We start from the raw sequence: 144,179 nt of genomic DNA on the forward strand, positions 1-144,179 counted from the left end.
ATAATGTACACTATGCGAAATATATTGTGATAGCATAGTATGGCATTGATATCAGATGGTTGCTCTACTTATCATGGTGATCACTTCGTTAGGTGTATAAATGTTGAATAACTATGCTGTACCCCTGAAACTAATATAATAATATAAATGGCTATATTTTTAATAAAAATATTTTCAAAAATCAAAAACACAAAAACAAAACACCAAATAACCAAAACAATCACGAGAAAGAAGAAGAAAACTGGAGGGAGGCGTCACACTTCCTGATTTGAAATTATACTAGATAGCTATAATAGTTAAAACAGTAGGTACTAGCATACAAATAGACTTAGACCAATGAACACAATAGAGAGCCCAGAATTAAACCTCTGTATATACAGTCAACTAATTTTGACAAGGAGGCAAGAATACCAAATGGGAAAATAATAGTCTCTTTAACAAATGGTGTTTGGAATACTGGATAAACACATGCAAAAAATAAAATTAGACCTCAATCTTACATCATTCATAAAATTTAATTTGAAGTCGATCAAAGACTTAAGCATAAGACCTGATACCATAAAATTCCTAGAAGAAAATGTAGAGCAGAAGCTCCTTGACATTGGCCTTGGCAATGATTTTTTTTTTGGATATGACACCAAAAATACACATACACGCAAAGCAAAAATTAACAGATGGGATTACATCAAAATAAAAAGCTTCTGCACAACAAAGGAAACAATCAACAAATTGAAAAGGCAATCTACAGAATGGGAGAAAATATTTGCAAACCATATTTCACATCATTTTAATATCTAACATGTATAAAGAACTCATATAACTCAATAATGAAAAAAAAAATCTGATTTTTAAATGGGCAGCAGAACTAAATAAGACATTTTTCCAAAGAAGACATCTAAATGGCCATCAGGTTTACAAAAGGATGCTCAATATTGCTAATCATAAGGGAAATGCAAATCAAAACCACAATGATCTATCACCTCTCACCTGTTAGAATGGCTACTATCAAAAAGACAAAAAATAAGTGTTGGCAATTATACGGAGGAAAGGAAGAAAACTCTTGTGCACTGTTGGTAGGAATGCAAATTGGTGTACCCACTATGGGAAAACATATGGAGGTTCCTCAAAAAATTAAAAAGAGAACTACCACATGATACAGCAATTTTTATGTGGGAAGGGAGGAATAAGAATTCTGTTCTTCCTTTGATATTTGCATGTTGTCCTTCCTGTTAGATTTGGTTATATTCATTGTGTCCATTCTTTATATTCTGCTCCATTTGGAGCAACAAATACTGAATGCACACAAACCTTTTAACCCACAATTACTTTTGCACCAACCTAATACTAATAAATGAAGCAAAAGCATTCCTCCCCAAAGTACATTCTAGAATTTTACACACTTTTTCTTGAATATTTTTAACAAGTGGACCTAACATTATCTATTGTGGTAACATTTTTATAAGGAAAAAAACTAACTAAGCCAGGTTTTATTTTTAAAAAGAGCTCTTTTTTTTCTGCCTCATGACAATTGAAGTATAATTTTCAGACAGGTAAAACTGTGACTCTCATGCTAATATAAAACGAACACTTGTCAAAGATTTTATTTAACTCTCTCATTAGTGAGTTACAGATGTAACTCTCTCATTAGAGAGAAACAGTAAACTGTTAAAATCAATTCAAATGAGAATTCTAGAGATTCATATTTTATACAAAAATTATTTTCATGCCATGAGCAAGAATCATTTACATCGCAATATGATGAAGTTCCAGGACACGGTTGCATTACTTCAGTTTTCTCTAAGTTAACGTCTATCTGTCATAGGTGGATATTCCTATAGGATCAAGTAATCTCAGAGGGTCACTTATATCATGCCCCACATTCTATTCAAAGTATACCCAATGATCTCTTTGTACATTTCAAAGCCTTGCACAGATTTCTAACGAGGCATATTTGCCATTATACTTGTGCTGTTAAAATTTCTCATTACAGCATCGCATTAATTTGAAAAAAAATTATATTTTATTATGATTTTTAAATGGATTTCTCGTGAAGTTGAATCTCAGTGAAAGATAAAATAAAAGTGAATTCTAAAGAGACGTGTTAACAATTACTTTAAAATTGTAATTAACTTGTAAAAATTATAACATACAGATTCTCAATAATTGAACTGTGACTCCATCTAAAATAAATACAGAGGGTGCCAAAAAATGTATATGCATTTTAAGAAAGGAAAATAAAAACTGTATTTATATTGTAATACTCAATATATACTGATAACAAAAGATGAATACAAGTCACATCTGACTTCTGCAATTACAAGAGGTGCTCAAAGTGGTTACCATCAGCATAATTTTAATACAGTTTTTCCTTTCTTAAAATGTATATACATTATTTTTGGCACCCTCTGTATTGATGTGTGAGAGGTAAAGATACTAACTGCTGCCTCAAATTAGAATTATATTAGCTAATTTGAAAAAAGGCAAGGAAAAATTTATTCACTAAATTATAATCACTTCCCACATTTCAAGGTAATATATCAAAAAGGAACTATAACCACTTATCTCTTATTTTGCCTCAATAGTTTTCCCATATTTTCTTTTACAGTTCAGTAACTACAGCATCAAACGCAATTCGTCAATTTCCTGAGGGTTTTTTGTTGTTGTTAATAGAAACCAAGTGATTTAAGCACTATAAAAATAATGCACTTTGAAATTGATATTTACTCTTTAAAATGATAAATGTAAATGCTTAAGATAAAAAAAAAAAAACTGAATTGTTTCTTTTTAACACTTGCCTTTGTTGTTCTTGGTAGCTCTTGCTACATATTGCCAGTCCTATGTCAACATCTAAATGAGAGAAAAATCTTAGGTTTAGTTTTTTAGTACTCTTATTTTATTTCTGACTATTTTAAGCATGACTGCAGCCTGCAGTTTTGATGAATTTCATGATTATTTATGTTTGTGTTTTTTCTGTACTTCCAATGATGATGTCAGAGTGCAAAATACAATTTCACCCTTTAATGTGTTGCTTTAACACATACTCAAAGAATGTCTTAATATCACTTTTTCTGTATCTCCCCCACATCAAGCTCCGCACAGAACGAGTCATTTCATTTCCCTACAACGAGATGGGGTTAAAATCCACCTTGTCCACTAGCACGAAGTACAAGGAATCTTTTTCACAGGCAATTAAAGTGACAGAAACATATATAACTCCCGTTTCAACCTCTTTGGGATGCACCTTGTAAATTGCTTTTTCTAGGACCTCCATGCCAACTTGCTTCTCTGCTGTGCGACTACAGAGTGGTTTCATTTCAAGTCACGGATTCTGGCTACCAACCAAGCTGGCAAATGAAAAATAACTCAGCCAGGGCCATTTCACCCACCAGTGATCTTTGTCTGTGAGATAATTCCTCCCTGAGGTTTCTTTTCTCCACAACTGTGTTCTTTGAGGACTAACACAGGGCAGCGGGCTGGTGCCACTGTCTCAGGTTTCAATTAAGACATGTGGAGATATCAAAGAAGTCAAAGCAGGCCTCCACAACAATGCCTCATGTTGGCTCTCTGTTCTAGCTCAGAGATGGCAAGATGCTTGAAAAAATGCAGCTCATTAATCCTCACAACAGACCCTGGAGGTTGGGAAGACAGAGAGGAAGCCAGCAACAGGATCAGGTTTGAATAGTCTCTCTGTTGGTTGTGTACGTTTGGAACTGACTGTGAAATCTATGTGGACGTACTGAACCCTCTGGTTAACCTCATGGTGCAAATACGTTGATCAAAGGCACTCTGTCAGTATCTGATTAAGAGCCATGTAAGAGCACTGAAGACATTTCCTTCTGGTTAACAACTCTGATTACAGGGGGCTCCTGCAGTGAGTTTTCCTGTAAGCAGTCAAGCAGGTCCCTGGGCTCCAGCTGGAGCTCTAGGGTTTCCCAATGGCAGAGCTTCCTGTTGCTGAAGGCTTCAATTCATTCACAGCTTGTAAATCCGTAGCCTGTAAATCAACAGATTGAGCTACTACTGTTTAAAACACAGTTTCCTCAACAACCTTCCTTCTGGTTTTGTTTTCATATATCAAGGGCATGAAAAAAAGTGTCCAATTTTTAACACCTGGAAGGATGGGGACTCAGCAGGAGAGGTATGTTACACTGAGATCTGCAGTTTTGTTTTTGTTTCAGTGAGGCAAGTATTTAGTGGCTAAAGTCAAGATAGCGTTTACTTAGAGAAATGATAGAAGTCTGTTTTGGGGAAATGGAAAACTATAAATGCTGCATGAATCTTGGTAATTTTTAATGCCTGATAAGAAGTATAAAGCTAAAACTGGAATGAGAATCAAGACATGTTTGTTGACTTTCCTGTGTTAAACATGTGTACATAATATTTTGAAATCAATGTGAGGTGTTTAATCCAACTACTTTGAACATTTTATATGACTTAATGCCTATCGGAAGAGGACCGATAGCAGAGATCTAGTCTATTACAGAAAATTTTCTGTTGTTAATGATCAGTTATATAGGGTAAGACATCAAAACACAGATACCTGAAAATATCAGACTTCTAAATTCATGGCTTCACTTATTACCACAGAGTGTTTTAGATGGCAATAACAGGTATTGTATGCATATACGCTATAAAATATTATAATAAGCTTTTACTCATTATTTCCATGTTTATTTGAGAGGGATAGAATTCTGTGAGAGACCATTTGTAAATTTTAATATTATGTTCAAAGTCAATATTAAGCATTGATAATTGGTATATAAGAAAATAAAATAATTCCATTTTGTCCTGGTCACTCTATTACAATGAAGCAAAATTAACATAGAAACTTAATCTATGGAACTATCTGTATATTAATTCTATTTATTTGAGGTTGGATAATTAAGTTCTCGAACTTGTTACAACAATGTTGCTAACCTTTTTTGATATCAGAGGGATCATTCATTATGAACTTGTACCAACTGGACAGTTAACCATTAAGTTTACTATTTGGAAGTGCTGAATAGGCTGCGTGAAAAAGTTAGACAACCTGAACTTTTCACCAACAATTCTTGGCTCTTGCATCACAACAATGCACCAGCTCACAGGGCACTGTCTGTGAGGGAATTTTTAGCCAGTAAACAAATAATTGTATTGAAACACCCTCCCTACTCACCTGATCTGACCCCCAATGACTTATTCTTTACCTGGAGTTAAAGGAAATATTGAAAGGAAGACATTTTGATGACATTCAGAAAATCCAGGGTAATACGACAGGAGCTCTGATGGTCATTCCAGAAAAAAGAGTTCCAAAATTGCTTTGAAGGGTGGAGTAGGCACTGGCATCAGTGCATAGCTTCCCAAGGAAAGTACTTCGAAGGTGACCGTAGTGATATTCAGCAATGAGGTATGTAGCACTTTTTCTAGGATGAGATTGAGATCTTAATTGTCAGACCTCATATAATTGTCTCTAGGCCGCTGATGAAGGGAATCATGGAACTAGTCCTTTGAATAACAGTAGTAGCAGCAGCAGTAGTAATAGTAGTAGTAGTGGTAATATCGTTTCCTTTAAACAGACTTGGACTTCAAGACTGCTCCAGGCTGTTGGAAAGAAGTCTTCATAAGCCAGAAATCTCCCTCTGGGATAGAGCAGGAATATGAACATCTTGCTCCATTTTGGTTAGGGAGGCTAAAACAGCTGCACAGAGGGTCACACGTTACTAGCACACATCTTTGCCCTTCAGGGATTTGGTCTAACTTTCTGGACAGTAATTGTCATTCCCAGGGAGGAGACTACATCGAGAAGGTCAAAATAGGCAAAGTCACTGAGGGGCCATATCTTACTCGCAGGTAAAAAGTTTTTCTTTTTAGCCTGAAGGGCTGAGCCTCTCAAAAAAGTCGCATGAGCTCAGTGGTAATGGTATAGGAGATTGGCAATAAACCATCCCAGAACTTGGGGGAAAGGGAAATACAGATTATGGGAAATGCCCCTCCATAGGGATAAAAGAGTGACAGTTCCAATTAGCACTCAGAGATACCACCCTAGGGAAGGGGGCTGGGAATCCAATTTCCAGGAATCAATTTAGAGAGGCCTGCTGCTCAGTGTCTCCGTGATGGAAGTTGAACCCTGGCTACGTCTTAAGGCAGACATTGCCTGGTAAACAGCTGTATATACACATACAATTAAGTCTGTAAATGACAACAGTCATACATTTTTCACCCATTTGTCTCTCTATGATAATCTTTATCCAATTGTTCCCTCCCCCACCCTCTCTACAACTCTACCGCTGCTTCAGCTATGTAACAATATTTTGCAGAACTCCCAGTCTTTCAAGAATAATTTGTGTTAAAGTCTCAAGTTTTTATTCATTATTCAGTCCACATGCAAGCCTGAAAAGAAAAGACAGATTTTTTTCTTAATTCATCTCAGCCATGAAAACAATAATTATTGCTACTTTATATGCTCAGTCCCCAGATACCTAAAATATAGGGTTGCTCCCTATTTATTCTTGCTAATATCGATGGTTCAAAACTGTTGTCACTCTGCTGTCACTTAATGGCCTTTCTTTTATGACATTCTTTGTATCTGTTCATAGCAATGACATCTCTGATAAATTAGTCAGCAGCAAAAACACTCTTATTAATTGGTTAGAGCTTTTCCAGTTTTCCTTGTTACCACTTGTGTTTTGACTTCCCATCATTCTCTGATTAGCGGACCCAAAAATGAGTCATTAAAAATAGTCCTGTCTCCTATATATCACATATCTCCTACAATACTCACATGTCTTCCATCTAATCGATCTGCTTAACCAAGCTGGCTGTGTACGTATGTAAGTAAGTAAGCTAGGTAAGTCCTAGTTCCCATCTTCCATTTCCATTCATCAGAGACCAACTAGTATAAAGAAAAAAAAAAAAAAAAAAAAAAAAAAAATATATATATATATATATATATATGGAGGAAAGAAGAAATCAGCAACTGGAATCATTACAAGTTCATTTCATCTATTCTACAAAATATGTCATCAGTAACCCAACCCATGTCCATTTTGGATGAAACACAGCATTTCAATGATTTAATTAAAATTGTGGCATAAGAGCTGGTTCCAACTTCTTTTTGTAACAAGAAAAACAACTAAGGGAAAACACTGACAACCCATCAGGATTTTCTTATAATTCATCCTGGTTCAAGAAATTATGCTTCATACCAGAGTAATGTTTGAGGCAATGCTTCCAAATGATGCAAGGTTAAATTAATACACATAAATCTTTTAAATATATATATGTGTGTGTGTATATATATATACACACACACACATATATATATAATTATATATATATATACACACACATATATATATACATATATATATACACATACATATATACATGTATGTGTGTATATATATATGTATATATATATATATATATATTTGAAACATATATATCTATATCTTTCCTGCCCACATCCACCATTGGAAAACTTTGAAACCTGAATAAAAGAAAAACATCTCTGAGTATCAGGTTAGAGCATGAGAGGGTGCCTGAGTTAGAAGAAGCACAAGGGGTCAAAGAGAATGCTGTGGGACAGGAAGATTGTTTTCCAAATGCAGAATTGAAGAGGGGGCTGTTACCCCAGAAAGGGTCGATCGAGTGAAGTTTACCGTGAGGAGACACAGCACCTCATGTACAGGTACACCATCCCTGTGCAGAAGTAAATCCTGAAGAATACTCTCCTTTCTAACTGATGGGAAGAGCTGATTTAGCTACAATTTCAACCTTTGTTTAAGGTACAATAAAATGTCTTTCTTAGAATTGCATATTTAAAAAAATAAGCAATATGTATATTTACGTGGTAAACTGGCATGACCATATTGGTAGAGGCTGATGATGTAAGGATGACTCAAGAAGGATGACAGTCTCCTTTACCTATTAGTTTCCTAGACAACTCAGCTTAAACAAATGGGAGCAGAATCAATCTTGTATAGACTCCTATATGGAGTCCTCAGTTTCCAGGTAATGGCAAAGAGATCCAAAACCCTAGGAAATTCCTAAAAGTATACAAGATGTTGGAGAAATACGATCAAACTTTTTGATTGCCACTTTATAGGTTAGAAGTTAGACCCATGGAGGTAAAAAATATGTACATGATCACTGCCACCTGGATTATATTATCTAGTTCTACATTCATCTTTATTTAGTCCTTATTGAATTTCCTGCAGTGATTAGTGATTTCCATCACTAATGGAATAGTTACTACTACAACTTCCTTAGGTCTCTTCAAGACTCTTGAAAACGTACTTCCATTTGACACTTTACTTATCCCTATAATCTCAGAGGTTTTCCCATTTGGCTGCACTGCAAATATTATGACAATTTAATGGAGGCCCTTCAAATTTCCTATCAACTTTTCTATTGCACTTTCTACCTTATAAATTTTGCTGACTCTTACCTACCTTTGTGAAAATACACTTATGTCTTTCTTTCCAGAAAGAGAAACCATAACCAAATGTTCATTGAAGCATTAAGATTTCTCTTTGTTACTTGTTACTATCATAAATTTGATTCTATTTTTTTTCTTCTTCTTACAACAAACATCACGAAAACATTTTTTTCAACCTAGTCAGAATTTCTGTAAGTTTTAGCTTGTAGCAATTTTACCTGAAAAATATGTTTGTAATAATTTTAGGTCACTATCTCACAGATATTGTTTCCTGGACCTAAGAGTCACAGGCTTACAACAGTAAGATCATAGGGAAAATCTTATTTATTTATTTATTTATTTTACAAAAAAAAAAAAAAAATCCCTATGAAGTAGATACTATTATCTTCTTATCTTATAATTTAAGATATCAAAGATAAGTAACTTGTCCAACATAGTTCTATGTGTAAGAGGAGCCAAGATTTAATCTCAATTTATCTTGTTCTAGATCCCACACACATCATTAGTTCATGAAGTCCACCAAAAAAAAAAAAAATCAACAATCTACCAATCATAATTCACTGCAAAATAAATATTATGTGACAATATATCATACTGACAAAATATTTCATCTTAAGTTACAGTAATAAAAGTGTAGTGTCACTATCAAAGGAGCAAAAATATATTAACCTCTGCACTTTTAGCTGGTCAGACAACTTTGGCAGATTTTTAAGAGGATGCTAATAAACAGGCGCTAAATTAGTGATCGTGAGAATGATGTAAGACCTAATATGTCAGACGAAGAATGTGTTGAGGGGCTAAGAACATACACCAAAGAAGTATAGACAGAGACAGGCATTTTGCAAGTGCCCAAGGATGAGAGGTTAAATTTGATATAAATACCTTCAGGAGGGAGACTGAGGGCCCAGAACTAGGAGATATAGAAAAGCAAATCTTTCTCAAAACAAAAATTAGATAGCTAATTAAAGCATGATGTAGAATAAAGTCCTTTCCTGAAACAAAAGTGTCATATAACATAAAATAATTCCCTTCTAATATAGTTCCCTTTATATAAAGCATGGCTACAGTAACAAACCATAAGTTGCAAAAGATATATACTACATAGAACTCTCTTTTCCACTCTGCCATTCCCCAGGCCCTAGGCCCATTCCCAAAAGAGTTACCTATGTTACCAATTTCTTGTATATTGCTCCAGAGATATTCTATCTCTATACCAGCATTTTACATAATTGGCAGTACACTCCATAGACTTTTCTGGACCTTCTCTTCTATCTTAAAGATAATTCCATACCAAGATGTAAGACATGTCTTATTTCTCTTTGTATGATAGTTACATAGAGTTCCCTTTAATATGTGAAGTATAATGTGTTGGACTAGTATGCTATTATAATCATATGGATGTTTTCAGTCTTGTTCTCTAATAAACATAAAAACATGTTTTGCTTATATTCTGAGTGTATGTTAGAATATCTGTAAGATAAATTCCTAAACATGAAATTTCCCAGTTAAAGGGAATGTGCATTTGAAATTTTGGTATTTTCCCACACAGGTATTTACATTTCTACACAAAAAAATGTACAATTTAAACTTTCAGAAAAATGTAGTTTTTGTTTCATTTCTCAACATGAAGTTGAGCTTCTTTTCATATTTTGAAATTTTATTTGTATTTTATTTTTACTATAACTTTTGTTTTAATACCTTATGCCATTTTGTTAATGACCTGTTGATCTTTTCCCTATCAATTTGCAGGAACCCTTTATACAGTAAGTAAATAATAAGAATTGAACTTTCATAATGGCTGCAAATATGTTCTCAAAAATGTCTTTGTCTTTTGATTTATTCATGCCATTTATATAGATTTTTTTTATTACGTTAAATTCATCAATCATTTCTCATGATTTCTAGGTTTGATACCAAGTTAAATAATTCTATCTCCACATCCTGGTTGTATAAAACACTCTCCCATATTTTCTTCAAGTGTATTTGGGTTCATTTTTCAAAGTGTTTAAACATAAGTTCATGAGAACTTTTTTGTTATAGGGAGTCAGCTACAGATCTAAATATTTCTCAGATCACAGCTCAGTTGCTTAAAATGTTATCAATCATTCTATCTTTTCCTCATTGATATGTAGTGACACTTTCACTGTATAATCTATTCCCTTATAATATGTTGGCTCAATTCATGTGTCAGAATCTACCATGGTGTTTCAAATATTGTTTGGGTTAGTTTTGCCCAAATACTTTTATTTTTTCAGATTTCTTGTAACTATAATTACATATTTTTTCCATATGACCTACAGCATCAATTTAGATTAACAGTAAAGCTACTTGTGAATTTGTTTGCATTAATCTAAAGTTTTAGATTAGCATCAGCAGATTCCAACCCACGGGCCAAATCTTACTGTTTACCTGTCTTTGAAAATGAAATTTTATGGTACACAGCCACATCTATTCATTTAGGTATTATTTATGGTTATTTTTGTGCTATGACAGACGAGGTAAGTAGTTGTGACTGAAACTATACAAAACATAAAATCAAAAGTAGTTAATGTCTAGATCTATACAGAAAACATTTGTTGATCACAGTTGTAGATTAATGTTCCATTGTGCAATATATTTCCAAATTTCCGAGGTAATCACCATAGCTCCCTGACTTAACATAATAAAATTGTATTTCTGGTGTCCAATATTCATTCATAGCAATTCAGTGAGGGTGGCGGTGGGGTAGTCAGTTCTCATAATAGCTACTCAGTGATCCAGAAGTTACATCTTGAAATTTGCTACCATAAATCCTGTAGAAAAATGTAGTAATAGAAACATGTTAAATCATGCACTGGCATTTAAAGCTTCTTCCTGGAAATGACACATGTAACTTCTCATATTTTACTGGCCAAAGCAAGTCATATGGCCATATTTAACTTCAAGGGAGCAGGAAAGTCAATTCTACTTGCACAGAAAAAAAAATGAGACAAAAGATTTTTGGTGTACAGTGTTAATGACGACCATAATTAAAGTAAAGAGGCCTGTCATTTCTTGAATATTGAGGCACCCTGTTCAAAAATATTATATGCCTAGAAAAATCATTAAAATTTTATATCAGAACTTTTCATTATGTATTTGTTTATTTCCCTCAAACAGCTCTTGAACAATATTTGGTATGTTTACTGCTCAGTACTGTTATTTCTGTTACTAATGTAAATGGGATTTATAATTGATTATTGTCTACATATTGAAAACTATTGATTTTATGTATCACTTTAATTCCTAGCCATATTATTAAAGGCTATTATTGTTCTTAGTAATTTTTATGTGTTCCCCTTGTATTTCTTAGGTACACAATAATTGCTTGAGAAAAATCATCAGTTTGTCTTTGACTTAGCTTATATTTAAGGTGCTTTGGAAGTCCAAATGTCCATGGTATGCATCATCTGAACTGATATCCTATAGTTCCTTGATTCATTCATTGATTCATGTACTCATTTAACATTCAATTAGTATTTAACATATAAAGAATATAGTGTTATGTATTACAAATTGAAAGGTGGATAAGCAGAGTAAGTACCTATATAAAATGAGTACCTGCTTTGAGGAACTCATTTTATATAGGCAGATATATTAATAAATAAGTATACAATATGAAAATCCTATACGTAAGATAAAAATAATGCCATGTGGAAAACCGTAGTAAAGTATGTAAGATTTAGTGTTAAAATTCAGCAATGACTAAATGTGTAAGTATGGTAATGTTCCAAGGTCAATTAATGTCATTGTAAGACCACTACTAAAAAATCATTAAAAATGAACATTTGTATCTTAAAATCTTTGTCACTGTTTCAATCTAGTTTATATTTGCAAACTATTAATTTAAAATATCAGGGACAGTATAACTTCTTTTTAATTTTTTGCAGCAATACCTAGTACTATTGTACCTTCAATGAACTCTCTCAATTACTTGTGACTAATTTTGTTATTAGCACTCTGGTTACTATTTGATTGAGTTCAGAATATTTCTAGGACAAAGGAGAGATTATTGAGCAAACATAAAAAGAAAAACATCTTTGCAGGTATGAATATGTTTTCACATGATCGATGCCATGGTTAGAGATACGGACCATGATAGCCATGATAGAGAAAATTTGATTGTGAATCCACTTGCCTAAGCCTCCTACATTATGGATTTTATTTTTCAGATTCATGACTGAAGTAGGTGACCTGACAAAATTCAAGGACATTTAGAAATATTTACTTGTGCCAGGACCAGTTTTGAAATATCTCCATGAGGGAGGAAGTGGCCTTTGTCAGCTGCAAGGGACTCACAATTCTCCTGCTTCTGTTTGAGAAGCCTGAGGGTAATCTGATGACTGATTCTTTTTCAGTTCCCTAGAGAATGTAGGTAAATTGAGAAGAAAACAATCATCATAAATCATACACGATGTCTTGAGACTTTACATTTTTCATATAACTCAGAGGTTACTCCAATCATGACACTTGAATGACATACAATAATAAGGTACATGGACTTCCAATTATCAAATCAGGGTGGTCTCAATGGAGTGTAGGGGTTTTTAAGATTGCACTGTATTGCTAACAAATTGTGATTACACACTGGATCAGTTTAGCAGAGAAACTGTCTCATTTTGCTCGCCATCCATTTCGTGAAGTTGAGATTCCAACCAAGTTTAAAAGAATTACAGAAATCATCATATAAAATAATGACTGCATAGAACACACATACCACATCAGATCTCTGCTCTAAGTTTTTCTTCTCAATTATTTGCAATTTTATGATGGAGACACACATTGTTATGTGTCTTGGTGGTACATTCAAAAGTAATAGTTCAAATGTACACTTGGTGGTACATTCAAAAGTAATAGTTCAAATGTACACACAAATTCTTTTTTTTCTTTTTTTTCAGTTATTTAAGTGTTAGAGGCCAAATATTTTAACTGTCAAAGATTTATACACGTTGAAGATATACATTCCAAAAAAATTCCAAAAAAAAATCATTCTTAGATTTTGGTTACATTCTTACAATTTAGATATTTAGCGAATGTCATTAAAAAAGTCAAAATATTTTTTCAACTCTGTTTATAAAAGCTAAGTAGGGTAGCATCAATTGATAAATATGATTTTATGGCCATTATTTGATAATTCATAAAAGAAATGGAATTCAAAAACCAGAGACTAAATCTCCAACGTCTCCTTTTTATCTGCTCTTTCCTGTCATTTATGGATTTCCCAAAGCTTTCCTCCCAAACCTACTTTCCAAATGTATCTCCCACTGTTCCCTTATATTAGCATTTTGCTGGCTTATTTATTATTTCCTGCACATGACTTACACTTTCTCACTTTTCTCCAACAGTTTGCACAACTACAATGCTTATGAAAACTATAGTCACATTTTATGATCTCTTAGACATATTTTCATTTATGTAGCTTCACAAATTCATTCCAATCCATGGTGATTTCTCTTCATCTAAACTCATAGAACTTAGTAAGCAATGTTTCTCAAATATTTCATGCCAGAATAACATAAAAAAAATCAATAGACTGTGTAACCCACTGTGGTAAACCAGCATGCCTTTTTACAATATTGGACGTAAACTAAATAGAGATTCCAAAGGCCCCCCATCCAACAAGACCAGCCAAGACTCAGAATGCAGCCCAGGCATAATCAGGCATGTCCGTAGGAAAGAGCTGAATTATATATATATGTCAATTCCTTGAACTATGTCAGGTGCTGTTCTATATCATGACTTGAATCATTCCACATCACTGGACTCTTTTGGCCTCTTTCTTGAACAGATTAGACATTTTTGAAAGTAAGGATAACGTCTTGAAATTATATTTATTTATGTATTTACTCATTTATGTAAGTGTATGTATGTATTATGTATGTATGTATTGTATTTAAAGTTGTGGATATATATATATATGTATGTATGTATGTATGTGTGTGTGTGTATATATATATATATATATATATATATATATATATATATATCACAAAATTTACTGTTTTGAACATTTTTAAGTGTACAGTGCAGGGCATTAAGTACATTGCATTTTGTGCACTCATCAAAACCCTCCATCTCCAGAACTTTTTCCTCTTCCAGAACTGAAACTTTGTATCCCTCTCTCTCCCAGGACCTGGCACCCACCATTCTACATCTGTCTCTATAAATTTGATTACACTATTTATCTCATATAAGTGGAATCACAGAATATTTTCCTTTGCTGGTTGGCTTATTTTGGTTAGTATAATGTCCTCAATATTCAAGAAACAAATATATGTTAATAGTTTACTACTCATGCTCCTCTCTAAGAAGCTTACATTTAGTAGAAATTAAGTATTAGAAGACTTAGTTTCTGATTATATTTAAATTGTGAATCATCTCTAAGTTTTATTGCATATAATCTTTGATTTGCTATTAAATTCTTTTTATGAGAATCAATATGGTCATTTATTTGAAGGCAGTTATGGGCTGACTTAGTTACTAATTGACTTTGATGTATGGATTACAGTTTATCACACAAAATCACCTAGTCTTCAATTGACCCTAATAATTCAATTATTTTGAATTAGATTATAGTGTCATGGTCACTAATAAGACCATGTCTCTTGATATTTCTTGTTCGTTGAAAGGTTTCTAATAAACTTGTTAAATTATTGTTTCTAAAATCCATCATTTTCTTTGAAATAATTGTTAGTGATTTATTGTTTTACATAAGCAACTACAGTACACTACTTTTCTTTGTTATTGGTTTTCATCTTTACACTAATGGCCCTATTCCCTGGACAAAATTCTGTCTATAATCTATGACATACTGACAAAAAAAACTATTAATATTTAAAAAATATTTTTTTGCCAACAAAATAGGTTTTAAAACTAATATTAAGAGATAATTCCAAATTTAAGCTATTTTTCTACTGACCACATTGTCCTGCATTTTGTAATTGTTGTTGCTCTATTTAATTTTATAACTCAATAATTTTACAAAAAATTGTAAATTAGTTTGCTCATGCAGTCATGCAAGCAATCTAGTTGATGTACATTCTTGTAGATTGCTTTTTTGTCCTGCTGTCTTGGCTCCCTTCTTTTATATTTATTTTGAATGCTCGTTGGCTATTGCACCTATGTATAACTTTCAAAGCTGTGATTTGATTTCAAAATATGTATTGACTCTGAAAAAATAAACTTAAAATTATTAGTTTATATTGTATATTAATAATTATATAACATAATAAGAAATTTAATTAAACACATTTCTATTTTTTTTGCCAATTTTAAATACAGTTTTATTTAAGACATCACATTTTTCACTTTACAACACAATGCTTATAGAGTGCATCATTTTTTTTTTTTCTATTCCATATAGGTATCAAGAACGCCAGTTATTTACTATATAGCATCTCAACTTTAAAATTGCCATGGAATTTGCTACAAATTTGGGTCCTTCCGTATTTTGTGTGGAACAATGCTAACTCCATGCTCAAGGTTGGCTTAATCAACCACTTCAATGGTGAGCCCAGAAGAAGCACCACTGGGGAACGCCCAGGCATCCCTCCTGGCATGCCCCCCATGCTCTGGTACAGCTTGGTAATGATGGGATTGCAGACTTTTCCCAGCTCTTTCTGCTGATGTTCAAATTCTTCCTTCTCTGCAGTCTGCTTTTCATCAAGCCAGTTGATTTCATTGCAGTTGTCAATCTTCTGTTTGTCCCCATCATTGATCTTGCCTTGGAGTTTTTTCATCTTCAACAGTTGCTTTCATGTTGAATGCACAGAATTCAAGTAAATTCTTGGAAGACACCTTGTCTGGCTGCTTTTCATCTTCAGCTCTGTACCTCTTAGCTTCTTGGTCCACGTGCTCAATGTCTTCCTTCCTCAGAGGACCCTGTCATTGGTGACGGTAATCTTGTTCTCTTTTCCTGTACTCTTACCCACAGCGGAGATAGTGAGGATGCCATTGGCATCAATATCAAAAGTGACTTCAATCTGAGGAACATCTCGAGGTGCAGGAGGTGTGCCTGTGAGGTCAAGCTTGCCAAGCTGGTTGTTATCCTTGGTCGTGGCCTGCTCACCTTCGTAAACCTGAATGAGCGCACCAAGCTGGTGGTCAGAGCAGGTAGTGAAGGCCTGTGTCTGCTGGGTCGGGATGACAGCATTGTGCTCGATGAGGACAGTCACGACTCCACAGCAGTCTCAATGTTATGGGAAAGAGGACTGACATCCAACAGCCACAAATCTTGAACATTTTCAGATTTGTCTCCAGATAGGATGGCTGCCTGGGCATCTGCACCATAAACAACAGCCTCATCAGGGTTGATGCTTTTATTCAACTCTTTTCCATTGAAGAAGTCTTGTCGGACTTTCTGAATCTTGCGGATACGGGTAGAACCACCCACCAGGACAATATCATGGATCTGGGACTTGTGGAGCATGGCATCCCAGAGGGCTTTCACTACAGGGGCCCAGGGTGCCACAGAAAAGGTCATCCCTCGATTCTTCAAATCAGGCACGGGGGAGAGAGGTATAGAGATCGATTCCTTCATAGAGTGAATTAATTTCAATACTGGCCTGGGTGCTGGAAGAGAGTAGCTTAGCACGTTCACAAGCAGTACGGAGGCGAAGGATAGCCCTCTTGTTCTCACTGATGTCCTTCTTATGCTTGCACTTGAACACTGCAATAATGGTTGTCAAAGTCTTCTCCACCTAAATGGATATCCCTAGCTATAGATTTGACCTCAAAGAATCCTTATTCAGTTGTGAGAATGGACACATCAAAAGTGCCACCTCCCGAGTCAAAGATCAGCACATTTCTTCCAGCTCCAACCTTTTGTCTAAGCCAGTGAGCAGCAGCAGCTGGCTCACTGATGATACTAAGTACATTGAGACCAGCAATAGTTCCAGCAGCTTTGGTAGCGTGACGCTGAGAGTCACCGAAGTAAGCAGGTACTGTGACGACAGCATTGGTAACAGTCTTCCCAAGGTAGGCTTCTGACATTTCCTTCATCTTTGTCAAAACCATAGATGACACTTCTTCTGATAGAAACTCTTTGTCTCTCCCTTGTATTCTACTTGGACCTTGGACCTGTCAGCATCACTCACCACCATGAAGGGCCAATGCTTTCTATCAGATTGGACAACATCATCAAATCTATGTCAAATCAGGCATTTAACATAAAAAAATGTGTTGGTGGGGTTCTTTGCAACTTGGTTCTTTGCAGCATCACCGCTCAACCATTAGGTATCAGCAAAGGTGACATAACTTGGGGAGATTTCGTTTCCCTGGTCGTTAGCAATTATTTCCATTTATCCATGCTGGAAGACACCAACAAAGAGCAGGTGGTGCCACGATCAATGCCAACTTCAGGTAGGTCCCTTAGACATGGTTGCTTCAGTCTAAGTGTGGCTTGTGAGGAAGAGAGATCCGGACACCTACCCTTATATCCAATGAGTGATTAAAACACATTTTTAATAGCGAACAATAGTGATGAAGGACAATAACACCAACATATTACATGAATATTAGGATTAAGAGAAAATATGCATAAAGTGCTTGGCATACTGCCTGCCACCTAAAAGTTTAACAAAAAATGTTGGTATTATGTGTTGTTAAAGTTTGTTTTGAGGAAAAATCATTTATTTATAAGAAAACTTGAATATCTAAGAAACTCCAGTTAGAATAAAATCCTGTTATTATAGCTTTATAATGGCTTATAAATGTAGTTTACGTGGGGTAAGAAAACTATTATTCAGTTTACAATCAGATGAAATTCTAGACAGAAAGCATTGTTTTAGAAATATACTGCCAATTGACTCTAACAACTGTAGGTGAAATAGGACACAAATATGCAAAGACAATCCTTACAATTTCTCCAATTTTGTTGTGCAAAAGGTAATAGTTACTACTCAAATAAATCTTGAGAATGTGAATGAGTTGGTACTTGACGGCTGATCTCACTTATTCAAAAGAATCTCTTGCCCTCATTTAGTTCCTTCTGTGCTTAAGAATTTTCTGAGAAGAAATGCCAACATTCTGAAAGGCTGAGAGAAGGGTGAATGCCAATTATAGTCCCAGTTGAACACAAATAATTCCACCCATCAGTAAGCAAGAAGGTGAACCATTCGAGGAGTTCCTTATATTAATGCCACAGTAAATGTGGCGAGTCCGTCACAGGATATTTCAATACATCGTGCATGTTATTCAGATTTACAGGCAACCTGCTGAGACGCTGGAGACCTACTTTCCTCTGCTGTGATTTTAGTGCATTTTAAGAAATATCCCTAAATTTTACCCCTTCCCCCAAATACTTGGTTCTGTAGTGCTTTCTGAGTTAATAGGAAACATGCTCATGCTCTCTTCCCCTAATTTAAAGGAAGGCATATATCTCCTAGAGAGATGAACAGTGGTAAGCTAAAATCAGCTGATCTTTCATTAAAAAAAAAATCAATCCTGTAATCTTCTACAATAAATAGATAAACAAACAAAAATATAGAAGAAAAGAGAGACAAATATATAATTTATCATCCAAACACAAAAGTCTAAGTAAGCATTATATAAAATACCTAGCACAATTGACAAATTTATTGTTCTCACTGAGGTAAATTCCAGTTTTGATCTATTGTCTGTTATAGATTTGTTATCACTATAGCTACATGTTATTTCACAAATAATATAACTCTTACAATAACAGTATTTTTGGAGGAAATATTGAATACTGCTTGTTGAGTTAATAGCCTATTTCAGTCAAATTGCCTTAAAGTATGTACTTATTACATGTATTAACGATTTTTAATAATTTAAATTATATAGCATAACTGTGAACTGCAAAGGAACTCTCATTGATTCTTTGTGGTAAATTAAAGTTGCAAAACAACCCAGTAGAATTTCCCTCAGGAAAGAAAATATGCAAACACATCTTTAAAATGATGGACAACTTTTGAAGAGAGGATCCATTCTGTGTCCCAGTTTTGGTTAAATTTGTGAAATGTGTTCAGTACTTGCCTGTGGCAGGTCTGTTAGAAGTGCATCCTGCTTTCCTGCAGAAGGCACCCCCGAGTAGTGCAAGAGCACAACTTATTGCAGAGTATAATAGCTATGTATCAAATAACAGGCAAGGATGACTGCAGCTTGGGTCCCCTCACTAACACAAGTGCATTGGTCTGTACTTTGCATATAGTACATTAGCATTTACTCGAGTATTATTTATGGTTTGAGAGTTAACATAGCATAATGGTAAAGATTATGGTCAGTGGAATCAAATTATATGGCTTTAAATACTGACAGACAAGGCCAGTTATGAAATTTGGAGCAATTTACTCAATCTCTGTGTTTCATGTTTCTTGTTTATAAAATAGAGATTCTCCGACTTAGAGGATTGTTTGGGGACTAAATATACAATCCATAAAAAGTTCTTATTACTGTCTTTGGCCTATAACAAATGATCAAAGATAATTAACTATTGTTATCTTCATTACTATTTTCTTTAAGAAACAAAAATTTAAAAATATATTTTGGTTATTTTTTACCTATCAGTACCTATTGTTCTATTTACTCTGTTATTGCACCTGTAAAAAAAGTATAGGCTGTCACCTTTCAAAATATTAAATAATTCACCAGACACTTACAAAACATCTATTATGTTTTAAGCACTGTTAGTCACTGATGAAATTACAGAACAAAATAGATTCATTCTCTGCTTATGTGAATCTCATAGTTCATTATGGAAAGATTTAGATTGCCATTAAAGGGGGATATTCAATTTTACTGTAATAAGAAAACTATCATCCTATTTTTAATTAAAAATTAGTCTACTTTCAGACTAATTATTTAACATAGTACTAAATATGGGTCAAATACAGAAGTTGGCAGTCTCTGTCTAGCAGCTAAGTGCTGCCTTACATTTAAGCGCTACATATATTCTTACAGTCATTCATCCATTTAATCAAATTGTTGTTGAGCCTTTCCTTGTACTGGCTCTGAGAGGCACTGGGAACCAAAACATCAATAAGAACTTCTCATCCTTGCCCTCTGAAAGTAGGGGGAGAGTAGAAATGTAAATAGGGGGTGAGTTTATTTATAATTAAAGGTGTGTGTAAAATGCTTTAGGAAAAAAAGAGAAGTAAGCTGAATGCAGGAACATTTTAAATTTTATATTTAAAAGTTGAGAAATAGAGATACATGTATGAAAAACAAAAGTTATAAACAAAAAGAGTCTATGTAACAATGTCATAGTTCTTAATATGTAAGTATTAGTAATAGTAATTAAGTAATACACAAGAAACATATTACTTAATATGTAAATAATATATTTGATTGAAAGTAGAATTGAAATTACAAAGGTAAAAGGAGAAACATAAAAAACAATAACTGACTTCCGGCTTAAAAAAAAATGTTATGAGAAAACAGTATATTATAATTTTATTTTTACTGAAAACAGTGCAAAAGGAATCTAGCCTAAGGCACCGGATTTAAAAGAATTCCCTCAGCAAGCTGGGATGTGTTTCAGGAAAGTTACAGAATAGTTATTGGTGAATATTTACCAGTTATAATATAGACATTGTTTCTTGAAGAGCGGAGGCAAATGCCTTATGTGTTCACACAAATAAGTTAAACCATGCAGCTGAAGGTAGGCATCTACAGGAAGCCTCTGAGACTGGGCAGTAACACTCAAAATTTACTCATCAGTGGCCACAGGTAACAGTCTGTAAGCTGAAAGAAAAATGTACACCAAGTTTGACAAGTGACGTTCTGATTCGCAGGATAGCAAGATGTCTAACATAAAGATGTCTTGTTAATCGGGAAAAAGGCCTTGATTAGTAGTCAAAAGAAATATACAATAGGAAGTTTTTTTAACAACCGATAAGAGACAGATACCCTGTTCTTCTGCAAACAGGTGTAATCCCATTCTCTGCTTCTGATGGTGCTTGCCCCCCAAAAAAGAAAGCCACAACCACAGCAACTCTGTGCTTTCCGCTAAGGGTTACTTACATCATTTACTCTTCATTAGATACTGATTGAAAAAACATCACATATTCTGGCTGAGTTATGGCTATTTTGAATGTCAGGTTTTCGGTTTTATATATGCCTCAAAAATGACCCACGGAGTCATTTATGCCCATATGTCATCTAACCAAGAGAAAGTGAGCTCTGAATTCTCGCTCTTGAATGAAATTTTTAGATTGGAATTTGGACTCTCAAGGACTTGCAGAATAACAGACGTAGAAGGAAGCATTTGTGGAGGCCCTTAGTGCATATTTAGAGCTATTAGTGGTTGTTCTTTGGATGAGCGTGTATATTCCTATTACGGTTTTAACAGTGCTTCCTCCTAGTTTAAGTAATAAATCTTCTACTGACGTGAGTTGGTTGACACCAAATAAACGTGAAATTACGTTGAGAAGGAAAGAGCAAGTGAAATACTTGGCTGAGACGTAGTCCCTTAGTAGGAAATGAGCCCTTAAGTCTCTTTTCAGTGAGCCAGAATTCAGTATAGCCCATTAACATTCTGCCACCCCGTGGCTTGTTTGAATGAATTCAATGAATTCCTCCTTTTCTCCAGCTCTGCTTAGTTCAAGCAAACACTGACCTATCCAGGATGCATTTTCCAGACTCCTGTGTCAAGTATGTTCTTGGCCGAATTTGGCCAGAGAAGTTCTAGCAGGGTCAGGTGGCATATCTGACAAGAACTGCTTCTAAAAGCCTGGCCTCCTACGGTTCCATGTCCTAGTGAGGATCCAGGCTCCTGGGCTCTGGAAAAAATATTGTTCCTCCTTTGTCCCTCCAACCTAGCAGTGGTAAAGATTCCTGCTGTTGCTTGCCTTGGGTTCTCCTTCACAGATCCCTACTGATTTCTTGGCTGTTCCATTGTCTACGTAACTGATTCCTTGAATTAATTATATTTGTTTAAATATTCACAGTAGCATTTTCATAAGCGGTTTGCATTAGCCAATATAGTCTTGGAACCAGAGGTAGTCTCAAGATAGAAATCCTCAAGTTGGGGTTCTGAGATGAATTATTCATCTGTTGGAGTGGGATATTGTTAATTAATGATTTGCAAAAGTATTGTGATTACATAAATTATTGCATGTGTTGCGTGGAATAAAGTGCAAGTCAAACGCAAGACTTTAGGAAATCAAGGTTGCTTCACTGACCATTCACCACGACAATAATGATGCTTGTTCAGACTGCAAGGTGGAATCTCTATTTCTGATGGCACCAGAGGGCTCACAGGAAAAAGAAGCTCAGAGCTTCAAAGTTTCCCCTTAAGACATGGGGAGCAACAAGAGAGGTTTAAATATGACATTTAAAATAATTTTATACTCTTTCAAGTTTCAAGGAAAATGTGGTTGTTAATCAGGGCTAATTGTAAAGGTGGCAGAATCACAAGTCAAGATGAACACACAACGGTACCAAGTCTGTTATGTAGAAGTGAGGGTACTAGTGGAGGAAGACGGGACAGCAAGGCTTGGGGTGAGTATATCGGGGTGTACCTAACTGAGCCTGAGAACCGTTAAGTCCTCCTTTGCAAGCAGACACAGCTTTTTCTTCCTTCTCTGAGGAAACTAGCTGAATTAGTCACAGTCTACTGAAAACAGCATGCATACTTGTTTAATATTTTGAAGTTAATTTGATAAATAAACTCCTAAAGAGTCTGGCCAGTGTTAAGAAAAAAAAAAGAATATTGAGGCACCCAGGTACTTGCAACTGCGGTGATCTTTACCACATGTTCCTGAAAGAGTAAGGGGAAAATGAGAGCCTAGTCTGACTTAGAGCCACTCAACAGGAACCCTATTTGTAGATAGACAAAAGCACTACCAAAAATGCAACTCAACCTTTCTCTCCACCAACCCTCCAACATGGTGTTGGTGTTTCCATTGGCCAAATCCAACTAGAAGCGAAAAATTCAAAAGGCAACTAAACCTGTAAGAGCTAGCCTCTAATGATATGTAGTAGGTAGCAAAATATGAAGAGTGAATCTGGAGGTGGAGGAGAGCAAATGGAGATTATAAATTTCACCACTTTTTCCAGTCCTCATCCATTCCAGGTATCTACCCAGAGGAAAAAATTCTCAGCCTTGGGAAGACACCCTATCACTGAAAAATAATTTGAGTTCAATTATACTTCCCCATGGGACCACAATGATAACATCAGCCATCATCTTTACTTTTTACATATGGTAGCCAGAAATGTTAATTTAAATTATAGCTGCCAAAGTGCTCAACGGTGTGCCTCGTCACTAGGCCTACAAATGATATTTACAGCTTTAAAAAAAAAAAAAAACAATCATTCTATATTCTTCTTACTCTCTGACGCCATCTCTGACCTTTTGGTAACATCTTTACTGGTATAATAATCTAAGTATTTGTTATAGGATCCGAGCCCTCACTGCAACTCGTCTTTAATGGGTGGATGCCGTATCCCATTGATGGTGAGGACTGGACATGGGAATAATAAGAGGTACTCCAGTGCATCCTCTGCTTTAGTGGTCCTTTGCTCCTGTGGTAGAATAGCAGACCAATTCTCTCTTCACAGTTGGGAATAAGAACTGACCAGTAGACTGACCTTATTCTCTACTCCTGTTTTCAGCAGCATGAGGAACCCCAAATGGCCAGAGGGTCATCTCAACAAGCTAATTAACAGAACCATGACTATGTTCCCTAGCACATGTACTCTTCCTTTGGCCACTAGTACCTCCACACCCACCAAGGCCAAGGCTGAAGAGATAAACAGCAAACATTAGAGAAATGAGTTATTAAATATATTAATGAACGGGGCTTACCTTTACCTTGGTTCTCAGACTAATACATTCTAACTAAAGAAAAATTAGAATAATACAGTAAACTGCATTGTAATTATAGGACGCAAGTGAATCTACAATAGGCCAAACTCTTTCTATCAAACTCTTTCTTTCTGGGTGAGGAGTTCCTAGTAACACCAATGTATACCTTGTACATGAGCTCATTGTTACATTTATTTCACAGTAAAATGAGTTCTTTGTTTGGAGGCAATGATGTGTGAGAAAACAAGGCCATAAATAAGGCATTCTATAAATCTACCTGCGGATGTTAGGGCAGGAATATTTCAGACATGGAATGAAAGCTCATATTTGGAATATGCTCATGTATTCCCATGAAGACAAATCATCACTTCACACCTAAGGGAAAGGGTCAAATGTAGTCTAACCATAACATCTATTGATGGTTGGACAAGTGGTAGCGAGATCAGCCTCAATGAAGGAAAGTCCATTTTTTGAGCCTATACCTAGCCCATATCTCTATCTGCATATCTTCTTCATACAGAACCCACTGAGGAGACAATGGGCTATTTGAAGAATGAGGTTGACTGGCATCAACAGGATGGTTCAGCTTGTCTACCTGATAATGAAAAGTCTCCTCTGAAGTGGATGCTTCTGGAAGGTATCTATTTGGTACATGAATCTTTGTCTTTCTTCTCATTCTGTGATGTCCATCCATATTTTTCCCAATCTTCCTTGTCATAAATAAATATTCCAATTTTATTCTTTAAGTTTCCAGCAAAATAAAATTTAGCCACTACCCATAAATCCATATAGATCTATACCATACATCGTCTTTCATATATATATAACATAACTAGATATACTGCTTGACATTTGGTCAAGAAAAGCTTTCTTTTCACCACTATCTTCTACAGGCTCCCAAGTCAGGCTGTAATGGAGCAACTATGCACTTCCTGATGGAATGCACTATGTGTATACCTATCTATAAACCAGGCCTATGCTTTCCCCCTTCAGTTAGTAAGTCCTAGGGAGCTCCGCATGAGACCTTACATGTGGATTGAGTAAGAAGTGGTGAAACTGTAGGAGTTGTATTTATGAGTTTGAGCCATCTGCTTTCACTAATTATTTGTGCAATCTATGCCTTTGAGATCTTGGTTTCACATTTAACCATTTCAACTTTACAATGAAATGCTTTGGCTAATAGCCAAGATTACACCTTTATGATAAGTTGTAATCTCAGTGTATGATTGGAAAAGGAGTATAGGCTTTGCACTGGCTTATTCAACTAGGAATTGCCAGAGTCTCCATATCATATCTCTCTCTACCACAAAGATTTTCTTCATGATTATTTATGCTGTACCATTAAGTACAAATGGAAGAACTGCTTGCATCTCAGACTGGGTATGCTGAAGTATCTTCTCTTGATCCAGCTTCCGTTCTAAACTGATAGCATTATAGATTTCCCAGTTAATGAGACAGAACAGAACAATCTAAATTTTAACAAAACCCCAAAGCGTCAAAATTTGGCTTCTTCCTGAATGGCAATCTGAGGTGTACTAAGTTGTCTTCTACTTTAAAGGAATAGCCCCAACATACCCTAAACACTAGATAAAAGCACTAATATGGGAGCCCCTGAGTCTTCTCAGGGTTTACTGCCTGCAATCTGGTGTACATGTATCTCATTAAAGCATATATGGAGCTTGGTAATTCCTCTTTATCAGGTCAGTTAGTAAAGCTTTCATATGGTTAAGGAGAGTTGATCAAGGTAAACATAATAACATTTATTCCAATGTCCCCACTTCCTAAACCGGTGGACCCCTTTCTCTCTATAGTATATTAGTTCTGACCTCTTAACCTCATTGACTCTAGGCTATTGCTGAGCCAAAGATTTTCTTAACCAACACACCAAACTGTTGAGATCCATCCTAGGGGCTGGAGCTAACGTTTCAGATTCTGAATTCCAAGTAATTAATTGCCTACTATCAGTACATTTAGCCTTAAAAAAAATCTTTATGTTCCATTTTTCTAACACAATTAAGATCCTTCCCCACAAAGGATGGGAGGAGACACGCCCAAAGTTAGGTAATTGAAAGTTGGTTTCTTTAAATTAAAATCTAGTTTCCTCAGATTTGGGGAAGGTCTGATTTTGCTGTAAAGGGTGGTTCAGGGGCAATTAAGGATTCAAGCTGCTAAGCTCTGTTGAAATCTTCATCTAACGTTCTTCAACTTATTATAATTTGTCTCTACTCCTCACAAGGTAATCTCTACATTGAAAAAATGTTTAGTGATATCTTACATCTACAAACACATCAGTGAATAAAACAAACAAAAATCCCTGTCTTCACAGTTACATTATAGTAGGAGAAGAAAATGACATGCCAAATAAAATATAAAAGTTTGTTAGCAATTAGTTCTAAGAGAAAAAGAAATAATGCAGGAAAGGGCGCTGGATAGAACGTATCAGTAAAAGAGGAGTTGCAATTGAGGTAAGTGTCTATGTTGGACTTTCACTAAGAAGATGACATGAAAGGTAAGGGTTGAAAGCATGAAGATGCAATCCATTTGGAGTTCAAGGTACTTAGCATTCCAGGCAGACGAAACCTCAAGGACAAAGGTCTTGAATCACAAGTGCCTCTGACTGGCTCAGTGAACAATGAGAGGACAGTGTAGTTGGAGTGAAGTGAACCAGGGGTAACAGCAGTACAAGATGAAATAAGAATGGGGCCAGACCTAAAAAGCCTTGTATATTTTAAGAATTTCAGGTTTTAATCTCAGCCTGTTGTAATAGATTGAAGCTTGGGGGCGAGGGTGAAGGTTGTGGAAGCAGAGAGTCAGGAGGCTATCACAATAGTGTAGAGTAGCCAGGGAGGTAGGGAGGCCATTGAGATCAAAGACATTTCACCCAGTTTGAGATTAAGAAACAGGTTTCAGTTAAGGAATTTTCCACCTAAGAGATAACTAATTCTCTCTAATTCTCTTTAATGAGAATTCCCTCATTCTCTCTAATTCTACTCCAATCAGATTTTTACCCCTAGACACCATTTAAACTACCCTTGTCACCAGTTACCTCCATGTTCTCCATGCTCTGCCCTCTGCCCTTTTATCTCTTTAGATTTCAAACATTAGAACAATCTTGTGTAGAGGAAATAGTCATGATGGAGTCATCAATCTCAGCTCAGAAGTCTGATGTGTAGTGGCTTATGGAGAATACCAGCTGCTAGCCACCAGAGGCCTTTTGAGGAATAAGATTTTGGCTTCACAGAAAGCAGCGTCCAGGTCCCTAAGACCATTGTATTCAGGTGAGTAGCGCCTTCAGATGAGGAAAGACAAGCAACCAACTCCCGGGCTCCTTGGCAGGCTGCTCAACCAAACATTCTAGCACCACCTATTAAATAACTCTGCTTTTGTCTTCCATGCCAACAAGTAGTAACAGTGGCTTGCACTAGGATAGTTGCAGTTGGATACCTTAATAGTAAAAAAAATCCTCAAATTCTGATTATGTCTTAAAGGTTTAAACAACAGGATTTTCTGAAAAATCTGATGTGGAAAGAGAGAATTCAAGGGTGATTCTTGCATTCTTAACCAAGGAACTGGAGAATGAAGTTGCCACTAGCTAAAATAGGGAGAATTGCAAAGGATCTGAGATTCAAAGATAATGCAGAGCTCAGTCTTGGACACGGAAGTGTGAAGTACCTGTTAGCATCCCAGAGAAGATGATTGGAGAGAAGTCTGGGCTGAAGATGTAAATTAACATATAGACATGGTCATTGTCAGCATAAAGTTGGGACTTAAAGTGCCACGAGAAGATGAGGTCATCAAAAAAGTGACCGTAGATATCGGTAAATGTCCATCCAAGGACTGATCTCTGTGTATTCTGAAGTTTAGAGACAAAGGAGATAAGGAAAATCAACAGATAACACTGAAAGAACAAAGGCCAAATCTAGTAGAAAAACCAGGGGGAGTGCTATCTCATAAGTTCATAGAAGAAAATGTTTGAGGAGAAGAAAGTGATGAGCTAGGAAAACACGCTGCTGAGAGGTCAAGATGAAGAAGAAGAGTTGACCACCAGCTTTAGAACATGGAGGTCATATGACTCAACAAAAGTAGTTTAGCTATGGTTGTGGGGGTAAAATAAAGACAAACTGGCAAGAAACCAGTTGGAGAGAACTCATTCTAATGGTTTTGCTGTAGAAAGAGGCTGGAATTATGGTAGAAATAGAAACTGATGGTGAAACCTTTTTGTTTTAAGAACACAAATCATTTTTGTATATTGATAGGAATTTAAAGAAAGAAAATTATTAATGCAGGAAAGAAAGGGGATAAATGGGGAGGGGGCAATGTTCTGAAATACTCGTAAGTGATAGGATATAAAATTTAGATCACAGATGAAAAGGTTGGACTTGCCTACAGTTCTCTTATTGTAATAGATGATAATATGGACTCTGATAAGTGTAGATGTGTTCATGGTTGGCTGTGAAGTTTTTTTTTCAGATTTTTTGCATTTTCTTAGTGAAATAGAAAGCCAGACCATTATCTGTGTTTTAGACTGAGGAAGGTTTGGGCAATTTGAGGGTAGAAAGAAGGTATAAAACAGTCAAACAGGAGGGTTTAGTTAAACTGTTCACCGAAAATTACCGACAAATTTTTTGTGTATAGAATAGAAAGGCAGGTGACCAAGGACAAAACCTGAGAGATTCCAAAAATCATTTTATATGTAGAGGGGGAAAAAACACACGCACACACAAAAGAACCTCTCAAAAAGTTCACCTGGAAGGAGCAGACAGAGAATTTGGGTGAAATACAATTCAGGAAACAGTGGTGTAAAGGGGCAAGAATGCTGCAGAAATCATGTTAAGATGCTAAGACCTCAAAAGTTTCTATTACATTAAGTAAAAAGAAAATAATTATTTGGCAAAAATTATTTTGGAAGGTGGGCATATATTAGCAATAATAATTTAGATCTATTAAAAACTTAATATATTCCAGGAATTGGATATGAGACTTTGTATGCATTATTTTATTTGATACTTAAACAACTCTATGAATTAGGTACAATCATATCCTCATTTAACAGATGAAGCAATTAAAGCACAAAAAGATAAAGTAAATAAGTCACAGATGCTGAGAACAGAGATTTTGGACCAGGCCTCTTTGCTAGAGAACATTCCACCTTAATTACTACATTAAACTGCCTTCCAGAAGTCAATTTCCATGGATTACTGGTGAGTGGACATCAAGAAACACAAGGAGTAAAGACAGCTTTTCAAGACATTTACTGTGATGGAAAGAAGAAAAATAATTTGATAATTGTCGAGGATGGTATTGAGAAGATTTTCATTGTTTTGTGTTCTTTTCACTTTGTCTGTAAATTAGTAGCATCTTGAATACATTTACATATTAATGGGAAAGAGCCACTACTGAAGGAGATATTGAAGATACAGGAAAGAGAGAGGGACAAAGAAATCAATTTATAGAGTGCAATCTCTAAGGAGACAGGCAAAGATAGAGTCTAAAGCCCAGGTTTAAAAATTTAAACAATAAACTTCAAAGAATATGCTGGACACTTTTTGTATTGTTAGAAAAGGAAGAGATTTTTTAAAAATGAATGGAAGTGCACGTCTATTTGTACATTTAGTGGCAGGAATTTGAGAGAGAGCCTTTCAAATCAATCGTAATAGTAGGAGGCAAGATCGTCTGCTAAGAACTGGGCAAAGGGAAATGATGAGGTCAAAGAATTGGTGGAGTGGTGAACATATGTATTAGCCTTTTTAGGAAAAGTCCAGAAGGCTGACTTCGGAATGATACTGGAATCGGGATTGACAGTTTGCATGGAAGGCAGAGTTGACAATGAAAATCATGCAATTTGTTTTATTGTATCTATTAATACTATTAATAGATAACACTCAGCATGAATATGGACCAGGCATTGTTTTAGGCACTTTGCGATATTCATTTTCACTGCCACTCCATCAGGTTAGTATTAATATTGTCCCCATTATAGATGAAAAACTTCAGAACAAATAAATTAGATAAAATGGCCACCATTATAAGCTAATACATGGCAGAGCTGCAGTTTGACCCAAATGTAGTTATTAGCCACTGTCTCATACACAAAACTATGACGTCCTATGCTTTGCCTTTAGCAATGATAAATAACTCAAATACGGGCACAAGGGAATGACACAGTAACACAATATGTCACGTGGGTGAAGGGTTTTGGCAAGAGACTACTTGGAATGAGGACTCTAGTATATAAACTAGATACGGAAGGCAAGTAAAGGCAAGTACGTAGAAGCTGCGACATCATAGGATATCAGCGTGGGCTGTGAGAGCGTGCTGTCTGCCTCTGAAAGCACAGAATTGGAAAAGCAATTCTTGGCTTCAATGTCCAGAAAAAAATGTTCAAGATTTGTTAGCGAGGCCCCATCTATGAATCCCCCCTTCATGTTAATTCTTCTATAGCTGACTTGTGTAATCATGTTTTGATTCTAGACTTTAAAAGTTAATTTGTGTCTTTATCTTACTTTTAAAGTAAAAATTGTATATACTTAAGGTATAAAACACAATGCTTGGTATGCATACATGTAATGAAATGAACACTGCAATCAAGGTAATTAACATATATTCTCACATAGTTACTGTTCGTGTGTGTGTGATGAGATCACCTGAAATCTATTCTCCTGGCAAATTTCCAGTATTCAATATAGTATTATTAACTATAGTCATCATGCTATACATTAGCCCTCTAGATTGCTCATCCTACATAAATGCAACTTTAACCAAAATCTCTGCATATACCCCATCTCCTTACTTCTAGTAAACACAATTCTATTCAACCCTTCTATGTATTCAACTTTCTAGATTCCACTTATATAAGTGAGATCAGGTACTTTTTTTCTTTTTGTCCTGGCTTATTTTACTTAGCGTAATGTCTTCCAGTTTCCTCTATGTTGTTGCAAAAGGCAGCATCTCCTTCTTAAAAACTAAATAATATTCCATTATGTGTATGTGTGTGTGTGTGTGTGTGTGTATTTATATATATCTCATATATCTTATATATGTATCATATATATGATGTAAGATATAGATATAGATATAATTTTTTTGTCCATTCATCTGTCAAAACACACTTAGGTTGTTTCCATATCTTGGCTATTATGAATAATGCTGCAATGAACATGAGAGCACAGATTCTCTCTTGGAGGTACTGATTTCCTTTCCTTTCTGTACATATCCAGAAGAGGTATTGCTGGATCATAGGGTAGTTCTATGTTTAATTTTTGAAGAAGTCTCCATACTGTGTTCCATAATGGCTGTACCAATTTATATTGCCACCAACAGTGTAAAAGAGTTGCCCTTTCTCCACATCCTTGCCAACACAGGCTTGATGTAATATTTCATGTGGCTTTGATGGGCATTTCCCTGATAATTCATGATGTTAAGTACCTTTTTATAGACCTGTTGGCCATTTGTTTTTCTTCTTTAGAAAAGTGTCTATTCTGGTTCTTTACTTATTGTTTATGCACGTTCTTTGGTTTTCAGCTATTGAGTTGCATGAGTTCCCTATATATTTTCTACCAATCTGTAAGTTGGCTTTTCGTGTTTACTTATTCAAGTGGTTTAGAATTTCAAGTGAAGACAATATCTCTAAAGTAAATGAAGTAAATGAAGTAAACTAATTAGTATGTAACTTGGACATAATTTCACAAACCTCGTGGTCTTTTTCTTTTTTTTTTTTAATTTGGTTTTTCTTTACATGGTTTAAAAGAGATACTATATTATTTTACAAAATGTTATTTCTTCATTCTGCCAGTACTGAATGACCATTACATTTTATTACTAAACATTGTGTTTCATATTTAGTGAGCAAGTTGGTATTAACAAATACATTGTGGCTAGAGGAAAGATTTTGAATCAAAGGCTGTAATTATTGGTTTTGTAAATTTTTAAATTAAATTTATTGAGGTGACAGTTGTTAATAGAATTATATGTTTCAAGTATACAATTCTATAATACATCGTCTTCATATTGCATTGTTTTCACCACCCAAATTCAAATCTCTTTCCATCAACTTATATATTAACATTAGAGAACTCACTGATGTTCCCAAAATTTCCTTGGTAAAATGGGATTTAGCATTGTAGGGTTATAGTCATAATTTAAATTACATTAAATACTTGAAAATTTTCTAAAACAACATTTCCTTTACTTATATTAGATTTCAGGCAACTCAATAGGCATGTGAATTAATTAGCAAACACACTTTAATACCTTCTAGAGAGCCTCAGGAGTGGCTAAGAGTGTATATTTGAGGATTACATAAATTCTAGTACTCTCTTGGAGCACATTTGTATTTATTTACCTCTAAAACTTAAAGAAACATCAATAAAATGTTTAAAAAAACTATCTGTAATAGTTTCCTAGGGCTGCCATAACAAAGTACCACAAATTGGGTGGCTTAAAACAATAAAAATGTATTCACTCATGATTCTGGAGTCTAGAAATTCAAAATCAATGTGTCAGCATGATTGGTTCCTCCAGGACTTTCTCTTAGCTTGTGCTGAGATCCAGCAGTTCTTGGCATTCCTTGGCTTGTAGATGCATTATTCCAATTTCTGCCTCCATCTTCACATGGCATTATCCCTGGCCTTCATCTTCACCTGGCTGTCTTCTTATAAAGACACTGGCCATATTTGTTTAGGGGTTCACCTTACTCCATTATGACCTTAATTAATTATATCTGCAATGACCTTGTTTACAAACAGTCATATTTGGAGGTACTGAGGTTAGGACTTCAGCATGTCTGTTTTGCAGAGGGTGTGATGAACCCATACTACTGTCCAACTGAAATGCATTTATGGTCGTGACTTAAAAGTGAGTATTTTTCTAGGAAACCAAATTAGAGCACATGGTGTTCTTTTACCATAGATCATCTGACACTGTCATTCTATGATTTTTAAATATTTTTCTCTTATTATCAGAGATCAACAAGAGGCCGAAAGCTTAAGCAAATATTTTGGTTACAGGCTTAGCGACATAATTTTTGAGGTTAACAACACTGCAATTAATGTAACCCAGGCTCCCTCCATAGGCATTCCTTTTTTATAGACAAACAAAGATAATTCAGGGATGATCATGAAGATAAATCAAATGTATCTTTGCTCATAACATTGAAAGCTTAATGGTGCACCAAATTTCTACTGGCCTCACGAATTTCTACTGGCCTCACTAGATGTCCCACCAGAGGTCCATCTTAAATCCATTTTAAAGAGCTTAAAACAGGTGGGATTCTTAAGTAACTTGTGGGATAGATTGAAGAGGCTGCAGGATTCTACATGCATTAAAATTATTATCTTATGAGATAACATGTTCTAGTGGCAAAGTGTGGGCTCTAAAGTCAACTTGTCTAAGGGTCTGAATCCCAGAGTTTCTTCAGTTCTTAATTTTGTCATCACGTATAAGATGGAGGTAAGCTCACTTACCTAAAGAATTTGAGAAAAGATAAGGTAAAATCTGCACAGCAGCCAACGTAGCTCTGTCATACAGTATACACTGGTAAATACTGATTTCCAATTCCTTGCTTTCTGACTACTATGTATGGTTATTATTTCATTAAATTGCACATCTTTATCAGGAAACCAACATTCTCCAATGATCTCCTTGACAATATGGAGGACGTACAACAGTACACATTGGCAAGAGAATCAAATGATAGTTATTAAGCATCTCATGAAAACATAGATATGAAGATCTAGGAAATAAGGTAAATGTATGTGTGGTGCTGACAGAATTGAAGGAGATTCTGGGACTTAAAAATGTGAACTAGTATAGCACAGGCCATGGGGTCGTTACTCAAGTGTAGAAGTTTAGAAATTGACTCCTGAGATCCCAAGTGACTCCAGATAGCCCCTATTTTACTGGGAGCCCTGAAAAACTTTTGAGACTACATACCTCTCACTCTCATTTTGAAAACAGGCACACGATCATAGTACTAGAGATACTCTCCTAGTGTTACGCCCTCATAAAATTGTGCTACAGGAAAAGTAGGGGATATTTAAGTAAAAGGACCATTTTATTATGTATTCAAGTGTTTCTAAACAAATGTTCCTTGGGAATCAGCAAAGGCTTCTTGGGAGTTGTAGAAACTCAGATAAATACTGAGAGATGCAGAATATTTAGCTAGTAAAATGAGGTTGAGATTAAAGAGGAGATAAGCTTTATAGGTGGAGGAAATAACAAAAGGTAATTAATTCAGAGAGAGAGAGGAAGAGATTGATTGATTCAAGGAACCGGATATATATAGTAAATTAGAATTAGACTGTGAAGTGCAAATAAATCACCCTTAAGAAATAAAGCTAGAGGGACAAAAAGGAGCCCTTACCTGTATGGTTCTGTGTTTTAAATAAAATGAGGAAACATTGAAGGGTTATTAGCCCAGGAAATGACTAATATGTCCAGTTTTGTGCTTTAGAATGATTTGAGAATGGTTTATAGAGGGGTCCAAACCAGATCTGGGAGATGTTAGGATGCTGTTTCTGTAATTACAGCACAGATCATAATGGATTTAACTGTAGCAGTGGTAGAGTGTTCAAAAGGCGGGGAGGGGAAGATCCTCAAACATTAAATAGGAAGTTAAAAAACATAAGACCTGGGGATAGACTTGAAATGACAGCAAAGAAAGAGTAGAATTTAGGAATGATCCAAGGATTTCTGGATAGGGCCAAAGAGCAGGTGGTGTTGCTTTCTTCATCTCAGAGAGCACAGAAGAGACGATATATTGGGAAGTGGGATGATTACTACTGATTCTTTGCCACCTTATACATGAGGTGATTATGATATTTCAGTATAAAAGCTTAGAACTAAATCTACTCTGCATCTCTGTGAGCACCTCATACGCTGTGACTTTTCAGACCAGTGTAGAACAGATGCTATCATAGAGCTAACATTTAAAGGGCATTCAATAAATATCTTGTTTATGCATTTATTCATTTATTCACAAATATTTCTTAAACATGTACTGTCTACCAAGCATTAGCCTACATCAGTCATTCTTCATCATGGTTGTACATTAAAGCAGCTGAGAATGTTTAAAAACCAGTGAGGCCTAAACCCCTACCTGGACCCATTATATCAAAATATCTGGGCTCAGAAAACAGGTGAATATAAATGGCAGCTAAGTGAAATCCAGCAAATTCCATCCAGTACCCAGGATTCAGAACTACTGTTTACAGAGCTGGGGATACTGCAATGAACAAAAGAGCCAGAGGCAATCATCTTTTGGGGATTTTATGCACAGATTTGTGGAAAGTAGAAAGAAATAAAGGCAAGAAGCCAGAAATTGTTGCTACACTAATTCAAATGTTTGAATATTTAAGTAAATAATAGTTATTAACAAATTATAAAACAAATGTGAACAACACAACCAAGTCATATAATTAAAAAATCACATCTTTTATGTGGCAGTCATAAACTGAAGCAGTATCATCTTAGAATGATCTTAAACATGCAAGTAAATAACTACATCATAAGGTCACTGCTATTGAGTTAGTATTTGTATCCTCCAAAATTGAGAGTTGAAACCCTAACCCCACAGTAGCTCAGATGACGGCTTCTAAGTAATTAGTTACGGTAAAATGAGGTCACAAAAGTGGGACCCTGATTTGACAGGATTCATGTCTTTATAAAAACATATATTACAGAGCTCTCTACTTTTCTCTCTGTCTCCCTGCCCTATGCATACACCGAGGAAAGACCAGGTGAGCACATGGTGAAAAGGGAGCCATGACAGAATATACTTGCAGACCAAAGGGAAAACCCTCTCCAGATGCCAACTCTGTTGGCAACTTGATCTTGAACTTCCCAGCCTCCATATTTGTGAGAAAAAAAAAATCTGTTTTTTTTTAAGCCACCCACTCTGTGATATTTTGTTATAGACGCTTGAGCAGACAAATATAGTCACCTCTTCCAATTTAAAACTACAGCCCTTGATTCTCTATGTCATCTGTGACAGAATATACTTGATTCATTTAAAAACAATCTCTTGGTTTCCAATTATTCCATAGTTGGAGAGAATACACTAGAACATAATAGAGGATAGTGATGGGTGAATGGAAACATATTAATTGCTGCAAAAAGTGATCTAAGGATTACAAGAAGGACTGCAAACATGAAGACAAAAAGAGACTAGGCCCATTTTGAGTGAAAACAGCATTACATATTCCAGATTTTCCTCTATTATTGTATAAAGAAGGCAGAATAACAAAATTATCTAAGGGAAAATGAATAACGGAATGTTATAGACAATTTGGCTCACAGGTCCCTGCATATATTATAATATTAACACATGGTACAATACTAGTTTTCCTACCATGACTTAATCATTTTTGAGGAAATGAACCAAAAAAATTAAAAGATAAGAAATTATAATCTCAGAGCATTATAAAAGCAATGAGAAAGAGTAAATATTTTATTTCTATGATTAAGCATTAATTATCTGGAAAGTTTTACTTATCCTGAATGTCTAATTTTCCAGAGGGTACAGTATAAATGAAACATTACTAGCTTATTACAAAAGGTGGTCCATTATTGCCTATTACATGGAGCAAACTACTAATTTCATTTACCATTAGCCTCCAAATAAACTATGAGAGTCATTTCTCAAGAGATAATTAAAACATTCTTTCAGCATGTTTATACAGAGTCAATACGCACAAAATATCACATAGCTATTATGTATACTTTTGCTGCCTCAGGTAATAATTACATACACAAATAACTTAATCCAAGATCAACAAAATAATATATACATTTATCATTACTTTAGAATTATACATAGTATAGCTTTTTATACATCGCCATTGGCTTTTTATTATTTAGAGTTCAATTAATTTAATTGATTAAACATATTAGAATAAAAACAAGTATTGTGTATTCATATTTATCAAGTACCAAACATGTACTAGGGATTATCTCATGTAATTTTACAATAATGTTTACAGCGTCATTCAAGATAAACACAATGTTCTCATTTAAAAATAGATGAATTAATTAATTGATGAATTATAATATATGAATAAAATGGCAGCATGAGGTGAGCCTCTGGAAATCTCCCCTGGAATTTACAACAAATTGAAAAACTATAAATCCACAAAGGATTCCCTGCACAGCAGACATGCAAGACGAAGAGGCCCACTACTGAATTCACCTAAAGGTGGGTGAATCGCGCGTGAGAGGGGGAGGAGGGAAGGGAGAAGTGTGGAGATGGGGCCACGCGGGCACAGGACGCAGACTTCTCTCAGTGCTCTGATCTCGCTGCATCCTGGAACTACTGCAGCTGCGGGAGAGGGAAGAACTCGGACTGCTAGGGCTCCGTTTATGGCCCACAGGGCTGAGGGGCAGCATATAACATGACTGAACCCAACGTGCATGGCAGAGACCTCGGAGCAAAGACTGAGGGAAGAAGGCTGAAAACCGTGGTTTAAGCCCTTACTGCGGAGCAGAAAATGGAAGCCTTAGGTACTGAGACTAGCTGCCCCCTCCTTACCCTCCCAGAGCTCTCCCCGCCCTCACCTGCCCGGTGCTAAAAGCGGAACAGTAGCAGTGTCAGATCAAAAGAATAGAATATTTGCAATTCTGAGACACAGATTTGTAGCCCAACTAGTTCCAGCTAAGGGGAGGGAGCTGTGGAAGCAGTACCGGCTGTGGTGGTGGTCACTGACATTGCTCTCGACCAATTCTCACAACTCACCTTGCCCCTGTCCCCACCTATCTGGGTGGGTCCCTGCAGGAGTAAACGGAACTGCTGGAAAACACGGGCTCTGAATTTGGCACAGGAAGATCTTTGGAACTTCAAAAGCTTTCCCCATCCCCACAGGGACGCAGCACCCTATGACCCAGGTGAACTCTTAACAGAGGAGAAGCCCACCTTCCAGGGAATCCACCCCATTGTGTGACAAGCTGGAATAGTGCAGAGAAAGCATAACACTACAGTGTGAGAGAGAAAAAAAGGCTGCAGTCGGAGAGAAAATAAAACAGTCTACAAAGACATACTGGAAAACAAAAGAAAGACCTTTTCCAATCAACCTGTTGCAGAACCCACTCCTGTAGATGTCTAGGCAATTAATGATGTCTAAATCATTAATTGCCATGAATAACCAAAGCAAGAAGACAGCTCAGAAAGAAAGTGAAAAGTTTCCAGAAAATGAAGTTAACGATATGGAAATATGTGACTTAAATGACAGAGAATTCAAGATCGCAGTTCTGAAAAAACTCAATGAGATGCAAGAAAATACAGAAAGGCAGTTTAATGAACTCAGAAACAAAATCAAAGAACAACATGATCATTTTGCCAAAGAGATTGAAATTTTAGAAAAGAACCAAATAGAATTTCTGAAGATTAAGAACTCAATAGAAGAAATTAAGAATGAAATAGCCAGCTTAGGAAGTAGAGTTGACCAGATGAAAGAAATAATCAGTGACATCGAAGATAGAAACCTGGAAATTACATGGATGGAAGAAGAAAGAGACTTCAGTCTCAAAAGAAATGAAAGAACTCTACAAGAACTTTCTGACTCCATCAGAAAGAGCAATATAAGAATCATGGGCATACCAGAAGGAGAAGAAAGAGAGAAGGGAACAGAGAATATATTCAAACAAATTGTTGATGACAACTTCCCAAACTTGTGGACAGAACTGGATCCTCGAATCCAAGAAGCAAATAGAACACCTAATTACCTCAATCCCAAAAGGCCTTCTCCAAGGCACATTGTATTGAAGCTGTCTAAAATCAACGACAAAGAAAGAATACTGAAGGCAGCCAGGGAAAAGAAGACGGTAACCTACAAAGGAAAGCCCATTAGATTATCATCAGATTTTTCAGCAGAAACTCTACAAGCCAGGAGGGAGTGGGACCAAATATTCAAACTATTGAAAGAGAGAAATTATGAGCCAAGAATAATATACCCAGCAAAGATATCCTTTAGATATGAAGGAGGAATAAAGACTTTTCCAGACATACAGAAGCTGAGGGAATTTTCTAATACATAACCTGCACTACAAGAAATACTAAAGGAGACTATTTGACACCATCAACAGAGACAATTTGTGGCAACCGAAACATAAAAACAGGGAGAGTAAAGGCCTGAACTGGAATCTTGGAATGGAGAAAGTAAACGTGCTGAAGAAAATGGAATACTCTAAATATCAAACTTCCTTTTACATAAACTTAAGGGTAACCACTCAAAAAAAAAAAAATCCAGAACTGAAATATATACTGTAATAAAAGAAGAAACAGAGGGAAACATCATAGAATACCACCACACAGAAATAATAGACAACAATAAAAAGGCAAAGAAACAATGGAGACACAGCCTTACCAGAAAACTAAAGATAGAATGACAGGAAATCCTCACATATCAATAATCACCCTAAATGTAAATGGACTGAACTCACCAATAAAAAGGCACAGAGTAGCAGACTGGAACAAAAAACTAAACCCAACCATATGCTGTCTCCAAGAGACACATCTCGCTACAAGGACAAGCATAGACTCAAAGTGAAAGGGTGGAAATTGACACTCCAAGCAAATGGTATCCAGAGAAAATAAGGTGTAGCTATACAGATATCAGATGAAACAGACTTCAGGGTGAAAAAGGTAATAAGAGACAAAGATGGGCATTTCATAATGGTAAAGGGGACTATACAACAAGAAGACATAACAGTCATCAATATTTATGCCCCCAATCAGGGAGCACCGAAATATACCAAGCAACTACTATCAGAACTAAAGGGAGAAATTGACCAAAGCACAATTATACTAAGGGACCTAAATACATCATTGACAGCTATGGATAGATCATCCAAACAGAAAATAAATAACGAAATAGCAGCCCAAATGATATATTAAATGAAATGGACATAATTGACATTTATAGAGCATTTCATCCTAAAACATCAGACTATGCATTTTTTTCTAGTGTACATGGAACATTCTCAAGGTTGACCATATATTGGGACATAAAACTAACCACAGCAAATTTAAGAAAATTGAAATCATACCAAGCATATTCTCTGAACACAAGGCTTTGAAATTGGATATCAACTTCAAAAGAAAGCAGGAAAAAAACACAAATACATGGAGATTAAACAACATACTTTTAAAGAACGATCGGGTCAAAGAAGAAATTAGGGGAGACAGCAAAAGATATATAGAAACAAATGACAATGAAAATATATCTTACCAAAATTTTGGGGATGCAGCGAAAGCAGTTTTAAGAGGGAAATTTATATCATTACAGGCCTATCTCAAGAAACAAGAAAAATCCCAAATCAATAACCTTAGTTACACCTTAAAGAACTAGAAAAAGAACAAGTGAAACCCAAGGTCAGCAGAAGAAAGGAAATAATAAAAATCAGAGCAGAACTAAATGAAATAGAGAACAAAAAGACATTAGAAAAAATTAATGTGACAAAGCTGGTTCTTTGAAAAGATTAACAAAATTGACAAACCCTTGGCTAGACTCACTAAGATTAAAAGAGAGAAGACACTAATAAACAAAATCAGAAATGAAAACGGGGAAGTTATCACGGATGCCACAGAAATACAAAGGATCATCCAAGAATACTATGAAGGACTATATGTCACCAAATTCAATAACCTAGAAGAAATGGACAAGTTCTTAGAAACATATAGCCTTCCTAGGCTGAACCATGAAGAACTGGAAAATCTAAACAGAACGGTCATCAGTAAGGAAATTGAATCAGTCATCCAAAACCTTCCCAAAAACAAAAGTCCGAGACCAGATGGCTTCACTAGTGAATTCTACCAAATCTTCAAAGAGGATCTAATACGAATCCTACTCAAACTCTTCCAAAAATTGAAGACTCATTTTATGAGGCCAACATTACCCTGATACCAAAACCTGGTAAGGACAACACAAAAAAAGAGAACTAGAAACCAATATCTCTGATGAATACAGATACAAAAGTCCCAAACAAAATTCTAGCACATCGAATGCAACAATGCATTAAAAAGATTATTCATCACGACCAAGTGGGGTTCATCCCAGGGGCACAAGGATGGTTCAACATATGCAAATCCATCAATGTGATACATCACATAAACAAAATAAAGGACAAAAATCATCTGATTATATCAATTATTGCAGAAAAAGCATTTGACAAGACACAACATCAATTTATGATTAAAACACTTAATAAAATAGGTATAGAAGGAAAATACCTTAACATCGTAAAGCCCATATATGACAAACTCTCAGCTAATCTCATAATTAATGGTTAAAAACTGAAGCCCTTTGCTATATGTTCAGGAACACCACAGGGTTGTCCCCTATCACTTCTGCTTTTCAACATATTGTTGGAAGTCCTCACCAGAGCACTCAGGCAAGAGAAAGAAATAAAAGGCATCCAAATAGGGAATGAAGAATTTAAACTGTCACTTTTTGCAGATGACATGATGCTATATATAGAAAACCCTAAACACTCCACCAAAAAGCTATTAGAAAGAATCAACGAATACAATAAAGTTGCCGGCTACAAAATCAACGTACAAAATTCCATTGCATTCCTTTATACTAACAATGAAATCTCAGAAAAAGAACTACAAAAAAAAAAAAAAAAAAGCAATTCCTTTTGCAATTGCAGCAAAGAGAATAAAATACCTAGGAATAAAGTTAACCAAGGATGTGAAAGACCTATATACTGAAAACTACAAGACATTTTTAAAAGAAATTGAAGAAGGCACAAAGAAATGGAAAGACATTCCATGCTCATGGATTGGAAGAATCAACATAGTTAAAATGGCCATATTACCCAAAGCAACATATAGATTTAATGCAATCCCCATCAAAATCCCAATGGCATTTTTTAAAGAAAAAGAACAAAAAATCATCAAATTTGTTTGGAACCACAAAAGACCCCGAATAGCCAAAGCAATCTTAAGAAAAAAGAACAATGCTGGAGGTATCACACTCCCTGACTTTAGCTTGTACTACAGGGCAACAATAATCAAAACAGCATGGTATTGGCAGAAAAACAGACACGTAGACAAATGGAATAGAATTGAGAACTCAGAAATAAAACCACATATATATGGACAGATAATTTTTGACAAAGAAGCAAAAAACATACAATGGAGAAAAGACAGCCTCTTCAATAAATGGTGCTGCGAGAATTGGAAAGCCACGTGCAAAAGAATGAAACTGGACTGCTATCTGTCACCATGTACCAAAATTAATTCGAAATGGATCAAAGACTTAGGCATAAGACCTGACACAATAAACTGCATAGAAGAAAACATAGGTACTAAACTTATGGACCTTGGGTTCAAAGAGCATTTTATGAATTTGACTACAAAGGCAAGGGAAATAAAAGCTAAAATAAATGAATGGGACTACATCAAACTTAAAAGCTTCTGCACAGCAAAAGAAACCATCGACAAAATAAAGAAGCAACGAACTGAATGGGAGAAGATTTTTGCAAACAGTGCCTCCAATAAGGGGCTAATATCCAAAATATACAAGGAACCCATGCAACTCAATAACAGAAAAACAAACAGCCCAATTGAAAAATGGGCAGACGACCTGAGGAGACATTTCTCCAGAGGACATACAAATGGCAAATAGACATATGAAAAAATGCTCAACATCACTAATCATCAGAGAAATGCAAATAAAAACCACAATAAGATATTACCTCACCCCAGTCAGAATGGCTATCATCAACAAGACAAATAGTAACAAGTCTTGAAGAGGCTGTGGAGAAAAAGGAACCCTCATACACTGTTGGTGGGAAGGCAGACTGGTGCCGCATAGGGAAGGCAGTGGGGAGGTTCCTCAAAAAATTAGGAATAGAATTACCATATGACCCAGCAATCCCTCTCCCGGGTATCTACCAAAAAAATCTGAAAACATTTATCCATAAAGACACGTGTGCTCCAATGTTCATTGCAGCTTTATTTATGGTGGCCAAGACATGGAAACAGCCAAAATGTCCTTCGATAGATGAATGGATAAAGAAGTTGTGGTATATATACACAATGGAATACTATTTGGTGGTAAGAAAAAATGAAATAGGACCATTTGTGACAAGATGGATGGGTCTTGAGATTATAATGCTAAGCGAAATAAGTCAGATAGAAAAAGCAGAGAACCATATGATTTCACTGGTATGTGGTATATAAACCAAAAACAACAAAAGAACAAGACAAACAAATGAGAAACAAAAACTCATAGACACAGACAATAGTTTAGTGGTGACCACAGGGTAAGGGGGGAGAGGGGTGGTAGATGAGGGTAAGGGGGATCAAATATATGGTGATGGAAGGAGAACTGACTCTGGGTGGTGAACACACAATGGGATTTATAGATGATGTAATACAGAATTGTACACCTGAAATCTATGTAACTTTACTAACAATTGTCACCCCAATAAACTTTAATTAAAAAAAAGAAATATATATATATATATGAATAGATAAATCTCTGAACATCAGAGAAGTTGGGAGAATTACTCATGGATTCAAGCTACTAAAAACAGAATCAGGATTCAGAATCTACTTATTCTGATTCTATAGTTCAGTGGTTCTCAAGTGTGGTTCCCAATAGTTTCAGTGACTTTTGAGAATTTGTTAGAAAAGTACATTCTTGGGCCTACTCCAAACTTACTGACCAGAAACTCTGGATGGTGGCCCAGTAATCTATGTTTTTAGTCCTTTAACATTCTGATTCAAGCTAAGGATCGAGAATCACTGTAAGAGTCAATGCTTTTTTTCTGTGACATACATCTCCTGCAATTTAGTGAAATGGCAGTCGCAAACACCTCATAGGCCGCAGCTTCTACATGTGTTTCCCCAATTCCGTGCTCATTCTTCTGCACCTAACTTTGCACCCAGAGAGGATGACCAGTATAGACCACCGTAAAAATTCCCCTTGACCTTGGACTTCCAGTTGGATTCTACCAATAGATAACAATGGTGGGAGATTTGAAAAAGGGAAGAAAGGGCTTTCAGTTGTGGGTATGATCCTAGTTCCTTGCCTGTCATGTTGCTGTGGCCTAGCTTCACCCGATTAATTTTAACACCTTCATTTGAGCAACACTTTCCAGACAACTCTATCTCTAGTATATAGTAACTGTCTCATCCCCTTATGCCTTCAGTAATAGGGGTAGAATGAAGTCCTATGTTCATTACCTCAGGCTACTACCCATTGTGGTTTTCCAACATTATAAAAAACATTATAACCATGATTTTTATTATACTCTTTTCAAATTTCCCAGTGTAAGGGTGCCACACATTACCCATAGGGTCACTGACTAATTTACTTCCATTTATCACTTAAATTAACAATGAAAGTTTCATATTATTTACTTTTAAAATGTTCTTTATTAAATTTGTAATATATCATAATCCAAACATTATTAAACTACATCCCCAAAAACTACATACACATTTTTAAAATTCAATTCCCTGTATTTATAATTAGTATAACTCTGGCTGTATTAGTCAAGTTAGTTTAAGATACGCCACAGTAACAATTTCTGAAATCTCAGTGATTTAACACAATAAAAAGGTTATTTTTCTTCAGATAAACTAAGGAGAGACAGAGAAGCCCTTTTGTAAGCAGTAACTTTAGTATCCATGTGGTTCCCACATCAAAGATGGAGAGAAATGGAAGACTTAGAATGTCCCATAAATACTTTGGCAAAGAAGTAATAAACATACATTTTGCTGACGGCCATTTGTCAGAAATTAAAACACAGATCCAGCCCACCACAAGGAAATCTGGGTAATACAGCAAAACACAGAATATTTGTAAACGTTGCCAGAGAGATGGTTTTTATTCACCATGGGAAGGGGAGAGTATGAGAAGAAAAAGTGACATAGAAAAAAATAAATAAATCCCAGGCATATCTAGTATAAGCCACTTCCTAATAGAGTCACTTGTTTTCCTTTGTTTTTAAGGTATAACAGCTTTATTGAAATATAATTCAAACACCATAAAATTCACCCATTTGAAGTATATAATTCAATGGTTTTCAATATGTTCACAGATCTATGCAACTATTGCCACAATTAATTTTAGAGCATTTTCATCATACCCATATTCATATCAAAACCCATTAACATTCAATCCCTGTTTGTCCCCATCTGACATAGCTCGAGGCAACTGCTAATCAGTTTTCTGTCTCTATACATTTGTCTATTGTGGAAATCTCATATAAATGGAATCAGCCAATGCGACTTCTGTGATTGGCTTATTTTACTAAGCATAATGTTTGCAAGAATGGCATGCATCAATACTTTTTCTTATTGCCAATAATGACACATTGTATGAATATACGACATTTCGTTCATTAGTTGATAGACATTTGGGTTGTTTCCACTTTTGGGCCAGTATGAGTAATGCTTCTATGAACATTCATGTACACTATTGTGAGGACATATGTTTTCATTTCTCTGGTATATACCTAGAAGTAGAACTCTATGCTTATCCTTTTGAGAAACTGCCATACTATTTTCCAAAGTGGCTACATCATTTTACTATCAGCATTATATGAGTGTTCTGATTTCTCCACACCCTGACAACACTTTTCATTATAAACATCCTAGTGAATGTGAAGTGGAATCTCATTGTGGTTTTGATTTACATTTCCCTCATAACTAATGTTGAACATTAGTGCTTATTGGCCATTGGTTCTACTTTGGGGAAATGTCTACTTTGGGAAAATGCCTTTGCCCAATTTTTAACTGGGTGGTTTGTCTTTTAATATTGAACTGTAGGATTCTGTCGGAATCATGAGTACAAGGCTCTACTCAGAGATATGATTGGTGAATATTTTCTCCCAATCTGTGGGTTGTCTTTTCACTTTTTGATGGTATCCTTTGAGGCACATTTTTTTTTTTCATTTTCAATCTTTATTTAATTTTACTTTGTCACTTACACTTTTGTATTATATCTAAGAAGGATATGCCTAATCCAAGGTCATGATAATTTACTCCGGTACTTCCTTTGAAGAGTTTTATAACTTTTGCTCTTACGTTTAGGTCTATGAACCATTTTGAATGAATTTATATTACGGTACAAGAAAGGAATTCATCTTCATTGTTTTGTATGTGGATGCCCAGTTGTCCTACCACCATTTGTTAAAAAGGCTATTTTTTCCCCAGTGATTTTTTCTAGACACTTTTGTTGAAAATCAATTGACCATAAGTGTGACAATTTTTTTCTCTGGAATGTAAGTTCTATTCAATTGAACCATATGTCTATCCTTATGACAGTACAACACTGTTTTAATCCCTGTATATGTGTAGTAAATTTTGATATAGGGAAGTGAGTCCTCCAAATTTTTATTGTTTCAAGATTATTTTGGATTGTCTGAGTCACTTGAATTCCCATATAAATTTTAGGATCAGCTTGTCAATTTCTGCAAAGAAGATAGTTGGGATTGGGATTTATATAGGGATTGTAATGAATCTGTTTAGGAAGTATTGGCATCATAAGAGTATTGTCTTCCAATCCATGAATATGGGATATCTTTCCATTTATTTAAGTATTCTTTAATTTCAACATTATTTCATAATTTTTACAGTATATTGAACTTCTTCTGTTAAATGTATTCCTAAGTATTTTATTATCTTTGCAGATATTGTAAATTGAATTGTTTACTTAAGCTAATTTTTAGATTTTTCATTGCTACTGTATGAAAATGTACTCTGTGAGGGAACAAGGGTAAAAGTTATAAGAGCCCAGTATTCTTGCCTGCCTAGGTTATATCCTCCATACTATAAGGTGGGCCTGGGTAGAGGAAGGGAGACCAAATCTCTTGGTTGCACTCTCCTGGAATTAGCTTCTGTAACACAGAGCTGGAGGGTGCTAAGAAATGCTGACAGCCTGCCTCTCCTATGGCGATACTTTAGCCCTTTAATGAGAGCTGGAGTGAAAGGGATCACCAAATTCTTGGCAATACCTACCAGGAATGGACTTTTCTCATGCTGAGCTGAGGAATGGGAGGAAAGAATAGGTCCTTTCTGAAATGCCACAAACTCTCATCTTTATTGAGTTTAGTAGATTTTCTTTTTCTTCTTTTTTTTTCAGAATTTTTTTATTTTGCAATTTTATTTAACATTAAATATTATTTTATATTAGTTTCAGGTGTACAGCATAGGGGTTAGACATGTATATAATTTATGAAGTGATTCTCCTCATCAGTCTAGTACCCACCTGTCACTATACATAGTTATTGAAATATTATTGAATATATTTCCTATGCTGTGCTATACATCACTGTGATTATTTTATAACTACTACCAACTTGTACTTTTTAATCTCTTCACCTTTTACACTCAGACTTCCCAACATCTTCCCATCTGGTAACCATCGGTTTGTTCTCTGTATCTACGAGTCCTTTTCTGTTTTGGTTTTTTGGTTGTTTTATTCTTTAGATTCCAAATGTAAGTGATATAATTTCTCCCTTTTTGACTTATTTCAGTTAGCATAATACCCTTTAGGTTCATTCATGTTGTCGGAAATGGTAAGATTTCATTCTTTTTATAGCTGAGTAATATTCAATTGTATATATGTACCACATCGTCTTTATCTAATCGTCTATTGAGGGGCATTTTGGTTGCTTGCATATGTTGGCTATTGTAAATAGCACTACAGTAAATATAGGGGTGCATATATCTTTTCAAATTATTATTTTGGATTTCTTCAAATAAATACCCAGAAGTGGAATTGCTGAGTCATAAGGTAGTTCTATTTTTAATTTTTTGAGGAACCTCTAAACTCTTTTCCAAGGGGCTGCACCAATTTGCAATCCCACCAACCATGCACAAGGGTTTCCTTTCCTCCACATACTCACCAACACTTGTTGTTTGTTGATTTATTGATGATAGCCATTCTGACAGGAGTGAGGTGGAACCTCATTGTGGTTTTAATTTGCATTTCTCTGGTGATTAGTGATGTTGAGCATCTTTTCATATGTCTATGGCATCTGTATGTCCTCTTTGGAGAAATGTCTATTCAGGTCTTCGGCCCATCTCTTAATTGGATTGTTTTTGTTTGTTTGATTGTTTGTTTTTTGTGGGTTGTATGACTTCTTTATAAATTTCGGATATTAAGCCCTTATCAGATGTTTCATTAGTGAAAATCTTCTTCCATTCAGTACATTCTCTTTTCGTTTTGTTGAAGGTTTCCTTTCTGTGCAAAAAGTTTTTATTGATGTTGTCCCATTTGCTTACTTTTGTTGTTATTGTTTCCCTTGCCTGAGGAGATATATCAGGAAAAATATTACTAAGGGAAATATCAGAGAGTTTATTGCTTATGTTCTCTTCTAGGAGTTTTATGGTTTTGGGTTTTAAATTTCAGTCTTTAACCCGTTTGGAGTTTATTTTTGTATGTGGTATAAGAAGGGGATCTAGTGTCATTTTTTGCATGTATCTGTCCAGTTTTCCCAACAACATTTATTTAATAGACTGTCTTTACCCCATTGTATAATCTTTCCTCTTTTGTCATAGATTAATTGATCATCTAGACATGGTTTTATTTATTTGTGTGCTCTCTATTCTGTTCCATTGATCTATGTGTCTGTTTTTATGCCACTATTATGATGTTTTGATTACTATGGCCTTGTGATTTAGTTTGATGTCAGATAGCACTTCCAGCTTTGTTCTTCTTTCTCAAGATTGTTGTGGCTATTCGAGGTCATTTGTGGTTCCCATTAAAATTTTATGATTATTTATTTGAGTACTGTGAAAAATACCAGTGGTCTTTTGATAGGGATTGCATTGAATCTATAGATTGTTTTGGGTAGTATGGACAATTTAACTATGTGAATTCTTCCTATCCATGAGAATGGTATTTGCTTCCATTTATTTATATTTCTTTTTTCAATGTCTTAGGTTTACCAAGGATAGGTCTATTACTTCCTTTGTTAAACTAACTCCTAGTTTGTTTGTTTGTTTTTGGTGCAGTTGCAAATGGGAATGTTTTCTTAATTTCTCTTTTTGATAATTCATTATTGGTGCATAGAAATGCAGTGATTTCTGAATACTAATTTTGTGTTCTACTACTTTACTAAATTTATTTATAAGTTCTAACATTTTTTGGTAGAATTTTGGGGGTTCTATACATATGGTACCATGTCATCTGCAAATGCTGACAGTTTTACTTGTTTCTTTCCCATTTGGATGCCTTTTATTTCTTTTTCTTGTCTGATGCTGTGGCTAGAACTTCCAGTACTATGTTGAATAAAAGTGGTGAAAGTGGACAAATTGTATTGTTCATGATCTTAAGAAGAATGCTTTTTGCTTTACCCTGTTGAATATAATATTAGCTGTGGCTTTATTATATATGGCCTTTATTATGTTGAAGTACATTTCCTCTATTCCCACTTTGCTGAGAGTTTTTATCATAAATGTATGCTGGATTTTGTCAAACATTTTTTCTGCATATTTTCACATGATCATATGATTTTTGATATCCTTCGTTTTGTTTATGTGGTGGATCACATTGATTGATTTGTGAATATTGAAACAACTTTACATACCGGGAATAAAATCCTACTTGATCATGATGTATGATCATATGTTGAAGCACAACCCCCCCAGTATGATGAGTTTTTGGAGATGGGGTTTGAGAAATCATCAGATTTAGATGAGATCATGAGGGTGGGACCTCATGATTGAATTAGTGCCCATATAAGAAGAGACATCAGAAAGTGTATGGTCTCTCTCTCTCTCTCTCTCTCTCTCTCTCTCTCTCTCTCTCTCTCTCTCTTTCTCTCTGCCATGTGAGGACACAGCAAAAAGGCAGCTATACAAAAGCCAGGAAGAGAGCTCTCACCAGAACCCAACCATGTTGGCACTCTGATCTCAGACTTCCAACCACCAGAACTATTAGAACATAAGTTTCTATTTTTTAAGTCACCCCATCTATGGTATCTTGTTATGGCATCCCAAACTCATCAGACACTGACACTTTTGCTTTTGGCCTTATTATATGATGTTGCTATCAGATATCACTCGCACATATTCACAACAAGTGTTCTATCATTGGTAATCCAGATACCTACATGAATCCTGGCATTGTATTTCAACGTTATAATTTATTCTGTTCATTCTCAAATAATAATAAATAATCTCAAATAATCTCAAAAAATTCTCATAGTCCCATACCATTGAGGTTGATTCTATAAAAGACTGACAGCTGTAGCCATATATTTTCTGAAACTAGACCTTTTTTTAAAAAAACATCCAGTTCTGGTGGTTACCCTGGGTTAGCAATGTATAATTCTTCCTTGTAGTTGAGTTTTTTGAGTGTCCTTAAAAAGTTTCCTTCCAGTTAACATCAGTTAGATCAATGACATTCCATCAGAGAAGTTTTAATAATATTAAACTTCAAAATAAAAGGGCTATGGTTTCAATCTCTTTCCTTTCAGAATGTTATTTGTCCCAGTTCAAATATGTCCACGTTGTACCTATTGATCAGTTCTACATTCCAAGCAGCTTTGGAAAAGATTCAAGGCCACAGATGCTTTACTTCACAATTCTCCAGACACAGAGGGGTCCTATTTGGTTCATATTTACAATACATATGTAAGTATGCAGAGAACATTCCAATGACTCTTCCCTGAACAAACAAGTTCTCTCCTAACATGATTTGTTATGTCCATCAATACAGAGAACTGATTGTATCATTTTATAGGATTTTAAAGATTTTTTAAAATTTTTGCTAAGGAATCTGATTACGTATTTAAGAACATTTTAACTGAAAGATTAGTAAACCTAATAACTGATAAATCATCAAATTCATTCTAAAATATATTGCATTCGATCTCCGGTACATTTTAGTTATTATCTCTATTCTGCAAAATGAACAATGCATTTTGCTTCTTGCCCTCATGGGTACACATGTATTTTACAAGGACGCTGATGGTGTATTTTGCTATACAAATCACAAGATATAGTTTACACAAGAGCTCAGGTTTTTATACATTTCTCCCCAAAGGGTATTCACATTTGATAAATCACTGATTGAAATCTGAGGCAATTAAGTTGTGATGACCTTGGCATACTTGTGGATGTATTTTCCATTAAGACAATGTGAGTCCTTTATTACAGCCAGTCTGAGTAGAAGAGAGCCAAGTTAAGCCCACATCACATTTAATTTCTTACCCCTCAAATACACACAATGTTTTAATTCACACAGATTAAATCTACCTGGCAGCCTCTTGCTTTATTAGGTCAAATTGAACCCCTTGCTTAGAATTTCCATTCTTTAATTGAAGTAATGGCCATTAATCACCCAAAAGCCAAAACAAGTATCTAACATTACATCGATTTTAACTTTTTATTTTGTCTTTTTGAAATCATGAATAGAATATTCTGCTATATTCTACACTGTTATAAAACAATACTTAAGGTATGATTATAAAATATTCCAAGAATATCCAAGTTTATGGAGAAAAATATGGCCATTCACTTTCACATTTTATTGCCATTCTCTCTTTTCTCCTCAGAGGTAAACTTTCTCACTAGCTATTATGTTTCCATGCAGGCCTTTCCATTCATTTTTATACACAATTTACAGGATGGCAAATGGGACCTTTCCTATTAACTTTGTCTGGGGTAATCCCAGGTCTATCACATAGTATTTAATCCTGACAATCTTGGATTTCTGGAAGTTCTATGCCCATCTCATTCCCCTTAATAAATTATTTTTTTGCTTATACATTTAGAACATATTCTGTTGTTGGCAAGAAGAACCCTGAATGGCACAGGCATGTGTTGACTCTTTCCTCAGAAGATAGTCATCGATCATAAACTCCTCAAATTCCTGATCATCATTAAATAAATTTGCCAAATGGTAACTTAACTGAGTATAGTACTTTTATGTCGCCGTCCTTTCAGCTCAGCACTGTGTAGATGCTATTCTGCTTTCTTTCTGATTCAAGGCTGCAATTAAGTCTGATGGTAACATAATTATTTTTCTTTTGTAGACATCTTGCTTTGTTTGCCTTAAATCTTATAAGATTTTCCCCCTTGATTCTTAGAGTTTGAAGGTTTTATCAGAAAATGACTAGTTTTGTGTGCCTTTTCTTATCATTATAGCTTTGAATTCAGTGAGCTTTGTCTGTAGGAAGTCTTTCTTTAGTTCTTCAGTTCAGGAAAAATTTATTCTAATTGGTAAATTCTTGTCTATCATCAGTTTATATTTCATTTTATAAAACTATTTTTCATATAATTGCTCTTGACTATATTCTCCAATTCTACTCTTTTCCTTCATGATTTTGTACTTTGCTCTTTGCTTTGAGATATTTCTTGCATTTGATCTTTCAACCACTAATTTGGGTTTGAATAGTCACTAGTCTTTTCATCAATAGAGTCACTGGTTTGTTGTTGTTAGGAAAGCATTTTTTTTAAGCTCTAGACTTTTTTTTCTTATGCAGACTGTTATCTGTCTCCTCCTCCATTCTATTTGGCTGAACATGTGTTGGGTTTATTCTGACTGAGGTGTTTTCATTGGCTGATGGGCCCTTGAAACAGGATGCCAAAATTCCTTGTGATCAGTACAGCTAGTTGATCCTCCAACAAGTGTGTGCCATGCCATAGGTGGTGGATATGCATAGTGGTGTACAAATAGGCAGGTTGCCATACCACCAATAAGGGATCTGGAGGAAGCTTCCTTGCTTGCCCTTGTCCAGTTTCAAGGGAAACAAGGATGTACTTCAGCCCTTCAGCTCCTACGTGGCCACCTGAGGGCCAAAGAGACCCAGCATACTTAAAAGCAGCTGGTGTAGACTTGCCTCCAATAGTCTCTAGGCCTCTGTAGAGATCTCTGGCTCTCCCTGGGGCTCCTGTTCAGGATGCCTACCTAGCTCTCAGGGGAGAAAAATCCTGTCCCACTTGCTTCCTGCTATCTGGAGAGGAAAACTCATTGTGTTTGGGATTTAAATGAAGGAAGCTTCCTGCAGGTCACCAAATTCCCCAGAATTCTCCATATATAACCTTAATAATCAATATTGTAGAATCTTTCCTATTCATTATTTTAATACTGTTTTTTCTTCTTTTGTTAGATAACCTTAAACAAAACATGAAATAGAGTATGGATTCAGCACCTGTCTTAATACCAATCTTTCAGCCACTCACCCATTTGCCTCCAGATGTTTACTCCTCTTCTCCTAGGACTCCATCTTTCATACCTGTGACACTTCCTCTCAACTGACAGACACATCAGTGGGCATCAGTGTTGACCTGGGGGAACAGTCCAGTGCTTCTCATTCGCCACATGGGAACCCACGCCCACACTAGCCTCGCTTTCAGCGTCTAGCCTTTGAACTTTTTCTCTCTAGATTTCCAAAACCTGATTTTCACCTGCACCATTCACCAGTTAAGATAATATCATTTTAACATCTTACATTATCATAATACCAACACTCTCGATATAACTTGATAGAACATCCTTTTGACTTGCTAGTTAACTGCTACTTGGAATCATTTCTATCAGTTCTGAACATGATAATAAGTAAAGGATGAGTTTGAGATGTGTCTCTTTTACCTTGTTTTCCTTCTGATGATGCATTCCTTTGATAATAACAGATCATTTGAAAGCAGACTGCATCTTGCTCAGCACTCAGTACCCCCCAAGACTTTAAGCTCTCTTTAAGTTGAATTTTTAAAACAACAATGTAGTTAAAGATTCCACCAAATTGAATCAGAAGTAGTCAAATCAAAACACACAGAGAAGCTCATGGACTATCTGGAGTCATGGTATTTTAGCAGCATTTAAAAATACCTATAAGTATATTAAATACTTTATTCTAATATTTTTAGTTTTTACATTGAAAGCCTTAATCAATCTAGAATTTATTTTTGTAGTTTTATGACTAGTATGAGGGAGAGATCCAATTTCACACTTTTTTATATAGGAAGATAATTAATCCCACAATTTATTTTTTAAAAAATCTATCCTTCTTCTGCTGATTTTTATAATATTTTGAAAGCATGGTTTCATATTTAGAATTATTTATTTTAACGTCAATTCCTGTTAATTATTCCTAACATATTGGCCTTATAAGGTAAATATTAGACTAGGAATTTTAAATCTAAATGTTGACATCTAGATATTAAAACAAATGAGAAACATCAAATTAAAAAAAAGATCATTTTTCTGGACTTAGTTATTTTTGTTAAAGTAATCATTGTATTCACTTTAAATCAAATGTAATACTTCTTCAAGATGTGTTCAAGAGCTTGACAGTGATTTTATACTTTGAATAATTGAGTCCAGTACCTGTCTCAACTTCTGCTGTATCACGGTTAAACCTTAGGTAGAAGTGAAAATTTCTGTACCTCTGTAATGCCATATGGAAAAAATGCAACTAGCTTCAGAAAGTTTTTGTCCGGAATGACTGTGCTTCACTAGGTAAAAACATTTCATACAGTACCAGGAAAATCTGAGAGATGGGAAGAAGGGATAGTGATGTAATATTCACACATATTTTTAAAGTTGAAGAAATTGAACTTAGAATTTGATACTTGCTTTTGCATTTGGAGCAAAAAGTTTACTTTCACTCAGATCAGAAAAGTTGACAATCACAAATCTGAACATACCATCTTACTCAGATACTGCGTTTTATTTTTAATTTTAAATACGGTTCTAGATCACCTTGTAGACTGGACATGTTACTTTTAGACAGTATTCTGTCTGTTGCTAATTATAGCAAGGTATTGATAAAAAGCTGTCACATCTAATTAGATAAACCAAAAGTGAAAGGCAAACTATTTCGAGCTCTATATCTTTGCAATAATTAATAAATAATTTAAGTTCTGTATAACCAGGCCATTAGAGAAACATTTTAATATGTATGACTGGTAAGTCACATATTTAAGGGAAGTAGGAAGCTGAATTGCTAATCAAGAATTTGCAAACGTCCATTAAGAAACTTCATTTACAAACTGGTGGGGAAATAATAACAAGATCTTACTTATTTCAAAATAAATGAAATTATGTAATTTTCTGAGAGTAGAAGTAAGAATGTCCTCGATATTTTGACTCAGGTAGAGATATTTTGACTCAGTAGAGTGTATTTGATTCTTATGTACCCCAACATAACTTAGATTTGAACTTCTTGTATTTTTTTTCCCTTTAGTTTGAGTCCCTAAAGATGAATGGAGATGGAACAGCTGCTTCTCCTTGTTGTAGAAGATAAAATTAAGTGCCTACCAGGAATTGGGCCCTCCCTGATTATATGGCAAATATATATTTCTCCAAGGAATCAGTCAATTGAGACCATTTTTCAGAAACATATGAATTTTAATAATCTCAGGTTTAAGCTGAATTAACCAACTAGGTGAAGACAGCTTTAGCCATTAACTACAATTGTCTAGAGTTCCCATCTGCCAGGTGCTTTAGAACAGATCTCAAATAAAGGAAGAAATACATATCAAAAGTTCCATTTGATATGTAACTGTCCCCATGCCACATCTGTGAATACAAATGTATTATATTTTAAATGCATTGTGTTATAAATCTCAAAGCCCTAAGCTTTCCCTTGCAAGAATAAAAACAAAAATCCAATCTTTTCCTGGTATCTCCATCAATTATCTGTCAACTATCTAAGTATCTGGAGAGGTATGCATTTGTGGATAGGTAAGGATTGTTTGGTTACCATTTGATACTTTATGATGTTTGCAACATTCTAAACCCTTGGTCCTAGTGTTATTTACTCAATTATTTAACAATTATTGATTACCTATTGTGAACAAGATGTGATTCTAGATACTGGGCATACTTAATAAAGAAGATGGCGAAGGTTCCTGGCCTTTCTAATGTCTTTCTAATATCGCTGCCTTCACTGTTTTTCTGGGTCACTCATACTGTTGGTCTTCTGCCCTCACTGTCACTCCAGTCCTCGGGCCCCAAACTCCATGCTTCCCATCAGCGGCCTCCCTGTAGCTGCAAACCTCTTCTTGACTATTTACCTAGGTGCTCTTTCTCTTCTCAGGCCAACAGAAAACTTCTTATGCCTCCTGGGACAAGCTCTTTCAAAGGGACTCCCCACAGCAGTGCTCTTGCACCCTTTAGGACACTCTTCTTTCTTTTATGCCAATGGTCCCTAACCTTGGCTCTGGATCAGAATCACCTAGTGAGATGTTTAAAAGATACTGATTTTCTGGTTCACTTCATGTTGACAGAATGAGAGAAATGAACAGCAAAACCCAACAATCTATTAGGTTGGTGCAAAAGTAATTGGGGTTTAAAAGGTTAAACATAATTGCAAAAATTGCAATTACTGTTGCACCAACCTAATATATTCTGTAAAATCTCCTCAAATGAGTCTGATGGAGTGTGAAGCACAACCTCCTATTTCACATAGTCCTATTAATTTCTTCAACCCTGAACCCTGTTGCTGTTTCACTCACACTAGCAAACTATTCCTGTGTTTGTGGCTGGTCTGCTGTAAGGCCCCGATTTTCTTTTTCATCCTTCTGAGGTCATACAAGGATTCTCAGTCCATCAAGAGAGTCTGAATATTCCCAAACTCTAATTGTGGATAACTTCGGTTCACTTTCACAGGGCTCTATAGAATTCAAAGTTGTGGTTTAGAGTTTTATGTCCTGGGCTGGGACCAACATTCCTCAATAGCTACAAGATTCTTTCAGTATTTACTAAACATAGAAAGGCTAATGTGTGTGAAGAACAGAGAGACTCCACAGGGTGGTGGCGTCTAAAACTCAGGAAACTAAATGAATGTCACCTTCAACAAAGCCAAATACAGTTACTCATCAAATTTCTGTGGGAAAGAACATTATTAGAGATAAAGATAAATATTAGCACATTAACCTCACAAAAATATTTTCCATTTGGCTAACCTCCGCTTCTGGAAACATGAAGTTCTCTTTGCAGAAGAGGAAAGGGTGATGGTGGCAAAGAGCACCTGCGGATATACAGCCACTTGGAGTCAAATCCTGGCATTGATATATTCTATCAGGGTGGTCCAGACAGTGTTTACCTTCCAAGGTCTAGTTTCCTCTCCTGGGAGCAGAAACGCGAAAAGTACTTACATTATAGGGTCATTCTGAGTATTGGTTAAGACAATGTACCGTAAGCACTTAAGATGGTACTTAGCACATCGTAAGGATTCGAGAAACAAATGACTATTCTTGGTATTATTATTACTGATATCATTATCATGAGTAAATATAAAGTTGTAAGTTGTAGGTAGGACTTCTCCCTGAGTAAGTTCTACAACCAAAGTTATTATGGCATGGAGCAATAACCGTTTTCTTTCAGTGGTCATTATGTAAGATTAATCATAACCTTTTTTTTCCCTTCTCTTTTTGGGGGTTGGAGGAGGAAAAGGAATATTCTCACACTCTCTCAGATCATCATGAAGAGGCCTGTTTCTATCTAAAGTAAAAAAAAAAAAAAATTATCACCTTCTGGTTTAAATGTCAATCATGTTTATATTCACAAAATGTATGTGATGACACTACAGCTGACAGACTAGTTCAGGTTCAACTGGAACATCTTAACTGTTTACTGATTTTTTTCTGGGATGCACATTCTGAAAAATTTATTGTAGGCAGATAAAATTATTTAACAAGTTCTGTTATCAAAAGGAACTTTCTAAATAAATCTTATACAAAACAATATAAGGGATAATATTTAAAAATAATGTAAATTCTGCTATGAAAGCACATAGTCATGATACAAAATATTTGAGAATATTTTTAACTTATAAATCAATTGAGAATAATTTCATAGAAATATAAATGTAAAGAATATCATCAGTATAACAATCTGGATTCATTTATGAGGATCATAAAATAATTAGCTTATCTGACCACTACCTATATCTAATTATAAAACAGTTTTGCAAGTTGTCATTGTTCATTGCTCGACATCTAATCAAAAGTGGTCTTTATGGAACATAGGCATTGAGCTGAAGGAATGTGTAATATAAGTTAATGGAATCTAGTATATGTGCCTTATTTCTTTTCACCTTGAATCAATTTTTTTTCATAAAAATAGGAGTTTGTGATAAAATTCTGAGCATATTTACTATAAGTGGATATTTGTTTCTTTCAGAAAATCACGAATATGTGTTAATATTACAAAGAAAAATAATATAAAACTAGAATATTTCAGTTGTTTTAATAAAACTGTTTCATACTGTAATGCATGATGCTGGTTTTCAAAAGAAAATATGATATAAAGTATGTATGAACTGTTTCTAAATGATTGTAATGAAAAAGTCTTAGACTCCCTCACAGTGGTATTTCCAGAATTTCCAAAATATAGGAAAATCCTAGAAGGTGCTTATCTGTTTGGAAGGAAAGACAAAGGCATGTCATGATAGGGTGGTAATATGAGCAACATCATTAGTGTGACATAGAGCTTTTCTATTGTCGATGGCTTGGGCAAACAGATGGTTATGTGGTGATGTTGGGGGCGGTGGCGGTAAGGAAACATCTCCCTTTATGCCACCATGGCTCCCTTTTCTGATCAACTATTGTAACAAGAACATTGCTCACAGATACTTCAACTGTAAGGGGGGGGTAGAATTAAGAAACTAAAATCTCTCATGTCTCAAGTTACAAGCTCTGTACTTTTTAATAATCAAAACACAAGACATCAAATGCAAATCAAATGCAGTAATAAAACTTAACATATCTGATAATTAATTCTAACAATCTGAGATTATCTTACATCGTGCTTTTGATTCTATACTAGAACTATTGTACATTTTGTGGATAGTTATGACTTCCAAATACATTTCAATGTGGGAAATAACAATTCTACTGTGAGATATAAAGAAAAGAACATGAAACAAAGATTTTTTAGTTAATGAACCCATGCAGATCAATCTCAGTGGTATGGTGATCATTAAAAAACATCATATATCATGAGAATTAATATTCTATTGAATGACAAGTTCCATTCTTCCCTTCTGACAGAGAAACCTTCTAAAGAATAAAAAGCATCCTGCCTTTAATTGTTTTGTTTATCTGCCGTTTGAAGAGTTAATTTTTATCTGAGTAAAAAAGCTATATTAACAAAAAATTCCGTGCTGGCACTAAAACTCTTTCCTCAGATTTTTCTTTCCTAAAAGCTTATTGAAGGAGACATTAGTTCCATTTCTCTAACATCTTAGCTCAAGACTTTAGGGATATAAACAATTATCCTCATCCGGCATAAAGCTGAATTTCCTGGCTTGAAAAGCAAATGTATACACAGTTTGATTCTACTTACACCATTCCATGCCATGAATTTCTAGGTTACTTGGACATATATATGCCACTCTCCTTTATTTCCCAGTGTGAAAATATAATTGGCTGGCTGTCTTATAGTTTACCCCAAAAATAAAAGACTGCATTACAAAGCAGACATCTAATGAAACAGAAAATCAGGATGAATATATATGATTCTTCCTTTGTCCCATAAATCCCCAAAGACAATATAAATTTTAGAGAAAAAATATTATTAAAAAGGAAACCTGGCTTACAATCTCAGCCTAATGGGATATGCAGAAGAAATGTGAATCATATTGCTCCAGAGTAAAGTTGATAAAGTATTAGGTTGTCAGATGTATACATATGTATAAACATATGGAAAACGTAAGTGCTTCCTCATAGGGCAATGCACATACAAGCTTTCGTAGCTTCCAACTATACTTGAATGATGTTTCCTTTGCTTGCTGTATAATCATACCAAGTGGGCAAATATATAATGGTGAAGTCTAAATTTTTGCTTGGTAATTTCATTCAAAATATTTAGATGATGTTTTGTGAGTTGCTCTCTAGTGAGTGACTACAGTAAATTCAACTGACATTAGTAATGAGCTTTATCTGTATTGCTGCCATGTGATGGTGCATACCTGTGCATGCCGAGTTTTGTTTACCTGTGCTAATCCAAATAAAATGCACATTATTAACTGACCCTATGGTCTTCTTAACTATTTTTAACCTATGGCTCACTTTGTACTTTTGACATAGTAGAATAAAGATGAAGAGATTGGTTCTGGTACAGATCAGGTTCTCATTAGAGCGAATTGAGTTCTTTAATCAAGAACATATTTTTTTTTAAAGAAATTAAAACCAATGTTTGGAGATTTCCTGCTTTTTTAATGGTTTGCTTTTCTCTTTTTAAAGTAGCCTTAAGCCAAAGTGAAGTTGAAGTTGGGGGGCGGGGGGGAGAAGGGCGGGGATAAGGGAAGTTATGCAATCCAGAAGTTTGTTGACAAAACTTTTTTGATGTCTTTCAGTTTATAATGGAAAGTGAAATTCCCAGAATAGTACAAAAAGCAAGTGAATCACATTACTCTTAGTCAAAAATTTAAATGCAAAACAGTTCTGAAAATGCTCATGTTTAAGTTCTGTGACTTTGTAGCAAATTCTTCCATCATGAGCAGTTTATTCTGTGTGAAAAACAAATATCTTTATATGAGTACCTAATTCTGAAAGTACTAAATAGATATGGTACAGCTAATTTCCATAGTAAGAAAATTGATCTTTTGTGCATGCTTCTGTACTTGAAATAAATTGAGGTCGTCAGCCATAACCAGGACTACAGTTAAAATAGATAAAGTTTCTAATTCTTTTCTCTTTCAAAATCCTGTTATCTGTAGATAAATGATCCTCAAAAGAAATCTAAAAGTCTAAGACTAGCCTGGTTTTGTTTTTTATCCTGTGGAATGAGGGTATTCGTGGTAATTTACTCATTTCAGTTGCCCTTTATTTTTTAATCTGTTCTTTCACCTTATGGTTAAATATTCCCTCTATTTTATTGCAATGCTGTTATTTTTCATTGTTTTGATGGCAACAAGTCTCTTAAAATATTTTATTATAAAAAAGTATTGTTTAATAAGATTTCATTAAAATTTAAAACTTTTGCTCTGCAAAAGATAATTGCAAAAGAATGTGGAGACAAGCTACAGACTGGGAGAAAACTTTTTCCAAAAAAAATACATCTGTTAAAAGATTGTTATCCAGAATACATAAAACATTTTAAAACTAAATAATAAGAAAATAAGCAACCCGATTTAAAATATGGATCAAAGATTTGAACAGACATGCCATTAAAGAAGATACACAGATGGCAAAAAGTGTATAAAAAGATGAACCACATTATATGTCATCAAGGAAATGCAAATTAAAGCAACAATTAGGTATCACTACACACCTATTTGAATGGCCAGAATCCAGAACACTGACAACAGCAAATGCTGAAGAGGATGTGGAGCAACCAGAACTCTCATTCATAGCTGGTGGGAATGCAAAATGGTACAGCCTCTTTGGAAGACAATTTGGTGGTTTCTTATAAAACTAACCATATTCTTTCCATATGACCCAGCATTTCAGTCTTTGATATTTATCCAAATGAACTGTGGATATTTGTCCACATATTTTGCATATGTGGGGAAACAAGGAATATAGGAAGTCTCTGTATTTTCCACTCAGTTTTGCTGTGAATCTAAAATTGCTCTGAAATATAAAACGTATCCATTAAAAAGCATACTCTGAAGTATGTTTTTCTTCCAATTTTTAGGTGATGTACTTTTTCCATTATATTTCAATACTTTAAAGTACATTTTCCCCTCTTTCTCTTTCTCAACATTGTATTGAGAGAGATTTATCTATAGTTCTTTTCACTGTTTGTATGGAAGTTTATAGATTTTCGCTTTCAGACCTTAACTTTACAAGTTACTGTTCTGCACAGGAGTACCTCCATCTGTGAGGGCAATTTGACATTCATTTAGGGCACGTCTGCTCAAGATTCTTCTGCCCTCTTTTTGGTCATGCTAGATAGCCAGCTAAACAATCTTTTTGTTGTTTGTTGTTGTTTGGACTTCTTTCTTTTTCTTTTTTTCCAGAACACTCCAGACAACCTTCCCCTACTGAAAACATCCATTACTTCTAGAAATCTACTTCAATGGCCTGTGAATTTACTTTCCACTGGTTAAAATTCATGGAGTATATACCTTCATCCATTCCTTTATTCTTTCTTTTTGGATCCTTAAGGTTTGTATTGTTTAAATAAATTTGAAACACTGTTAGAGTGAGATATAAAACTGTAGTGGTTGCGGGCAAAAACTTACAAGTTTTCTTTCTGGTCAACTCAGTTCCTGCACTCTGGATTTACATAAAGATAGTTAATATACATTAAATCCATTCCTCACTGTTTTTGTTGACATTTTTCCTTCGTCGTGGTTCAGAAGTGTGTGAATTCATACTGAACCCAGTCTATCTGCTACCCTAGATCTATCCAAGCATGTCTCCCCAGGGTCTTGGTCACTTGCCTTGCTCCTTGGCCAGAGTGTCTCTGGTAGAAGATCCATGCTGCTCCCAGAGTAGTAAAGCCTTGGAGCTACCACTGGTAACACTATTACACTGAAGGACCCTTTGTTTGTTTCAATGCAAATGATAAGAAGAGATACTTGTGCCTGCGCAATGGCTGGATCATGTCCAAGGAAGCTTGGATTTCTCTGGGGACTTCCTAGAGGCTCAGCCAGGTTAAACAAAACAGGCATATGGGGCACCAATGTTTCTGAGAAGAAGTTTTTGACCAAGGACACAGAGAAGGCAGGGATGATTCAGCAAAGAAATGGCTCCCTGTCCTCTGGCTGGTTGTTTTCCATATGCCTCTTTAGATAGATCCCACGTAACTGAACAACAAAATGTTTTTAAGGCAAAGCTGTGGCCATCTGTGGAATGTACCACCTTGTGTTTGCTTTCCCACCTTCCTTGCTTCACTTTCATTTGTCCTTGACTCTTGGTCCCTGGGATTATATTCCCCAAGGCAATATTAACTTGTTAATTTTTGCCTCAGGCTCTGTTTTCTAAGGAATCGAGATTAAGACAGTGTGTGTGTGTGTGTGTGTGTGTGTGTGTGTGTGTGTGTGTGTGTTCCAAAAATGTCTTTCTCACTCATTGTTTTTTCAACATGCGGTCAGAATAATTCCTTGTGTGAGTTTTATCATGTATGTTCTTTTAGCATTAGCATATAGTGCTACTACAAATAGAATTTACTATAATTTTCATGTATGCTTCAATGGAATATTTCTAAATGATAGCTATGGGACCCCTAATCCTCCATTATATTGTCCTGGGCTATAAACATTTTATTTCATCACTTACGCATTAAACACATTGCTGTCTCTCTGATCAAGCAGTTTGGTTAGGAAAATTGGAAAAGAAAACAAAAGAGGCAATAAGGACAATCAAAAATGTGGGGAATTTTTCTGCTTGTTTATTTTTCTTTATTTTCTTTATTTCAATAGAATGCTGACTCTGCTTTAACCATTAAAATAGAACTCCTTATGTGAACTTGTTTCTGTTCTTATTCCTATACAAGATTTTTACGTTTGAAAGTCATTTACAACCTAATTTGCAACAGAAAGTAAAGCAAAAAATATCAGTCTTTTGTTGTCAGATAATAAAGTAAAATTGAGTAATTGAATGTAAATTTCAAATGTAAATTGAAATATCCCCTACCAACTAAATAAGCATGGAACAATATTTCTCATGTTAATTGCAAAGATTATGCAAATTGGCTAGTTGCAAGGAATTATGATGGCAATGATAAGGCTCACTTAAATATATCTATCACCTTTTCTTCTTGGGCACAATGATAATCCACATTTTCCCCCATTTATTTATGTAGGCTTATGTTTCAGTTTTGGACAAAGGAATCTGGTTAGAGGTGGCATATATGTCATTTATGGCCTAAAATGTTCCCTGTGGACCTCGATGCTTTTCCCCTTCACGTGCCAGTCATCAAGACTCAGAGGACTCAGTAGAGAACCCTGCACCTTTAAGTCATGGTGAGTTGTAGATGGAAAGCACTGAGAGCTGAGAAGGATTGTGTGGGGTAGATTCCCCATTCTACCTACCCACCAACCATATTGGGATATGTGGTTAATAAGAAATGTCCTTTTGTTTTGTTAAGACATTAGAATTTTGAAGTTAACTACCATAGTATGATGCCCTAACACTTTTATTCAGAAATCAATAGTCATAATATAGCATCAGGGATACTTCAACATTAAATTAAAGTAAATTTGATATTGATATCATAATGAACACTATTAATATAATTTCATGAATTATAGCAAATGCTATATTTAGAAATCTTACTTATCAACTTGTCTTGAATATTTAGTAAATCTAATGAAGATGCAATTTTTATTTTTCATGTATATATAATAAACTTATAGATACCTTGTTGGTAATATAAACTTGAAATATTGCTACTCACAAACTAAATCACACATCACAGAAAGTATAAAACTATTATCAAGAAAGCTTGTAGAAATCTTTGAAATCTATTTTTATTATATATTCATGAAGTCTTTTTTATTCTTAGAATTTGAGTGAATGGTACTATCTAGCTATGGAATGAATAAACAAATGTAAAAAGTAATTTTCATGAATTAAAATATAATGTTATCTGTATATACCTAGGAAAATAGCAAGTCTTCCACATTCTCTGTGCTCACTCAAATCAGCCTCCACACAATCCACATCAGTTGCTCTTAACTTCCGCTAAAACATTATACAGAGAGATACAGTACAGAAAAATACAATATAGCATAAACAAAAAACACCACTGAGGAAGCAAATCTCATAATCAAGGGTTACCAAAGAGCAAATGGAAGAATGTATCTCTGAGGTAGTAAATAGAGTAAGGAACATACCTCTAGAACAACTTTTTAATCTTCTGAAAGATGTTGACAGAATGATATAGACAAGAAAAATATTTGCAAAAATTAGAATTTTGATGACTTAAATTAAAATCTTAGCAAACAAAAGTAACATTATGTTCAGAGAGAAAAAGCTAAGCAGTGTGCTGCAAATTTGAGCAAAGGCATTCTCCCAGAGAGCAAAACAAAAGTTTGAGAAGATAAGACATTGAATATAAACCTAATAGTCCCAACACCTAATTAGATCTTGAGACTGTAAAAATGGAAAAGGTATTGAAAATTTTCACAACGATTTGAAGAACAGAATAACAGAATTCTATAAGTAATATTGATCAGCATATATAATATGTGCTGTAAATAACGCAATCCAATTTTAACAGAATAATTTTAGGAAAAAATATGCTTAATAGACTTGTAGTGAAATTGATTTTGTAAGGAAAACATTATGTTGTTTATATATTCATAATTGTTCTAACTAAAGTTGAATTAAAAAAATCACAAATACTGCATAATAGGACTAGCCTATTGATCTTAATAGTCTAAAACCACAGAGCTAAAAAAAAAGTGTTGTTATTAGAAAATATTCATATATAGCTAGTTTATACTAGAAATACATTTAATTATAAAATATAAAAGGAATACTGCCAATTGTATATCTAATTGGCTATTTTCCCATGATACTATTTTAAAGAAAATAACCAGTGAAATATGAAATCTGAATCTCTTCTGATATTTTATTGCCATGTTTTATTATCAGGAGTCTCTTTGGTGCTCACCCTTTATACAAATACTAAAAATGTGACAGAACACAATTTGGGAGGATAGAAAGTACTGTGAATTCATGTAAAACACTGTCAAGTACAGAAAAATTATATGTCAACATATAAGATTGAATGGTGAAGAAGAGAACAGATGAAAGTAAAAACATGCTTTATTCCTTATTCAGTGGAAGGATAGTAGATAGTGATAACTCTATAATTTGTTACAAAAGTAGGTTTAAATAGGTGTAATAAAAATACAAGAAGAACTATTAGGATAGAAGCAGAGGCATAACTTTAAAGCAGTAGAATAAAATGAATGATACAAAAATATCATCACAATCACAAAGGGTAAGAATGGTAGGAAACTTGAAATACATAACTAGAAAAGAAAATAATATAGAAACTATAGGGTCACACAAAGCAGTAATTATAATTATCTAAATAAAAATTTACTTGATATTTATCTATTAAAAGATTAGAGTTGAGAATAAGCTAAAACTATGTGCTGTTTGTAGAGATAAGCTTGCAACAAAAAAGAAAATAAAGGCGCTATAAACATAATTGTATTGGCCAGGGTCCTCCAGAAAAAGAGAGTCAACTGGCTGCACCAGACATCAAAACACAAAGCAAAGAGAATTTAAAAGCATAGCTGTAGTGCCAAAACAGAAGAATATTCCAATGGAACATAACTGTTGTAAGTGTACTTCAAAGAAATGTTGAAAGGATGAACTAATTAATAAATCATCTCCACAAAACTGGAAGTTCACTTAAAAAATTAATCCCTGTTTCACACAATTGCATAAAGTCTAAGTAAATTTTTAAGTATATTGCTTTCAGAAAATATGGAGTATATTCATACCTTTGGTATTTGGGGAGGCTTCTTAAACAAGACACAAAAGCAAAGCAATAAATTTAAATTTGTATACATCTCAATGTGAAATATCTTTATGGCAACAGACAACACAAACAAAGCTAAAAGACTGAAAAATATTTACTATACATCAGCAAAGAATTTGTATTTAGACTATACGAAGAATTATCAATGAAAATCAATAGGAAAATGACAAAAATCTAGGAGAAATGTAATTTTATAGGAAAAAGATGCAACCAACAAATGGAAGAGGTCCAATCTCACTAGTCACCAGGAAAATGCAAATTAAAGCAAAAGAAACTATGATTTTTTATCCATCTAACTTCTACATAGATAAAAAATATATTGGAGAGATGTGTGGAAATATATAATACATTATTTATAAGGATTTAATATAGTACAGAAACTGAGAATCATTGTGGCAGCAAAAATTTTAATTTTATTCAAATCATCAAGTTCTCAAGATCTAACAAGAGAAACATTTACATCTGCACACAAGGAAATACTTAAATAACATTCATTGATTTCAGTAGCAGAAATTAGGACAATCTAAAAAAATCCATCCTTTAACGAGAATAGCTCGATAAACTTTTGCAATATTATACCGTAAGTAGTTAAAATGAACAATGCAGAAGAGTAAGTACTGATCTCGAAAGAAAGCAAACTACTAAACACTAGCTAATAAGTATCACTAATAAATTAGTGACTTATTACATACTGATTATACACCAACATACACACGAGGCCGGACAATTAAGTTCACAACATCATCCTAGAAAAAGTGCTACTCATATGTATGTTACATATTTTATGGGTGCAACGTGTTTAAGTATTTGCTCGGAAAAGCCAAAGGTTATATACACTGAACTCATAAATATGCCTATTTCTCATTATGAAAGCTGAATTAAGGTTAATCATAAATAAATTTTAGTCTTATTAATAATATTTTAATGTTTTGTAATGGGGATATTCATATATTACTTATATAATTAAAATTTAACTTAAAATATAAAGGATGTGATTGAGGAAGAGGACCAAATTATTAGGTATTAGTTGGCCTGGGGCATACATATTCTTTATACTGTCTATCCCTAAGCATAGTATTCTTATGAGGATTATATAATAATATATAAGATAAAACATTATGAAATGTAAAACATAATAGAAATTCTAGATTTTATTCAAGGATTTTTTTTATTTTTTTTTTTACTTCAGGCAAAATGTTTTTCTAATACTGTGGGAATATAATGAAATCTTTGCTAACAGGAATATTAATGACAATTTTGCTATTGGAAAATGTCTGGAGCTAACAGAAAAATTAATTTCCTCTCAATCATTTTACTTTTCAGAGTTGTGTAAATGAGAACCTTCTGATAGACAGAACAGACCTATGAAGAAAAGTTTTGTCAGTGCACCTGAAACTAGTATAAAATAATATTGAATGTCAACTATAATTGAAAAACAAATTCTTAAAAAGAAAATAGTATAAATATGTGGGGAAAACAACATTGACATACTCAGGATTCCATGAGTAGAAGGGAAAACAATGTTTTAAATAGAAATTCTTTGGAGAACAAAAAATTATGAAGTAAAAGCCTGATGGAAGGTATAGCTTGCTGAATTTACAAAAGCAGTGGCTATGGATATGCTATTAGAGACAAGCTGAAATGCATGAAAATTACAGGCATCAAAGCTAGAAAGGATTGCACTCATCATCTGACCAAACTCAACTATTCTACTGATAGAGATTAATCTAAAAATTGACATATCATATGGCTTTATCAAAGATACAGTTTGTGAAGCAAAGGTAATATGAGAAACCATAATTTTCATGCTCTGTTCCAATGATATTTCTCTCCATACTTTAGGGAAAACCCCCATTGCTGGATTTTTTCTTTTTTTTTTTGATCACCTATAATGATTTTTTTCAATGATATATCCAAATACCACTATGTCCAGTGGAATCTGTTATTTCCTTCTGGAAGACTTTAAAGGTATTGGCCCAACTTTTCCACTGTCAACCCAAACCTAGTCTTGTTCCTACTCTCTGCAACTCCCCAAAAGGTTCTACGTGCATACTGGTCCAGGATGGAAACTTGGGGTTAATGCCAACATATTTCTTTCAAACTTCACCCACTTGCTATTAACAATGAAGTCTACTGTGTTTCCCCAAAAATAAGACCAGGTCTTATGTTAATTTTTGCTCCAAAAGACGCATTAGGGCTTATGTTCAGGGGATGATATCCTGAAAAATCATGCTAGGGCTTATTTTCCGGTTAGGTCTTATTTTCGGGGAAATACTGTAGTGCATTTTCTCCTAAATAGTCTTCAGATCTAATTATATCTGCCCCCATTTCATTCTGTCCCAATCTGAGTTACCGTCATTTGCAAAATACAGAGGAAAATAGGCAAATCACAAGTATATAGGTTGATAAATTTTCATATCATGTTGAATATACAAAACAAAGGCAAGTTATCAAGCAATTGAATCTTAACATCTCAGAGTTCCCCTTCTCTACTCCATCCCTACATTCCCCACCTAAGGATTAAAACCACCATCATTTTTAGTACCATTAATTAGTTTTGCCTGTTTTTCAAATTTCCAAAAAAAAATATGTCATACAGTGCATATTTATCCTATTATGTCTGACTTCTTTGGCTTGACATTAGGTTTGTGAGATCTATCAAAAGGCATAGTTGTTCAATCTCATTGCTGTGTAGTAGTATATTTCTTTCCATTGATACTCGTATCATAACTTATTTACCCTTTTTTATTATTAATGGACATTTCAATTGCTTTTAGTTAAGAACTATAATAAATGACGTGAATATTCTTACACATATTTTTAATGAACATCTGCATGCATTCCTATCGGGTATATGCCTAAGAGTGAAATTGCTGGGACACGGGATATGAATATGGTAACATTTAGTACCCAATAAAGAGTAATATAAAGTGCTTGTGTTAACTAGAGATTTAGTGTGGTGATCATTTCATAACGTATATAAATATTGAATCAGTACAATCATCTGACACTAATAGGATAGTGTATACCAGTTATACATCAACAAAAAAGTGGTTGTGTTAAGAATTCCAATTGACTCATATGAAAAAGACAACATTGCTATAATCTATGTTTTTAAATTTCAACAGTATGGATGGAAATTGTAGTTTTAATTTGTATTTCATTAATGGATAATAATTTGAAACACTTTTCATGTATTACATTCCTATCAGTATCTTCTTTTGTGAAGTATCTGTAAATTATTTTTCTACTGGATTTTCTATATTTTTCTCATTAATTTTATTATATATATATAGATATATTTTCTATTATATATTTTAGTATATATACATATATATATTTATGTATCTATTGTTGGAAATTATACAAGTATATACTAGGGGGTGCCAAAAAATGTATACAAGTGGACACTTTGGTCAACGTTGCTCTAGCAGGAGTTCGCCATAATTAGAAGTGTCTGGACGCTGATGGTAAGCACTTTAAGCACCTCTTGTAATTGCAGAAGTCAAATGTTACTTGTATTCATCTTTTGTTATCAGTATATATGAGTATTACAATATTAATACAGTTTTCCTTTCTTAAAATATGTATACATTTTTTGGCATCCTCTGTATATGATAATATGTAATTCCCATAAAGTAGACATTTTATATATGTCTAATTATATATATAATTATATATAATCATGTATAATTGAATTATATACATAATTATATGTGCATATATAAGTACTGTGTTTCACCGAAAATAAGACCAGGTCTTATATTAATTTTTGCTCCATTAGGGCTTATTTTCAGGTGATGTCTTATTTTTTCATGTACAACAATCTACATTTGTTCAATTACAGTCATGTCATCTTCTTCTGGAACATCGTTATAACGTACCAGATGCGTCTGTCTGGCTGAGATCTTAACTGGGGCTTATTTTCGGGGAGACACTATATATATAAAATGCATATATAATTTAATTATATACATAAATATGCATGCATGTATAATTACATATTTATAAATAATAAATATATATACATACTATGTATACTAATTATTTAAAAATATGTACTAAATATATATATTGTATATACTCTATATTACATATACATATTTTTCTGTATAAATTATATACACTAAATATATCATATATTTATAAATATTAAACTATCAATTAAATTATATATACTTATATATAATATATTTACAGTCATATAATTCCCATTCTTTAACTTGGTTTTCCACTATTTCAATTGTTTTTCCTAAGGACAAAAATTTTTTAATTTTAAATATTAATGTAATCTAACACAACGTTTTTATTGATACTTTTTTGTGACTTATTTCACACACCTTGCCTACATCAAAATTGAGAAGACACTGTCCTATATTCCTTTAGAATTTTTAATATTTTTCTCAAATTTAAATGTATAACCCATCTGATGTGTATTTGTGCAGAGCATAAGAATATTTCTTTTTTTTTTTTTTTTTTTTATGTGGCCGGTCTTCAGTGATCCTGAAGTGCGGAGTTTACTTTCCTTTACCAATATAAACCACCTGTGTACATGCAGCTTAACAATCACGAGTGAGCATTTCCTCATTGAAAGTAAAATTTGCAACTTTTACATATGAACTACAGACTCACTGAAACTTTCCCAAAGTCATTATCTCAATGACAAAGCCCACCAATTATTTCTTTAATTCCTTTTGAACAGCAAGAAAATTTTACAATTTAAACTTCTCCTGATTGTTTTTTATTGTCATGTATTTTAATTGTAGATGTTATAAATATTAAAAGACAGTATTATTGTTATTGTTATTATTTCCAGTAAACTTATTTATAAATTTTTCGTGTATACTTATCATTGCCTGTACTTTTCACTTCTTCCTGTAGTTTTATGATTCCATTTGGTATCATTTTCCTTCACACTGACAGACTTCATTACATCGGATAGTGAAGGTTTGCTATGTAGAAATTGTCTCATCTTTTAGTTGTCATAAAAGGTATTTATTTTGCCTTTACTTATAAGGGCATTTTTTCAGAGTTTTGAATTTTTGGTAGGGTGGAATTTTTTCCCCAGAACATTGAAGATGCTGTTCCATTTCCTTCTGGATTCCATAGTTTCTGTTTAAAATATAGTAATCAATATTATCAATATTTTTGTTACTCCTTTGAAGAATATAAAGTGTCTTTTTTCTAAGGTTACTTTCAAAATCTAATTCGTTTTTCTTTGATTTGAGCAAATTATCTATGAGGTGTCTTTGCTGTTATAATGTATGGCTTTGTATTTATACTGCTTGAAGAAGTCTAATGAGTATCTTAATTCTGTGGGTTGATAAATTTCATTAATTAAAATATATTCTCAAATATTATCTCTTGCAATGTTGCTTTATCTTATCTCTCTGTTCTCTCCTGTAGGGACTCCAATTACATGCATGCTATATTATGTATGCTACAGACCTAGGGGCTGTACCCAAGGTCTCCAAAAATTAGACTTATTTATTTATTTATTTTTGTCTCTCTTTGCTTGAGTTTGAATATTTTCTATTCAAAGTTTATTAAGTTTATTAATCTCATCTTTTAGTGTGCCCATTTGATTGCTAAATCCGTAAAATGAGTTATTAATTTCAAATATTTTTTCAATTTTGTTAGTTGAGTACCAATTTAATTGTATAGGCTGTAATTCAGTAGAAATTGTCCATATTTTATGTTTTGTCTTTTTTTCTCTATTTTCTTTAACGTATGCATAATAATTATACTAAAGATTTTGTCTGCTAATTTCAAAATTGGATTATTTAGGGTCTTTTTCTACTGTGTGTTTTGTTTTTGTTTGTTTGTTTTTACTGTCAATTATTTGTCACATTTTCCTCTTTATTTACATCTTTTAATTTTACTTTTTTATTGTATGTCACATAATGTCTAAAAGAATTATAGAGACGAAGGATGTTATTATCTTTCTTCCCCTCTAAAATGGTTCCACTTTTCCTCTGCTTAGCAGATTGGGTGATCAACTGATCACCTCAATCAAATCAAGAAACGATAAGTGCATGGTAGGTGTAATTTAGTAAGACTTTGTCATTTTTGTTTTATTCCTGTTTCTCATACATGGCCCTCAAGGCATTTGATTGACTGGTGAATGACTAGCATATTGGAGAGTTCAGTTTTTGTTTTATTTTGTTTTGTTTTTGTTTTAGCTCTTCTGCTTCTTGTCTTTATAACTTCAGACCCTGGCAAATGTGTTAACCTCAAGACTGCCCGTATATTTGAAGTAAGCCCCCCTGGCTCTAGTGGGATTTTGTCTCCTAAGTATCTAGAGATGATAGAAGATTTTATTCTGCATTTTAGAAGCTTACAATCCAAGCCTTTAACCATCACCATCTTCACCACCACCACCACCCACCTATCCCCTCAGACACAAACAGCTCACTCAACAAATGTATCATCAGGAAAGATGGCCATGTACTTGGGCTCCTCTAGATTCTACTGCATCACCCCAGCCTGTGTAACAGCCAAAAGCTCCTCTGGATTCCTGTTACCTCAGGAGAGTCCGTATCCCTAGGTTAAGCCCAATTCTTTGCTTGTGCTCAGAATCAACAAACGATCCTAAGGCGACAGTGTCTGTCAGACCATTTAGGAAGGGCTCCTGCCACTATGCAATTTTAGCTCCTGGTTGATATCACAGTTTTGATACCTTAAAAAAATACAGCATTTGTAAATATTATTTTGTTTTCTAGATAGGGTATCAAAAGTATTAACCTGCCTGATAAAATTCTGGCTAACTTTCAAAACATTTCAACGGAGAAATGAGTTTTGATGTCTTCTCTTTCTTCTTTCCCTCACTACTGTTATTTATTGTATTTATCATGTGCCAAACACAATGCTAAATGCTTCACTGTAAGCATCTCTCAATAGATAAAATATTTGCCCTATTTATATTTGGAGTAACTTGGGCTCATGGAGGTTCGTACAGCTAGGAAGTAATGAAACTTGTACTTTGTAACTGACCATAAGACTCCAAAATGTATACTTTTTACCATCATGCTATATAACATTGCTTTCTCTCTCTCTGTCATATACAGGGGGTGCCAAAAAAATGTATACACGTTTTAAGAAAGGAAAAATCTGTATTAATATTACACTATGGTAACCACTTTGAGCACCTCTTGTAATTGCAGAAGTGAAACGTGACTTGTATTCATCTTTTGTTATTGGTATATATTGAATATTACAACCTTAATACAGTTTTTTCCTTTCTTAAACTGTGTATACATTTTTTAAATTAAAGTTTATTAGGGTGACAATTGTTAGTAAAGTTACATAGGTTTCAGGGGTACAATTCTTTTGGCACCCTCTGGGTGTGTGTGTGTGTGTGTGTGTGTGTGTGTGAATATACATTACATATATTCAATATCAAATATCATATATTTATACATATTTAACATATAATTCAATATATATTATATTTCTGCATAATATCTTTCCCAAAGAGCTGATCTGTACACAGGTTTGCCATCAGAAGAATGGCTTTATACTCTAGCTCTTGCACTTGAAAGTGTGACATTGAGCTCAATACTTAATTTTCCTGAATATCACTTTCCTCGTCTATAAATGGTATGGATAATACCTCATTGGGCAGTTCTATGATAGAAGTTAATGATGTGCAACCAATTTTTAAACTATAAATCACCACAAATATTTTAGTTATCATTTCAATTAACAGATATATGTATTCAAATAGTGACAAGTTTTTGGTTGTTCATATCTTTCTTCTAGGTAACTTTGTCACATGACAATTATAGTTAAACCAAAAAATGCAGTTGTTATTCCATTGTGCGGAATAACCAGCTAATCTCATTATTGAACTTGGCATGTTATGGTGAATTATATACCCGAAGTGTCAAGGACAGGTCCTTAAATAAGCCATCAGCAGTAATAGGATTTTAACCTTAGTTGGCCTGCCAAAGACATTTTAATTGATTGCATTGTTAAGTTTGCTGAAACTACTAAGAGAGGCCATAAGAAAATTGAGCTGCCAGTTGTTTAAAAACTAATAGAATGAAGGGGCAGTAAGTTAGACAGAATAGTTTTTAAAACAAAGACAGATATTATGTTGAAAATCATCCGGGCATGAAAAATGTCTATACAATATATTCAGGCTCTATTTGACCAAAATTCATATAACAGCAAAGCATGTAATAAGATTTTTTTTTCCTTTAAACAACACCAAATACTGGAAACTGTTTCTAGTGGTGATGGATTTTCATTCACTGCAGCCACCTGACCCAACTTCTACATGTTCCACATAATTATGGTGTAATTACAGTGCAATGTTTATTTGTGAAACAGTAGAGTCTTAGCACACACCCATTTAGTTTACACAAATATAACTACATGTTCTGCAAAGATAATTGAAACTGTGAAAGAGAGAGAAAAAAGAAAGGAAGGGGAAATAGAGAAAATGGAGAGAAAGAGAGACTGGAAAAAGAGAAACATCACTGTATTTAATTTTGTAACATTTAATTTTCAAATTATTTTTTCCAGAGCTAAAATGCTGAAAACAAATAAGCAAAAATTAACTGTTGTGATTTTCAAGAGCAATTTTGGTTATAAGAGATTTTGTAATCTAGCCCTTTTAAAAGATGTTATTCCACTCTGTTTTTAAATGGACGATTAATTGACTGATTTTTTTTGTTTGAAAAGATTCCCTTCCCTCTTTTTTACTTGAAAACTAATTTACTTTTTGAGGAAATAATGACAAGTAGTATCCTCGTCTAAAACTAATCTCAGAGGTTCATAAGGTTTATCTAAGATCCTTTCCATATATGTGAGACTTCATTCCTTATTCTTTATGTTCATGCTCTTCTTATGACTTTATAAACTACACTTACATATGTATACATGTGCTCAAAGACCACACACATTTGGGTATGTCACACACACACACACACACACACACACACACACACACACCCCAAATTTAAAGGAATCACAAGTAGAATGTTTTTAAAAGAGAAATAACGTTTCCCCAAAGCTTTCTGTAGCTCTTTAATTTTCAGTGCTATTTATTTTTTCAATTGCCATGTTTCACTGTAGGTTATTCAGATTACATTCAATTTTTGATAAAGGACTAGTGCTAAAAGTTAGTTTATGTTTTCTATTGTCTGGTCTTTTTGACATTTTTTTTACCCTAAATTTTCATAGGTCAATTAATGGACTTTTCCTTATAAGGTAACGTATAATATATGTTATTACACTTCATGAATGACACTTACTCTCCTTTGCATAATTGTTTCTTCCAGTTTTACCTTTGGCATTTGAAGGGAATGTCAGAGAAATCAAATCTATTGTCTATGCAAAATGCTTACTATTTAAGAACAGGTCTTAGTTTTGACAGGTTTTTAATTTAACAGATATTCATATACACAAAATATACAATCCAACCAAGGAATGCATTACACATCCAGACTCTGATTAGTGTTCATATTTAGACTTCAGGTGGATTATACCACTTACTACATTATTGACAGAGAGAAACCAACTTAATAGCAACACACCAGTGACAAGAAACACAAGTACTTCAAAAGAAAATGCACTTTATAGTAAAAAAAAAGCACTAAATAATTTAATTAAGCTACTACAAGATATGAACAATATTATGGAGCAAAATGAAAGACAAAATAAAATATAAAGGACTAAACAATGCATTTTGGAAAGAATATTCTATAAAGGAACTTTTTTATCTCAAATAGTAATTGTCTAATTCTAAATTTTCCTTTCTATTCTATGCCTTCTTGTGATTTAATTGGTTTTTAGCATCTCACCAATAAATGATAATAAAAATCTTAATAAGTCTTATAATAAAACTTTTGTATCTATACTTGATCTTAGCTAAAAGGTTGAATCATAGTTAAAACTTTTATATCTAGCATAGTTAAAAATTTAAACAAGTCTAATGCATACTAACATAGAATAGATTGAATTTCTCTGTGAAATTAATGCTTTTTTTTAAATTTAAGACTTTTAATGTCTCTTCAATTTGTACCTACAAACTGCAATAATTTTCACCTATTACCTACCCTTCTGACAAACTTTAGGAAACATATGCACTAGGGGTTGTACTAAGCACTAAATACATAATTCTGAAGCATAAAAAACAAGGTCATTATGTCACGGATCATATCTCCTAGTGAGTAATTATGGAGTGCTTCTAGGCCTCCTACAAGAAACAGCAAAAAAGTTACGGAAACTGGATTCAGAAAAAAAAGTTGGAGCATATTCCATGTGATTGACTCCTATCTTCAAATTATTTGTAAAATCAAGGTTAAAGTGGCAATATCCACTTCCAACTGGTTCATCCTGAAATGACTGGATCACCCTGAATTTGGTCGACCTCTGTTGAGTTAATAAAGAAAAAAAAAACTATTTTATGGGTAATTCTACTTTAAAAGAATAAAAGCATACAGCTATGATCATTTACGTAATCTGCTCTCTATTGTTATTAAAATATTGGAAACATTGATCATGTACAATTGCTTTTTACTCATGTTATTTAGGTTTCCTTTCATTCATTCATTTATCTAGTCATTCAAAAAAACCAGACTACTGATACAGCATGGACGTAAACAAAGCCCCTGCCTATGTCGACATTACTTTCTAATGGGGTACGACAGACTGTCTTTTCCACAATTGACCATAGCAATATTTTTGGTCTCATTTGCTCTTGTAGACCAAGGAGCACCACAATTCTTCCAGCCTCACGATGTTTGAGTCTTCAGACATTAGAAATGTGAGAAGGTGAGCATTTACATGATTTGAGCCCCAGTAACTGTGTAACTGTATAACTACATGGGAGACTGCGATAGAGAACCCAGTAGATAAGGTCAGTCAACTTCTAAATTCATGAGCAAAATAAATGACTCATTGTTTTAAGGCATTATTTTGGTGTGGCATGTGATGCAGTAGATAAGTATACCATGGAAGACAGATTAAAAAAAAAGCAAATATACTAATGAATATAGAGTATGTCACAAAGACAAAGGAATAAAAGAGCCAGGTTAAGGGAAATTAGCAGAACCAGGTAGTGAAAATGGGACTTTATTATTGTGTAATGGGTTCTTGGAACAGACTTGACTGACATGTGAACATTTCAGCAGAGACCTAAAGAGAACCAATGTGAAAGGGTGTGGGGAGAAACATGGTGTCAGAGAGAACAGTGCAAAAGCTCTGGGGTGAGAGTGCGTTGGTGTGTTTGCCAACAACAAAGTACACGGGTGACTAAAGCAGAATAACAGAGGGTGAGAATCATAGAAAATTAGGATTTTTAGTGTAACTGGGCCAAGGGGAGATAAAGGTATAATTATCTGCATTCCCTATAATTAAGGAAAAAGCTAAAAACAAAATATAGCACTGAAAGTCCTCACTGTACCCAGAATAACTCAAGCTTCAAACTCTGCCAAATTTTCACAAACTACTTTGATTAACGAGCATAGCCTCATTTTGCTTGACTAAATTCATATCATATACTATTTGCATATCAATGATTTTTAAACCAAACAGAAAATAATTTGCCCTGATGTTGTTCACAAGCACTGGAAGGCAAATAAATCATAAAAGACAACTTTTTAAAGCACATATTGCAAAACATTCATCTTAATGTCTTAAATTTTACCACCTATTCCAGGATAAATGATTAATCCGATTTGTAATTTTGTTTGTGAGATTAATGCTATCTTGAAAACAAAGCCATTGAACAGGAAAATATCTTTTATATGTGGCCCAGATCATCTCAAAGAGTTTTACTGTTGGCAGAAAATATGCTTTAGTCTGTCACTAGTGGAATACTATAAACTCACATAAATTGTGCTTAAGGGATTGTGTTAGTTGACATGAAGCACTGATTGAATCTGGATTTAAATACAGCTGTCACATGGACTTGGGAAATGATGCTAACCTAGATAAACTTTATTTAGCTCTAACTCCCCACCATCAGCATGCACACTTTCATGAAAGAGGATACTAGTGACATTTAACTGGTCTGTGTTCAGTAACCAAAAAAGAAAGAAAGAAAAAAAAAAAGATGAGGAAGTTAAATACAATTAAGAGAAAGTTTAAACCCTGGAAAAATTCTGATGGGGTCATCGAGAAGTGACTGACTGTTATTCAATATAATTGCATCCTAAGTCTCAGGAAATCATATGTAAAACTATGTTTATTTGCTGAGGCTTATGGGCTCTTATGGTCACTTTTTTTTAATTTTTAAAAAATTTCAATTACAGTTGACATTCAATATGATATTAGTTTCAGGGGTACAGGATAGTGGTTAGACATTTATATAACTTACAAAGTGATCCCCCTGATAGTCTTGGACCCACCTGACACCATATATAGTTATTACAATATTATTGACTATATTGCCTAAGTTGTACTTTACATCTTGTGACAATTTTTCTAAATGGCAATTTGTTCCTCTATATTCCTTCACCTTTTTTACCCAGCCCCTCCATGTGCTTACCATCTGGCACCCATCAGTTTGTTCTCTGTATCTATGAGTTTGTTTCTGTTTTGTTCATTTATTTTGGTTTGTAAGTATAAAAAGACATAGAAACACAAAAAAGAACCAGTCAGAAATGAAGAATACAATAACTGGAATGAAGTGTATACTAGAAGGAATCAAGAGCAGATTAGATGGAGAAAAGGATCAAATCAGCAATTTGGAAGACAAAGTAGCAGAAAACACCCAATTAGAACTGCAAAAATTAAAAATATCAAAACATGAGGTTAGTTTAAGAAACCTCTCAGACAACATCATGTGTAACAACATGTGCTTTGTAGTGGTACCAGAAGGAGAAGAAAGAGAGCAAGGGATTGAAAACCTATTTGAAGAAATACTGACTGAAATGTTTCCTAACCTGGCAAAGGAAATAGACATACAAGTCCAGGAAGTGCAGATAACCCAAACAGGCCCACACCAAACACATTACAATTAAAATGTCAAAGTTTAAAGTCAAAGAGAGAATCTTGAAAGCAGCAGAGAAAGCCAGTTAGTTAGCTACAAGGGAGTTCTGCTGACTGTCAGCTCATTTCTCAACAGAAACTTTGCAGGCCAGAAGGGATTGGCATATTCAAAGTGATGAAAAGCAAGGACCTACAACCAGGAATGAAAGGCTGTTTCCATATTTGAAGATTAATTAATATAATCCAACATAACATGCTACATACATCAATTGATGTAGAGAAAGGGAGGGGTTGAGAGAGAGAGAGAGAGAGGGTTATGGATGTGATATGAGGGCCATGTGAGGAATCCTTGTGGTGATATAAACGGTTGGTGGTTTGACTTTATCCTGCCAAAATCTGCTTGTGATATTGTCCTACGGATGTCAAGATGTTACATTGGGAAACTGGGTAAAGGTACACCAGGCTCCTCTGTATTATTTATTACAACTTCATGAACAACTGAAATTACGTCAACATTGAAAAATAAAAGAAAGAGTTTTAAAAATTATAAGACCCAGCCTGAATAACTGAGGGGGGAAAAAAAGCAATAAATGAGAGTGACAGACATATTTGCCCAAAATATTTTCTAAAGTGATACAAATCAGGAGCAGTGATTCAAAATTATAGCATTTTCAAATATTAGAGACAACAAAACAACTTATGGTATGTGTCATTTTTTCCTCCATCACATAATGAAACTGTGATTCTAATGATTTGTGTTCTTTTTAAAGAAATAAAATATTTATGTGACTTTTCTTATAGAAAAAGTAAGCAAAATTAAAATAGTAAATTTCTTTCTCTATTTTACACGAGTTACAGTGAACTGTATGGACAAAGACTAATTATTATTTCAAAAGTTCTAAAAACTTATTTTTTTAACATGAGATAATTGAGAATTCTCAGGATAACTCCCAATTGAGAAATCTGTTCAAAAGAAACAACTATGATTAATGTGAAAATACAATATATATTTTTAAACTAATGCCAGAAGTTTTTTCTTTGAAAGTTTATATCTATATGAGTATGTGTACACACACACACACACACACACACACACACACACACACTATGGGCCAGGTTTGCTGACAACATTCCTTAGCTACAACCTATGATTTCACTTCAAAGATTTTGATAATTAACTTTGCTGAAAGCATAAAAATATGAGTATTAAAGTTGATACTTAAGGGAAAAATATTTCTATATAGAAAGTAAATCTTCCTTATTTATATATTAAAGGAAAAGTTGTTCAAACTTGATGCAAATAAATATGGTAACAGATATACAAAATATTTAAAAATACAATTTATTGATTTTATTTTATTTACGCCATTTGTTTATACTTAATTCTTCACTCAACAAATAAAATTTAGTCATGATTTTCTAAGTTTCAGATACCACAATACACCAAATATACAAAAGTAAAGACAACACAGGGTTTCAAGGATTTGTAATTGGAGCTTTTAGAGTACTGAATAATTTTAATAATTAAATTTAATTCTAAGGATTATGTAGTAATTTTTTCAATTCTGAGAAAACTCTAGCGTCCTCAGGGACAGTATAACAGTGGAGTTTGAATGGAGTAGGAATAAAGGGATATACTGCTTTTAAATATTTATCAGCATATTGGAGTTTGAAGTTACTTTCAAAATTAATTAATGAAATCCATTCATTATATCCTTGAGAAAACTAACACTTATATCTCATAGTTAGTGTGTCACAGAAGCATAATTAAAACCTACATGTCTAAGTCCCAAGCCAAGTAAGAAATCTTTACACCTAGCAAAATGTATTTGAAACAACATTCCCTATTTGCTTAACACTGTAGAATTTCTTAGATTTTGCACAGCAATTGGTAACAAAGTTAAATGCTGTCTAATACTTTTATTTCTCTTATACTTTAGCAAGTCCATGAAACTTAGAGGGTATGATTATATAGCATCTACTACAGTGCTTAATAGGTAGCTGGTTCTCATTATTTTCTGAACTTCCTCCTCTGTACTATGTTTTTGCCTCATTAATACTTTATTGCACTCATCACATCTTACTGTTCCTCCAGTGGATATTGAATTCCTTGAAGTCATCTTATACGGATTTGTATTCTTAGTGCTTATACAGTATTTCACGCTTGGCAAGTCCTCAAAACAGGTGTGTTAATAGAACTTACTGTGCTAAGAAGAGGCACAGAGAGGATATAAATGACTAATTACTAAATTGTGCCTTATTGAGTTAAGATTCCTTTCATTTAATATGCTTGAAATGCTTATAATAAGTCAGGGAATGGCCAAGCCACCTTTCTGGCATGACATATTACTGAGATATTCCCCTGAAAATTGGGAAAAATTAAATGATCAATAATTCTCCAAAGTTTACAAAGTAAAAAAAAAAAAAAAAAAAAAAAACTAAAGGAACATTAGTTGCAAATGGTCAGGATTAGAGAGGTGAACAGTAATGCGTCTTTTTATAAAGCATATATTTTATATTATTTTCATTAGGATTATAATTATTTCCTTTTTGATTTCTTCTATAACTGCTGAGAAGAACAATTTGGTTCCTTGATTTACCCAGGTAAAGACAACATGTTTCTTAGCCAGTGATGTGACTGCTGACGTTTGCTTCTGTTCCAAGAATCAATGGAGTGGGGCCGTGTAGGGAAGGCATGCAAGTGGGCAATGCATGCATAGACTCTTTCCTCTGTAAGTATGTGTGTATCTTTGGAGAAGTTACAATATTTGAAGATGTCGACATTAATGCCTGCAAATAAACCACAAATGGTTGCAATAAAAGGATGTGAATGCAATCCTGAAAAAGGTAGTTTTACTGTTCAAAACATTGAACATTCTTTAGCTGAACTGGGACAGAGAGTGTGCAAGTCCACACAAGTTCATAATAGTTTATATGTCGTGAAAAAGAAGTACAATGGCTTTATTTTGGTATAAGTTGAGGGGAATCTGGTCTTCTGCTGGCTATAAGAAATTTACAGTAGAAACAAAAGCACATGACCTTTTCAAGTACATGGAATCTTTGAAAAGAAAGATTAGCACTAAGACAAAATAGGAAACATATGAACAGATATGTCCTGAAATTCATATATTTATATGGAATACCAATACTTCCCTGAAGCTAAGCGTCATTGTTGACGTGCATCATCTCTTGAGGAATAATTACCTACAACTGAGTTTGTATTATCGTGGATCAACCTGGTTATTAACTATGTTACTCCGTGAGTCAAAGCAAAAACATAATGCCAGTTCTTTTTGATATTCTTATCTAAAATACTATCTGATACTCAGTTTTTTCTGTTCTGGGAGGCTACAACTAAAGCTTAAAAATTAATTGAAATTTGTTATGCTGGAAGTTGATGATTTTTGTTTCTTTGACCACTGAAATTAAAATAAACCATCCTGCACTTCTTAGACTGGGTTGTGTATCTCCATGAAGCAGTGAGAGATATGCCACGGAGAGAAGGAATTATAAACTATAGGGTGTCAAGGGGTCTAAAACATCATTGTATTCGATGATGGATAAGGCAAAATATTTTTCACACGTATTCTTAAAAAATATATAAACATTCACCAGTATTGAAACACTTTTACAGTGAACACCTTGCTTTTCAATACATTCGACAACCCCTGCCTTTTAATGTGTGTGTAACTCTATTAATATTTAATGTAATTATTTATTTTTTTATAATGTCTGCAATTATCTTTTTTTCTTTTTCTTTTTTATTAGTTTCAGGAGCACAAAACAAAGTAATACTTAGACGTTTATCTTTTATATCCCTCACACTGTGTGAACCCCCTGCCCCCATTTTAATGTAATTCTTGATGTTTGGATTTAAGATTATCATCGTACTACTTACCTGTTTTCTTTGCTGCTGTTTTTCTTTTTTTTTCTTTCCTGCCTTCCTTCGAATTACTTCAAAATTTTTTTTAGAATTGCATTTTAATGTATCAGTTGTTGTTTTTTAGCTAAACCTTTCTACATTACTTTGTAGTGTTGACTTTAAGATTACAATGTGCATTCTTAATGTTTCAAGGGTGGAATTCCATATAATGTTGTACCACTTGCAATATATAGGCCCATTTACCACACACCCTTTCTCTTAAGGGTAGAGTTTTCATATGTATTACACCACATATTTTCTGAACCCCAGAAGATAATGTTACAGTGTTCACTTTAATCAATAGCATGCATTTAAGAGAAATGATCACTTCCAATCTTTATCATTCATTTGCAAATATACAAGGTCATACTGTATCATCTCCTACAGTCTGAAGAAATTCCTCCAGCATTTCTTTTTGTACAGGTCTGTTGGGATTAAGTACTGAATTCTAGTACATTCTTTTAGTTTTTTTAAGTCTAAAAATATATTTAGTTCATCTTCATTCTGCAATGCTATTTACCCTGGATGTAGTATTCAGGTTGACCTATTTTCTTTTGCACTTTAAAGATATTGTTTCATCGTCTTCTGGCCCCTATTATTTTTGATGAGATCAGAGATCATTTGAATTTTTGCATAGTTATATGTAATGTGTCCTTTTTTTTGGTTTCTTTAAAAATGTCCTCTTTATGTTTCATTTTCATTTGTTTATTATGTTCTTAGCCATGATTTTTGTCATCCTACTTGAGTTTAATTGAACTTTTGGCGTTTGTAAATGTATGTACTTTACCATTTTTAAGAACTTTTCAGCCATCATTTCTTTAAACATTTTAATTTTGTTACCAATAATCTCTTTCCTCTTCTTATGGAATAGGCCTTTTGATATTCTCTCACAGGTCTCAAGGCTCTGTCAATTTTTAAAATCTTCTTTATTGTTTCCCTCTATTTTTTAGATTTATTAAATTCTACTGCCTTATATTTAAGTTTCCTAACTCTTTCCTTTGTTATTTCTATTCTCTTGTTAAATGCACCTAGTGAATTATTGTTCAGATATTGTATTTTTCAGTTTTATAATTTCTATTCTTTTGTATGGTTTCTACGTTTCAGCTGAGATTTTTCTGTGCTTTCATGTTTTACAAGTTTGTTTTCTTTTTTGTCCTCTATTGGCTAATTCTAATTTTTGGTTCCTATTAAGATGCATTTATATTTATTATCTTTTGCTATGAGATTATTCTCATTTTGTTATTTCTTCACATGTCAAATAATTTTGGACTGCATCATGAATATTGTTGTACATTCTGTTATAGTCTTCCCATGTGGATTGTTTGTTTTGTGAGACATTTAACTTGGCTGGAATCAAACTACAATTCCATCTCTTGGGCACACATCAAAATCTCAGTTCAGTGGTTTTTTTTTTTTAGCTTTGTCTGAGCTGTACTGAGTCTGTACTGCAAATGTGTAGCTCAGGAGACAGGCCAGAAATGTTGGCAGAGTTTACAGAATTAAGACTCTCTGTCTCTGTTCTCTTATTTCTAGGATTCCTCCTTCATTTTCCAATGGTTGTAATTGCCTCAAACATTTAGAGAACTGCACAGCACAGGAGAGACCTCTCCTTAGCAAAAGTTGTAAAATGAACACATATGCACATACATCTACATACATACATAAAGAATACACCTACTGTTTTCCCTGTTCCAAATTACCTATTCCCTTTACTTTCAACTCATAGTAGCTCTCCACTGTTTTTGATATTTTATAAATTGTTTATACTTGTCATTGGTATAACTGGAGGAGGGTCGTAAGATATAAGATTTCTTAACCATTGCCTAAAGCAGAACCTAAAGCTAAATCATGCTGGTATTAAAATGAATGAGACTATTGGGCAGGAAAAAGTAGTTTAAGACCTTGTAGTAAAACAGGACTAGTCCGTCAGCCATGGCACAGATGTGCAAAGCTCCAACCAGGCTAACTAGCTCTGATGTTGATCTAGACAAGACTGTCTATCCCTGCAATTCACATAACTCACCTGGATTTTTATGTAAACCTCAAAACCTCATAGAAATTTATTTATCAAATTTTCAGCAATATGCATTTACTATCTGTTTAGAAGAAAAATAGGTAAATCTGTGGAAAAAATTAAAAGTTTTTGAAAAGCAAACTTCTCATCCTGACAATAAGACAGAATTTTCCATCCTCTATTTCTGAATAATACCTGTTTGTGTTTCTCTGTATTGAGCGGCATGGTGGTAAATTGTCTCTGAAAAGGATTGTTTTAGTGGAGAGATCACTTTTTTGTTCTTGTTTTTAACAAATACTGTGGCATGACATATGAAAAAGATGATGGTTTTCATTTTTACATTTTAAATAATAGGCCATTTGTATTCAATAGTGTTTTGTCAAAGCATATATGTTATTGATTTTCTGAAGGTGATTCTTTTTCAGCTTATTATTTTTTATGGTACTTTTAATAAGTCTTCTCCTTGAAATTTTGTATGTAATTTTAAGTTGTGATCCCATTGTCTGCCTTAGACAGACTTTTCAAGGGAGTTTCATGTCTAGAAGGGAAGGTATTATTTTTTTAATATTATTAGTTTCAGGTGTACAAAACAACAAAATGATTGGACATTTACCCCCCTCACAAAGTAATAACCCCCCCAAGTCTACTACCCATCTGACATCATATATAGCTGTTACAATACCATTGACTATTCCCTATGCTATATGTTACATCCCGTGAATATATATGCATATATATATATATGTGTGTGTGTGTGTGTGTGTGTGTGTATGACATATATATATTTAATTATACTTGACATTCAATATTAGTCTACTTCAGCTGCAGGTGTACAGCATAGCGGTCAGGCATCTACACGGTTTACAGAATGGTCTTTAGAGTGATGAGATGAAACGTTGAGTGAAGCTTTCATTTCTTTGAGTTACTTATTTGGAAAGGAGAAAGCGAAGACAGCTTTTAATCAATCATGTAACTTTGTGTGTTCTCACTCAGAAAGTTACAGTTTCTAAATCCCTTTGAGAAGACAATGTTGGACATTGGATTAGCAAAGCCAGCAGAATCATACACAGCATGGTGTTTCTTTTTTTTTCCATTCCTGCTGATGCTTTCACCTATAAAGTCTTTTTGACCTACAAGATGTACCTGCTACGTCAGTCATTTACTTTTTGTTCTGTAAATTTCACTGGAAAGGAATATTTTCTTTTTTAATTTACTTGGGTGGTTACATTGTCTAAAATATATTATTAACTCAGGTAAAAACACAGTCACTGAGATAAATTCAAATTCAAGACAATATTTTTATAATTCACTTATTTATCATCATCCTCAGTGAACACTGCATGGACCAGACATCATGGTTATTCTATGATGAATAAGAATTGCCCCTGTCTTGAGGAACTTCTGTAAATTATGTGGCCATGTATATATTTGATCTCCTCTTCTATTTAGTTTTTCATCAACTTTGGCTCAGTCAGAAATATTCTTTTAGTATAGTTATCTCCATATTTTTTTCTTTAGTACTCAACAAGTTCTTTGGGAACAGACCTGTCCATTGGAATTATCTGCACAAGATTTCTAAACACTTTGATGATAATGATCATAAAAAAATTAAAAAAAAAAACCTGTTAATCTTCATTAAACAAAGTAAATATTCTTAAAATAAGGAAAAATGTAAAGTAAAATGTATATTAACTCTCATTTCCTTAAATTGAACAGTGTTTTTCTCTTAAAAAAGGAAAAAAGTGTGTGTGTAGAATGAACATCATTTAAGATTTATTTGAGAGTCAAAGCCAACATTCTACTTTCCTGAAATTGTGTAGTGATATTACAGGATTCCCAGTTCTTTGGCACTCTGTACTGGAAATGAGTCTCACAGATATCTTGATACTTATTTCTTCAGATGGCCAATAAAACTCTTTGTAACCATTACTGACAAATACAGATGAACAGATTTAAACATTTTATTGTGAATTCAGGCCCACTATTATGAACAGTCATTATAGTTCTGTTCTACTTACTTTCTAAATGTTTATAGTCATGCTGTCTCACATCAATTATCACTTGAGTGACTGAGTGGGTCTAACCGATTTTTCAGCTTCTATTCTTGATAGAAAACTAGACAATCAATTGTATTTTTGAGTCAAGAGTGATTGTGGAAGATTTTTAAAAATAACAAAAATTAGTTTCTGACCAGTGAAGAAAAGAGCATGATTTAAATGTAGAGAGAGAAATCTTTAGTACATACTGATGATACACAGAGTCCCTTTTTCATAGCATGTTTGTCTTGATTCTAAATGTGATAGTGTCTCATTTTATGACATTTATATAATGCATTAACAGAAAAAAACTTTTTAAAAAACATTATTTTATTACCAGGCTGAGTTAATGTTTGGACATACTTGCTTCTAGTATAGCATAAAGAAATTTATTGTATTATTTTCACTACAAATTAACATAAGACTGTGTCTTTCCATTTTAGTTTTAAAGAGGTATAATTAACACACAATACACTGCAAATATTTAAAGTGTACCCCGCACTATGATGAGTTTTTATATGTAATACAACTGCATAACCATGAATACAATGAAGATATGACACGCCTATCATTACTAAATGTTTTCTCAGGCTTCTTTGTCTTTGTAAAGTCTCGTTGGCTCCCCTTCCACATGTCATGCCTTACATCCATCCTCACATTGCCACGGATATGCTTTCTGTGAATATAAATTAGATTGCATTTCTTATAATGTTTATATAAATGGAATCACAGACTATGAACTCCTTATTGTGTAGCTTTAAAATATTTGACATTTTAATAGTTGTGTAATGGAATTTCACGATAGCTTTCCTTTTCCTAACAAGTAATGGTGTTGAACGTGTGTTTATTTGCCTATTTATCTCCTTTGGAAGTGCTTCTTCAAATGTTCTGCACATTTTAATTTTTGCATTGTCTGTTTTCTTATTAATGCATCTGAAAAGCTTATTATATATTCTCAATGCAAATTCATTATCAGATATAAAATTTGAAAATATCTTCTGTCATGTTATGTCTTGTCTTTTTATTCTCTTAACCATGTCTTCTTTTAAACTAAATTTATTGGGGTGACAATTGTTAGTAAAGTTATATAGCTTTCAAGTGTACAATTCTGTAATACATCATCTATATCTCACATTGTGTGTTCACCACCCAGAGTCAGTTCTCCTTCCATCACCAGATATTTGACTCCATTTACCCACTTCTATCATCCCCCTTCCCCCTCTGGTAACCACTAAATTGTTATCTGTATCTAGGAGTTTTTACTTATTTGTCTTGTTCGTTTATTGCTTTCAGTTTTATATCCCACATATTAGTGAAATCATATGGTTCTCTGCTTTTTCTGTCTGACTTACTTCACTTAGCATGATAATCTCAAGATCCATCCACATTGTCTTAAATGGCAGTATTTCATCTTTTCTTATTTTGATGTCCAATTTGTCATTTTTTGTCAGTATTGTGTTTTTAGTGTCATATTTTAAAAAATCTTTGTCTAACCCAAAGTTACAAAGACTTTCTCCTATATTTTTGCTGAAAAATGTTTTAGTTCTAGGTCTCACACTTAGGTCTATGGTTGATTTTGAGTTAATTTCTATATATGCTGTGAGATACAGAGTGAAGTTCATTTATTTTGGCATATACATATCCAATTATTCCAGGACCATTTGTTTTTTAAAAGAGTATCCTTTATCTATTGAATTGTGCTTGCACTTTTGTTGAAGTCAGCTGACCATATTTGTGAGTCTAGTTCTGAACTCTTCACTCTTTTACATTGACCTAAATATCTATTTAGGAACCAACATAACAATGCTTTCATTATTATAGCTTTGTATGAAGTCCGGAAGACGGGGAGTATAAATCTTCCAAATTTGCTTTGCTTTTTCAATATTATTTGACTATTCTAGTTCCTTTGACTTTCCATATAAATTTTGGAATTAGCTTGTCAATCTCAAAAAAAGAAAGTCTCGTCAGGATTTTCACCAGCATTGCCTTGAATTTATATATCCATATGAGGAAAATTGACATCTGACAATATGATGTCATGAACCCTGTACATATCTCTGTTTACCAAAGTCATTTATCTCAGCAATGTTTTGGCATTTTCAAAGTACAGGTCAAATTTTTGTCTAATTTATTGCTAGTATTCAATATTTTCTTGTTATTATACATGGCAATGAACTTGTAATTGCAATGTCTAATTGAGTGTTGCTAGTACACAGAAATTAAAACTGTCTTTTTATACTGATATGTGCCCCACACACTTTACTAATCTCACTTACTAATTCTAATAATATTTTCATATATAAGATTTGCCACACACTCATGAATAAAGACAATTTTTCCTTCCTTTCCTATCTTGATACATTTTATTTCTTTTTTTTCCCTCACTCAACTTGCTGGAACTTCCATAACAATTTTGAATGCATGTAATGAAAATATTTTTTGTATTTTGTTTGTTTGTTTTTAATGTGCAGGGGTAAGCATTCCGTTTTTAGCTGTTTAGTGCAAAGTTAGCTGCAGGTTTTCCACTGTTTCCCTTTATCAAATTGAGGAAGTTCTCTATTCCTGGTTTGTTAAGAGTTTTAATCAATAGTGGATTTGGGATTTCTCAAATGCTCTTCCTGTAACTTTGAAGATAATCATATGATTTTCATTACATAGTCTGTTAATATGATGAATTTCACTAATTGATTTTCAAATGTTAAAACAGCATTCTACAGAGGAACTTTAAATGGTAACAAATCATAATCATTATGTGTTCAATTTGATTTATTAATTTTTTAACGAATGTTTGTATCTATGTTTATGAAAAATATTTTTCTGCAGTAATCTTTGCTTGTAATTCGTTTGACTGGTTTTTGGTATTGGATGATGCCAGTCTCATAGAATGAATTGGGAAGAATTCCCTTCTTTTATATCATCTATAAGAGTTTACATACAAAACATTCATTCAGTGTTTCACAGAATATGTCAGTGAAATTATTCAAGTCTAAAGTTTTCTAATAGAAAGATTTTTAGCTACAAATTCATTTAAAATAAATATAGGATTTTTTACATTATCTATTTCTTCCTAACTCATCTTTGATAGTTGTATTTCAAGGAAGTTTTTTTTCTTTTTTCTCTAAGTTGTCAAACTTATTGGCATTAATTCATTCATAATATTCCCATATTATTCTTTTAGTGTATGTGGAATATTTAGTTATGTCACCTCTCTCATTCCAGATATTGTAATTTCTGGGTTTTTTTCTTCATAGGTTTAGCTAGAATTGTTTTCAATTTTAATGACCTTCCCGAAAGAAATGGGTTAGGGTTGTATTGATTTCAATTTTTTTTTTCTGCATTCAAATCCAATGATTTTTGTTTTTAATCGTCATCGTTTCCTTTTTGCTGCTTTCATTATATTTAATTAAATATTCCTTTTCTAGTTCTATAAAGTGAATGCTAAAGTCACTGATTTGAGCCTTCTTCTTTTCTAATATATCTATATTTATTGCTATAAACCTTCTTCTAAGCACTACTTACACTGTGTTTGTCAAAATTTGATATGCTGGGCTTTTTTTTTTTTTTGGTTTTCATTTGGTTTAAAATACTAATTTCCCTCTTGATTTCTTCTACAACCCATAGATTATTTAAAAGTCTTCTACTTAGTTTTCAAATATTTGGGTAATTTCCAGCTATTTTGTTATTGGTTTCTAATTTTGTTAAATTGTTATCTGAGAAGTTTCTTTGCACGATCTGAATTATTTTTAGAATATTGAGTTTTCTTTTATTACTCAAAATATATGACCTTTAACGGTAAATTTTTTCAAGCAATGTTTTTTAAGAAATTTTTTCTGCTGTTGTTTGGTGAAGTGTTCTATAACTGTCAATTATGCTACGTGGGTTGATAGTATTTTTCTAGTTTTATAAATCTGTACTGATTTTGTATACTTATTCTACAAATTATTGTGAAAGGAGTTTTGTGTTGTGAAAAGGTGTTGAAATCATGAATTATAATTATGGATGTGTTTATTTCTCTTTACATTTCTATCAGTTTCTGTATCATGTATTTTGAAGCTTTGTTTTTATTTAAATAATTATTTTGGATTGTTAGATAAATTCACCTTCATGAAATGATGTTCTTTATCCCAGTAATATTTTTTGATCAGAAACCTATTTTGTATATTACTATAGTCACGCCTACTTCTTTAAATTAATGTGTGCCTATATCTATATCTGTATATTATATCATCCTCAATCCTTTTACTTTTAATTTAACTGTATCTTTATATATGATGTAGGTTTTCTTATAGATAGCTTATACTTGGATGTTACTTTTTAAATCCTATAACTTTTAATTGATGTATTTAGACCATTTGTTTTTAATATGATTACTAAAAAGAATGGGCTTCTATCTACTGTTTTATTAATTGTTTTTAATTTGCTTACTGTTTTGTTATTTGTTTTTAATTTGCCCTATCTGTTTTTATTACTTTTCCTCTCTTTTTCAGCTTCCTTTAAGATTGTGAACTTTCCATAATCCATTTATCTTCTTTGTTTCTAATTAGCTATAACTTTTATTTGAATAATATGTATAATAAGTTATTTAATTATCACTGGCTGCTTTATGGTTTATAGTTTTGTTTTTTTTTAATTTTATACTTTAAAAAAATGTTTTTGTACTGTCTCCTGTCCTAAATTTTTTTCTTGTATTGTTTGCTGTTATTCTTTTCCTTTTTTGTCTTACATAATGTTCTCCCAACACACCAGGTATTTTTAATCAGTATAAGCATAGTATGCCTTGGTGTAGTTTTCTTCATGTTTCTTCTTCTTTAGCTCATTCAGTTTCTCAGCTATCCTCTCCTCTTCTTCAGAGCCCCCAAATATGCTTACATTAGGCTGCTTGAAGCCATCCCATAGCTCACTGTTATTTTAATTTTTTCCAGTCTGTTTTGTCTCTGTATTTCATTTTGATAGGTTTTATTGCCATGTCTCCAAGTGCACTAATTGTTTTTCCCTGAAATGTCTAATACACTGTTAATTATATCCACTGCATTTTTTTTATTTCAGACATTACAGTTTTATTCTCTAGAATTTTGATTTGGATCTGTTTTATATCTTCTGTTTTGCTGCTTACCATCGTTAATCTTCCATTTACCATCTTGAACATGTTGAATATAATTATATTAACTGTTTTAATGTACGCGCCAACTAACGCTGTTATTTGTTTCATTCCTGGATTGATTTCTATGCTCATTATGGGTTGCATTTTTCTGCCTGTTTGCATGCCTGATAATTTTTAATTGTGAGTTTTACATAGCTGAGTGTACATACTAAAAATTCATGTATTTCCTATAAACATTCTTTAGCTTTGTTCTGAGACAATTTGATCCTTTTGAGGCTTTTTTAATATAAGTTTTGTTGGGTAGGATCAGAGAAACCATTAGTCTGGGGCTCGTTTTGTCCTACTACTAAGGTGGTATCTTTCTATAATAAGTACTCTACCTAATGTCTTGTGGATTCTGAGTTTTTTTCCATTCTGGCTAATGGGAACACAAACAATTCTTGCTCTTGTGTGTGTTTCAAGGGTAATGCTCTCTAATTCTTTCATATGATTCTTTTCTCAGACTCAGTTATTTCCTCATACATAGGTGCTCATCAGTATTCTGTGAAGTCTCTGAAGATATCTGGGTTCTATCTCTTTGCATCTCTCCCCCTTACATATGCTGCTTGGGGAACTCTAGCCACCTTGGAATCCTTGGACACTCGACTTTTGTCTTTTCACCTCAGGAAGGAAATCAGGCTCTGCTTGGACTTCCTTTTGTTGCCTTGTGGCCTGAGATTCTTTCCAGACAATGGACTGAGATAATTATTGCAGGGTTCACCTGCTTTGTTGTCTCTTTTTTCATGGATTACTGTTCTTTGCTGTCTGATATCCATTACCTAAAAATATTTTTCCTTTTTTCCACATATGGTGTCTGGTTTTAAGTTGTTTCCTACCTGAAGATGAATTCAGTCTTTGTTACTCCATCTCAGCCAGAAGTGCAAGGCTTTCATTTAATCACTTACAGGATTACTTTGAATTGTTTAATGCATTTCATGCAAATGAACCTTTGTTTAGATGTGTCTTTTTTTTCTTTCAGCAAAATAATTTTATTTCCTAACACCTGGTAAATATATACATCTAATATGTATTTATCTTGCATACTTATTCACAAATGACTTCCAAATTACAACAACTGCTTTGAGATTAAAGCATGTACTGAAAGTTATCTTACTTGAAATATGAAAATATGCTTTCAGATGGATAACACCCCCTTCATAATATATTAGATTGGTCACAGCAGAATTTGCTTTGTTAGGTAAGTTCTGTAAATTTAAAGCTCTGAAAAACCACTACTTTTGCATCTACTACGTCCAGATGAATAGGATACAGAAATATCAGCTTGTATTCCAAAGAAATTTCCTGAGTATTTTCTGGTGATGGAACCACTTATCTACATCTGTTGGTACTGTGCAAGCAGATTCACATGGTGGTGGTAAAGCATCCACAATGGCTTTTGGCTGCATCAGGATCACACCCGACTAGTACTGTCCCAAAAGAAGAGACATTAACTTGAAGGGGCTCTCAGACATTGTGGTATGCATGCAATTGATTCCTTTTCCATCAATTTTCGTCGTCCCTAATGCTCTCCAATGGTTATGAGTGCTTTTAATAATATCAATTGCAAAGTCCTTTTCTTTAAATTCCGCATTGAAAGCGGACTGGTTCTCTGATTTTCCATCAGGAATCTTGTACCTTCTAAACCAGTCCACAGTATCTTCTAGATAGCCAGGTTTCAGACGCTTGACATCATTAAAATCATTGCAATAGGCTGCCTCCAGATCATCCACAGTAATGGGAATTACTTTCCAGCTGATTTCCCCTTCTTCTTTCATAGCCAGTAGGCCCAGAACTTTCACCCTGATTATGTCACCTTTTACACATACCTTGTTTCCAATTTCACACACACTTCAATTGGGTCATTGTCACCACAATAGCCAGTGTGCTTGTCATCATGTCCTGGGTCTTCCCAAGTCTGAGGGACGGCACCATAGTTCCAGATATATCCATTATAAGGGAACAAATGTGCAACATAACGGAGTTTTCCTTTTTTCACATCTTGTTTAATTGGGTTGAAAGGGTCCTTTCGTAGCGATCTCCATCTTTGCATGAGTCCAGCGTGGTACTTCAACTACCATGTGGAACACATCCTTATCTGCATAAATTGGAATATCATGAAGTCGGGATATATATTGTCCTTTTTCATTTTTGAGGACGACGTGGTAATTGAGGGTGAAGGGCACGGTATGCTCCTCACTGCTAAGGCCGCTCATCTTGCAGGAGATGAACAACCACCGCTGCCAATGCCACAGAGCCACTAGCCTGCACGTGGCGCCCAAGACAAGGAGCGACCCCTGCGCCTGCGCACTGTGTGAACTGGAACTGGCCCAGCGAGAGGCGCTGCGAGAGGCCTTTAACGGGGCTCTGGCTCTCGTGCCTACCCCACCCCCGCCGGGCCCACAGCGCGCCTGCTTAGATGTGTCTTGATTTCATTTTTCCCCATTTTTGTACTTTAAATCTTGTAATAATTATTTTTGGTTATGTAATATTGCCATCAATATTTTTGTAGACCAATATTATTTATTTCCGATTATTCTTCCAATTAATTATTAGAAGTTAATGTTATTGGTCAAACTATACAGTTTTAAGTCCCTTGATGGTTTTATGTCAATTTTGAACGATGTTTAAAAATATGGACTTTCTGAATAGCCTTTGTTATAGCTAGGAATGGAACTGCACTTCCAAATTATCATGAAAATAGAATATCAATACCATGAAACTTCTAAGACATAAATGATTGCTATTTTATATTTTAAAATACTTGAAAGCTTTTTGAAATACTTCCAAATGGTAAAGAAGAAGCTACCTGTTTTTACATAAGGAACTAGTTCAAAAATAATTATTTTGTCTTATATGTTTATGAGTAGGGACAATAGAAAACAAATTAAGGAAATGCAGCATAAGTGATATTTGTAATAAACAAAAAAACCTTGCTTTGAAAATGTTGACAAAATTGATATATGTATTAAAGAACACAATTCAAAGGAAATTATTCTTATGTGAAAAAATAAACCCCTATTGCTTTAAACTACTGAACATACAGTTCTCTGTTTCTTGCAGGAAACCTTCCTATTTTACACAGAAATTGATTTCTGATAGGTGAATACTGGGGAGACAACTAATAGTGTCTGTTATAATTATATTCCAATCTGTTTTCAATAATGTGAAATTCAAATCAGTTGTAATTGTTATCAGCATAGAAATAGACTACCTGAAGCAAAGGAAAAAGAATTTATGTTTCAATATTTTTGAGTGGAAAATTACAATTTGCATAATGCCATCAATTAAGATAGGGAGTGCAGATGAATACTGGAGATGGATGCAAATGAATATTGGTAATTAGTGGTACAGAAGAAAGAAAAATATATATGTTCCTTCTTGGAAAAGGGACAGATTTCATAGTTATGTCACAAGTAGGTAATCAGATGATTTTGGAGATGACTAAGAAATTCTATAGCTTTGTACAGTAAAGCTGCAAAAAAGTGAGGATTTATCACTGAAATTAAAAAATAAAATTCATTTTATTCCTCCAGCTCAGAGAAAAATCTTGCGTTTTATAAGGGATAGTAATTGACCATTAATTAATAATTTATTTCATTCTGTCACTCCTTCACTCATTCAGTCAGTTGACAAACCTTGTTTTCACAGCCTTTCCTTTGTTTCCAGCAGCCACATTTCTATGCCACTATAGATAAAACGCAATCTCTAGTCTCCCCGCTCTACACCTCAGCCCACCCGACTATTACTGTCCCAGAAGAAGAGACATTAACTGAGATTCAGCCTCCCGGCTACCTAAGGAAGAAGGCCTCTAAGGAAGTTTCAATCACCGTTTGGCTATCAAAAAATAATAAGTACAAGAAATAAAACTATGTGGCAACCCTGTGTTTTCCAGCTTGAACTGTTTATCCCCTTTCTCTCAAGAAACGATCAGGGTTAATCCTGCCATTTCTCCCTTTCTGATTCTCCTTAGTCGTTTGGAGAGGTCCCAGAGACCTCTGCCATCACTCAAGTGAACTCAAATTCCCACACTATGCTGTATGTTCATTAGCCCTTCTAATCTCTTAACTCCCCCACCCTTCAAGTGTGCCCTTTCCAAAGCACTCTCTCTGTCAACAGCAAGATGCTGATACACCCTAACTCTACTCTAAAGTTTCCTTCATTCTCTTCCTCCAACTGAAACCTGGCTAGTCGATGAACATCCCTTCCCTGCAATTCTTTTAAGAATCTTTATGGACTCTCAAGGACTTCATTACTAATAATATTTCCCCTTTTAATGTGCATGCTTTTTCAATTATGTCAAATCATTCCCTTTTGCCCTTCTAAAAATAAAATTGTGACCTCCACATCCCACCCCCACTCCACACTACAGCTATGATCCCATCTTTCTGCTCCTAACCACAGGAAAAGTTATTGAAAACATCTTTTGTAGACAATATCACCACTTTCTTAACTACAGTCTTTCTTCACATCACTCCGAGTTCCGAGGCCTACCACTCTACTACATCTATTATTTGCAAGGTTGCTAATGACCTACATGTTGTCAAACCTGGTAGTTATCTCCTTCTTGAAACATGTTCTTTTTTTGAATTCCTGGTTTTCTTCTCACCTCACCTCTGTTTCCTTTGATAGCTACCCCCTTCCATGTCCAATCTTCAATGTTGACATGTTCCAGGGCATGGTCCTGAACCCCCTGTTTTGCACATCTAGGCTTTAGTCACTATCCTTATGTGATCTAATCCTATCCTTGACTTCACATATTAACACTATATGTATAGGAGCCATCTCGCCAATACACCAAATTAGTTTTTCCATATGAATATGTGATATTTACACTTAGATTTTTGAATAGACATCTTGTACAATTTTGACAAAATATAACTCTGTTTTTTACCCCCAAACACGCTCCTGTTGACTTTGTTTTCAATTTTAGCAAACATCAACTGACTTTCAATTCTAGATAATATCAAGTCTAGATATTATCTTTGATTGACGTCCTTCCCTCAACCTCATAACAAATTAAATTGCAATTCTTTCTTCCTACTTTCAAAATGTGTTCTGAACCCATTCAGTTCACATACTTCAAGTACTACCATGTCTACAGTATGTGGTTATATGGATTGTGCAATGGAAAAGGACATCTAGCAAAAGGGTAAATCTGTGTGCAAATTCAACCCATATTCTACTTATTATCCTGGTGTTGAGTTGTATCTTTTTGGTGTAAGGGATGTTTTTTTTTTTGGGGGGGGGGGTACAGATAACTTATATTCTTGCTAAGCCTTGCACTGAAAGGATCACCTTTTTCAAAATGCACAGAGGAGTCAGACTAGCCAACTCCTAACATTACTCTAGTAATAGCCATCATCATCTCTCCCCCAGACAAATATAACAACCTTCCAATTGTCCTTCCTCTCTACATTTTCCTCAATACTGTTGCCCCAATATAACAATACAATCGATTTAGCAGCCAAAATAAAATTATAAATCAGAACATGTTCTTGCCGGTTTAAAATCCTGTCTGACTTACAAAGTCCCACATAATCTATGTCCTCTTTAATGATTCAAGTTTATCTGGTATCACTTTAGAGATATTTGGTGCATCACTCTACATAAGTGTAAAAGAAAGTTTAAATAACCTCAGTGTTCCACTTGTGTCTGTCTTTCTTGTCTCCTTATGACTCTCACAGAACACTTCACTTCTGACACTTCTGGTCACCAGTGTGTGGATGTTTTCCCCTATAACAAGCAATTTTTTGCAACACCAGCTGGGCGTCTGACAATTTAACTAAATTCTGATATTATATACCTGGAGATAGTGTCAGATCCCACAGGTTACGGGCTCAGTCCCATAAGACTTATCCCACCCCACTTCAGATGCCAATCACAAGAATTCAGTCCCCAGGTTACCCACAACTTCTGTCTAATTTGGCTACAAATTGGAGGTTCCTTTAACCCCCTCCTCAGGTTCAATTAACTTGTTAAAGTAGTTCACAGAACTCAGGGAAACACTTATGTTTACCTGTTTATTGAAAGATATGAAAACAGATATCAATGCAAAGCTAGATAAAGATATATATATATATATATATATATATATATGCGCTATTATATATTATACTATATATATATATATATATATATATATATATATATATATATATATACTATTGTGATTTTTATGGAAGCTTCATCACGTAGGCCTGATGGATCATTAACCCCATTTTCAACTCTTCTCCATTCTCAAGAGAATGAGGGGTGGGGCTGAAAATTCCAAGCTTCTAATTACGGCTTGTTCTTCATGGTGACCAGCTCCCATCCAGGAGCCCATCCAGAGTTGCCTCATTAGAACAATAGACACTCCTGTCACCCAGGAACTTACAAGGGTTTTGGAACCTCTGTGTGAGAAGTTGAGGGAATAGACCAATATATGTATTTTTCTATTGTCTCACAATAAGGAACTTTGTTTAGGTGCTCCTTTTTTTCTCGGTCATGTTTCCATCTGATTCCCTTGTGGTTGGCTCCTTCTCATCACGTAGAGCTTAGCTCAATGGTCATATTCTTAAGGCTCTCTTTGAGGGTCCAAGGTAAATAGCTCTTATTTTAACATTTTGCAGTTATTTATTATTAATTCATGTATCAGTATATTAATTTGTTGTTTAATCTATATCTCTCTTCTCTAAAATATAAGTTCCCTCTCTGTCATGTTCACTCTCATTTTCCTGCATTTTGAATTGTGCATGGAACATAGGCCTGTGATACATACTTGTCCAATGACTTTCTGAATATTTTAAGTGCCTGCTCTTTAGTCACATAGTGAGTCATTGTGGGATATCATCATGTGTTTACTGGAGCAAATCAACCAAAATTTGACCCTTCAAGACATAGCCTAAAAACAATTTCAATAAAGCCATCTTCTCCCCTAAAACCCATGTCAGTATATACACAAAAAATTAGATAACTTGTTAGAAATAAGCGTTCATTTTTAAAGGAAGAAAATGATCAGTTAGTGATTTGTTCTATTTATGATGAAGGCCAGGCTGGGAGATACAGATTTGAGATCTATAACTCAACAACCTCTGAAATAGACAATAGAGAATTAAGTTTTAAAGAAAAGAGAAGAGCAACAAACATAGCAAAACAAATTGGTGACATTAGAAAGGATGAAAGTCAGAAAAGTATAGCACCTCATATTGGAAGAAAGAATAAAGTGTAATTAATTTTATAATTTCTATATGAATGAAGATGGCTTTAGCTTACCGTATCTAATTTATCATGTTATAAGATTTTTAAAAATTTTTAATGAGACTTAATAAAGTGAGTTATTGACTTGTGACTTTCCTTATCCAGTTTTCTTAACGCTCTGAACTTTTTTAAATGAGTGTGATATTACTAAAATGATAAATTTGGAATACAATATATCAAAGAAATGTATACCTATTTAGCAATAGTTTGCTTGTCTGTCACATTTGATGTAATCCTGGTTCACATTTTGTAGCTCAATTTTTTTTTAATAAAGTAAGTAAACTTTTAACAGTATTCTCCTCCTTAGGTTTTAGAAGCACATAAAAGATACTGTAATTTCACTAGTGCATATCTTACAGTATATGAGTGTTTAAGAGGAATTTAGAGAAACTGAATTCAAAATCCTGACTCTATTCTGTATCAACTGAGTGCCACTGGTAAAGTTATTAAAATTTCCTCAAGTCTAAATTCTCTCACTTGCAAATGGATCTATGTTATTTTGTATTGTAAAAGTGATGTAATATGTCTAAACCCATTAAAACATTGCCTGGAAATGCTCAATATATTGATGCTTTTATTTATTCGTAAAGCAAATTATTTCCAGGTAGAAAGACATTATTTTGTCCATTTAACACATATGGCCAATGCTGTTTTTGAAACATGTGTCTGTGATATAGACTTTCTACTTCACATTCCATGTTAGAATTTTTCTTCCATGATTCTAAAATAATAATTACACAGAAAAATTTATATTCCTTTAAAATCATGAGAATCGTTAACATAATAAAAGCACAATGTGAGAAAAGTTTTATAATAGACTCAAAGTTACATATGGTGGTAGAATCTATTATTTTTGTCCTATATTATTTTGGGTAACTGACCCTCTCCTGTCCACCATCCCCATAACTGCTTCAATCTTGTGATTTGAATAAGAGGAACTGTCCTTCATGTCCCACCCTAACCATCATTTATTAGAAAGAGTTGTGTATATACTCAGGGAGGTACCATTCGAATACCTGCTCCTGAAATTTTGAAATTGAAATTTAACAAAGAGAGCTAGTTCTTCATGATTGGTGAGGGGAGAACTCTGAATATGGAAGCAACGAGTAGACGTAACATCCACAGTGTGGACGGAGTTCAACAGCACAGAGGAACTAAACTTGACAGTGTGAGATGGAGAACCTGGACACAGTCCTTTTCTTGTTTATACTTGTCCCCAAGGCCAGCTGCTCGTGTGAATTTTGGTGGTTTGATTCTGTGAACAGATGGACTTCCATTTTGGCCTAAGTTTGTTCAAGCTGGGCTTCCTTCAACTTAAAACAAAAGTGTTCTGAGAAATGTTTATTGTCAAACATTACTGTGTATAATTAATTCATTTGAAGAGCAAACAAAACATCACAAAATAAGACTGTCTTCACATAATATTATTTATATTTAAGAATTTCTGGGTGGAAACTAAAACTTTAGGAAACAGTAAATATTTTTAGAGAGCAAGACATTATCTTCAGAGATATTTAGATCTACCCTTCTTTTACTGTTAATTTCTACTTTTAGAAGGGAATATCAGTGACAATTTTTCAGAGTATAGAACAGTTTTGGCTTGACTGGAATTCATCTTTTTAGCCCAGAATGTTCTGTTCAAGCATCTGTATAAACAAAACATTTTGTGCTTTATATTGAGGATGCAACTCTTACTGGAGTTTGCATTATCCTTGGGTTCATCCTATTGGTTGCTCAGTTTGTTAGGAAATATAAAAAGCCTGACATACAATGGGACTCTTGGTTTTAACAATTGTCACATATCAAGATCTCCTAATTTTTCTATACTCTTCCATTTCCACCAGTTAAACATTATATTTTAGTAGTTACAGATAATCATGTGTAGAAATATTCAAGATAGAATTTCCCAACAACTCCACTTATTTAGTTATTATTTAGAAATTATTTGAAGTTGCTACCATTAAACATAAAACAATCACAAAATGAAATCAAAAATGAAAAAACTACTGCCACTCATCATTTAAGTAGCAATGTTCCATTATTTGCTAGTTATCTGTTACTAAAAAGAAGTGAGAGTAGTGGTTTGTAAAAGAAACATCGGGAAAATTGTTGAATTTTGCTATTTATTCAAATGTAGACATTCCTTAAATTTTGGCTATGTAGAAAATATAACAAAAAAAAGTTTCCTTTTTGTTTTTTTTTTAAGCACATACAAAGCTGTAAAAGTGGGGCTTTTCCTTCTAGAAAAGAGTGAGACACTTCCACCCACTATGAATGCTAGATTGCATGTACACATTAAACAGTGAATACACACTCTGATGGTTGTGGGATCGTCTTTGGATACACCTATTTACAGTTCCTAACGCTCCAGCACTTACTGCCTGCTCCAACTCTGCTGAACTCTCTCCATCAAGCCTTTAGTTGTGTGCTGCCTCATGATACTTTCTTTACCACATGCAAATTCTGAAGGAATTATCTAATACCCCCAGTACGGGCCTGAGCATGAGATACCGTATACTGACAGATTGACTGAAGCAAGTATTGAAGATATTATAATACATAAAATGCCTAAAAAGCTCCTGATGCAATTCAGTAAGGAGTTCTGTTTCTCAAGATTTCTCAATTCAAGAATCAAAACACCACTGTCAGATACGATTTACCTGTCCAACGTATCTATCTATAATATGATAACATCAGGGCGGACTCTACTGTGTATTTATGAAAACAAGAAAAACCAAAATGTAAGTATAGTTAAAATAATTAATTTAACCTCTGGGATAGGATAATACATATTTTATGATAAATTTCATTAGACCATTTAATAGATGACAATAAATGAAACAGCAGATTCTGATGTAATTTTATACAGAAAGAGCTTCTTAGTATATAACATTATATAACTGTTCTGCACATACTGGTCTATACGTACATTGTACAATGCTCTCTACTAAGAATCTAGTTGAAAAGAAAAATAAATCATTACTCATGCATGGCTAAGAGAATTGCCTTTGAATTTGTCCTGTTCTTCCCAAATTCTATTGACACTGCTTCTGTTGTTGTTCTGGGCTTATCTGCCATATGCAACTGCTTTCATCTAATTAGCCACATACTATTCTTTGCAGGACATAACTTGATTTGTTCAGAAGGCATTATTCTACATACTTAGTCTCATATCTCTTTTCTTATGTATTAGTTCAAGAATGGCTTCTTTCCCTCTGTTCATGACCTTGAGGCTCTCTGCCTCTTGTGTGTTACTTACTGATAGGAGACACTCTATACAAATTCATGGAATAAATGTATGAAGAATCATTATCATAGAAATAGCAACTTTGAGATGAAGATCCAATCCGAAGCATCTAACCCCTTCCACAAATGAATGTAATAGAGATATTGTGAAACCTCCATAAGAAAATTCCCTGGAAGCATAGTTCAGTGGTCAGGCATTAGAAAATATTATGGTGGCTGCACCAGAAATAAAAGTATCTGCACTTTGAAATGCTTTTAAAAATTTACTTTACATGATTGTTAAAATTACATTAATGTATATAAAATATTAGATAAGCAATAAATGACTGGGAAATAGTAAAAGCATTATTATTCGTCATAGATGAAATCTATTCCCGTATTATTTTGGGTTGATAGATGACTCTTAGTTCTGGCTGCTAAAATCAAGTTTTGTAATCCATTCTTTTCCCTTCTCAGCTGCATTGTATCTGGAATAAATTAACTAGAATAAAGATATGAATGTGATTATCTTGAGGATAAGAGCAGAAATCCCCAGAATACTTGCAGGCTGTTTAATGATACCTTCACTATTTTTAAACTGATTTGTTGTTGGGGTTCGTATTTAATTACTGTACGTGATGTGCAGTAGAGCACATTTTGATGCAATATTACACAAGGAGATTTATTAGGACACTGGCATACACAGTCCATCTGCAATAATTTATTTTCAGCCTACACATTTTTCAATATTTGTAGAAATAGTCCCCAAATATTTTCATATAATTTCATGATCGATTCTTTGATAAGTTCTCTCTAAAATCCTGAAAGAGAAAATGAGGTGTGATTGACTTCTTTTAACTTCCTATCCCAGATTTTGAATACTGTTGAGAAAAAACACAATAGTATTTTTTTGGAATTTTTTTTCTATACGTGTATTCTGGGTTCAATGTTATTTATAATGACACAAATTGAATTTCAAGGCAAGCTCTGAAATAATAATGTGAAGCAAAATACTCTTCTTACTAAATATTTCTGGGTTTGGTTCTTTTTTTGTTTTATCATTTCTTTGAGTAGAAAAATTCAGTTAATTTAGGAATTATTGGAAATTGCATTTGGTGGATAGTTTGGGAGAAAGAGATTACAATCAATAGAATATATATAGTACAACGTTTTTAAAAATTGACCTGTTACTGACTTTAGAAACATGAGAGCATGGCGACACTATACAGTTATAGGAATGAAACATCTGGTCCAGTTGCAAGTGGATTACTTGGAATAACAGACTCATCTGGGTAGGAAGCATGCAAATGAAGAGATGCCTCATGGGAAGTCAGTTGGTGGGAATAAACAGCAGAGCAAGGCTACTTAGGAGAACAGGCATAATAATACCAAAAGGCAAATATTTTTAACTTTTGGATGCACATTTGAGGTTTCATAGACAAAAGAGTAGGTAACAGTGAGAGAAAAAATATGACACAAAACACACAAGTTAACCTTTCTGAATAGCAATGCCATATGCGGGAGTTTCCCAGCCATCAGCACTGTCCCTGAAGACTATTTATACTTCACAGCATTAATATTCATTAGGTATAATGCCATATGTTGCGCAGCAGGACGCATTGCCAGCAGACTGTTTGTCATAAAGCCAGATTTAATAAAGCATTGTAAAACAAACATTACGATGATAAATACAAAATGACAGACTAATTAAGAGAATCTTAATTGCCATTTTTCCATAATAACATTTGTTTGGTTGTATCTGTTTTTGTGCTAGCATTCTTCTTGTTCAACTTGCACTCTGTGCACCCTTCTCATCACTCCTATCAAGGGAAATTATGCCACATATGATTTAAAGTACCAAATGCCCCCTTTTCCCCTCCCACAAATCAATTGTAAGGTAATAAATAGATGTTCACAAACATTAACCTTTAATCCTAAAGGTATCTCTACTGGAGGTTTTATACTCACAGGCCAGGTGAAACAAGTTGCAGAAATCAATACAAACTCTAAATCCAAATATCACCTGAAATCTTTTGTGAAATATTTGGAGTTAACTTTTTACAGCCTGAAGAAATCCATCCTGGATTTAGGAAGGCACCATAACCCTTAAACAAAAAATTCCTGAAACCCATCAAATTTCATTAACCACCTCTCTAGGCAAGAAAAGAGAGACGGTTTGCCTACCATATATCACTCAAGACCTCTGTATCATATACTGCAAACTCCCTAACTGACACAGTCCATAAAACCTGATACTTCCATATTTAGTCATTGGGATAATAAATACCATATATTTTTATCCCTTTCCTTTATAAAATACCATTTAAAATGTGTATATTCTTGTTGCAGTTTAAAAATAGGGGCATACTAAGAGGTGAGAACATTGCCTAAGGAAAGGATGAATAACCAGCTCCCAAGAGTCCCTATTGTACTCGTATTTCCTTGGTACTTTTACTAGGATGTAAGTTCCGGTTCCCAGTTTTGCTGTATCCCAGAATAATTAGACTGAAGGAAATTTAAAATCAGAGGTGTGCTTGTAGATATTTAATAATCAACTCTCAGATGAGGAGGAAAAAACTCTGACTTATAAGATTTGCTGAACTCAAGCTACCAATGAGAAGTTATTTAAATTAACATGAAGTTGGAAAGTGACATAATTAGCTGTCATGAGTGTTGATGTAATGTATAAACGTATAATGAACTAATTATAAGTAGAGAGTCATCATCTCTGGGTTTTCCATTTGGGGAAGAAAAAAAAACATTCTGAATTGTTTTTTTTTTTTTTTTTGTATCCACAATTGAGAGGAAATCCACTGGTAACATCAGATAGGTGTATATATAATCTAAATAATAAGAATTCTATTGACAAGTCTTGACCAAAGAATTATAATACATAAGGAGTTATATTGGTACAACTCCAATCAGAATTATAATAATGTTAAATGGGGCAGAATAAAATACAATGGCCTCTGAAACACAAATTTAAAATTTCCCAAAATATATATATTAGAAAAAACTGAATACACTTATTTGAAATGACCGTTCCAACATTTTTTAGAGAAAAGTTGATGACATTTTCAGTATTATTTGTCTGTCTTATAAAAATTATCTTTCTTATTTGAATTATGGTTTGTTCAATTATTAAGTTCAATTTTGGTTGTGGTGGTGGCAGGCAGCAAGGCAGAGGCCAAACATACCTCCTGCTAAGATATGTGGAGCTTGCTTCCCAGCCATTGTCATCAGTTTGGGCTCAAATAAACTCTTCTAAAAAATCCCTACAGATTTGAACATTCTTACACTGATATTTATTTGGCATAGTCAGCGGGATTCCAAAGAAGCCCACTCAGAACCACACTGTGGACCCACACCTGTGTGAGGTATAAGTACAGGCCTACCGTGCCCCACTGGCTTCCCACTTTGCACTGAGTGAACTTGGGTCCAAAAGTGAAAGGATACTCGCTTCCCCAACCCAAATAGCTAATGGGGCGAAAATAGGTGTTGCAGATCCTCAACTCTGGAGTGGCGGAGGTAGGCACTGAGAGGGGTCCAGTTTGATAACAGAACTGATCCTGAAGAGCCCTACAGGAGCCCCAGGAAAAGTTCCTTGTGAAGGGTAGGGTGCCCTGGAATGGGTGCATCCTGAGAGAGGGCCTGTGCCTTAGAAAGAGATGCAGTTTCCGTGGCATCTGACAAGCTCTTGTTGGCCCTCCCTTGCTTGGATATTCTTAGGTGACTAAGGCTCTTTGTGGTGTTGCCTGAGGAAAAATTGACTCTAGAGTGAGAAGCAGGCCATTAGGAATATTAACCACATTTGGCTCCTTCAGAAACATGCATGGCTGGTTTTCCCTAGAAGTTTGCTCAGACTCTACAGATCTTAAAGGAAAAACTAAAAACATGGGAAATTGTGTCTCTGAGGCTGGTAAGCCCCAGGATAGTCAGCCTCCCATTAATACTAAGATGGCCGAGATAGGGATGCTTTGATACTTCTAAATTAATTTTTGCATGCATAATTAGAAGAAGCCAGCTATAAAATCAGGCAGAATGAACGGAAGTAATATTAGATTGGTCTCTTGAAGCTTTAAAAAGAGGATTAAGATAAATGGATCAATCTATGATGCCCTTTAGGTGTCAACCCGATTCTTTGAGGTATAAAAATGGTTGTCCTTATTTTAAAAGGGGAAAAGATCATTTGGCACTTGGCTTGCCAAGAAAAGGTATAAATTGTAAATGCCTCCAAAACAAAATTTGGATCCAAATGTTCTTTTATAAACTAGTGAGTTTTTCTCAGGGCTAAAAGATCTGTGTCTGTCTGTGAAAGTCTATATATGTATGTTGTAAAGGTGAGATAATTTCTACCTCCAGATGGTATTTTCAAAATTAATTTAAAGGCAAGCACTTGTAAGGAATGGGATTCTAAAATTCTCAGAAATACAGAAACTGAGTCAAATGCTTTTCAAGTTTATATGATTTAAGATCAATTCTTAGTAAATAAAAGCCAGTTTAAGTTTGTTGGTTCAAGTAAAACAGACATGTCTTTTGAGTTATTGATATTAAATATATTTGTTTTTTACCTGGTTTTACAAAAATAAGTTCATGTTAATAATTTACTTTGACATCTATGAAATATGTTTCTATAGGTTATAAAATGTCTTCATAAATTTAACTTCTTAGTTTTCATTAAAAATTGAACTTGTAAGGGTCAAAACCTCAATATATGTGAATAACTGCAGTGTTCCAAAAGAGCCCATGGAATACCTCAAAAATACTTGTTTTCTCTTTTTACAAAAGAGGAGTTTTAAACTAATCAGGCTGTCTTTATGTTAAACAGGGTGGCAAGTATTGTAAAGTAAGTGATAAAACTTTCTATTGTATATTGTATGGGTAAACAATGGCTGTACATTAAACAAATAGTTGGGGCTACAGGAAACCAAAGGGGGGGGGCCACTTGGTTCTGCAAGGCTCTCTGACAAACCCCATTTTTTGAGGTTTTGCATTCCTTAATGCATCGTAGTGCATTTAAACTGGACTTAAATTAGATGAAGGAACATATGAGCTGACATTATTGAAACCGCACACGAACTTCATTTCAGTAGCATGCATTCTGCTTTCATCCAAGCTAGCTTTGTTTAGCCTGATAGAACTAGAACTCACTTCCATTCTTTCCCCAGATCCTCTTACCTGTACTTATATGGCATGTCACTCCTTTAATCATTAAGACATTAGGTTCTGGTCAGTGTCAAACTCATCTAAGACAAAAGCTTCAGGTCTATCAACCATGACCAAGATATAACCCCGAAACTTTAAACTAGAATAAGGTTTTGGTCCAATAAAGATAACACCTCAGCCTAAGTAATGTTTCAGCTCCAGACTCATACAAGCAGAAAGGAAAGGCCTCACAGACCGCATTCCCTGGAAACCTGACTAAGAAATGACAGGGCTGACACCACGACCTGAAGCGTTGATCAACTGCGCCCTGCTTTACAGCTGACCAATCAGAAGAGCCTATGACCCAGCTCCCATAGTGACCATAGTAATGACTTTTCCCTTCTATAACCCAGCTACTAGACACCATCGGGGAGCCAGGTGTTTGACAGCAGTCACTCACCTGTGTCTCGGGCTTGGCACCAACTCCTCAAATAAACTTTTTATTTTCTGCAAAAAAAAAAAAAAAAAAAGAAAAAAGAAAATGTGTGGAAAGTCAAATAAAAACTAGTAATTTTAACAAAATAATCTGAAAACTTCTCCACACTCTTCAAAACTGCCTGCACTGATTCCGCAGCGTGTCATATAGTAGACTTGAATTTGGATAATTCTACATTTTCAATTGATGTTATTAGATGTTCTTCTGGTTATTTATTTTGTGAATCATTATAGTTATAAAAATTTATATAATTAAAAAGCAAATGATAATTAACTATTATTTTTATAATCAGCATAATTAAACATGGCTTTGAATTCTGGATTCAACACTTGCTAATTCTTTGACTTTTGTAAGAAACAACTTTTCTAAGCATCATTGGTAAATAATGGCACTTGGTATATACTGCATATGCAGAGTGTTTTTAACAAAGTAACTGTTTTTTAAAATATTATTATTATTTATACTATTTAAATTGCTCAAAGTATTTTGGCTACTGAAAAGTAGGAATACAGCATTTCTCTTTTTCTCAAAGCCTATTTGATAGAATCATCTTTCCATTTGCTGCTATAAGACCAGTTCAGTAAAAACATGATAAGGGTATTATTCAGCTTAGAGCTTAGATAGAGTGTATTTTTGATGAAATTGTGGTAAGGGTGTAATCTAATGCCAATTTCTTTGTTCTAACCCATTGCTATATACTATATTCCTTATATGGGCCAATCAACATAAAAATGAATACTAGAGGATTAAGGAAGTGCTTGGAATTTGTGCAAACCTACTACTGCTAGGTAAACTGCTCAATGAGTTTATCCTTCTCACAGATTAATCTACATTTAAAAAATATAATATTTTCTAGGTTAAATAACTTTGATTAAAGTGTAGACATATTAAATATTACAACAGAGATTCTTAATGACTATTACCTTAATTATTTATATGTCCTATATGGTTTTATTTTCCAAATTCCTTTGTCCATGTTACAAAAGTCTCTTAAGTTTATGATATTCCTTTCTTCTTAAAAATAATAAAGGTATTGGAAAAAATATTTTCATCATTTCAATCTTCATTTTTAGAATTATTATTAAGCATCCAAAAATATAATATAGATGATGTATTACAGAATTGTTCACTTGAAACCTATGTAACTTTACTAACAATTGTCACCCCAATAAACTTTAATTAAAAATGCATGGAGGGTGGTGAACACACAGTGTGATTTATGGATGATGTGATACAGAATTGCACAACTGAAATCTATGTAATTCTACTAACAATTGTCACCCCAATAAATTAAAAATAAATTAAAAAAAAAATGCATGGAAAAGTGCCAACAAATAAAAACACATAAATTATCAAAATTAATAAGTAGTAAATCTCATTGTTGCTTTTTAGTAATATAATAGTGCTCAGAAATTCCCATAAAAGGGCATGCAAGGACATTATACAACAAACAATATCAATAATTAAAGTTTAAGGGGAGAATTCCATATGAATAAAATACTGATCGTCCTAAATTTCAGGATAATAATTTCTAAACATATCATAAAACTAAGAAAAGTGCACAATTTTGAAATGAGCTCAGCATGTTCAAGCATTTCTCTCTCTCTATTTTTTTTAAATCATGAAAAAAATGAGAAAATAAAAATGTCAAATTTACTTATTGGGACAAAAGGAGCACCCCTCCAAAATAAAAATTTAGTTGTAAATGTTCTAACAAAGTTATAACCTACTTTTATTGAATATGTTTCATAAATATTTGTCCTTTCTAAGTTCTATACTTTTGTGATTTAGGTAAGAAATTTATTTTTATTTTGAATTTAAAATCAATATTTAATGCACAACTATGAAATTATAGACTTAAATGATTTAAATGCAATAATATTTTTGACATGAAGAAAGTCACATTTGTTATATCGCTAGGCTAAACATCTTGACTCATATTTAAAATAAAAAGGCAGATATCTAAACGTTATTATGAAGGGAAAAGAATCTAAGCAAAGTGGTTATGCAAATTAAGAAATAAAATTATTTTCCTGGAATTTTATTGCCCTAATATAATTATCATCTTTAGGAAAACTAAAGTAGTAGAGGATATGTCTATCCATTCAATCATTTTGACAGAATTTATTCATCAGTTAAATTCATAGAGAATCACCACCTACTTATTTACCTAGTCTATAATGTGATCCAGCATTGCTTTAAGTTTTTAGAGGGGTTTGTCAGATGTTTGGTTATAAAGATCAATTGCTTTTGGTGTAAAAACTGTGAATCCATTCTCTGGGCATTAGGTTTAGTCAGGGAATAAACGGAGCATTTCTATATTTTAAAAAACATATCACCAGTCTAATCTCAGAAATATCCACCTGAAACTATTTCAGGAAAATGGACCTACATGTTGAGGCAGAGAACGTATAAAACTGTATTTGGGTAGAAAACAAGCCAGACTCCGTACTTCTTGGCTGCTTTGACTGCTAGATGTGTCATGACGTCATCTTAAACAGTGAAGTCTGTGGGCTTGACATTGGTTTCACTCAGAACATGAGGTTCCCACTCTGCCTCATCCTCTATTCCTGCAGTTGGAATGGAGTAAACTCAATGACTCGTGAACCAAATCATCTATATCATTTAAGTAATTCCTTGGTAACAAGCAAATGTTAGAACTCTGTGGGTTCACTAAAATTTGGTATCTTGGAACCATAGATTAAATGATACTTGGTTGAACACCAAAAAGTATATATATATACACACACACATATATATGTATATAGTGTTTATATATATAGTGTTTATATATAGTGTTTATATATATATATTGTTTATATATGTGTATGTATGTATATATGTGTGTATATATATATATGGTGTTTTTTTGGTGTTCAACCAAGTGTCATTTAATCTATGGTTAATAGATTAACCATAGTTAATCTATGTGTCATTTAATATTATATATATATGTATTATATATATTATATAATTACATATATATATATATAAATAGTATAAACATATACTATTTATATATATATAAATGTTCCAAATATATATATGGAACATGTATAAATATAATAGTTTCTACATGTTCCATATATATATATTAATCAGCAAGAAATCATGCACTTTTACATTTTATATCCATTCTAGTTATTGTTTTGCTGCTGCTACTGATATAATGTGATTACAGTAATGTTTTAGATCATTAATATTCAGAAAAGCCTAAAGGAAGTATTATTTTGTATTAACTATATGTAGAATAATGTATAAAAGACACCTAAAATTAATATTTAGAAAACCTAATCTAATACTTTATAATTATGAAAGATAATTAGATATTTTATTAAATATTAGAGCAGTAATAATTTAAATAGCATGGGATTTGTGCAGATAAAAATGATCAATGAAAGAGAATAGATTTCCCTTAAATGGAATGTATATGTACACAAGTATTAAATAATAAAACATTTCATAAACTAATGTAAAATATGTCCAATAAATTATGCTGAGAAAATTGACTAAGGGAAAAATTACATAACTTATTCACTTCTTAGGTATCATGATTAATTTAACTAAGTTTCACATGAGTAATGTAAGATACATTATTTTGTTATAGTATTTATTTCACAAAAGATAATACATACATATTAATTATGACTGAAAAACCAGAAGTACATTTCTTATGGGCAAGTCCCACATGTTGTAGTTGATAATTCCAAGGTAGTTAATATAGTGCTGATCCCATAAATTAGTGTCATTAAATATTTATCTGATTATTATGCATTGAGAGTATGTATCCAAATCATCTAAGTACCATTTCAAGACAGAAAGTTTCTTGCTACTGATATAAAAAAGTTTGAGCGGATTATAAAAACAATTAATAAAAACTGTAGACTACTTGAAAAGATATGTAAGGAATCTAGTATTCCTCAGACTACCGTCAAAGAGTTCTGTAAGAAGACAACTAAAACACAATAGTTGTCAGCCTTCTGCATTTGTTTCTTGCTTAGTTTATTTATGTGCCTGTATGTGTTTCATGCTCTGTTGTGGTTTTCTCTCTCTCTCTCTCTCTCTCTCTCTCTCTCTCTCTCTCTCTCTCTCTCTCTCTCTCTCTCTCCCCCTTCCACTCCCACCCCTCCCTCTCTTTCTCTGGATTCTAGGTCCTACTTATAACACAGCATTAGTGTGCAATAAGAAATCTTCCTTCACCACCCAGAGTCAGTTCTCCTTCCATAAGCATATACTGGGGGGTGGCAAAAAAATTATACACATTTTAAAAGATGTTATCTATGTATTACTTTTTGAAGTTGAATTGAATTACGGTAGCAATGTGTAGTAGTATGCCATCCACTCAAAAGATGGTATTAATCAAACAAATGCCAGCGTCATTCATCGTATTACAATTTTAATACAGTTTTTTCCTTTCTTAAAATGTGTACGCATTTTTTTGGAGGCACCCTCTGTATTTGATCCCCTTTTCCCTTTCCTAACGTGCAAAGCAATATATAGATGATGTATTATAGAAATATACACTAGAAACCTATAAAATTTCACTAACCAATGTCACCCCAATAAATTTAATTTTAAAAATTATAAATAAATAAATAAATAAATCTTCCTTGTGTTAATTTCTCTGTCTAACCTTGTTCAAATCCCATATCAAAGTTGTTGTTTTGAATTTGCACTTTGTAGATTAGATTTTTTTATCATTATTGCAGTATACTGCCTTTTCTTTACCTCAATGCATGTGCCTTTCAATTTATCATGAAGGTACATAAGAATCCTTAGAATGAACAAATTAACCAGAGTAGTTATATATGTAGAAAGAGACAAGAATTACAGTCTATAAAAGCAACAAATACTAAATATTTACCTCAAGGAGAACACACTTAAATTCAGGTGTACAAAAATATAACTTTATTTTGCTGTAACTAACTCTGCCTACTTTGATTCCTAATTCTGCTGAGCTGCTTGGAAACTTTTACGTTAGTTTCCTCAGTAAAATTTCTGGTAGATGTGTGTAAAGAGGAGCTGAGGAAGGGAAGATCATGAATGTTCCAGCTTTCTGAGACAGGAAAGCATCTTTCTCAGATGGTCCTTCATATAGCTCTCCACCAAGATGTCTTTCTTGTATTTCTTGGCCAAATTGTGGTAAACATTGGGGCCCTCGAGTCTAACAGGGCCCGCAGGGCCTCGAGTGCCACAGGGCCCGCAGTTTGTGAGAGGCTAGCTGCTGTCACTCTTAAGAATTACAAAGCCCTTCTTTTTCTGGAGAGTTTCCATCCCCTCAGAGCACATGGCCCTTGTTTGCGGGGCCCAGGTTCTTGTTAATTTTCACTCCCTCCTGTCTGCTTCTCTTAACACAAATCCCAGACTCTTAAAATCTGCACAAAGCGGGTTTGATAAAGTAGGAAAATATTTCTCCCTACAAAATGTTTCAAGGTTATTCCTTCCCTAATCTCTGCTTCTCTAAAAACAAAACCAATGTGGCAAATTCATTCAGAGCCAATGGGAAAAAAAAAAAAATCAACCCCAAATATCTTCACTGTTTGACATACAAAGTATTTTTATACATTTTTATTAAAAGAAGAAAATAAAGTTAGTTGCCAATATTTTAAAATCTGGATTTCTATCTTCCAGAAATTTTTGAAGTTGGGAATCAGGAGATCCCTATATTTTTGCATCACAAAAAATAGCACAGAGTTAGTGCTATTCACCTAAAAAGAATCTCATGTTCTCATTTCATGACAGTACCCACCAATCCTAAAAACTGAGGATATTTTCAGTTGCCATTCATCAGTGATCTTTCACTGCTGTTTCTCTTACACTTGGTCGTTTCACTCTTTCATTGAACTTGCTTTGGTTTTTAATGTATTAATGTATTTAGGGATCAATGTATTAATGTATTTATGTAAACACCTTCATATTTAGGTGTTTAATGTATTAATAATTTGCTTTACATATAGGATAAAGGGCTTACTTTTTTGGAACCTAAGTACAGAAATTCTGGAAGGCCTGTTTTTCTATCGTGTCACATCCCTCCCTGGGAACACTGAGCACAGACTAATTAGTCATTTCTGAAGGACCAAGCAAAAGAAAGCAAACTGGAGACATAAAGGGACATAGACCATATCTCAAAACTATTATTCAATTACTGATTTGTCAAATTATTTTATATATTATTCTAATCATAACATAAAACTTAAAACCATCAATTCTGCATAAAGCCCCCAAATGTAACACCGGTTTATCAAACCTATGAATAGGTATTATTCTATGAATAGGTGCATTAGACTTACAGATGGTTTTGAAGAGCCATCCATGAAACTCAACATTTCTAAAAATTTAATTTCAATGAAAAATAAAAAATAACTAATTTAAAATAACACCAAATTACTTAAAACCTGCATGTAAAATTTGAAATGGACAACTTACCAGAAAGCCTTTTGCAAGAGATGGGTAGCATGAGTTCTAGCTATTATGTCCTACTAGCTAAAGCTGTATTAAAATGGAACCAGAAGTGTTTGCCTTTCAAAGGACCAGATTTAATTCTGTAAAACTTCAATTTCTTTTCAGGTGTGTATCATAAACATGCTGAGGTGTGCTATGCCTCACAGAGTACTATATGCATAGTAGGGCCTTGATATACCTGGGGAAAGAATGACTGCATGATGAATGAAGGGGAAAAGAAAAACAGAAACATATTAAAAGTGTTCTATTTTTTAGAGTAAATAGAATATTTATATATATTAAATTTTAACATCCTTATACAGATCAATTATCTGTTAAAACAGTATTCAGATTATCCAGACATAAAATAAAAATTCTTAGACTTATAAAGAGGTTCATTTACATTTAAAGCAAGAGATGGATTTCTAAACACATTTCTAGACTGACTCAGGCTTCCTAAGTGCCTACACGAGACAGCCTGTTTAGTAGACAGTTTATGTCATAATCTTATTTCATTTCTTTCTTCTAGATGTTAATATTCCAATTGTACATACAAGGAAATTGAGACCAAGTGTTTGAGAACCTGACCCCAAACTCAGACTGAGTATCTAACAGAACAAGGAAAAGAATTAGCACTTGTCCACGAGGCTGTACTGTGTGTTGGATAATCACACAATTTGAACTTGGAGTATTGGATTTCTGATGTGTGTTTTTTTGTGCCTCACCTATTCTTTATATACATGTGTCAGAAATAAAAATGTTTTCTTCTTCAACTCCTTCTTTTCTTCCTTAATCTTAGGAAAAAAGTGGTCTCTGTTCAGATACTATAATAACAGAGACGTTTTTTAAAAACCACACAATCTATCAAAATTATGCTAAGAAAGAGGTGGACAGATTGTTATCTCTATCTAACCTAGCTTACCTCCTTTATTTTATAAATGAGGAAACTAAGTCCCAGAGGGAATGTGCATTGATTCAATTGAATTTATTACTATTTGTTTATAGATTTTTCAGAAATTATTTTATGTAGTTCACAGATAGAGCAAATATGGCAATTTATAGACACAACACAAAGAAAAGTGGGGAATGTTGATGAAAGAGAGAGACAGAGAGAGAGAGAGAGAGAGAGAGAGAGAGAGAGAGAGAGAGAGAGAGAGAGAAAACACATGACTAATGCATTTTCTTTAGCACCATATTATATTAGAAGAAATGCAGGTATGTGGATGATTATAATGGTTGTGATAAATGCAATAAAAACATCTACAGGGTAAAGTGGTAAACATCAAGAAATGTGTATGTAACTCCATATAGGGGAATAAAGAAATCTCCGAAAAAAAAGAAAATTACATAAACAGGAATGAGAATGTCACAGTATAATTCTTTCATGAGGCATGTCGTATACTATATAAACAGGAGTCAAAACCTTTATTCAAGTTATTAATTAATGAGGAAAATAGTAAAATGGTCAAGCTATCCGCAAGGGAATTCAAGAAATAGAGTTTTCGTTTTGTTTTGTTTTGTTTTGTTTTGTTTTATATAGGCCATCAAAATGACATTTTATTTTTAAAATATATCAGAATAAGCTTCTGAGTGTAGATACAAAATCAGAGATTCACTTCCAGAATGGCGATGTGAGGAGCTCTTTGGACGCACTTGCTCCAAAGTGAAACAACCATAACTTGTGAAAATCGTTTTTTAAAATACCCAAGCAACCTTTTAAAATCTCTGAAATTGTTCCACGGGTATACAGGCACACAGCGTATGAAGTACCATTTATTCAACCAAATCTACTAAATCTCAGTAAGAACAGTCAGAATCTGTGGTACTTAGGTCATGACCCCCTCCCTCCCCAACTCCCACACACAGGTCGGAAGCTCTGTTCTGCGCTGGTAACACCAAAACAATGGGGCTTCTCTCCCCTTCCCTCTTACTCAGTGGCTACAATATGTCCCTGGAGAGGCAAGCTTCCAGTACTTCTTATTCCTCTCCCTGTCCAGCTTCATGTTGCAAAAGCTAAATTTCAGGTGAATACAGCTGAGAGATGGGGGTCTCCCCTCATCTGTGCAGCCCCCACTCGTACATGGGGGCTGGAGGCCAGGAAGAGCAGAGATTACCGATGCACGGGTCCCACGCCAAGAAGACCAGAGCTATTGTTCCTGTGCAGCACCCTGCTCATAAACCAGGGGTGTCATTCCAGGAGAAGTAGGTCTCTGTCCTTGCCCCCTGCTCCAGAACTATGATACAGAGATTTTACAGACCAGGAAAGGAAGGCCCTAAGAACAGAGAGATGCAAAGCTCTGCCCAAAGGAAATTACTTTATTTAGAGCAGAGTACAGATGTGCCTCAACCTCAGGTGGGGTTCCATCCTGATAAACCCATTGTAAGTTGAAAATATTCTAAGTCAAAAATGCATTTAATACTACCCTCTAGAGTATTGGTGATTTATCCTTGTGATCACACAGCTACTCGGAGCTGTGGCTTACTGCCCAGCATCACGAGACAGTACCGTATCGCACATCTCTAGCCTGAGAAGACATCAAAATTCAAAATTTGAAGTACGGTTTTTACTGAAAGCATATCATTTTGCACAATCATTAAGTCAAAAAATCCTAAATCAGATCATTGTAAGTCAGGGACCATCTGTATAGGGAAGTTTACAACCAAGGGCCCTCTTTTAAACAATGGCAATTTTAATGGTATGCAATTAAGAGGAGGGTACTGTGTTTCCCCGAAAATAAGACCTAGCTGGACCATTAGCTCTAACGAGTCTTTTGGAGCAAAAATTAATATAAGACCCGGTCTTATTTTACTATAATATGAGACCCGGTCTTATATAACATATGACTGGTACTTATATTAATTTTTGCTCCAAAAGATACATTAGAGCTGATTGTCCAGCTGGGTCTTATTTTCGGGGAAACACGGTAGTAGCTCAGTGAGAACAAGCTAACCCAAGGTCAGCTAGCTTACCAGAGTAAACCACCTAAGGAAATAGCTAAGAATAATCCATGTGAGGTCAGAAAAAAACTCAAAAATGGGCCTCAGAAACTTTCCCTACATACCTGCCTGTACGTGATTGGATCAAAATGTGGACCAATTTCATTCCACGTCATTGTCAAAGACAATAGAGCAATCAGCTGGCAATTAGTGGAGTCTAACATCTGGGTGTGACAGAGGCACAGACTAGGAGACAGTTAAGGAAAGCCCTGCTAAGACCACTGTCCTACCAGGCTGATTGTACACAGGCTCAAGGAGTGCCCTCCAAGAAGTAACACCAGAGACTTTATAAAGTGGGAGAAATAAACTTCACTAAATTAGTCTAGCCAAGTCACTAAACAAATAAACAAACAAGAAGTACTGGAGACGAGGGAATCATTACTCAGAGTTGCTACAATATATGATCTAAAGTGTCCAATTTTTAACAACAAAAATATGAGACATACAAAGAAACAGGAGTGTGACCGTACACAGGAAAAAGTGGTGAGAAGGCTCAAACGTTGGACTTAGTCAAAAACTTCAAAGCATGTATTGTAAATGTATTCAAGGAACTAAAGGAAACCATACTTTAAAAAGTAAAGGAAGGTATGATGGAAACGTGTTGTTAGACAGAGAATATCAATAAAGACAAAGTTACTGTTCTTCATTGCAATAACCATATTAGATTATGTAGATAAAGGTCATTTGCATATTAACTAGGTGCAATATGCAAGTTAACATCGAACTTCAGAGCTTCTGAGCCATTGATTGTTAGGGAACAGCACAGTCAAACAATGGCACAGTCTTTTAATTAATCTTTGGGTGGCTATAATAAATGGTTCTTCAATGTGATACTAAAGGACCTGCAGGAATCCTCTTTCCCTTATTTAAAAGTTTTTAGCAAAAAATATGTCTCTAAATAGACAAGGATATTCAAGGCAGAGGAAACAATATGTACAAAAACATGAAGCAGAAAATAGCAGAATGTGTTTGGAGGACAAGTAATTTATCAATCACTGTGCATAAATTATTAGATACAGAAAAGGAATTTGGAGAGTTAATATCAAGAAACCACTTGTATTATGCCTAACTAAATAAGAAGTCTGCACTTTATGTCAATATTAACCTGTACCCTTTAAAGATTTTAAATAAAAGTGAACATAATGTTAAAGAAAACAGTAGTGAGAAAGGTAGAATTGAAGGGGAATTGACTGTGAAGACTAATCTTGCATAGTTGTCAAGATCCCCGCTTCTGTGCATTTAACGTGCATACAAATCACTTGGGAAACCTGTCAAAATTCAGGTTTATATTCAGTAAACCTGGAATGGAGCCTCAGATTTTGCATTTCTAAAATGCTCCCAGGCAATGCCAATGCTGCTGGTCTGTGGACCACACTGATCAGCAAGAATCAATATCAGCACTGTCTAGTAGAAATATAATGTACCCCATAAGTGTAATTTTATTTTGAATAGCCAACATCAAAAACAGTAAAAAGAAACCATTAAAAGTAATATTACAAATAGGTCTTATCTAACCCAATAGATACAAAATATTATCAGTTCAACATATTATCAATTAAAAACAGAGATTGGTAATGATATATTTGGCATCCTTTCATTCATACTCAGTGATCCAGTTCTTCTTTTGCACTTACAACACATTTCAATTCACACTTGAGGTTTTCATTGGGAATAACTGATCTGCATTTAGATTTCATAAAACTTACAGTTGAAAGATTTACATACCCAAGTTGTTCCAAACATACTCAAAATTTTTGCACTAACAGAATTAAATTTCACTTTTATAACTTTAATTAGAATTAGACAAAATTAAATATTCAGTTCCTTCGTTGCCACTAGCCACATTTCAGGTGCTACATTATTGGAGAAACAGGTCTAGATGAGAGCCGGAACAGAGAATAAGCAGTGCTATGCTGTGGCAGGTAAGTGGTACACTAAGATAGAGAAGTGTAGGGAGAAGTGAAAAAAAACAAAAAGCTCAAAAAGATATTGGAAAAAAAAGGAGACAGTACTCATTTATTCTTACTGCTCAAGAGAGCTAACTGTGTGCATCTCTTCCCGATTCTGTGATTAGTGATGTCACATGGGTAGCATGAATTTGGCCATACTGAGAATATTTACACCACAGTTAGGAGCAAATGCTCCCTCTCTTTTCCAAGAGTCAGTTATTAAATATTCACCAGCACATAACTAGAGTTAACATATTTTAGGAAATAGGGCAATTTATTTCCATTTTCTATAACGAATAGATTTCCATCAAAATGAAATCTAAAATACTGTAAGACCCTGTAATATGGCTTCAGTTGACCTCTCCAAAATAATTCACTTTCTGATATTAGATTACTCTTCTCTTCCCTCAATATGCCAAGGTTGTTAGAATTCTCTTTGCGTTTTGACCATTTTCTCCACAAATCTGTAAATGTCATCCTTTTGCATATTTGCTCAAAGGTTTATTTCTCAGAGAAGCTTTCAGAGCCCATTTTTCCCTAACCATAGGTGACAACCTATCTGCATCCTTGTTTTATTTTTCTCCCTAGAATTAAAACACAACCTGAAATTATATCTTTTTTGCTTGTGTATTTAGTTCTTGTCTCAGGAAATAAAATGTAAGGTCCTTGATGACTTTGTTGGTTTTATTCCAGAGCCTCACACTCCACAGCAATATAAAATATAGAGTGGTATTCAATAAGAATCTGCACTAGTGAATTCCACCAAACATTCAAAAGGATCTAATCCTGTCCTATTCAAACTCTTCCAAAAATTGAAGAGACAATACTCCTTAACTCATTTTATGAGGCCAACATTACCCTGATACCAAAACCTGGTAAGGACAACACAAAAAAAGAACATTACAGACCAATATCTCTGATGAATACAGATGCAAAAATCCTAAACAAAATTCTAGCACATCGAATGCAACAATGCATTAAAAAGATTATTCATCACGACCAAGTGGGGTTCATCCCAGGGGCACAATAATGGTTCAACATATGCAAATCCATCAATGTGATGTATCACATAAACAAAATAAAGGACAAAAATCATCTGATTGCATCAATTATTGCAGAAAAAGCATTTGACAAGACACATCAATGTATGATTAAAACACTTAATAAAATAGTTATAGAAGGAAAATACCTTAACATCGTAAAGCCCATATATGACAAACTCTCAGCTAATCTCATAATTAACGGTGAAAAACTGAAGCCCTTTGCTATATGTTCAGGAACACCACAGGGTTGTCCCCTATCACCTCTGCTTTTCAACATTGTGTTGGAAGTCCTCACCAGAGCACTCGGGCAAGAGAAAGAAATAAAAGGCATCCAAATAGGGAATGAAGAAGTTAAACTGTCACTCTTTGCAGATGACATGATACTATATATAGAAAACCCTAAACACTCCACCAAAAAGCTATTAGAAAGAATCAACGAATACAATAAAGTTGCCGGCTACAAAATCAACGTACAAAATTCCATTGCATTCCTATATACTAACAATGAAATCTCAGAAAAAGAAATACAAAAAAAAAAAAGCAATTCCTTTTGCAATTGCAGCAAAAAGAATAAAATACCTAGGGATAAAGTTAACCAAGGATGTGAAAGACCTATATACTGAAAACTACAAGACATTTTTAAAAGAAATTGAAGAAGGCACAAAGAAATGGAAAGACATTCCATGCTCATGGATTGGAAGAATCAACATAGTTAAAATGGCCATATTACCCAAAGCAATATACAGATTTAATGCAATCCCCATCAAAATCCCAATGGCATTTTTTAAAGAAATAGAACAAAAAAACATCAGATTTGTATGAAACCACAAAAGACCCCGAATAGCCAAAGCAATCTTAAGAAAAAAGAACAATGCTGGAAGTGTCACACTCCCTGACTTCAGCTTGTACTACAGGGCTACAATAACCAAAACAGCATGGTATTGACAGAAAAACAGACACACAGACCAATGGAATAGAATTGAGAACCCAGAAATAAACCCACATAAATATGGACAGACAATTTTTGACAAAGAAGCCAAAAACATACAATGGAGAAAAGACAACCTCTTCAATAAATGGTGCTGGGAGAATTGGAAAGCCACGTGCAAAAGAAGGAAACTAGACTGCTATCTCTCATCGTGTACCAACATCAACTCAAAATGGATCAAACATAAGACTTGAAACAATAAACTGCGTAGAAGAAAACATAGGTACTAAACTTATGGACCTTGAGATCAAAGAGCATTTTATGAATTTGACTCCAAAGGCAAGGGAAGTAAAAGCTAAAATAAATGAATGGGACTATATCAAACTAAAAAGCTTCTGCACAGCAAAAGAAACCATCGACAAAATACAGAGGCAAACAACCAAATGGGAGAAGAATTTTGCAAACAACCCCTCTGATAAGGGGCTAATATCCAAAATATACAAGGAACTCATACAACTCAACAACAACAACAACAACAAAAAAAAATCCAATTAAAAAAAATGGGCAGAGGACCTGAACAGACATTTCTCCAAAGAAGACATACAAATGGTCAATAGACATATGAAAAAATATCACTATCACCAATCATCAGAGAAATGAAAATAAAAATCACAATGAGATATCACCCCATACCAGTTAGAATGGCTATCATCAACAAGATAAATAATAACAAGTGTTGGAGAGGCTGTGGAGAAAAAGGAACCCTCATACCCTGTTGGTGGGAATGCAGATTGGTGAAGCCGCTGTCGAAAGCGGTGTGGAATTTCCTCAAAAAACTAAGAATAGAATTACCGTATGACCCAGCAATCCCTCTCCTGGGTATCCACCCAAAAAATCTGAAAACACTTATCCATAAAGATATATGTGCTCCAATGTTCATTGCAGCTTTATTTATGGTGGCCAAGACCTAGAAACAACCAAAGTGTCCTTCGATAGATGATTGGATAAAGAAGTTGTGGTATATGTACACAATGGAATACTATTCTGCCATAAGAAAAGATGAAATAGTACCATTTGTGACAACATTGATGGATCTTGAGATTATTATGCTGAGTGAAATAAGTCAGACAGAAAAAGTAGACAATCATGATTTCACTAATATGTGGTATATAAAACTGAAAACAACAAAAGAAGAAGACAAACAAATGAAGAAACAAAAACTCATAGACGCAGACACTAGTTTAGTGGTTACCAGAGTATAAAAGAGGAGGGGGGCGGTAGATAAGGGTAAAAAGGATCCAATATATGGTGATAGAAAGAGAACTGCCTCTGGGTGGTGAACACACAATACGATATATATAGATGATGTAATACAGAATTGTACACCTGAAATCTATGTAATTTTATTAACAACTGTCACCCCAATAAACTTTAATTAAAAATATAAATAAATAAAAAAGAATCGGATGCACGTGGGATAGCTGAATGAATGAATGAATTTAAATGGGACCTATACTACATGGATTTGGTGAATGATTAGATATAGGGGATAAAAGAGCCTAGAGAGCCAAGAGATCTCTTTGTTTCCAGGCTTAGAAGATCAGGAAGACATTCACTAAAGACAAACACAAGAGAAAGAACAAATGTGGAGATGATAATTACAAGTTCAGCTTTCACTGTGATAAGTGTAAGTGACTGTGGAAACTATAAATTGAAAAATTAATAGGACATTAGATATGCAAGTCTGGATTTTGGAAAAAAGGCTCTAGTTGGAAACTTGATAAATATTGTTCATAGGTAGCAGTTCAAATCACAGAGGCGAATTAGATTACTTATGAAGATGGTGATAGAAGGAGACAAGAATGTTAAGTATGGAATTCTGGAGAATACTAAAATTGAAAGAGCGAGTAGAGGTAAAATTAGAGAAAGGAGTAAAAACAACAACAACAAAAAAAAAAACGAAACAGAGAGGTAGTATAGAAAGCAGGAGTCAGGCTTCATTTATTGTTACAACAAAAATGCCAAGAAAGCATCGAGCTAAAATACTGAGTAATCAAGCAGGAATAAGATCTGATTCCCATTAGATTTCAGGAAAATGGGCACCTGGCAGAAAATACTCATAATTAGTCTGAAAGGCCTAATTGTTGGGTAACGGTTTAGCATACGTGATGAGGCTATGCATGAATCTTTTTTGACTCAACCTTCTTCCCCATAATCATTCACGGTGCTTCTTAGTCTCTCCCACCCCTGAGTCCTGAGCGCTGAGAAGAAGCCTAAGTGGTAAAGTAAGAGAACTAGGGTCCCCAAATATCTGCTTTGAGATCTTCCTCTCAAAGGCTGGGTACTAGAAAATGACAATGTCAAAACAATGTAGTCCTTGAGGAACAACCAACCACTGAAATAGAGAGCAAGATGTCTCCCCAGGGAGCCACGTCCAATGGTGGTCAGTACCACGGGTTCGGCACTCTAAAAGCCACTGCGGCAGGAGGCGAAAGACCCCAGGAGCCGGAGCGGAAGTGTATTGGAGCCATAACAATAAACAGGGTTATATGAAATATGGCCCACAGAGCATTTGGTACCTTGGGAACTATGGTGAGGCCCTGCCACTTGACAAGTGTGTTCTTGCTTCTACTCATCTGTGCAGCTTAGGACCACCTCAAATGTTAAAATTATTTTCCCAGATCCATACATTTCATGGAGGTTAAGGTGGATATTTAGGTTACTATCTAGAAATATTTTTTAAAAATACAAACATTTTTATATCTGTCATAAGCAATTACTCTAAAGTGTGGAGTCATATCTATTTATTTGCAGACACCCTTATCAATCTTATTTGCATTATGTCTAATTATTGGTATTACAATAAGGTCATGACTTATTCTATTCTATTCATACATGTTATTCTTATATATTATGCTTTATTTACTTTTTATAATTTCAGTACTTGAAAATAGTAGGTGCTTCCTGTACAGTTTCTGAATTATTTTTAAAAATGTGTTTTGCTCTGTTCTTACTTGTGGGAAATAGCCAAGGGTGCCCAAAGTGGCATACCACTTAGAGATTAAGTAGGGACAAACTACGAAATATCCCACTAAGACACTGGAGAGACAGTTGCTGTAAATTCAAAACTAAAATTGTATTATTCCACTGAAAATCAGCAGATGAAATGAAATTCAGAATAATTCAGAATAACTGCATGCCTGGCTTTAACTTGAATCACTAAACTAATTTTTACTTTTTAAAGTCGACATGTGTGCATTCACTAGGGAGCATTCTGGTTATTATACAAAAAAAGTCTGTCAGCTAAAGTAGAGATCAAAATACAAATTGTAACACATAGGAACATTATGTGAATTTGTGTCACTCCCTGGAGAACTTCAGGATTATAAAAAGCAATGAATGGATTACATGAAGACATAAATATGCTCCTGCATTTTCATCTGTGACAGATATAGTCTTATTACAATGTCGTCTTAAAACTACACCACCTTGGGCTATGAGCTCATCAGAACTCTGAAGTTCAGCAGGGTCAAATCTGGCTAATGTTTGGAAGGGTGAACTCTAAGGAAAATCCAGGTGCAAGAGGATATAATGTTAGTAATTCCATAGATGACATGGTTCCCTTTAAGTCGCTAATAAGCAATTTCCCCTCAAGGCCATTATCGGACACCATGCTACAGGATGTTTATTCTTAAAGATTTAAGAACGCGGGCATTTAAGATCTCTTGAATTTTTTCCTATCTTTATTATCATGCTAATCATTCTGTGTTGAACATTTTATTCCAATGTTTTTTTTTACTGAGGCAAAATCCACATAACATAAAATTTACCATCTTAATCCTTAAAAACACATATCAGTGATATTAAGTATATTCATATCATTGTGCAACCATCATCATCATCCATCTTCAAAATTATTTTCATCTTTCTAAACTGAAACTCTCTCAGCATTAAAAAAATAATTTCCTTTTCTCTTTCCTCCTCGCCCCTGGCAACTATCATTCTACTTTCTGTCTCGACGATTTTTTATTAGTCTAGGTACCTCATATAAGTGGAATCATAAAGTATCTATCTTTCTGTGATTGGCTTATTTCACATAGCATAATGTCCTCAAATTTCATCCAGTTTGAAGCTTGTGTCAGAATTTTGTTCAAATTTCTTGATCTTTCGAAAGAAACTAAGCTAGTGGGACTGAGTGAAGAAAGCTGATTACTTGTCATAGTTAATTTTATGTGTCAACTTGACTGAGCCATGTGAAGTCTGGATACTCGGTTAAACACCATTCTGGGTGTGTCTGTTAGTGTGTTTCTAGATGAGATTAACATCTGAATCAGTAGACTGAATAAAACAGATTGATCTCCCCAGTGTGGGTGGGCCTCGCCCAATCCTTTGAAGGCCTAAATAGAACAAAAGACTGAGTAAAGAATAATTTGCTCTCTCTGCTTGATTCTGTCTGAGTTGGGCCATTGGTCTCCTCCTGCCTTTGGTCTTAGAGTTGGAATGGAATTCATACCATGAACTCTACTGTTTCTCAGACCTTTGTACTTAGAATAAAACTATACCATTGGCTCTCCTGGGTGTCTCCAGCCTGCCAACCACAGATCTGGAGATTCTCAGTCTCCATAATTGTGTAAGCCAGATATATATATATATATATATATATATATATATATATATATATATATATAGATATATATATATATATATATATATATATATATACACTATTGTTCTGTTTCTCTGAGGAACCCTGACTAATACACATAGTATATCTACTCTAGATAACAGTTCTGTAAGCTCTTTTATTCCTCTTTATATTTTCTGCCTCAAGAGTTGTGACATTTCCACTTTAATGTGGGCCATTACTTTCATCAATTTTCCAAAAACCATCGTAGGAGCACTGTCTCCCAGGCATTGCCAGGGACCTAAATACTATATCCTAGGAGGAAATACCCTTTGGTAAATGTTCCCTTATCAAATCTTATGTTCTTCCCCATCAATCCTGCCATCTTAGAATCCAGTCCCATATGTACTTCTCTGCTTTTGCCCATGCCCAGACTTTGGCTAAGTCTTACGGTTTTGGGGGGTAGAGTCCCTTTCTCTCTTAGCAGGTTCAGCACGGGCTTGGCCTCTTTATGCTGTGACTTGATCTACTTATTGATGTGATGGAAGAATGCTAAGGTGAGTACAGACCTTGAGAAGGATACATGCTGCATATTTTCTTTAAGCAAGAAGCACACTAGTCTTTCACTGGAACTGGGCCGTATTTATAGAGTTTAGAGGGATATGGACTTTTAAAACCTAAGTTTTTACTTTTGAATTTTGTCTACATTGACTTGAATGTTCCCTGGGTATTCTCAGGATCTCAACTCTTCCCAGCCAAAGCCCTGACCTTGGCAAAGCTGATTTGAATAATTGAAAATTCAAATCTCTGTACAAATTTCTCTTACTTTATTATTAATTCCTCTGCTTGGATATCAGTTTTTTTTTCTACCCTCCAGGTGCATACAGGAGATAAAGGACTTTTTTAAATGTTGCTATGGAGGACCTCTGACATTGACATTTCACCTTCATTTGGTGACCATGCACCCTGAGCTTTTCATTCATTATGTTTCTCACATGGGCCAATGGTATTTAGCAAAACCCGCCTGATACCATTGGCATTATAACTGACGCTTTCTCCCCAACCTTCACTTTCCTAAGATATTGAATCTGCCATTGAATTCTTCTACAGTGGTAGTCCATCTTAACTAAGTATCAGTAAAATTTTAAAATTGCACTGCTATAACATACCTGGGCTATGCGTACTGTATTCACCAAGTGAAAAGGTCCTCATTACTAGCTTACCAGTCAGTGAGTAGTCCTAATCCAACCTCATTTTATTTATTTTTTATTTATTTTTATTATTTATTATTAGTTTCAGGTGTACAAAACAATGTAATAGCTAGACATTTCACCCCTCACAAAGTGATAATCTCCCTCCCCCCAATCTATTGCCCCTCTGACATCATATATTATCTATTACAATTCCATTGACTCTATTCCTTATGCTGTACTCCACATCCCATGACTATACAATCTCATTTTAGAGTTGGCTTCCTTGGACCACTCTAACACCAATTGTCTTGTGTCAGGATTACTGGGAAATAGGTTCTGAAACAGATATTTGAATTCAGGGCTTTTACTGGAAATGTCATTGGCATCAACAATTCTGGAAAAGTGAAGGAAGGAACTAGCATACATTCACACACACACACACACACACACACACAAACACACACACGCACATGCCTCAGCCAATTTTATAGATGTTCCTTCAGAGTTGTGCCACTAGAAACAAATAGGTGAGGCTTTCATATCCCTATATCAACCAGTCTAGGGGTCAGCAAACTTTTTTTGTCAGAACCACATAGTAAATATTTTAGACTTTAGGGGTCACATTCATTCTGTGTCACCTATTCTCTTTCTCCTCCTCTTCTTCCCTCTCCTTCTCTTCTTCCTCCTCTTGCTTCCTTTAATACAACCCTTTAAACATATAAAAAAGATTGTCACATTCTGTGCCCTATAAACAAGGACTACAGGCCAGATTTGTTCTGCAGGCCATACTTTGCTGACTTCTCAAGAGTCAACAAGTGTATGCTTTCTTCATAAAGGGGATGGGTCCTTGTGGTTATCATGGACCTGGCGAAATTCCTAGAGGAATACTCATCTTGTTGTCGTCAATCTCCGACACTTGGAGAAACTAAGGGTTATGAGTGATTCAACCCTGATTGGGGAATCTGGGTGGCATACCAGTATTTATACTACCAGTAGAAGTTATAGTCTAGCAGGAGACCCAGACAGTAAACTATAAACCTAGTAAGTAAGTAAGTAAATAAGTAAGTAAATAAATAGAATATTATAAAGTTGTAAGTGTTCTGGAAAGACCTTAAAAGTAAGTACAAATAAGATAAGGAGGATCAGAAGTGGGAGATGATTTCACTGAAGTAGTTGGGTAAAGCTCATTAGGATGTTTAAGTATGTCTTTTTATAGATATACAATAAAACCAACATTTCACATCCAGCTTGATGTGTTTTGACAAACAGAGGCAATTGTATAAATATCATCACAATTAAGATATAGAACACATCCATTACACCCTGAAATTCCCTTATGTCTCGGTAGTCTATCCCTTCTGCGTTCCAACCCCCTTGACAAACACTGTACTCTTTTCTATCTCTATAGTTTTGTCTTCTCAAGAATGTCATATTAATGGAATCATGTAGTATTTATATTGTGTCTTCTCCCACTTAATATATGCTTTTAAGATTCATCCATATATTAACATGTTGCATATATTAACAATTCATTCATTTTTATAGCTGACTAATATCCTATTAAATGGATATACCACATTTAATGCATATTTGGATTGTATACAGGTTTTCATTCTTTTTTTCTTTCTATAAAGAATAAAGCTGATGTGAATATTTACATGCAAGCCTTTATGTAAACACATATTTTCATTTCTCTTGGGTAAAATATCTAGGGATGGAGTGGAAGGGTCATAAAATAAGTGTTTACCTTTACAACAAAGTGCCAAAATGTTTTCCAAAGTTACTCTCCAATTTTGCCTTCCCAGCAGCAGTGTATGAGATTTCTGGCTGCTCCAAAATCTGAGCATCATTAGGTATTATCAATCCTTTTAAATTTTAGGTATTCTAGAAATTGTGAGACAGAATAGTTAGTATGTTGTTAGATAGACAGGGGGGTCCCTGGTGGAATAAACAAAAAAAAAACAGCCATATCCTGAAACTCCAGGTCCTGGAATGTCTCTTCCACTCCAGGACAGGGACATGAAAATATGCCTTGAGGTTAATAAATTATCTCACATCCCTTCTGGCTGGACAAAGGAGCAGATCTGATAGACAGGAATGGGTTGGTTCGTTAATCCCTTCAGGACAGGCAAACAGGACAAACCTGATAGATGAATTCCATTAGAAGGCTCCAGCCCCCTTCTCCAAAGAGGCAAGGGAAAAGTAAGAGCTTTTACGTCAGTCACCACCGGGCACCCCCATTCGGGACCCTCTCCCGCTTGCGAACTCTGATGCTTTGCTTTCAATAAACTATCCTCTTTTTAAAACTCTTTGCCTCTCCTGGGTCTGTGTTTCCATTCTTCTGTCTCACGAGACATAATACTGGCCCATACCCAGAAACTGCCAGCAGATCCAACATTATTTACGTCAATTGCATAGTGGTATCTCAGTTACGAATTTTATTTTCTTTTTTCTGATAATTAAAGAGGTAGAGCATATTCTTACATGCTCTCTAGCCATTTACATATCTTCCTTTGTAAAATGTTGTTCAAATATTTTGCCCAGTTTATTATTATATTTCTGCATTTTTATTATTGCATTACCTTTTTAAAATACAAGTATATTTCAGGTGCACATCTGGCATCATATATGTGTTTTGCAAATGTATTTTCCAGTCTGTGACTTTTCCTTTTACCAAACAGCAACTATCAAAGAAAATAAGTTTTTAACATTGATGAAAATAAGTTTTTAACATATATATACATATATATGTTTTTTCTTTATAATTTATGCCTTTATTCCTATCTAAGAAATCTTTGCCTAATGCATGGTCACAGATATTTTCACCTACTTTTGTTTCCTTTAGAAGTTTTATAGGTATAACACTTCCATTTAGGTCTCCAAGTCAATATCAAGTTTGTGTTTGATTATAAAATCTAATTATTCCAAAACCCTTTGTGGAAAAGACTAGCCTTTTCACCACTGAATTATCTTAGAACTTTGGTAAAATAAATGTTTGGTTCTATTACTGACCAGTTTTTTCTATTTTATCAACCTGTCTGTCATCGTTTCTTGATTACTATCTCTTTTAATCAAGCATGCCTACGTACAGAATTGGAGGATGGTATAGATACTAATAAGAAGATAAAATATTTTATTTTAAAACAGTGTAATAGGACTTACTTTATTGTGAGATATTACTTGCTAAGACAAAAGTAATGAAATACATTTAATAAAGGTCCCAGGCATATATACATTTAAAATGTCAGTCATATTTTGATATCAAAATTAAGTTAACAAGATAGGTGAGGTATTCAAATAATTTCAAAATTAGATTTTAAAAACTGTTTCTTATTATTATTCACAACTTTTCTTGCCTGAATTAAAATGAAAATATTGTACATTAATGCTTTCTTACATTCCCTCCTCAAGTACTTATTGAAATTCAGACATTCACTGAATTGTGTTTGAAGATGGAACTCTAAAGATGATTTGTCTGTGTCCTCAGGGTTTTCAAGGTGTTAAGAAAATATATATACCTAATCACAAAACTCTGGTAATCTTTGCATTAAACTCAGGAAGGCTTCCTTGAGAAAAGAAACTAGTGCTAAATTTGAAGACTGAGTTGAATTTTTCCTGATAAATCATTAAATTTAGTTCTACTGGGGGAAAGGGAAGGGTTTGTGTGAGGTTCTGTTTTTTTTTGTCCTAATCACCCGAAAAGTCTATTTTTATACCTGTTGTTAAGTACACATTGAGGACGAAGATAAGTCAAATGCTTTTTTCAACAATTTCCTAAAAATATAGTGTCATTTTCCCTTTACATGTATAAAGCACTTGCCTAGCAATGATTTATCTTCATTTTATGAAATGAGAAATAAAAGACGATACCTACTCACCCTTGTGCATAATATATATTTAAATCATGTACTATCGGGTTACTTATTTTAGCAAAGGATATTTCAGAAGCTCAAAAGTGTGAATGCATTCTCCAGTGTGGCTAACTTTCTCCTGAACAGTAATTTGTACTTTGGTAGGTTCTGAATGCCTTTCAATGACAATGACAATGCTATAGTGCAAGGAAGCCATGATTTGTCACCAATGACAAACACAATGAACTACTGAGGAAGCACAGAGTGAGATGTAAGGGACCTCTCGATCCTTCTCTCATATTGAGTCTTAATATTGTTTCTGTTTTGCCTTCTAGTCTATCACTGTCATGTGATAAATTACTTAAAATGGAAGGGATCTGATATAATATTCAAAATCACATCCATTAAGTTGTTAAACTAAATGAACTATAAATTTATTATAAACATAAAATTATTTTCACAAAATAGCCATTGGCTTGACTGTGGGAGTCAAGGGATTTAGGTTTTTATTGCAAACATTTAATTAAATATAAGACTCTGGATGATGAACACACAATGTGATACATAAATGATATATTACAGAATTGTACATTTGAAATCTATGGAATTGCACTAAACATTGTCACGCCAATAAATTTAATTAAAAAAAGATTTAGAAAAATCTCATTTGTTATCACTGTGTCCAAAAGCTAATACAGTATCATTAAAAATATTTTTAATATTTAACAAACAGTTTTAAAGCTAGCATTTATTTGGATTAAAGCTGTCCATTATCTAAATCATATTGCCATATATTTGACTAGAATTATTTTCATTTAAATTAACAACTGATGTTCTCATCAGAAGCTTTGGTTTGCAGTTATAATTACTTAAAATGGTAAAATGATTAAGTATTTGTTTAATAAATGTGAGAAACTTGTAGGAAGACAAATGACAAAGGAATCCCTCAGCGATCATAGTTTGGAGATCACTAATGTAAGGTATTGCATCTATAATATTGCATAGTCTACTTCCTTATATATATATTTTTTAATTGGGGTGAGAAGTCTTTATTATTTTCTAAAATTTGGGACAAACCATCCAATTTCTTCCCCATAATTCAAAGTTTATCATAAATTAGAAACAGGGCATTAGAGAAAACAGAACCTCCTGAAAGGAATATTTTTTTATCTGAAGATAGAAAACAGAAAGTGAGTGGAGGCTGAACACAAGGAAAGGTGGTGAAGGAAGAAAACTACCATTAACTGCACCCCCTCTTGAAAGGTACTACGGTAGAAACTTTCACACACACTGCCTTGTTACTTCCTTATATTTTGAATTAAATCTGAAAAATGGGTAAGAATATTTATGTCTTGCTTAAATAAATGTTAAAATTCCCACACTTACTACCACCCTCAAAAATATTGAAAAACCCATGAATGTTAAAAGTTTTAATAAACTACATGATATAGTTATTATTCAACTTAGAGGTTTTTATTTCAAAGTCGAAGCATATTTCTTCTGTTTTCATTTCGCTTCATTTCATTTCATATATCACAAACTGAGTGCTGAAGTTTAGCACAACAACAAAAAAAAGCCTCAATGAAAGCCTGTCCTCTAGTCAAAAGATCAGGAAAAGGGCAAAAACAAGACAGAAGATTTTTAGACAGTAACTGCTCTACAATAGGCAAACAATGTTGGGAAAAAAAAAAAAAAAAAGAACAGCCCACACCCCTGCCCTATTTAGCAAAGGCTGAATGAGAAGACAGTAATAAAATATCTTGCTCCTCTCACAGAGGTGTGGTGTCAAAGGAGGCCTAGAAAAAATCTATGATTTCCACCAGCACCCAGCAGCAATGAGCACCCCTGTCCCTCTCAGTTCAGGTGATGTCAAAGGAGCACTAGTGGGAAGCTGCCAATTCCACCACATCTGAGAAAAAAGGCCTTCTTGCCAAGTGAGGGGCAATAGCAAGATACTACTGACCCTCACTGCCAGGGTGGGTGCCTAGTGAGGATCCTGAACGACCACCCCCATCCAGTAGTAATGATAAACCTTTATCCCAAAGTATCAATAGAAGTGGAGTGGGGGATCTAGACTTCCACCACCAGCAAGGCAGTGTTCCCTCTCTTCCAACCCGCATGATTCCAGAGGAAGCTTGGTAAAATAGAAGACTAAATGAGATCCAGAGTGTCATAACATAATACATAAAATGTCCTGTATAATAGTGAAAACCACTCATCATTTCAAGGACAGAAAAATCTCAAGTTGAATCAAAGAAAACACTTGAGAGACACCAACATGGAGCAGATACTGATGTTGGAATTATTTAACAAAGTTTTCAAAACAGTCATTAGAAAAATACTTCAACACGAAATTACAAACATGTTCGAAACAAACAAACAAACAAACACACAAAGTCGCAACAAAGAAACAGAAGGTATAAAGAAGAACCAAAGAAAATTTTAGAACTGAACATAAAATAACTGAAATAAAAACTCAACGTATATGCTCAACAATAAAATGGAAAGAAGAGAGGAAAAAAGCAGTGAAGTCAAAGATCAAACAATAGAAATTTCCAAGTCTGAACAGCAGAGAGAAAATAGACTAAAAACATGAACAGATCCTGGGGAATGCATCAGATTGTAACAAAAGATCTAAATTCATATCATCGGAGTCTCAGAGGAAAAGAGAAAGAGGGTGGTGCTGACAAAGTATTTAAAAAAGTAATGAATGACTAAAAAGCTCATAAATTTGGCAAACAAACGAACAAATCCACAAACATACCGATTAAAGAAGCTGAGCAAATCTGAAACAGAATAAACCCAAAGATATCCATGCCAAGACCTATCAGAAAAAAACTTCTGAAAACTAAAGCCGTGAAAGGAGCAAGAAACTATATACACCTTACTACCAGGGAAAACTATTCAAATGACAATGGATTTCTGATTAGAATCCAAAAGCAAGTGGCATACCATTTTTCAGGTGATGAAAGCAAAAATAGCCTTCTCAGAAACTCATACCCTGCAAAAGTATTCTTCAGGAATGAATGAAAATTTAAGACATTCTCAGACAAAGGAAAACAAAGCAAGTTTGTCACCAGCAGACTTACCCTAAGGAATGGCTTTAAAAAAATTTCTAAAACTGAAAGAATATGACACAAAAAAAGCAATCTTGGAATATCAGGAATGAAGGAGGAACAACAGAAAAAGTAAAAATGTGAGTAAATGGGCTTTCGTTGCTTAAGTTTTCTAAATTATGTTTGATAATTGAAGAAAAATTATAACATTTATCTGATGTGTTTCTTGAGGTACAGAAAAGTATGAGATGTTAGCAAACAATATGGTGAATGTTTAAATAAAATTAAAAAATTACAGTATAAGACACATTGCCATTAATCCCCCTCAAAATACTCCCCCTCGCTTCAAACACATTCATACCATCATCGTTCCCATTTTCTGAAGCAGTTCTGGAAGTCCTCTTTCATGAGTGCCTTTAGTTGCACTGTCGCTTCTGCCTCCATGTCCTGAATTGATTCAAAACATTTACCTTTCCCAGTCATTCTGACTTTGGGGAAGAGCCAGAAGTCACACAGTGTCAGATTTGGTGAGTAAGATGGACGAGGACATGCCATAAGTTATTTGACAGAAATTGCCGTACCAGAATCATGTGTGACACAGAGCATTGTCATGATGGAGGATGTTTTATGGCACACTTTAAAACACACCTTTTCTCAACATTAACTCACACCTGACTGACTGCACCAAACAAATTGAAACTTATCACACACTGTTACTAAGGTTCCACGTGCTGCTGCCCGTATTGAAGATCCCTGCCTTTCTGTTGGATGGCACTCGGCAGCAGCATTCACTACTGTTTGATCACAACGGAAAGGCTCCGGGTCACACATCGCTTTTGGTATGGCAATTTTTGTCACATAAAAGCATTTTGGTGTGTCCTCATCCACCTTATTCACTGGATCTGGCACCGTGCGACTTCTGGCTCTTCCCCAACGTCACAATGACCATGAAAGTAAATATTTTGAATCCATTCAGGACATGGAGGCAGCCACGACAGTGCAACTGAAGACACTCGTGAAAGAGGATTTACAGAACTGCTTCAGAAAGTGGCAATAATGACGGGATAAGTATATTCAAAGTATACTTTGAGTTAGAGTATTTTGAGGGGAATTAATGGCAATGTGTCTTTTACTGTAATATATATTTTTTTAATTTAAACATCCATCATATTGTTTGATCACACCTCGTATACCCAGAAGTGGATTGCTATATTATATGGTGCTTCTGCTTGTATTAGGTTGGTGCAAAAGTAATTGTGGTCTCAGAGGTTAAAAATAATTGCAAAAACTGCAAGTACTTTTGCATCAACCTAATAATTTTTTGAGAACCGCCATACTGTTTTCAGAGCAGCTGTACCAATTTACATCCCTTCCAACAGAACACAAGGGTTTCCTTTTCTCCACATCCTTGGCAACAGTTGTTATCTCTTATCTTTTTGGTAACAGTCATTCTGACAGGCCTGAGATGGTATCTTATTATGGTTTCCTTCTGATAAGTGATGTTCAGCAATTTTCCTGTACCTGTTGGCTGTTTGGATGTCTTCTTTAAAGAAATGTCAATTCTGTTCCTCTGCCTACTGTTTAATTAGATTTTTGTTTGTTTTTGCTATTGAATTGTATGAGTCCTTTATGTATTTTGGATATTAGCCCTTATCAGTTGATTTGCAATGATTTTCTCCCATTACATAGCATGGCTTTTCATTTTTTAATTGTTTCTTTTGCTGTGCAGAATTTTTTTAGATTGATGTAGTACCACTTATTGACTTTTACTTTTGTTGCTTATGCTTTTGGTGTCAGGCCAAAAATTGTTGCCAAGATCAAAGTCAAGGAGCTTTCTCCCTATCTTTTCTTCTAGGAGTTTTATGGCTTCAGGGTTATATTTAAGTCTTAATCCATTTCTAGTTATGTGTTTTTTTAAGAGGTGTATAATAGGGGTCCCATTTCATTTTTCTGCAGGTGATTATCCAGCATTCCCGGCACTCTTTATTTATTACGGAGATGATTCTTTCCCCATCAAGTCTTCTTGGCTCTCTTGTCAAATGTTTGTTGATGGTATATGCAAGGATTTACTTCTCCGCTCTCGATTCTGTTTCATTGGTCTGTCAGTCTGTTTTTACGCCAGTATCATACTGCTTCCATTGCTATGTCTTTGTAATATAATTTGAAATCAGGAAGTGTGATTTGTCTTTGTCTTTCTTTCTTTCTCAGGATTGCTTTGGCTATTTGGTCCTTTGTGGTTCTGTATGAATTTTAGAGTTGTTTGTTCTGTCTCTGTAAAACCTCCCATTGGAATTTTGATAGGGATTGCATTGAATCCATTGATGGGTTTGGGTAGTATGGACATTTTAGCTATATTAATTCTTCATATCCATAAATGCAGGATTCCTTTCTATTTATTTGTGCCTTCTTGAATTTCTTTCATCAATGTCTTATACTTTTCAGTATACAGATTTTTCACCTCTTCATTTAAATTTATTCCCAAGTATTTTATTGTTTTTGATGCTACTGGAATGAGATTGTTTATTTCTTTTTCAGATAGTTCATTGATAGCGTATAAAAATGCAAATGATTTCTGTATGATGATTTTGTATCCTGCAATGTTACTAAATTCATTCACTAGTTCTAATACATTTTGGTGCTGTCTTTATGATTTTCTATATATAAGGTCATACCATCTGCAAACAGAGACAATTTTACTTATTTCTTACTGATTGGGATGTGTTTTGTTTTGTTTTGTTTTGTTTGTTTTTTCCTTTTTCTTGGCAGATTGCTCTGGCTAGGACTTCCAGTGCTATGCTAAATAGAAGTGGCAAAGATAGCCACCCTTGTCATGTTCCTGATCTTTATTAAGTAGAATGTTAGCAATGGGCTTCTCATTTATGACTTTTATTTTGTTGACGTACATTCCTTCTATACCTAATTTTCTGAGAGATTTTTTTTCATATAAGAATGTTGTATTTTGTGAAATGCTTTTACTCCAATCATTGAGATTATCATATGATTTTTAAATCTTTTATTCTATTCAGGTGGTGTATCATATTTATTGATTGGTGTGTGTTGAACCATCCATGTATCACAGTTATAAATCCCTCTTGATCATACTGTATAATCCTTTTAATATACTGTTGAATTTGGCTTCCTAATATTTTCATGAGAAATGTTGCATTTCTATTCATTAGGGATATTGGACTGTAGTTTTCTTGTATTGTCTGTATCTGGCTTTGGTATCACTGTAATGCTGGCCTCAAAAATGAGTTTGGGAGTGTCCTCTTCCTCTTCAACTTTTTTGGCAGAGTTGAGAAATATTGTCATTCATTCTTATTTAAAAGTTTGGTAGAATTCAGCAGGGAAACCATCTGGTCCTGGAATTTTCTTTGTTGGAGTTTTTTTTATTGTAATTTAATCTTTCTTCTCATTATTGGTCTGTTCAGATTATCTATTTCTCTATGATTCAGTTTGGTAGGTTGTATGTTTTTAGAAATGTATCCATTTTTCTAGATTATTTAATTTGTTTGCATATAATTGTTCATAGTAGTCTCTTATGACTGGACCTTCTCTGCTGGACTCCTGAACTTCCACTAAGGCTCTCTCATCGGTGGCTGATTGGTTAGATAGTGTTCTCCAAGGGCTCGCAGACTGTGGTGTAGAGTGGCTGGAGACAGTACCTAGGTCACTGCAGGGCCCACAGCTGGCACGAACTCCTCCATGCCTATTACCTGATGCACTGGTAGACGAGACTCCACCCAGGTCCCTTGGCATTTGGTGCAGGATCCCACAGCTCCTACAAAGGCACTTTTGTCTGTGAATGGATGCCAAAATGTTGTTGTTGTACAGGAGGGGGACAAATGAGAGGGATGCCTTATTCAGCCATCTTGCTGATGTCATTCCATAAAAATAATATTTTAAAATCATGTGTTTATTAATTTGAAAACTTAAGGTTTTCACTGAAAAAGGACTGGTAACTCCAAAATTTTTCTAAACCAAAATTAAACCAAGTATTACATTAGTACTTTTCTATGTGTTAAGATGAGTTTTATAATCATTATGTGAGGTAGATGATAATATCCAATTTTACATAAGAGAAAAAGTGACTTTCAGAAAAGTTAACTAACTTATCTAAAAGCATCTCTTCACAAGTGAAGAATCAAGAAATCAGAAACATGAGGATAAGAAAATCAAGACTTCTTTTCCTACAACCAAGGAAGAAATTTGCATACATTGTTTAAATATCTCAAATAATGTGTTCACTTCATTTCCTATATCATGTGGCCTTGACGATAATATACTAAACATTTTATTTATTTATTTATTTATTTATTTATTTATTTATTTATTTATTGCTTAATAGGTAAAACACATCAAAGTGGTAAAACAAACTCTAAAAGCAAGAGTCAGCTCAATTTATTAAAAAAATAATTAAAAGATTAACACAACATTCATTTTCCTCAGGTCGGCATTATTTCACCTCTGCTTTATATTTCTGTACTCACCCTGATGATAAATCATGTTATGCACAGCACCTGTCAAAATGTGCTACATTAGCAAATTGAGGATGCTTTGCTCATCTTCTCCTCAAAGCCTGCACATTTTAACAGGACTAGTTGTACTCAAGTTAGCATTTGGAAGAAAGGAAGTAAAAGCAGAGAGTAAATCAAGATCATCTTGCTTTGATATTCTTTATGATTTTTTTCCTATTGGTTAAAAAAGTGCGTGTGATCATGGTAAATTCTTTGTTCAGTCAGAAATTTTTAGCATTCTGTATGAAAACATATGTTACCATTTTAACCAAAATAGAGGAAAACATACATCTTTTATTATATAAATCCTATAATGACTCACAGCATCCTGTAATAAACAACTGATGTAAACTCCTCTTTAGCTATGAAGAAATAGTCTTGCTCATTTGACATTTCTTCTGCCTACAAACCCTTTCAAGTTAATTATTTTCATACTAACAATTTATTTTACTTCTTCAAGAATTAGTAACTTTTGTCAACTAATGAAAGAATGGCACATACAAACTCCCAAAATGACAATAATTCATTAGACATCCAAGTAGAATAACACCAAAATGCTTCCTAATCACTGAGAGTATGTACTAAGATTGATGTTGAGCAATTTTTCTCTCTTTTAAAAAAATACATATTGATGTATAATGGACAAATAACATTATATTACCTACCATGTTTCCCAGAATATAAGATCCAACCAGACAATCAGCTTTAATGTGTCTTTTGGAGCAAAAATTAATACAAGACCCGGTCTTCTTTTACTATAATATAAGACTGGGTCTTATATAATATAATATAATATAATATAATATAATATAATATAATATAATACCCAGTCTTATTTTACTATCAGACTGGGTCTTATAATATAATATAATATGATATGATATGATATGATATGATATGATATGATATGATATGATATAATATAATATAATATAATACTGGGTCTTATACAAATTTTTGCTCCAAAAGATGCATTACAGCTGATTGTCTGGCTAGGTCTTATTTTTGGGGAAACACAGTAGTTTTGGGTATACAACATGATTCATTATTTGTGTATATTGTGAAATGATCACCACAATAAGTGTAGTTAACGTCTGTCACCATAAATAGTTAAATATTTTTTTCTTGTGATGAGGACTTTTAAAATCTACTCTCTTAGCAACTTTCAAATATGAAATACAGTATTATTCACTATAGTCACCATGCTGTGCACAATATCCCTGTGACTTGATTATTTTATAACTGAAGTTTGTACCTTTTGACTCCCTTAACCCATTTCACCCAACCCCATCCCCTGCCTCTGGCAACCAACAATATGTTGTCTTCATCTATGAGCTTGGTTTTTTTAAATTGTTGTTTTTTTTTTTTTTTTTAATTCTACATATAAGTGAGATCCTATGGTATTTTTATTTATTAAGCTATTTATAGCAGTTAGGCTGCATTCTGCTACAAGTAACAAGAGACCCAACCAAATATAACTTAAAAAAAAACAGGATTTATTATTAGTTCATATTACAAGAATCCTGGAGCAAGGGTGGCTTCAGATTGACTAATGTAGAAACTCAGAGTTGTTCTCTTCAAAGTTATAAGGTGGCTTCATCAATTCTAGACATCATCACTTTACACAGCAACATACAAAGGTACAACAATTAAAAGACTCCCTAATTTCTGTTCCTTTTTAAGACTGAGAAAATTTTATGGCAACTGCCTCAGTAGATGCCTCCTTACTTGATATTCACCAGGTTTGCCTCATGTGCTCACACCTGAAGCAATCAGTGTCAAGGAGAATGGATCTTTTATGAGTGGCTTAGACTTTATTTATTCACTAGTTAAACCAAGGCCAATAAAACGTGAATAAAATCTAGTTTCTGTTGTCAAAAAATAAGGAAGATGGATTTAGGGATGGTTTTGGTTAAGCAAACAATGATTGCAAATACCTTTGTGATGCTAAAATCACGAAAGCATTTTCTTATGTTTTTGTGCAATATGCATTATCAAAATTCAAACAGGAATTTACTGGTTCTGCTAATTTCACAAAGAAAATTAATTTGTCCTCTCTACATTGTATTCTGTTATGTGATATGTATATTGTGCATATATATATATATCATATCATGTATGTGTATGTGTGTGTGTGTGTGTGTATAAAGCTGATCCTTTCATATTGCTATTTCTGAAAATGAAACATGTTCCTATGAAGAGGTGACTATGGGGAACAAAAAAGAGCTCTCAATTTTATTTCAATGACACATTCAGTATTTTATTTATGCATGTTGAGTTTGGGTAAGGTAGTTAAATCCTCTACGTCATCAACTGTAAACTGGGAATAATATTTACACCTGGTGCCCAGAGTTATGACAGCACAATAGGCAAAAGCATGTTAAAGCAGCTTTCATTAATCTTTGGCTATTAACAGGTGATTAATATATAACAGTATGTATTAATTATAATACTACCAATTATCGCCTGTGACATGCAAGCTTTTGTTGATAGAGAGATATGACGTGTGATAAAAATATGGTGAATGTTTAAATTAAAAAAAAATTATTATAGTAAAAGACACATTGCCATTAATCCCCCTCAAACTACTCCGCTTGCTTCAAACACACTTATCCCATTGTTCTTGCCACTTTCTGAAGCAGTCAGGAAGTCCTCTTTTGTGAGTATCTTTAGTTACACGATCATGGCTGTCTCGTTGTCCTGAATCATTTTACTTTGGGGAAGAGCCAGAAGTCAGATGGTCCCAGATTAGGTGAATAAGTGGGATGAGGACACATCACAATGTTTTTATTTGACAGAAATTGCTGTACCAGAAGCAATGTGTGACATGGAGTGTTGTCATGATGGAGGGTAAATACGCTCCTGAAAGAGTACTTTCAAAACTGCTTCAACAAGTGGCAAGAACGATGAGATAAGTGTGTTTGAAGCGAGGGGAGTATTTTGAGAGGGATTAATGGCAGTGTGTCTTTCACTGTAATAAATTTTTTTAAAACATTAACCTTACCTATTTATTACACCTCGTAGATAGATAGATAGGTAGGTAGATAGACAGATAGATAGACAGACAGATAACCTTACTAATAGCTCTAATTAAAAAACTTTGAATATTTCTTGGCACATTGAATTAACAATGCTTTAATGATGTTGAGACTCAAAGGACTTAAATTTTTCAAACTCAAAATTAATGTTCAGAAATCTTTCCAACATGAAATCCCTCTTTGTGTTAGTGTATTTTGTAAGAGTGTCAATTCTGTGATAACTTTAGAGTTTTCATCAAATACTAATATATCTGTTATGAAAATATATGGGAGACATCATCAAAATGGCAGTGTGAGGTGAGCCTCTGGAAATCTCCCCTGGAATTTACAACAAATTAAACAGCTATAACTCCACAAAGGACTTCCTGCACAGCAGACAGGCAAGACGAAGAGGCTCACTACTGAATTCACCTAAAGATGGGCGAATCGCTCGAGTGTGGGAGGAGGGAAGGGAGAATGCAGAGACAGAACCGCAGGGGCACAGGAAGCAGATCTAGCTCAGTGCTCCGAGCTCACTGCATCCCAGACCTACCCCAGCTGAGGGAGAGCAAAGAACTCGGACTGCTGGGGATCCGTTTATGGCCCACAGGACTAAGGGGACAGCATAAACCACGGCTGAACCCAACGCTCACGGCAGAGACCTCAGAGGAAAGACTGAGGGAAGAAGGCTGAAAATGGTGGTTTAAGCCATCACTGCCGAACAGAGAACAGAAGCCTTAGGCACTGAGACTAGCCGCCCCCTCCCTACCCTCTCAGAGCTCGCCCCACCCCAACCTGCCTGGTGCTAGAAGAGGAACAGTAGCAGTGTCAGATCAAAAGAACAGAATATTTGCTGTTCTGAGAATTGTGGTCCACAGACACAGATTCAAAGCCCACCTAGTTCTGGCAAAAAGGAGGGAGCTGTGGAAGCAGCACTGGCTGTGGTAGTGGTTGCTGCCATTGCTCTGGGCCACCTCTCACAACTCACCCTGCCCCTGTCCCCACCTATCTGGGTGGATCCCTGCAGGAGTAAACAGAACAGCTGAAACACACGGGCTCTGAATCTGGTGCAAGAAGAGCTTTAGAACTTCAAAAGCTCTCTGCATCCCCATAGAGACGTGGTGCCCTATGACCCAGGGGAACTGTTAACAGAGGAGAAGCACACCTTCCAGGGAATCCACCCCATTGTGTGAGATGCTGGAATAGTGCAGAGAAAGCATAACACTACAGCGTGAGAGAGAAAAAAGGGCTGCAGTCGGAGAGAAAATAAAACATTTTACCAGCATGTACTGGAAAACAAAAGAAAGACCTCTTCCTATCAACCTGTTGCAGAAGTCACTCCTGTACATGTCTAGGAAGAGAAATAATAAATCATCAATTGCAATGAATAACCAAGGCAACAAGACAGCTCAGAAAGAAAGTGAAAAGTTTCCAGAAAAGGAACTTAAATATATGGAAATATGTGACTTAAATGACAGAGAATTCATGATTGCAGTTCTGAAAAAACTCAACGAGATGCAAGAAAACACAGAAAGGCAGCTTAATGAACTCAGAAACACAATCAAAGAACAACATGAGCATTTTGCCAAAGAGATTGAAATTTTAGAAAGAAAACAAATAGAATTTCTGGAAATTAAGAACTCAACAGAAGAAATTAAGAATGAAATAGCCAGGAAGTAGAGTTGACCAGATGAAAGAAAGAATCAGTGACATCGAAGATAGAAACCTGGAAATGACATGGATGGAAGAAGAAAGAGACTTGAGACTTAAAAGAAATAAAAGAACTCTACAAGAAATTTCTGATTCCATCAGAAAGAGCAATATACGAATAATGGGCAC

General features: G+C 34.3%; 2 pseudogenes; both read right to left on the minus strand.

Annotated features, from left to right (window-relative positions):
• Positions 1–15,925: 15,925 nt before the first annotated feature.
• On the minus strand, positions 15,926–85,668 carry LOC117038054 (heat shock cognate 71 kDa protein-like; annotated as a pseudogene).
• Positions 85,669–93,896: 8,228 nt separating this feature from the next.
• On the minus strand, positions 93,897–94,832 carry LOC117038061 (inorganic pyrophosphatase-like; annotated as a pseudogene).
• Positions 94,833–144,179: the final 49,347 nt, after the last annotated feature.

Source organism: Rhinolophus ferrumequinum, chromosome 2, assembly GCF_004115265.2.
Source record: "Rhinolophus ferrumequinum isolate MPI-CBG mRhiFer1 chromosome 2, mRhiFer1_v1.p, whole genome shotgun sequence".
NCBI lineage: Eukaryota > Metazoa > Chordata > Mammalia > Chiroptera > Rhinolophidae > Rhinolophus > Rhinolophus ferrumequinum.